Genomic DNA, 144179 nt, shown 5'->3' on the forward strand with positions numbered 1-144179 from the left:
GTGTCTCACAAAAAGAGAGCAACTTAGAGACCACTCTAGCTAATGGCTCATAAGCTTCTAGAAGGTTTGCTCTCTAAGCTAGGGATTTTACCCTAGATCCATGTGTCTCCTTAGGGCCCATTTTCTCTAGGTCCAAAATCCTACACTATAACCTGAGACCTGAATACAAAGTCCAAAAGAAACCCTATATTACTTGGTCCATTATACAAGGTTTAAGATAAACCTAATCTATTGAGAATTCATTAATGACCCATGATGATAACGGTTTGGATCCACCTTCCATAAATGACTTAAATTCTTTTTGAGTATGCTTGGTCATGACTAGTGGCTTGCGATGAAGATGAAGACAAAGACTTTTTTGTTTTTTACAAATCTGCTTGAGAAGGAAGAATGAGATGATGTGACAGTTCTTGGTTGGTCAATTTTGAAAGTAGAGGATTGTGACATGTGACGGCTCCTGGTTTGCCAGATTGTGAGTGCTAAGATGAGTCTTTTCTAGCTATAATTTATACATGAACATAGGTTAGCATTAATGCAAGGTGTATGAAAGTTCTTGGAATGGTTTACTTCCAAGTGAGGATTATGATTGTTGGTGTAGGCAATGAAGATGCATATATTTTAATCATGGTAAAGTTTATTGAGTATGATGAGAATATATGTTGTAAAGTCCCACACATATCTAAGGATAAGCAAAGAAGTAAATGTTGGTGACTATATAATGAATTCTAAGTCCATGGTGTTTCTTGTTCCAAGTTTAAGACACTTTGAGCTGTTTTTGATTTTTCTTATATCATTGTAGTAAAATGTTGTGAGGTGCAGATAAACTCTTGTTCTGAAAAGTATAAATGTACATAAGATCAACGGTCAAAAGGTTGAGATAATTTTTTATATATTGTACAAATTTTCACATAATGTTATTTTCTAATTATTTTTGGATAATTATGGTTTTTTTTTCCTTTATTTGAAATTTCTACGTTATATTGTTATATTGTTTATATGTTTCTTTATTTATTTGTGAGTAAGATGATTTTGGAAGTAAAAGCGATACCGTTTTTTCCAACACTTATGTGGTTTTCTTTTCTTGTTTATTTTTTCCTTCTTAATTAAATTTTTATTCCATTTTCTAATGTTATTGGACGAAATAATTTTCAATATTGATATATTCATATAGGAAACAAATTTGTCTCCATTTTCAACTCTACAATCTTATAGTAACATTCATAATTAATTGGATAATAAAATCCAGCAGCATGAACAACGCCCTATTTGAATGAATAAAAAAAAACTATATTTTGGAGCAAACAAAAAAAATATCAGAATTTCCGAAAATGACACGAGTGATATAAATACAGCGTTCAGCTCTCATTCTCATAGGTATTATGTGACACGATTGCTGGTAATTAAGAAGCCTAAAACAAGTCACATTATGGCTGCTAGCTAGAAGTACCATCCTAATTAAATTCAATGCCAAAAATAAACTAAAGTATAATGTTACAAAACTATCCATCCATTCAATGTACAGAAATAATATATATATATATATATAATCTTGTTAAAAGTATAAAATATTCTATATTTATATCTGAATGGAATGATAATCTCATTTCATTTTTTAACAGAGAATCTAATTTCGTTTAAATTATTCTGCATAATTACGAGTTTGTAGATCTATAAATTTGTCTCTATTAATTGAAAAGATGTGAAAGGTCCTTTTATTTATTTATTTGTTTTTCAAATCTAAATTTGAATATCTTATAAAAAAAATAAGATTTTACTCAACTATAATATAACATCCCAAAATATAGTGTAAAAACTATATAATAGAATAATCAAATTGATTAATATTACAGATCAGTCTTACAAAATAAAGAACGTACGCTTGTGGCTGAACGGCCTTACAGAGAAATAAGAAAACTAAAACCAAACAACATAAGCAAAACCGATCGAACGGTTTACAAAAGGCTATACCAAACGGTCCTACAAAATAAGAGGGAAAGGATGATCGAACGATCATCTTAAAACTAAACTAATAATACTGACCGAACAGTTCTACTGTTCGGTCTTAATTTCTATCTCAACTAAATTTTCTTCTTTCAGTGCTTCTTCCAGCAACTCGTCTCCTTCTGCTCACATCCACATGGTGGATCATTGCAACGGAAAAACAACCGAACGTACAAAACAGACAAGACATGAAACGTAGGGTAAGCTTATGTAATTCAATTAATGTATAAACATATATTTCACACAATCAACCAAACAAGATAATTCATCACTCGTTCATGCAAAGCCTAATACTAGACTGACTGTCCGGACTGTACGAATTCTGTGTAGCTACGACGTTCGTGCACCCGGGTGATGTAGTAACTGGGATACCCTCAACAGCTGCCACCCGAGGTTAGTCCTATCTGTCCAAATTAACCATAAGGACTAGGACCTCCTGCCGTTCCCACGCATGACTTACCCTCCTCTACGTAAGGACGAGTAATCACGGAACATCAGGATGAACCGCCAACTTAGCATGCCCACATTCATACTTTAAAAATTCCAATATACATTCATGAGCTATTCCTCCCCGGAACGCTCGTCCATAATCCAAAACATTTCATCCATATCATATTCTATTCATCTTTCATTATTAATAATCTCAATTAAACCCTTCGTACAAATATCACTGAGGATACCAAATACCGAACGTTAAACATCAACCCTGAACTAGACCGAACGCTTGGAGTGAGACCAAAGGTCTCCAGTTCCAAACGGATCAAAACCGAGAGATGGAATCATTGGTTTTAAGAAAGGGAGTGATTAACATAATAGTTCTCAATAACGATTAGGAATCAAACGTTTATTTACTAGGTGAGCCAATTGAATGAACTAACTCCCGAGTTAGACCGAACGCTAATAGGCCTAGGTCGAATACTAAGACTCTAGGCTGAAACCAATTTAAGACAAACATTGTGAAAACCTCAAATACGGGTAAAGAATTGAATCAGGTGAATAAACCGAACGTCAATAAATATACTTAGCTTTTGAATGAGTTAAACATCAAGAACAATCAAAATGTCAGTCGAAGATCGAGCACCGAAAAGGGTGAACCCTATTGAGTTTGAACGAACGTTCTTATATATATATATATATATATATATATATATATATATATATATATATATATTCAGAAAGGAGAATGAGTACCTGGTGTAAGACCGAGTACTTACTCAGTACGAGCGCTTGGTGTAAGACCGAGCACTACTAAACTTATAGGAGAAAGGCTTGATAAATATAATAAGATACCATTTTGAGTAGTGTTTAAGAACAAACGAAAATATACAAATACATATAGATATAATTAAGTTTATAACCGAATACCAAGGAACAACTACGCTTGGCCGAACGCTCATGCACAATATTACAAAACAAAGACGCTCGTCCTCAACTAGGATTCTTCCCAAATGAAAGAATCCAATTCCAACCAAGTTCATTAGAAAAACTGAACGGTCAAGGACCGTTCAGTGACGAACATACACTTTCATAGGGAAATTTCATACTAGAATTCTTTATATCAATTCATCTCTCAACATCTATTTTCATAAAGTCAAACATCCATATCATAGTAAATAATCATACTTCATATAGTCAAAACATATCAACAATCATACTTCATATACATTCAGCCACTCAACAAACATGCATTCATTAGCAACGAACGTAAAAACGAACATACAATTAAATTATATAAGCTTCCCTTACCTCTAACGTGACCGAACGTTCACAGAGACAGAGTACAGTTCCACCGCTACAAGTTCTTCTACCCTCAACGCTCGACAATCCAAACTACACCAAGTGAAAACCCAACACTATTAGAACCACTCATTTGAGAAGGGTGATCAACACATGAAACCATGACTTGGTTTGCATGTCCAGGAAAACGCACGACTGAAAGAAGGGAAGAACTTACCAGCTCAGCTTCACAAACCGAACGGTTTAACTAGAAGCTCTTGACGTCAGAAGTGCTTCTGCGATGCTTGAATGATGATCGGAGAAGAGAAAGTGAGTGTTTTCTTAGAGAGAAGATGAAGAAATCTAGAGATAAGGAGGAGAAAATGGTTCAGAGACTTGGAGAAGAAGGTGAGCATGCAAAGAAGTGGCACGAGATTTTTGAAATTTGGCATTTACCACTACCGTCACCAAGACCGAACGTCCACTCTCCCGCAGTAACCTGTTTTCCACTTTCTGATTTTCAGATTTCCTTCACTTGACACCTAACGTCCGCTCAGAGGGGTTTTTGGTGCGTTTTTAATGAGCTCTGAGATATAACAATTAAAAAAACTTGAAAAAATAATAATGTATTCATTACAAGTAAATGAGGAAGTATATTATGAAAAACATACACATTCAAAATAGAACACGAGAAAAATTTAAATAAAAATTTATAAAATACGGGTATTTGAATAAAAATATTCAGTCATACTTAACACACGAATCATGTTATACACTAATAAAATATTGAAATAAATGTAAGAAACATTAACTCAAACTTTGACTTACGTGAATTGTGAGTTAGATGGGACGAGTCTATATGAGTTGACAATTTAAATATCCAATTTATCTTTCACTTTTTTACGATCTACTTTTTAATGAACATTCCTAAAATATTTGTAAATTTTTTTATAAATTCCTTATTTAAATTAAGGTAATAATTAGGTTTCTTTCTTAGGTAGAGGTTCAAAATGTTTAATTTTTGTTAATGTTTAATTAGTTAATTTTCTTTTAATTATTGTGTTTATTTGATTAAATTTTGCACACGGTAGGAGATCTATTATGGAAGTAGAAGTAGAGACAAGGAGATGTATCGGTAGTGGACCTACGAATAGAAAATATAAATATTTATATTTGGGCATGGAGGTTTTGGGGGGCCCGGGCAGAAGGCTTTTGGGCCCGGCGGAAGGAGTGTGTGGTGGTGGCGGCGGCAACAGTGAGCGGTGCGCACGCTGAGATGCGAACCATCAGAAGATGGGCCCACAGCCCACACACTTTATCTTGGAAATCACTTTCTCTGCGTTGCCCACTGCCTCTGCACCTACACTGCCCCCAGTGGGACCCACCATCCCCCAATCGAACGGTCCCCCTTCCCCCACGTGGGGCCCACCACCCCCAAGCAAATAGGCCCATGGCCCTTCCTGGTTTGGTTGCCCCTGCCCCCCTCTCACTCTGAAAGTGGACCACAATGGAAGAAAAAATAGTGGTGGCCCCTATGTGGGACCCACCATTCTCACACCTCCCTCACCCTTATCATGGGACCCTCTCTAGTGCCAATTTGGGTATTCACCAACACCCATGCTTCTTCCTTTTCTACCTTTTTAATATAAAAAACTTTATTAACATTTAAACATATCTCAAACTACAAATATCTCTCAATCAATTTTTCTTTTATAATTTTACTATACATCACTTTAATGAATTTAAATTTATTTTTTACTGTAGTATTACAGTTTATTCAAATCAACATTTTATTTTGTAAATCAGCTTTAAGAAAATAAATAAATTGAAATTTACTTTTTAGTATAATATTAAATTTTATTCTAATATTACATAATCTTATTTTATAAATCATTTTTATGAAAATGGGTGGAATTTAAATTTATTTTTTAATATAATATTATAATTTATCTTAATATATTACTTATCATATCATTATATAATCAATCATTCATATCATTATATCATTATCGAATCATTCATAAAATAATAAGAATAATTTTTGTTTTACTCATCAAATTTATGAAAATGAATTAGATGTAGACTTATTCTCTAATAAAATTAGTCAATTAATTTTTACAATCGAAGAGATTTTACATTTTTTAAATTTCAAGATTAAAAATATTAAATAAGAATGAGCAAATAAAAAAAAAAGTTTTAGTTCCTATAATTGAGTGCAAACTCTTCTATTGGGTTCTGGATGGGGGGACCTTAGGAGGTGGGTCCTATGGTGTAGGGCACTGTCTCTCAGTTCTGAGTTTGTAATTTCTCACAGGTGTTTTTATCTTTTATATTTATAATTTGGGTGATGGTTTATTATGGTAGGAAGTTTTGGGTACTGGAAATGACGTAAGAGTGTGTTAATTTAGGTTGTGTTTATTTATTGTGAATGGTGGGAGGAACTATTCCATTGGATGAGAATGGGGTTTTCTCATTTGTTTAAGATTGGGGGCCCTTCTTAGCTTCATCCATCATGCTTCTTCGACAATGCTCATTGCTCACTCATCAATGCCCATCACACCAACATCAATACAATCTCCTTTTTTCTTTCTTTTATTCATCTTTTCCAAATACTTCTCTCTTTTTAAGATAATTCAACAGCCTTATATAACTTAAATAATGTAATTTAAATATTTTTTTTCTCAATATAAAATATAACGTTGTTAAGTTAAAATAAAGTGTTGAAACCATATGTCAAAAATTTTATTCATAAATAAACTTTAATTTTACTTATAAATTTAAAAGTTATATACATATTTAAATTTTAGAAAGGGTTAAATATGTTTTTGTTAATTTTAACCCAAGGTTAAAGATGTTTTTGTTTTTCATTTTTAGTAAAAATTGAAATTAATTTTTCTTTGAAATCTTCATCCATTTAGTTCCTCAACTTTAATGTGAGAATTTAATCTTTTAATTAAATTTTATTAAATTCATTTAATGTTTCAAAAACATTTTATGATAGCATTTGAATTATTAATATTATTTAACATATTTTATTAATGTTAGTTTTATTATAACATTTATTAACACTGTTTAATACAATTTTTTCTTTGATGTTAGTTGAGAAATGTTTGAAACCTCAAATAAATTTAATAAAATTGAATTAAAAAAACTAAATTCTTATATTTCTAAAATTAAAAGACTAAATTGGATTAACATTTCGAAGATAAATTAATTCTAATTTTTACTTAATGTAACAAAAACATTTTAACGGTTTTAAATAAATTATCTTTATAATATTTATATTTAAAATGAATGATTACTATCTCAATCTTTCAAATTAAAGAATATTTTATTTATATAGAGCATATTATTTTGAGATATACCGGAAAAAAATCTTATTACACTTATTTTAATATGAACTTAAAATTTTAATTGATTATGGCTTGTATAGTTATTTTTAGGGTTCAAAACACATTAATATTGAGATTAGGTAGGAAAAAAGATTTTCGCTCCTTCTCTTAATCAAACTATTTTTTTCTAAATTCTGTTTTTTCTGCTTTTATTTAATCTTTTTAAACATTGATGCACTGTTTTAAACCAATGAAAGCTATATCAATTATTATTAAATTCCATGCCTTCATATCTAACTGTACATTTGACTCATTAAATTGATAATGGTGAAAAAAAAAAGAATTTATATTTGTTAATGGAACAATCTATGCCTTGTAGGTGTGTGGGGGCATGTGTGAAGCTATTAAAATCTCTTTAAATTTCAATCAATAAGTATGAGTATGTATTTTCCTACTTTAAGTGTGGTCCCTACTTTAGAAATTAAGGAAAATGGTAATACAGATACATTAATATCTTATATTTAATGATAACTTAAATGCATAATTAAAAATGTATGCTATATTTGACATTTTATGTTTGGTATAATGATTGAATATGGATGATAATAACTAAGAATTTCACCCAATGAACGAGTACGGGGTGAATTTGATATTACACATTTATTGCATTTTTTAGTTGTAAGAATGTACCAACTTTGAATATTTTTAAAAGATTTTTTTTTTGTAGAATGAAATTACCTTTCCACAAAATATTAATTAACAATCAAAACTTTCTATTAATAGTTTTTAATTATTGATTTTTTTGGTAAACAGTGTTTTTTATTTTCATTACATATAGTGAATTCAAATTTTAAACGAGGTTTCATATTGGGCTAATTTGACCTCCTTGGGCCAACCCATTAATCAAAGGCTTCTATCCCTCACCTCCATAATTTTTAAAATGACCATTTACATTTCCATATTACTTGTTTCGAAAATATTCCAAAAACTAGTGTTTTGAAAATTTTCAAAATATAACTTTAAAATAAGATTATTTCGGGTGTAGGATCAAGTATTTTCACATAACATACTTTTACACTTTAGTCCACGCATGTTTAAGTAAATTTATGTCTTTTAGTCAAAATTCTTCCTTGCCAACACTCCAAACTGCTTTGAGTACTTGTCAAAAACTCTCTGATGTTTAAGTAAATAATTAGTTCGAATGATAGTTAGAGTAAAGTCTTAAATTCATAATAAATGTGATCATCCACCTCTTCTTACCTTTGAACTCTTTATAGTTTTGAGATGTGCCTATAATTAGTAAAACCCTAATCACGACCAAATCCTGACCCATTATCTACTAATTAACACTTACTTTTAATTTTGATTTGCAACAATTCTTTAGAAATGTTTAATGTTAAGGGTGTGGTCTCTACTCACGTCTAGCCGCTCGATACTTATATTATTTGTCTGAATTTCATAAGTTTAGATATAAGTCACCAGTCATTCATTCTTAATGACCTTTTCTGTTTGGTTATAATTACGTAACTGTCTGGCTATACAATACAAAAATATTTAGATCAATATTTATAAAATATAGGAAATGTATTTCTTTAAAAATGGGATTTCATGAGTAAACTTTCCATAACATATGAGAAGCTCTTAAAAACATGATATGCATTTTGGAACAAGATTTCCGAAACATGTATGATATTATCTATTGAATGAGCTTTCCATAATAAACTTCCCACCAGACTCACCGTTTTAATTTCTATCTTCTTCTTTTTCGTGTAGCAGCTATGAAAATACAACAAGGGTCGCCAGGTGCAACAGGAGAGGATATAATAGTCTTTTTACTTTATTATGAGGGTGTATATAGTAATCGGGGATGGAGGAAGAAAAAGTCCTAATCCAACTCAAATAATAAACTGAAATTTCTCTCGGCAGCCTATACTTTCTTTTTGCACCTCCATAGGTGTTCAAAAATCCAAAGTGCCTATAGTGGAAAGCATTTCAAATTTGTAAAATTTAGAAATTTATCCTAGATTATACAAAATGAAATTAAAAATATATTCTGAATTATATAGTCCATTTGGTTTATAAATTATACAATCTAAAATATATTTAGATTAAAAATAATGTATTTAAGCTCAAACAATTTGGAAAGATATTTTAGATTGTACAATACATATATTACACAATCCAAAATTGCATTTTAGATTGTTTAATACGTGATCCAAGAATACATTTTAAATTGTTTAATTTAAAATATATTTTCAGATTTGAAGAATTGTGCTACCCGAAATATGCTTCTATACTCCATATTCTTAAAATCTAAAACATGACAATGTGGACTTTTCCAATACTCTTTATAGATGTGAATTGAAAAGATCATGGATGGAGAAAGAAATGCATTGAAAAAGAAATCAAGGTGGAGATATTTTTCATAGAAATCTATGACTAATATCTCAAAATAAAGTCACAATTGAAGCTTTGGAAATTCTCATTACCAATACTAGGTATAAAGGGGAAAGAGAAAACATTCTAAAACTTAAATCTTATTCATTGTTATCCTGTAATTGAAACAGAAGAATCAATAATTAATATAATCTTTATCATTGAAGCCATATTTCAACAAAAATTTCCTTATAAGGAAAATATGTAAAAGGAAATAAATGTCTTCATAAGATAGGTTAGTTTGTACGGGTTTATAAAAAAGAAATTCATATTAGCTTCTCTAAAACCAGATACTAAACTTCTGTAATATATATATATAGAATATCACTGCACAATGTTATGAGAGGGAATGCAATACAATTGTGCACAATTTCATGACACTGTAACACCATAGACGTTTTGTTCATTCAAATATGAAAGTATTAAAGACTAACTGAATTTTTTTGTGAACCAAACAACTATAGTATTACAAAAACATTGAATAGTTTACAGTAACTTCCAACCATAAGATACGTAATGTTGATGCACAGGAATTGATAGAAACTAAAATGTATAAGAAAAAGAATGTTACAAGATGAAGCTGATAAGATACGTTATTTTGGCCAGCATTGCTGCTTCAGGTGGTTATTCATTTATCTTTAGTGATAAAAAGGAGAAATTTAACATACATTTGTCCACACATGGATGCTGATGGCAGATAAGCTTAAAACTTAACAAGTGTTAATATAATACAGTTTTCCGAGTTCAAGAATCAGATTAACTAGAGAATTGATGCTCAGAACTACAAGTGTAATCTGTCTCACCAACCTATGCTGTGTATAGGAGTAGAACAAAATCTCCCAAGGAAACATTCCAGCTTATACAGGGTTATTGATAGTGAAACCATCCTTGCAAACAACTTGTCCCACAAATGGGTTGCAGCCTAACACATTCTATGTGTGGGATTGTCTAGCAAGAGAAATGTTCAAGCCTGCATGGTTTGTTATTTTTCAATCATAGCAGTAGCTGGTTTGATATCTCTTCATCATTTGAAAGATCTGTAACAGGATATGGCATGGAAGAAGAGTAAGAATATCTATCTTTCCAAAATCTTGGAGGGCAATTAGGTGTTCGTTCCGGACTTATATCACGATCCTGACATGTAAGTGTATCGTGTTTGAGCTCCAATCATAAGCTCAACAAGTTTTGCTGTAACATACATTCGGAAAACAGATCAAATACTCAAAGAGTCAACCAAGCTGAGATGAAGATGACAAGCAAGTAAGACAATAAAAGGTAAAACTAGGGAAACAAAAAAAAGTATGAAGCAAACCTGTAAGAAAACCTATCACAGGAATAGGTTCCAAAGTTTTCTCCGTGCTTTCAAGTCTTTGCCTAAAACATTATAAATATTTATCATCAATTTTTCTCCAACTTACAAGTAGCAAGTTGCAAATCGTAAGGTATTACAAATGTGAAAGGATGGGAAAAAATGAGAATAAAATGTAAATCATTGCTACCTAGTGTACTTGCTGAAAAATGGATCTCTCATTAGGTAAAGAACAAACAGCAGCTTTCGTCGTTTAACCTGAAGCAAAACTATTTAAGCATTAACCCTTTAGAGGGTGGAACATTACAAGGATCCAAGGGTTCAGAACGCAGAATTAACAGCCAAGATTCGATACAGAAGACTATTTAAGCTCAGTGCATCTTATATGGTAAAGATTTTCAGTCTAGAGAAACACAAACCTCGTCCTTTTCTGGAGCAGACAGATGAAACACTTGCTCCTTCCCACCAACCACTGATGATGTAACAAGTGAAAGAAAACTGTTTCCTATGCAATCAATAGCCAGCGAAAAGAACCAAGGGGTCCATGACCGAATACCGTATTTTCGAATAAATAAAACATAAACCAGCGGTCTGCTTATAAATAGAACCTCTCCAATAAAAAGCAGAGTCCCACGCAGACCCCTTTCTGACAGTATGGTGAAAAGTGTAGGCCTATCTACTCTTGAAGCTGAAAGAAACAAATGTAAGTTGAATATCTGATGCATTACAATCAATGACACTAATGCTAGAAATGTTTTTATAAACAAATTACTTGTAAGCTCCATAGTTTGTTGTTGGTGTTGAACTCGGTGTAATCTAACTGGATCTGATACCTTGGCATTTTCTCCAAATCTAACCAAAGCAGATAGTGCTCTTCCTTCAAGATTCATTGGGTTTGCACCAAGATTATTTTTCATATAACCAGGTCTATGATGAACATCGGGTTTTAAGCCTATATGTTGTGAAGTAAAACTATCTGAATGCTCCTCATCATTAGGTGTTTCACCTCCTTGTAGCAGCATCTTATATCCACTCTTACGAAATAAAGATAACCGAAACAGTACCCTGATTTATAGTGACACAAGATAATAAGAAAGATGGGTCATGGGCAACATATATAAGAAATATAACAATAGTCAGAGGATATTAGGAAGGGCCATACACTAAATTACATTATTCTGCTTACTTGGTTGCTTCAGTAACAGCAAGGAAATTCCATTTCCTATCATCACCATAGTAATGTTGTGCCACAACTTCAACTAATGTTTCCAAATCCTTTAATGCAGATAACCATAATGGATAAGGAAATGAATAAGGCGTAACAGAGCCTGAAATATTTTGCTTAGGAGCAGTATCAATTATGTGTTCATTGAGAGCTGTGATGATACCCAGAACGGTTGTTACTGCAAGAAATCATATATTTTCTCAATAAGTTACTAATCTCTATATCATAGCCAAATATAGTAGAAGACGTTAAATTTAAAAAATAGATAAGATAATTAGAAGACGTTAAATTTAAAAAATAGATAAGATAATTAGAAGACGTTAAATTTAAAAAATAGATAAGATAATTAGAAGACGTTAAATTTAAAGAAAATATAACTAGACTAGAAGAAAGTAACATGAACTTTGAAATCGCAACTAGAATTTAGTTAGTTAATAGCAGCAATTTGCAATACGGATATGTAACAGGTAAACTAAGTTTAGGGATGCACACGGCTTTGTAAAGTAAATTCATTTTTTTAGCCGGTTATCACCTTCGAGATCAACATGAACAGATAACTGGACGTCTAAGCTTCTAATGAAACTAAAAAGAAGTAGCAAAAAGTTACAAAAATTCAGAAAACCTGCTTCTGGTCCAATCTCTGATTCAGAAAACCGTTCCGGAAGAAGCCATGTCAGTCCCTGTCCACATTTTCAACTCCTCAATAAACAAACTATGCTTCAACATAATGCCTTCATAGACTTGAACAAACATAAAACAACAATCACAGCAAAACAGGCTGCTTCATTTATTTTCTAAAACCACTGACTAAATATATTTTCAGTCGTAATTACAAAATCCCAAATTTTTTCCATTTTACTAACGAAACAGCCAAATCATGATCATCGGTGAAAAAAGCAAAACAAAATAGCACCAGATGCAACAGCAATAGCCATATTATAAATAAACCGACGAAATTCATATCAGAATAACCATTTTCCCCAAAATTTTCTGTGCAGTTACAATTGCCAAGCCACAGTTATTGAGAAGTATCAAACAACACAGAAGTATGACCTAAGTTAAAAATTCACTTTGGCTCATGAAATTTTAACAACGGAATGATTACATTTAATATTGTAAAAATGTTAATCCAAGAGGTAAACTTACATTGGCCAAAGACTCCAAGGAGTGCACAAACTCTTTGTTCTGCCTCACCCATTTCTTGTAAGCCTCCATAGCTTCAAAGACTCAACGAAAATATACAAAAGCACGAAATCCAAACCTCGCTGGCAAAATCAGAAGGAATTGGAAGAGACCCAGTTGGTCAAGATTTAATCTTTCGACACAAGTTGCTTGTAATGAAGATGGATTTCAAAAATTTCAATTCGCGAAAAGGAGGAGCACATGGGGATATATGATCACGTGTCATGTTCTGGGGAATGGAACGATTTGATCTTAACCGTTGATTTGTACAGTCTTCTATCTCTCAAACCGTTGGATTAGATTGTTTACTCTTAAAAACTATGGACGGCTAAGATTTGGTGATGAGCTTTTAATTGTACAGTGAAGAGTTTGTGCTAGATGTGTTTATGATGCGTAGGAATAAAAGTTTAGGGCTTTTGAAGTTTTATTTGAAGAGTTCTCTCTTTCTCTTTCCTCTTTCGATTGTTCCTCTCTCTAGGGTTTTGGTGGTTCTGAGGATCGTTGTTGAACATGCAGCTGACGCTTGAATTCGGGTAAAGTTTAATTGGTACCAATTTCTTCTTTCAAAGGTTTTGGGTGGTATGTTTATGAAAAAATTATAGGAACTGGAGAAGGTATTCAAATTTTTAAATCTAATATTGTTGATGATATTCTCTTTGTATTAATTAAGTTATAAGTTACAGAGTGTTATTTTAAAAATTGTATGGTTTATCTTTTTCTATTTGTTTGTTTGGTTGGTAAACAGTAACATGGATTTTTTCAGCATCATTATATGAAATTTTGATGTTGTTTTTAACATTGTCGATGGCCGTTATCATCTATTCAACTTGTGTGATGGGATGATGTTCTTAGCTACAGTGTTTTATTAGCATCATGATCCCACTCTATGATGCTAATCATCACATTTGAAAATAATAGTTAGGACATTATTGAAAGAAACTCTATACGACAATTGTGACATTGGGCTTGGAGATAGGGTAGAGAATGTGATATTTGCAAAGTATGGAACTTGGTGGAGTGCAATATAAATTAATCTTACAATTAATCATGGTGCTGGGATGTGTAATATAGAATTATATATATATATATATATATATATATATATATATATATATATGTGAGATTAGAACATGGAGTCTTTTTGTGATCTGATAACATTACTAAAACATACAGTGGAGGATTGGAACTTCTTTGTGACTCTAAGAAGATTCATAATGTCAATATTGAGCAACATAATGGAGAAGGCAAGGTACTGTATACAGCCATAAATATATTATAACTATGATACATAGGAACATTCTTTCATTCTTCAGCCATTTTCTCCTTACTTTCTCAGTTAATCATGAAAGATTTGCTTTCTTGGGTACGGACAAACTTGATTAAGGAGAGGCCTGAGATGTTCATGAAAGGAGACACTGTGTAAGTTTTATGATCCAAATACATTATATTTAAGCATTGGTAATAGGATCAAGTTAGCTTGTTTATGTTTACCATCAATTTAATCTAAAGGGTATCATAATCTTAACACACTAAATGATTTACTGTATATGCTCTATTGCAAACTTCAGAGATAGCTTACTTTAATATAATTAAGCCTGAGTTTTTCTCATTAGTTTATGCTTAAACTAATTAAGATTACTATACTGAATATTTGCCGTATGCATATATGTGTAATATTTTTTTNGTCTGGAATTACTAGCACTGGGGCGCTTGTCAACCTTTCCTTAAGCTCTTGAAAACTTGCTTCACATCTTTCAGTCCATACAAAGGGCTGATCCTTCCTAGTCAACTGAGTCAATGAAAATACTATCCTGGAGAAGTTTTCAATGAAGCGGCGATAGTAACCCGCCAATCCCACAAAACTCCTGATCTCAGTGACTGTCTTTGGCCTCTCCTATTCCATTACAGCTTGAACTTTGGTTGGATCAACAGCAATACCACCAGCCGATATAACATGCCCTACGAAGCGGACCTCTTCCATCCAGAACTCGCACTTAGACAGCTTGGCATACAACTTTCTCTCTCTCAACACCCCAAGCATTGTCCTCAAGTGACCTTCATGGTCTTCCCGAGTCTTAGAATAGATTAGGATGTCATCAATGAATACAATCACAAATCTATCTAAGAACGGCCTGAAAATCCGGTTCATGTAGTCCATAAAGATAGCAGGCGCATTGGTTACGCCAAAAGGCATAACTACATACTCGTAGTGGCCATATCTGGACCTGAAAGCTGTCTTCTGAACATCATTTGCTTTCACCAAGATTTGGTGATACCCTGATCTCAAATCTATTTTGGAGAACACAGTAGCTCCATGCAGCTGGTCCATCAGATCATCTATTCTCGGCAATGGGTACTTGTTTTTAATTGTCAGCTTATTTAATTTTCGGTAGTCAACACACAATCTAGAAGTGTCATCCTTCTTCTTCACCAATAGTACTGGCGCACCCCATGGAGAGACACTGGGTTTGATAAATTGTTTCTCAAGAAGCTCTTCGATCTGTTTCCTCAATTCTGCTAGCTCCGCGGGAGCCATATGGTAAGGAGCTATAGACACTGGTCCTGCACTTGACACCAGGTCTATAGAGAATTCTATCTCACGGGGAGGAGGTAGACCAGGGACTTCCTCGGGGAAGACGTCTAAGAACTCATTCACCACCTGCAAATCCATTCGCTGGTCCCCTAGAACTGAGGAATTCAAGTCTTGAGTCACATTTATGTGAGTCATAATTAGGAAACAACTCGCGCCTTCCCAAATGTCTTGCCCAAGTACGCTGAGAGACAAGGATATGTATTCATCTTCCTCAGGAAAGATAAGCTTCTTTCCTCCGCAATCTAGAAGGATACGATTGGCGGCTAACCAATCCATTCCTAGAATGACTTCTAGCCCCTGTAAAGTTAGACAAATAAGGTTCACTCTGAACCTTCGCCCCTCAACTTCTATAGGACATCTGGAACACACCGTAGACGTCCTGACTAGCCCAGTTGCTGGTGTAGAAACCATCAGGTCGCACTGGAGCTCTCTGACCACTAGACCGAGCCTCTCCACACAAGACTTAGACACAAAAGAATGTGTCGCCCCCGAATCAAATAAAGCTACACATGAAGCTCCAAATAACAAGAACGTGCTGACAATCAAGTTACCTACACTGACTGCCTCAGCTCCTGTCAGAGCGTATACTCTCCCTGCTACCTGTGGCCTGACGCCACCCCTCTGAATAGCTCTGCCCGCTGGACGTGGTAGTGGTCCTGTCCTCCTAACAGTAGGACAATCTCTGGCATAGTGGCCGTCCTGCCTGCAGAGGTTACACCTCTTGTACCCTATCAGTTGAGGGCACACAGACTGAAGGTGAGGTCCTCCACACATATAACACCGAACAGGGCTGCTAAAACTGGGATGTCCCTGCTGCACCGAATGCTGAGAGGAGGAACTCCTGGACCCAGAAGATGTGGGCCTAAAAAAAGGGGTCGTCCTAGAGTTGGATCCCCCTCTAGATATTGCTGGTCCGCCAACCCTCAGTGGTTGGACTCGTTGGCCTTGTGACACTTCGGGCTCTGCCTTCGTCTTCTCCATGTCTCGGGCCATCTCTACCAAAGCAGAGAACTCTCGGATGCGTAATCCTTTTACCATCAGCTTCACATCCTTCCTCAGGCCGTTCTCGAATTTGCGGCATTGCCACTCCTCACTTACTTGTACGGTGCTGAAGCGGAGAATGTAGGGAGCTCAGTCTTCACTAGTACAAAAATATCATATAACGTCGTTTTTTGGCTTTTTACGTCGAATTCGAGGTCGACGTCATATTGGGAGACGTTAAATTGACGTCGAATTTAAAAAATTTGATGTTATCAAATTAACGTTGAATTTTGTCAATATTTGACGTTAATCAATTTTTTTTAATTAATTGTGATCTTTTTTTACAACTCTACGAGACCTGAAAGCAGAAAAACAACAAATTTCAGTTTTTGGTATTTTATAAAGTATGAACTATGAACGTGTAGTATAGTATCAACAACAAACAACAATAACAAACAAGTTCAATCAAACAACAACAACAAACAAGTTCAACCAAACAACAACAACAACAAACAAGTTCAACAAAAAAAAAACAACAAACAAGTTCAACAAATAAGTTCTTCAAAACGAAAACAAAAACTAACCTCCAAAAGGTGGGTTCTTCAGAATAAAGTGTCGTCACTAGTGAGAGAGAAAGTAGAATGTGCCTATGAAGGACAAGAACGCGAAAATAATCGGTCAAAACAAACTAAAATCATACATAAAGTAGTTAATTAACATGCATTTGTATCAAATGAAAGAAAGATTACATGTGATGATGGTCATCAAACTTCGTTTGAGAAAAGTTTGGGAAGAGAAGAGGGTCATGCGCACTAAGAGAAAGTGAATGAATTTTCAATCTTCCGTTCAAATTTTTATTGAATTCACTACAGAATACGTGGAAACCCCTAAAGAATTCGACGTATTATATGTGGTTTAAAAGAAAAAAGAATTAAAAATGGGGTTACTTTTTGGCTTCTGGCGGACAAATAATACGTCGAAGCCCCTACAGAATTCGACGTATTATTTGTTATTTAAAAGAAAAAAGAAAAAAAGAATTAAAAAGGGGTAACTCTTTGGCTTCTGGCTGAAAAATAATATGTCGAAGCCATTCAGAATTCGCGTACTATTGGTGATTTAAAAGAAAAAAGAATTAAAAAGGGTGACTCTTTGGCTTCTGGTTGACAAATATTACGTCGAAGCCCCTACAAAATTTGACGTACTATTGATGGTTTAAAAGAAAGAAGAAAAAGAATGGCGCGTTGGTTAAATAATTACCATCATAGAACGTCGAATTGTATAGAGCTTTGACGTTTTACAATCTAAACGACATCTAATAATTGCATTTATTTACAAAAATGTCACCGATCATTTTTAACGTTGGTTATTTAGTGGTTGAACGTTGAACGCGTGATGTTATACGTTGTTTTTGCACTAGTGCTTGGAGGTTATCCTGACAGTCTAATGGTCATTCATTCTCAAGTAGAGAGAGGTGAGACATATGGTGAGAATAGTAGGAGGTCATAGTCTAGGGGCTTTACCTTAACCCTAAGGTATTGTTTAACGGACTAACCTTGTGAGTGTGGTAGGGTGAAACTCATTAGCAATGTCTTTGCAAAGTAATAGATGTCACCACAAGTGCATGACCCGTCATAACTCGACATTCATACCTTATTCAGATGGTCAGGTCTAGGTTCATGACATGCCTAAGATGTTTCTTTAATTTGATATGAACTATATGTATAATGAATTCTGATAATTTTTGTATTTATTTCTTTTGATATTAGCTTACTTTTGCTTTTTGTCTGTTTGTGTGTTTTGTCTTTTCTTTTGTAATGATCACCTTAATGGTGTGAGCTTAATAATGTTGAAGGTGAGCAAATGCTACTGAACAATAGAGCTAAAACGTAATTTTCACCATTATCTTATTTATATAAAGTCAATTGTTAAGTTTAGTTTTGTTAAATTTTGTGATGTTACTACTAAAATCTTTGAACTATTTTTTTTTTAACATTTGAAAAAGTAATAAATGTTATAATTTTTATAAAAGTTTAATTATGTACAATTATTATTTAATGGTATATTTTGTTTGTTGTAATTTTTATTTTTCTGTAGAAAACTATTTAATCAATATTGAGAGTAATAAGAAAGAGTGAGTCAATGGATGAAAAATACAATTCTTATTCAATAAAAATATAACTAAGACACAATGATAACTATAACCAAATCCCAGTCGCTTTCTTGCGATGAAAATTTGTAGCGTAGTGTTCCCAAATTTTCTACTCGTACATGTATGTTTGATTTGACGTGGAATAAAAGAAATTGAATATGTTTAAAGGAAAATGACACTTGAACAACCATTTTTGACAACATTTAGACACGCGCACACGTGTCAAAATCTGAGTGGTCCATTTTCATTTAATTTTTCCAACTGGACCACTCAGATTTTGACACGTGTGCGCGTGTCTAAATGTTGTCAAAAATGGTTGTTCAAGTATCATTTTCCATGTTTAAAATACATTTTCAATTTTAGATCCAAAAAGTTTGTATTTTGTGGAGCTGTTATAGCCAATCACACAGTTAGGCTCCAAATTCATGTGTTCTGTAAAATTCTTTTGGTAGCAGTTGCAGATCAGAGCCGTACTAAAGTGGTTCCGTAAAACAAAATTTAAGTATGTTCTGCTATTCCAAACTGATCCATGTTTCTTTTAAAAAGATAACAATCATAACACAACATTACGACGATCAAAGACAACTCTCTCTCTCTCTCCCTCGATGCCTTTTACTTCAATTCAGATTAGTCCAATTTTCAGTATAATATCCTCTCATATTATGTGTGGTTCTAAACTAATACGTGGATAGAGAGACAAATGCATTGAATTTCGTTTTTATAAGTTATATCAATTACAAGTGATTAATAATTTAATATAAAGGGTGACTTTCATTCATATAACTTTTTATATATAAAATGTATTTCAAAACTTTTATTTTTTCAATTGACTTTTTTATTTAATATTTTTTATTGGTCGAGTGATATTACTATTTTTCTATAGTATAATTTCATTTATTTATTATGTTAAAAAATGTAAAATTTTGTTAATATAAAATAATAATAATGTTGATATAAAATAGATAAAGGATTTTTATTTCTTTTATGGAAAATATATTAAATAATGAATTTCACATACTTTTCATTTTGTTTATTGTATTGTATAATTGTGTGATCAATACACATACTTTTCATTTTGTTTATTGTATTGTATGATTGTGTGATCAACTATTGATCGAATGATCTACGATAAAAGTATATTAGAGTCTAAATTAGCTAATCACTTGGTCATACTCTAGGGATGGTCAAATAGTTATAAATATTTAAACACCTTAAGTATCACCAAATAATCAACTTTATAGGCAAAATGTGTTTACCGATATTGGACCATGATTAAGCCTATACTAGTTAAAAACTCATTTTGAAACTTATAAATATAAGTATGAGGTAAGGAGATAGGTGGTTACATTCATTATGAATTTAATATTTTACTGTGCTACCTGAATGGTCATATTACTAACTTGAACATCGGAATACATTCAACAGATACCTTCGCAGAACTTGAAGAAAGAGTATTAAGAACTTAGGATAACTTTACAACTAAGACAGTGAAAACGACCTTAGACAGCTTGGAGAAGAGTGTGACTTGGAGTGTTTTGATTGTGATTCTAGACTCCACACTCGAAACATTTATAATAAGAAATATTATAATTGCAATTATTGTTTTGATAGTTAATTAAGACTCAACGGCTTATTTGTTATTTGAATTGAAACTTACAGTTTATACTCAATGAATGTGTGGTTTAGTTTTGGTTGAGTATGACAAGTTGCTCGTGAAGAGCTTGCAATTCAACTCTATACATCTGACTTTGGTTTTACAATAATTCTGTATTCTTAATGAATTTTTCCTATATGCTAGTTAATATATTGTGGAGATTCTCCTTATTTTTATGAACAAGAGACTTCATCTTTGCTTTGAGAAATCTAACAACTGATGGGTCCATCTATAAGATTTATGGTCTAAAAGTAGTTTTACTTAAGCCTTTAGTAAACATCAAATATTTTTACTAAATATGAGTGTGATTTTTTAAAGTAAAAAAGGTTATTGGATAATTAAGTTTGTAAAAAATTTGATCATTTAGTTCTTGATAAAGACTAGTAATACAGGAAATTATTCAATAAAGTCAATAAAAAATAAAAAAATTATAGAATTTATCTACTCAAAATAAAATAAAATTAAGTAACATATAATCAATGAGTTTATAAATTATTAAACTTAGTTAAAATATCTAAAAGATATATTTGACTACTAAATATTTCTTGTTTAATCAATTTAATATATATTCGAGCTATATGCACCAATCTAATTTGTTTATATTTTATATTATTTTGTTATATGTATGTAAGTATATCTAGAATGGGTAAGTTAAAAACATTTATAATTGTAAAATAAAATAGATCTTGAGGTAACATTATTTAATAAAAAAATTGAATAATATAAATTTATGATAGAAAATTGTGATTCTTATTCAATGACTAAAACTGATTTAATAAATACTCGTTCAAAAATAGGTGTTAAATAAAGATACATAATGTTATAAACGAGCTATTTAGTTGATAATCTAAACAATAAAAAATATGCGTGACTTATAATATATTATTTTATTTTTTATTTAATAAAATAAATTTTAAAATAATAAAAATTATTTATATTTTAAAGAGTGTTCCCGTATGTTTTCTTCGTAATTAATTAATCTTGCCGTTTATTTATATTAGTTCCATCCGTGTGGGGAAAATATATATATATATATATATATATATATATATATATATATATATATATATATATATATATATATGGGTTTGCTAACGCGCGTACGCCTGTTTTTCAGTTGGTACATTTTAGCAATGTGTACCGGATTTTAGTAGACAAAAATATCCTTATATATCATGGATTCTAAGTTTTAAGGTTAAGGGTATTTTAATAATTTTCATTCTCAAAACTAAAAAAAAAAAGAAACCCCCCAAACCCTTACTCACCTCTCTCATTCCTCTCAACCCTTTCTCTTTCCTCTTTCTCACTCCAATTTTTTCTCTGTCATCCCTACTGTAGCCCCAATTGAAAAAATCAGAAACACTTGCTGTTAAACAATCTTACAAAAAAATGATTTTATAATGAGTTTTCATCTTATAATTTTTGTCTTATCTAATTTTATTCAATTTTCACAAGCATAAAGGAATTGGTAATTGACCTGGAAAAAATTCAGAAATACTCGCTGTTAAACAATTTCTTACAAAAAATGATTTTATAATGAGTTTTTATTTTATAATTTTTGTCTTATCTAATTTTATCTAATTTTCACAAGCATAATGACATCAAAGGAATTGGTAATTGGCCTGAAAAAAAATCAGAAACACTCAGTTGTTAAACAATTTCTTACAAAAAAAATGACTTTATAATGAGTTTTCATTTTATAATTTTTGTCGTATATAATTTTATCTAATTTTCACAAGCATAATGACATCAGAAAGAATTGGTAATTGGCCTGTAGGGTTTTTTTAGAGATGATGATTCAACAAATACAGATGATGAAATTAGAGAGGTTAGTGAAGATGGTGAGATTGAAGAGATCTTAAATGAATCTTTGCCTTAAAGGTGAATATGTCAATGACTCAACTCTTTACAAAGGAAAATTTTTTAAAGGCATGTGTTTCTGATTTTTTTCAATTAGGGCTACAGTAGGGATGACAAAGAAAATGTTGGAGTGAGAGAGATGAAAGAGAAAGGATTGAGAGGAATGAGAGAGGTGAGTAAGGGTTTGGGGGTTTCTTTTTTTTTTTTTAAGTTTTGAAAATGAAAATTATTAAAATACCCTTAACCTTAAAACTTGGAATCCATACTATATAAGGATATTTTTGTCTACTAAAATCTGGTACACATTGCTAAAATGTACCAACTGAAAAACAGGCGTACGCGCGTTAGCAAACCCCATATATATATATATATATATATATATATATATATATATATATATATATATATATATATATATATATAAGAATATAATGTTTAAAAATCGAAATCAATTATTGAATTGATTAAGATACTAATTCAAAGTTAAGAGTGATATGATAAGAGTCAAATAAATATTAATAGTATTATTACAATATTTAAAAATGTAATTATCATATGATTTTAAAATTAAAAAACATATACTTTTAATATTTAAATAATATTAAAATAAAATATGTCATCTTGCTCAAATTAAAATTTCAATATTTTTCAATATTTACTACTATAATAAATTCACATTGAATTGAATCCATTTCTATGGAACTTTTAGTATCATTTTAAGGTAATTTTTTGAATTTTTGTTAGGTCGGTTATTTCATCGGTTCACCCATCCAACCGAACTAACTGGTGCAATTTACAAAGAGATTGAATTCTGCTGGTTCTGCCGCAATGACCGCAAAATATAGTATTGAAGGTCTAGGAAAATGGATTGGTACAGGAAAATTAAACTGTAGTCATATTTTGACACACACAAAATTGTTTAGTTTGTTACATATAAGTGCATGAAAAAATTTTAGTACCATTTATTTTTTATATTTTACTTTTGTTCATTTCGAAAAAAACTTGGAAAAGTTTTAAAAAATAGATTCTTTTTTATTATAAATTGAAGTATAAATTTCTATTTTAGATATTGGATTTGGAAGAACTTAATCATAATTTATTTTTCATTATTTCCATTAATATACTATTTCAATCAAGTTTAATTGAATTTCATATTTTACAAAATCCTCTTTGTTACTACTATTCATCCAATCATTAACTATTTTGTTATTCTCGTTGTCATTAATATTTGTTTTCTCCATTATATTCTCGCTTCTATAAGAAAAATAAAGACACAAGATTTATCATCTCATCTCTGCATTGAAAACCCAACACATATTACAAAAATCCATATTTTAAAAAATCTCAATATGCAAAAATCAAGGGCAATCACATAAATCTCAATTTACAAAAATTAGGACAACATAAAATTTCAATCACCCACGTGATTCACTTTTGTAGCTATAAAATCTTAATTAAAAATACGAACTCAACGAAAAATGTATGAAAACAAATTGAATAGGAAAGAAAGAAAACTCATTCAACGTTTATCTGAGTTGAGCATCAACGACAACTCGGGTTCAACGGATGGGTGGAGGTGCTCAGAACAAAGAAAGAAGAAGGGAAAAAAGAATGAGTGTTGGAGGAAGGGAAAATAATTTTAGGGGCGAAATGTTTGGTACGTGAAATTTCATAAAACTATATGTTTAAACTTCGGTTATTCGTAAAATTGAAAATCAAACCTCTATCCAAAAATTAAATATAAAAATACCAATAATATTTTTGAAATTAATGGAAACTTTTAGTTACTGATTTAAAAAAAATAAAGTCGAAACGTGTAAAACTGAATCTCTAATATTTTCAATAATTTCAAAAATATCACTGTATTTTGGTAGATTTCATTTTTAAAAATTGAGACATATCCAAAGTAAATGAATTTTTCAAAGGTTTAATAGCCTATTTTGTTTCCAGTTTTGCTCGATTCTTACTTAGTAAATTTTGCATCAACTTCATCCCTTCCATTAAAAAAAACAAAAGAAGTTAATGGATTGACGATATGACAGCTCCTTTTCAAATCTTTTTTTAATTTTTGGGCCACCTAATCCCTCCTGCCACGTCAGTTTTGCTTTCTCTAAATAGTAGAAACCCTAATTCCTCCACCGTCAGCCAAACCCTATCCGCCGCAACCACCTTATAGCGTCGCAGTAGTGAAGTCCAAACCCTATCCAACTGTGTCGCCACCACCAACACCGTCAATGCCGCAAAGCTGCAACAAATCGTCAGCCACCACAATACAAGCTTCCACCACCAACATCACCATAGATTAATGCATAAATCAAAGGCATAGAGAACCCAGAATCGCATCCTCACCATGGTCGTTATCTCCTTCATTGACGCATCAACCATGGAACTCGCATCGCACCAAAGCGCCTCTCCCAGTAGGATTGCGAACCCAAGTGCGACCTCACCACCGCCACTGCCTCATGCCATCGCCACTATGAAGCATCACCACCGCTGCCACGGTGCAAAGCTCACTTCAGGCCATCGTCGTCGTAAGAATCGCGCCACTCAACGAGAACCTACAACTACCACATCGTCTTTCACCATGAATGTCGCAACCACCCACACCGTGAAACCCATCCACCACAATAAACCATGTTGCGCCATTACCACCATGTCGAAAATCGCACAACCAAGTTCGAACCTACCCTCCATCATCAATCTCACACAACCCAAATCACCACCAACAACATCATCTTCTTCCTCGTGATTAAGACCCAAAAAAACCCAGAAAATTTCCCAATTTTCGAACTCCAAATTCGTGCAGATCAGACAACCCTCGCATCATCCCAATTCGCACTGCCACCATTGCGAGACCCAGAAGCTTTTCCTAGCGCCACCATGACCTCACAACATGCCTCCATCAACATCGTGAGCTTTGTCCATACTAGTCTGAACCACCATTGCAGTGCGACACAAGTGAACCTTAATCGCGATCTCCATTCAAACCGCCATCCAACACGAGCACGACGCCACCGTAACCGCCTTCGTCGCGCCTTCAACCTGCAAAGGGAAATACAAAGAATGCAAACCCAATTTGCATCACGAAACCATGTTTATCCCCTTCGTATCTAGAAGCTTTCCTCGCGCAGCCATGGCAGTTCTCTTTAACCAACACCATGAATCCTTTATCGCTCCAGATTGCAACCTGTAGAAGAAATCAGAAACCCTAAAGCAGTTCAAGACCCTAATTCCAATCCAGTAGCAACGAGCAACTCGCGCCTCCATCCATGGCCAAGAATCGCGAGCAACCTTCCTTCGCGGTGCAAGAGTAAGTAGTTTCCCCTCTCCATCAAAACCCTAATTTTGGGTGGGAGAAGGGGTTGTCATGTGTAGTATCCACCTCAACCTTTAATTGCTTACCATTTCACCACATATAACATTAAAATGACACGTTACCACCATGTACTGCCATATTATCATACTATTAACTTTGTTTGTTTCTTTTTAACGAAAGGGACGATGTTGACATAAAAATTACAAAGTAAGGATTAATTAGACATTTTTTTAAACCAGAGACCTAATTGACACAATGGAGCAAAATTGGAGACAAAATAGGCTATTAAACCTTTTCAAACTAGTGAATGCATAAATTGTAATTTTTTTCATTTTACTAAGGTTAAAAAAAGATAAAATGTGTTTCTATCCATTATTTAGTTGAGAATTAAATTATTTGTTTAAATTTGGATAATTACACTATTTTATAGATGATTATTTAATAATAAATAAAATTTAAATTTATAAATTGTAAATAGTAAAATTATTAGTTATATTCAAGAACCTTTATAATTTATGTAAAATAATAATTAAATTTAATTGTCAAATGAGTACGTTATTAGTTAAATGAGTACATTATTAGTTGTTAAATGAGGGTATTTTGTTTGAATATATATTAAATTACCATTTTCTAACATAACTTACATAATAAAGAAAGACGCTAAGTATCATTAAAACTTAAAATTAAAGTAATTTGATAATAATTCGTATTTTGATATGTTATAAATATTTTAGTTCAGTCTTATCTACTACAATACCATATATTAGTAAGTTAGATAGATTGATTCTTTTAAATATTTTATTATCTCTATCTTGCGCATTATATTAAAAATATATTAACTCAATTTATTTATTTATAAGATAAAGTATTAACTTATTTTACCAATAAGTAATCATAATTAAAAAATTATATCATAAAAATAATAAGACAAAATTAAAATTACTATTAAGAATAGATTTTTTTATGTAACACGATTTACGTCTTATTATTAAAAATCAGATATTAAAAATGTAAGTGGCATTTTTATAAATAAGAGTAATCTTTTTATGTTGATATGATAGCAAAAGTCTCGTTTACGTCTAACCTTACAAAATACAATGTAAATGTTCACATTGAAAGTATACTTATTTTTTTAAAATTCAATAATTTTTTCTTTCTCGCTTATAGATTTTTCGAGGTGAATATAAGTGTTTTGTGGCAGTGATTTTAATTATATTAATGTTTTTGTAAGTCAAATTAGTATGTGTTGCATATCTTAATAGAATGTGTTGTGTATCTTAATAGATTATCATTGCGTTTTTCAAATTTGTCATATATATGATCCTTAAAATAACACGCATAAAAATTATATGTCATGTTAGAGAATATTACCATGTAAAATTGAATAATCAAATAAATTGAAGATTTACATTATTTAAATATTAAAAACATATTTTACTTTTGAAAAAGTTATTAAAAAACCGACCCAAATAATTAATAATGATAAATAAATATAATGAAAAATTGGAAGACAATTCACCTTGAAACTCAAGTATGGGTAAGACACATAGATTAAGTGAAGCAAGTTGAATTTAATGTAGATTTTAAGAAAATTATAATATTTGTAAGTGATCCCCATATATCCACTATATAATTGAGAATGTGTCCTGAATGAGACATGAATGATTTACTGAAACTTGTGTGCTAATGCTGTATTTTGAAACAGAGAGAGAGGCATTGGATGGACCACGAAGGTACGTACCATTAGGTGTTAGGTCAATGGGACCCCCTCCACCACTTGTTAATTTCTTTCCATTCCTTCTATTTCTATATATTTTCAAACTCTTTTTCGTTTCTCATTATATATATTTTTTCAAATATTAAAAACTTTACCGTGAAAATGTTTTTTTTTAAATTTGCAAAAATCTATGAAAAAAAATAATTACAAAAAAATATATCAATATTTTTAATAGAGAAATAATGTGAGAAATAAAAAAATAGTTTACAAGTTAATAAGTTCAACTAAAATTAAATATGAATACAAATTTAAATCAAAAGCACAAACTTTGAGTCTGTGAAGGATCATAAGTCATGAATCTTCTATCAAAATTTGACTAATATCATAATTTGACTAATATCATAAGCTCAACCCAATAAATTTAGTTCAAGAAAGTGTTTTAAAAGAACATATAAATATATAAGTAAATATAATCCTTGGACTAATATACATTGTAATAAGTGATGTGCTTTTTAAATTAATATTTTATATTGACGGAATAGTGTGTTAGTTTATCATATGATTAATATGAATTCATAATAGTTATAATAATAATTTAATTGTGTTAGATAAAGCTATATTAGTTAGTAGAAGTCAATCGTTAATAAATGGAAATTCATTTTGTAATGTTTCCTATAGAATATTTGAAAGAACAATAGGGACAAGAAAGACTGATGAGAAAGGAGATAGCAAATATTGGATATTTAGTTTGGCTAAGAGAAGAAAGGAAAATATGGTCTCCTTAAGAATAAAAAAATAATATTTTAATATTATGTTATTAATAAAAACAAAAGGTTAAAACGTAAAGAAAATAACTAGGCCAATATGTATTAAGTTTAACTAATATCTTTTCCAAATCCCATATACTCTTAACTTTGTATTATAAAAGAAGTAAATGGATCTTACCAAATTTCATCTGAGAAATTATAGATAATTACATAGTATGAATGGAACGTGGGATTAAATTAAATAATTTAGTGCACTAAAAAAATCAACATTTGAATTTACTGCATCAAGATCCACAATGAGTGGTGCATATTCATGCTTATCATTACCTGATTATTATGCTATTTCCTGTCACCGTTACTGATTTAAAAAAAAAAAAAAAACCTGATAGTAAAGAAATCTACTTTTTGAACTTTCTTCTTAAAGCACTGTAAAAGACACTCCCTTTCTGCTGGTCTATGAAAAGAAAAAGCGTAGATTAAGAAATAATTGATCCTTAAATAGAGTTTAATTAATTTTAGGGTAAGAATGTAACATAAATTGGCACCAAAAGCTCAAATTAGGTTTATTTTGTTAAGAAAAAAAGAGTAACACACTCATGAAATTTTTTAGCGAGTTTCCATTCTAAGAGAAGACATTGTATGTGAAATTGAATTAAAGACGAAGAAGAAGATATTGAAAGTTGAAGATTCTGAGTACAACACAACAACAATGGTAACATCGGGAAAACCATAACTAGAGCAACACATCGCGTTCTGTTTCGCTATTCAACTCTAATACGACAAAACATTTTCACAAATGATTAAAATGTAGTTTAATTAAATTCTCTCTTACATATATATTATTGTCAACCATTAGAAATTCTGAAAAATAAAAAATAATATATTATTATTTTTCCTTGTTTGTGTTAATTTTTGTTTCACGTTTTCTTCAAACGAGCATAGCAATAGCAATAAAGTGGTTGGTGTCCAGCGAAGTGGGACAGAGAGAACCCCACGTGTCGAAGGGTAAAAGTGGTGCCCCACCTGTCGACTAAGCAGAGTGCGACACGTAGCCTTCTGAACTTTCTCGCAACAGAGGGACCACTTTGAAAAGGCCGGCTCGAGAACGGTGCGTAAACGGTCCCGTAGGGTCCACCCATTACCCTCACAATCCTACCTTTTGGGTCCTACCTCTACCCTCACATGACCACCCATTAGGTGGACCCATCCCCCTTACCAACAAACAAATCAAAATTTTCACGTAATTCTCTCTATTTCTTTTAAGAAATATTCATTATCTCTTTCTAAAATACGAATGTAAAATTTTGCAGTAAAATTACAGAAATTAAAATGTAAAATTTATTCTAATTATTATTGTTATTAACATTATTTTGGAAAATACGAAAAAATTGAGTACTAGTAGTTCTGAACTTGTGGTACTAGTTTTGCATTACCCCACTGGGTCCCCCACCATACCCTCCACTTTTGGTGGTGTCCCACATCAATGCACGTGGTCCCACCATTTTTAATCCTCGCATCACGTGTGCACGTGCTCTTCCTCTTGCTCCCAACGACGTCGTCGGGCGGAAACCAGATTCAACGCCCTTCACCTTCTCCTTCTCCTTCTCTTTCTCGTCCTCGTTCTCCTCTCAATGCTTGGAAGACGCGCGCGACATGAACTGCAACTCTTGTTTGTCGTAAATCTCCAACGAAAAATCTCTCAGCATGTGTGTTGTGGTGGTGGTGGTGGGAGCCATGACGGTGGCTCTCGCCGGGGACTTCGACGACGGCGCAGTGGAGGAAGGGTTAGCGTTTGCAGAAGAGGATGTGGAGGTTGGTTGGAGTTGAACGGGGGTGACCATGGAGGAGACAAACGCGGAGATTGGTCGTGCTATGGTGAAAAACTGCGGATGGTGCTGAAACGACGCGGCTTGGGGGACGACGAAGAACGCGCCTGCAGTCGGAACGACAGCGTTTGAAGGCACGGCCCACACGGGGACCACGCCCTGCGGCAGCGGAATCGCGGTGTGCTGCGGAATTGGGGTCGTCGTTGAGGCGGTCGTCGTGATCGTCCTTGAGCTTTGCTTGTTCGAGCTCGCGAGGCCGGCGGGGACTGAAACGGCACCGTCGTTTACGTCCACGTAGGCGCTGTTTACAGGTCGCTTGCGCTTCTTCCTCTCCGGTGGGTCTCCGAGTTCCGGGTCGGAGGGAGAGGTGGTCGGAATCTTGAGCGTGCCGTTGACAGACATGGCGATGGCGGGGACGGTGCCGGTGCCGGTGGCGGCTATGATAGCGGGCTCGGCGTGTTCGAGGAGCCAACGGATGGTTTCACCGTCTGATTTGTGACCTAGCTCTCGGGTGAGCTGGAAGATCCGCGCCGCACACGTGGCGGGCATTCGGATCCTCCTGCCTCGCCCCTCGACTTTGGTGTGACGGTCTTTAGTGGAGGCCCGTTTCTGAGGTTGGGCCTGGGCTTGGGCCAGGGCCTTGGACACAGACATGGACATCCCTGACGGCACGTGCACAGCCACCGGCATCACACGTATCGCGGAACCCTCCTCCGTCTCGGGCTCCAGTTTCGGCCCCTTAGGTTCTCCCAACCTTAGATCAACGTCTCCAGAAGAATCACCAGCCATGTCTGAAGAATAAGAAGAACGTACGTAACAGAAAAAACAAGTGTTTAAGGATGTAAGAATGAGGGTAGAAGGTGGTGTTTGAGTTGCGTTAGAATGAGAGTGGTAGTGAGAATAAAAGTATATATAGTGAAGGTACGTGAAAGAAGGAGTTGAGAAAGGAGAATGAGAAGGTGGATGTGTTGTGTGGGGGCCCTGGGCCCTGGTTGTGTTTACCGTGGATGAGTTTGTAGATGGAAATAAATGAACGGTGATGGTTGATGAATGCGTGGAGAGTAAAACTATTGCACGTGATGGGTCCCATGGTGGGCATTGGGGTAGGGGAGTTTTGGTCAATTGATTCACTTATTTGGCAACTGCAAAAAACGTTAAAAGATGGAGGCCATGGAAAAGGAGAAAAAGAAAGAAAGGCAAAAGAAATTTGGAATGGAAGAATGGAAGTGAACTTGATAAGATTCTGGCATCATGAATCCATGATGCCCTCAACCATTTGAGGATAAGGTAAATCATTCTTTATTTTTTGGCTAAAATGTTTTACTTATTATCTTCATGACTTCATATTTTTATGCTGTGAGGGAAAGGGAGTTAAAATGGTAAAGTTGGATGAGAGAAAAATGATCCCAGGCAAGTTGGAATTGTTTAGAATAAAGAATATTTGCATGCAAAGATGGTTTTGTTTGTAGGAGGGTCACTCACAATACCATTTTAAAAATGAGTTGGAATAAGACACCTTACACGTACCCAACATCTTAAAAGAAGGCACCTTGCCCATACCCACTAGTTTAAAGGCGTCAATGCATTAATTAATCATGCATTTCATGGCCAACACACTAAACATTACATGAACATCAAAATTGTCTATCAAAATACAAAAGGACGGGGAAAAACGATGTTACCTTTGGCCTAGGGTGGATATGGCTGCCCTTTTCCACTCACAAAGTTTGTGTTAAACAATTATATTCACCCAAAGAAAATTAATAATAATAATAATAATAATAATAAAATAATAATAATAATAAAAGACAGCGTGCAATGACGAAGACTTGAAATGGAAAGTCAATAGCATGAAGCGTGTGCTTCGTGCATGTTTGTTTTGAAAACCAGTGGAAGAGGATAGAAACACACAAACATACATCATAGGACGTGTGAAATAGTGAATGGTTCAGGGTGTGTGTGGGTCTATCACCCAATGTTTCAAGGACTTTTTTTTTTTTTTTAATGTTTTATGTTTTTACTCCAAATACTTTTACAATTATTTAACTTTGGAGGACAATATAAACAGTCATCTACTAATAAATTACAACACTATTATTTAATTATATATTTTGGTATAAAAACCCATGAGCGTAATGCTACTCATATTTGGAAAAGTAAAATAATAAAATCCATTGTATTTAATGATAGTTATTGGATGAAATAAATTGATAAGGACTACTCACTCACTTACGAATCAATGAACATGCCACCATATTATGAGGAAAAGCCACACGAATTCTAACTCTCTTGTTCATTTATAGAAATACCATCTTCAATGATTTAAATATGTAATTTTTTTTTAGTTTCACAACTCCTAAAATAATCAAAGGATTGATAAGTATACAATGATCCTAAGTTCATAATATTTTTTGTTTTAAGTCTAAATATGATAACTAAATATGTATTTGAATTTTTTTTATATTTTTGTAGTTAAGTGTTGTTGGATGTAGTTAAATTCTTACTCTGAAAAGTGTGGTTGTACTTGGAATTAATGGTCAAAGGTTAAGAGTGTTTTTTTTATGTGTTATACAAATTTTTACATAGTGTTATTCTTTTATTATCTTTAGACAACTATCGTTATTTTTTTTATTACTTAGAGTTTTCACGTTATATTGTTTGTGTATCCTTGTATTTATTTATTTATCTATTAGTAGGATGATTCTCAAAGTAAAGACGATATGATTTTTTCCAACAAGTGGTTTCAAAACTTATGGTTCGGTAGGATTTTGCTTAGTATGTTCTATGATTGCAGCTTAGTTTGATATTTCCACTACAAAAATATTAGATTTTACCACGAGTTTTTATTTATATTACCGACGGTTTTAACCCTAGTAAACACCTTTCCCGCGATTTGAAAAACCGTTGCGAAAACCACCGTCGAGAAATATTTTCGGTAGTTTTGTGTATAACCGACGTTACTTGTAGAGGTTTTATAAAAACCGCCACTACTTACAGGGTTCCTAAAACTACGGTCATTTGTAGGGGTTTCATGAAAAATCGTCGGTATTTACTGGAGTTGTGAAAAACTGCGGGTATTTGTGAGAGTTGCATGAAACCGCCGGTAGGTTATGGATTTACGTAGTTGGGGTTTTCAAAACTGCCGGTAATGCAAATAATTTAATGTTTTTATAATTCAAATGATTTGATTAAAAATAAAAATATTTAATAATAAATCAAAATAATCTAAATGTTTAATAATAAACTAATTAAGGCATCTTGACAGTTGCATTAAAGAAAGTGGATTTAGATACACAATCTATTCTTAAGGTTGATGCATAGTTATAAAATATTAACATAATTAAATGAATACACTAATAATTAAAAAAATCAACTAGTATTTGAAAATTCTAGTTTAATTAATAATGTACAAATATTCTTAAGTGTATATTCTTCTTGTTCATCACAACTCTTGCCATCAGATATGTTGTTTCCTTAAGTGTCTTCAAAGATTCCCTTAGGACTAAAGAAGGGTTTGAGCCCAACAAGTATAATAACATATAAATATTATCCAAAGAACACAAACCAAGTATAATTGAAAACTCCTCTATGCACCATACTTCCTAGATCTTACAATAATATTCCTAATGTAAATAACTTATCCATTATCTTCTCTTTTAGCAGTCTAAAAAGGTTTCATCTTTTACAATATGTGTACTAAAAAAGCTAATACCAACACCTATGATGCTTGCCACAAGAGATGCCATCAAGGATGCAATTAAACCAACAATATACAAAGAAGAGGAAAATGTAGCAAGACCATGATTGTTGTACTTGCAGTAGTTATTTTCATGTGCATACAATTTGTGTTTGTATACTATAGGAAAATACTCTTTAAGGAAGTCATCCATGGATGTAACATCCCCTATTAACCATAAAATATGCATGAGAAAATTTCAAAACTATAAAGGTTCTAAGGTAAAAGAAAATGAGATAGATAGCTAAAAGTAATAAACTACAATATATTATTGACAATATGTATTCTTCTGCATTACCTTAACTTAATTCTCTTATTTATGAGTAATAATTGTCAGTTATTTATGCATTTTAATATTTGTTTTAATGCAATTATGCAGATTAAATAAAAGGGTCAGTTTTTGACCGGGTCTTTAGGAAGAGATAGCTAAAATTTAGCTTTTGTAACCTCCCACATTTAGTGGGCAGTTCAGTTGTTTTCTTTTGTGTGCCACGGTGATAATTTCACCTATAAAGATGTATTCTTTTTCAGTTTTTGAATTGACAGAGAAAGTATCACATTCAGAAAACAATTTGTTACTTACTTGTGTTCACAATTTAGTATCAGAGCTCCTTCACAGGGGCCTGAACCAGAAAATTACGTGTGAGAGAAACTGAAACACCTAGAAAGAGAGAGAACACTGAGTTGTGAGTGTTGAAAGAAATTAACTTAGAGATGGCTGAAACAGTGAAGTACGTTCGACCATCTATTCCAAAATTTGATGGTCATTATGAACATTGGGCCAAGTTGATGGAAAATTTCTTACGTTCCAATGAATATTTGGACTTAGTGGAAAAAGGTATTGATGTGGTACCAGACACAGAAGAAGCCTCAGAATATGATCTCAAAAGGATGGAAGTACAGCAACTCAAGGACTTAAAGATCAAAAATTATCTCTATCAAGCAATTGATAGGGAAATTTTGGACACCATCTTAAATGACGAAACATCCAAGGATATATGGGATTCCATGAAGCAAAAATTTCAGGGGTCAACAAGGGTGAAAAGAGCTCAACTACAAGCTCTACGCCAGGATTTTGAGACTTTGCAGATGAAGGAAGGAGAATCAGTAAACTCCTATTTTGCACGCACCTTGAAAATAGCCAAAAGCATGAAGGTAGTTGGAGAAACCATGAAAGAAAACGTGATAACTGCAAAAATCTTGCGATCCATGGCAATCAAATTCAACTACGTGGTATGTTCCATTGAAGATTCCAATAATATGTATATGATGACTATAGATGAATTGCAAAGTAGCTTATTAGTACATGAGCAAAGAATGTATTTGTCAGTTGAAGAGGAACAAGTTATGCAGACTGTGGTTGAAGATAGAAACAGCGGAAGAGGTAGAGGAAGAGGAAGAGGAAGAGGATCCTTTCGAGGTAGAGGAAGGGGCAGGCAAATGTTTAATAAAGCTGATGTAGAATGCTTCAAATGTCACAGATTTGGACACTTTCAGTATGAATGTCCTATGTGGGAAAGGAAAGCTAATTATGCAGAAATGGAAGATAAAGAAAAACAAGAGGATGAGCTCTTATTAATGGCTATTGTTGAGAGCAAAGAAGGAGGGGATGAGTGGTTTCTTGACTCATGTTGCAACAATCACATGAGTGGTAATAAGGAGTGGTTCTCAGAATTGGATGAGAGTTTCCGACATAAGGTAAAATTGGGAATTAACACTCGTATAGCAGTAATGGGGAAAGGAATTGTGCAGTTGATGGTGAAAGGTGTTGTTCATGTTGTTTCTCATGTATACTATGTTCCTAAACTCAAAAATAATTTATTGAGTCTCTGACAGCTGCAAGAAAAGGGTTTGAGCATAAATATTCAAAATAACAAGTGCAGTGTTGTTCATCCAGAGAAGGGGCAAATTATGGAGATTCAATTGAGTGTAAATAGAATGTTTGTTTTGACAGCAAAGGTAGCAACAACATGCTTCCAGGCAAATGTGGAGGATAAGTGTCAACTATGGCATAATAGACTTGGACATTTAAGTTATGATGGCTTAAAATTGCTTCACTAAAAGAAAATGGTGACAGGGCTGTCTTCAATTACCACTCCTTAGAGTCTCTGTACACACTGTCTAGCATGAAAGCAACACCAAAAAGCTATGTCTAAGAAAAGTCAATGGAGAGCTTCTAAGAGACTGCAGCTGATTCATGCAGATTTATGTGGGCCCATTCAACCAACATCAAAGAGTAATAAAAAATATTTTCTAAGTTTTATTGATGATCTATCACGTAAAACTTGGGTATATTTTTTGGGTGAGAAATCTGAAGCTTTTTCTTTCTTTAAAAGCTTTAAGGCAATGGTTGAAAAAGAAATTGGAGAAAATATTGTATGTTTAAGGACAGATAGGGGAGGTGAATTTTCTTCAAAAGTTTTTGATGATTTTTGTAGAAATCATGGAATAAGGAGGCAATTAATTGCTTCATATACTCCCCAGCAGAATGGAGTTGCTGAAAGGAAGAATAGAACCATTATGAATATGGTTTGTGCAACCTTGAATGGAAGGCATGTCCCTAAAGTTTTCTGGCCAGAAGCAACAAAATGGTGTGTTTATATTCTGAACAGGAGCCCAACAGCAGCAGTAAAAGATAAAACTCCTGAAGAAGTTTGGAGTTGAGTGAAGCCTTCTGTAGATTACTTTCGAGTCTTTGGTTGTCTGGCCCATGTTCACACACCTGATCAACAACGAATTAAGCTTGATGACAAGAGTAAACAGTGTGTTTTATTTGGGGTCAGCGATGAATTAAAAGCATACAGGCTGTATGATCCAGTCAATAAAAAAATTATAATTAGCAAGGATGTAATATTTGAAGAGCATAAGGGCTGGAATTGGGAGTATAACAAAGTAGAGAATCAACATAATATTGTTGAATGGGAGAAACATGATGAAAATAGCTCTGGTATACAACTTGACACACCAAACAGTGAGGAGCTGCAACAAACAGAGTCACAAAACACTGCTGAAACAAATTCCAGAGTTGACACATCAGACAATGAAGAAATGCAACAAGAAATGCAACAAGCAGAGCCACAAAATACTGCTGAAACATATTATAGGATTGAGTCTTATAATCCAGTACTTGAGACTCCATTTGAAGTGAGGGCTAGAAGGCAATGCAAAAAACCTGTTTGGATGGTAGATTATGAAGAAGGAGAAGAATTGTCTGATGATGATACAAGGGCAATGCTTACAACAGTAATTGATCCAGAAAGTTTTGAAGAAGCTGTCAAGAGTAAGAAATGTCGTGATGCAATGGAAAAGGAGATGGAAGCCATAGAAAAAAATGAAACGTGGGAATTAATTGAGATGCCAAAAGAAGTGAAGCCAATTGGAGTCAAATGGGTATACAAGACCAAGCTCAAGGAGAATGGAGATATTGACAAATAAAAAGCAAGGCTAGTAGCAAAAGGATATGCACAACATTATGGAGTGGATTATACAAAGGTATTTGCACCTGTTGCCAAACTAGACACTATTCGTATAATTCTTTCATTGGCTGCACAAAATGGATGGATCGTTTTTCAATTGGATGTGAAAAGTGCATTTCTTCACGGAGAGCTTAAGGAGGAAATTTATGTACAACAACCGATTGGGTTTAAAAAGAAGGGAGAAGAAGATAAAGTATACAAGCTAAGAAAGGCACTATATGGACTCAAACAGGCACCAAGAGCATGATACAATAAAATAGAAGGATATTTTCTACAAAATGGCTTTGAAAGATGTTTTTGTGAACATACATTGTTTACAAAGTCAGCCGAAGGAGGTAAAATTTTAATTGTGACTTTATATGTGGATGATCTAATTTATACTGGAAATGATATAAAGATGTGTGATGACTTTAAAAGTTCCATGATGTTGGAATTTGACATGACTAACTTAGGGAAGATGAGATATTTTCTTGGAGTTGAAATTATGCAGAATACACATGGAATTTTCATGTGTCAAAGAAAGTATGCTCAGGAGGTTTTATCTCGATTTGGTATGCTGAACTGCAATGCTGTCAAAAATCTGATTGTACCGGGAACAAAACTGTCTAGGAATGATGCAGTGGCCAAGGTGGATGCTACTCTGTTCAAGCAAGTAGTTGGAAGTCTCATGTATTTGACTGCTACTAGACCAGATTTAATGTTTGTTGTCAGTTTAATCAGCAGATTCATGGCTAACCCCACAAAAACCCACTGGTCTGCAGCCAAACAAATTCTAAGATACTTGAAGGGGACTACTGAATTTGGAATTCTCTACAAAAAGGGAGAAAAACTGACACTGGTTGCCTATACTGACAGTGACTTTGCTGGAGATATAAATGACAGAAAAAGCACATCTGGACTTGTTTTCATGTTAGGAACTGGAGCTATTTCATGGTCCTCCAAGAAGTAGCCAATTATAACTCTTTCTACAACAGAGTCAGAGTATGTAGTTGCTGCAACAAGTGCATGCCAATGGATTAAGAGAATATTGTAGGCTGTTGGTTTCAAAGATCATAAACAAGTTATGGTTCTATGTGATAGTAGTTCAACTATTAAATTATCTGAAAACCCAGTGTTTCATGGTAGGAGTAAACATATTGATGTTAGATTTCATTTCTTAAGAGATCTTGTCAAAGAAGGGAAAATCAAGCTACACTATTGCAGTACTCAAAATCAAGTAGCTGATATAATGACAAAGCCACTCAAATTAGAGCAGTTCGTGAAATTCAGAAGCATGCTAGGACTAATTGAAGCATCAGAAATAAACTAAATGGCTTATTTGAGTATTTAGTTTAAGGGAGGGATTGTCAGTTATTTATGCATTTTAATATTTGTTTTAATGCAATTATGCAGATTAAATAAAAGGGTCAGTTTTTGACCGGGTCTTTAGGAAGAGATAGCTAAAATTTAGCTTTTGTAACCTTCCACATTTAGTGGGCAGTTCAGTTGTTTTCTTTTGTGTGCCACGGTGATAATTTCACCTATAAAGATGTATTCTTTTTCAGTTTTTGAATTGATAGAGAAAGTATCACATTCAGAAAACAATTTGTTACTTACTTGTGTTCACAATAATACAATTGAAGGAATATCGGTTTGTCCTAGGGAGCCATGAGACACGTCCATGCCAATTACGATGGTGGGAGCTCTAGAAACAACTAGGATAGAAGGGGCATGTTCAGCTCCTAAAATAGAATTCAAGCCACCAAGCTGCATAATGAATAAAAATCAGTGATAACAAACGAAATACAAGATGTAGAGCATAAATACAATCCAGTGCAAAATACCATACCTTGGAATTGACCTTCAGTAAAACATTGGTCAAGTACTGATCATTGACCCTTTGAGGTGCTATACACTGTGTAACAACAACAAAATTAGCAAGATTCCTCTTCTTCCACGAACCTTCGAGGTTTAATTAATTTTAATCTATAGTGAAACTTGAACAATTACGTATGTTAACCAGTAAAATACAGTTAAGGATGAACCATATACATTTGCATATAGTTCAGAAATTTTTCTATGAGGAAGAAGACAAAGAAGAAATTATGGAGGCCTTGGATGTTTAGATTGCACAAACTCAAGCTTTTTTTCTCCACTCTAACTAGGGGCGGGGATCGTTTATTGCGAAAACCTTCTTCAAAGACGTCAAAAGGTTGTCCAATCCACTGTAAAAAACAAATAAAAAATGTAGTCAACATGTTTATTATGCTTCCAAGTGAACATTTAAATGGAGAACTTACAATTCCTTTCATTTGACCGAACTTGATGAGATCTCTAACAAGTCCCCGTACATCACATCGGGCATAAAAGTTAACCACAACCCATTTTTCAATTTTTACAAGCCTAACTAATGTCTGAAGAAAAAAATCCAGTTAATAAAAATTCACAATAATTAACTGAGAACAAAAAAATATAGATGAGAAGTTGAATTAAATACCTTTTGATTGAAGTTCCACCTCCCATTTATTGGATTGAAATCCTCCCCATTTTCGAACTTTAACCGAACATAATGTTTAATTATAAGTTTCAAAATCAACAAACATTAATAATTAATAAATCAAATTCTACAATTTCTCTTAGACAACACATAAAAATTGATCATGCGAACATCAAAAGTTGTACTATCTAATATCTAAATAATTAAAACAAAACAGTACCTACAAAAGAAAGTCATCATTCACAGTAACTGAATAAACCAAAGAAAAGGAAACGCCAACTTACAACATTTTTTCAGAAAATATAACATAGCAGAATTTAAATAACCTATTGTTAACAAAATTTAAGTAACCTTTCAAATTTCAATTTCAATGACGTTTATAAAATATAAATATACAAATAAGACTCACAATTCACAATTCAAAGTACTAAAATAATTATTAAAACATTAAAAAATTTACCCTTGGAGCTTGTAAAACATGACCTTCAACTTCAAAAAAGCCAGAGTTGATAGAAATACCACAATTACGAAGCATAGGTTCAAAACCATCATAGTTTTGACTCAAAGCCTGAAATGATAAAAACAACATCAGCTTCGCCCGTAAATGTTTGCGTCATAGCAATTGGTCAAAATAAATCACAAAGAGACTAACATTTGTCAACACTCGCATCCTCTCTAGTGGCTTCTGCCTAGACTTCTCCACCAATGAGGATCTTTGGAGTGTGGTTAGAGCTTTAGTATAGCGTTGAAGAGATACCAGAGGGCAAAGCTAAGAAAAAATAAGTAAAAAAAATCTTAATCAGTGATGTCCGATTTCAATTTCATATTGTCTACTAAACAAAAACAAATCAACACATTATACCTTAAGGGGAATATATGTTGGCCGCTTCGGCTTTCCATCATTAATAAATGGTATATCACTTGAGTAGCGAAGATCTATGTTTCGACGATTAAAAATTAATCTCAACTTTAAAAGTTTTCGCTCTATTTGGGTGCCTCATTCTCTTCTTGTCGTTCTCACCGATTTCTCCATGTCCATCAAGGCTGGCATTTCCATTATTTGTATCCATACATGTTCAAAGGAATTTACAGAAAAAGTTACACAGCAAAAAAATTCGCATATAAGCCACTATTCAAAATGAAAAAACAAAACATGTGAACCCGCCAACAGAGACAACATCCTTGAGAACAACAGTAAACTCAAGACGATTACGGGCAAGAGAGCCAAGGGTAAAAAGAGTTTTCTCACCATATAATATGCAAAATCCTTCTTGTTTAGTTCAAAATTATATGTCTCTTGAACTCTGTTGAGGACCTTTCTCCCTACACAGTTACCCTCTACAAGGCGTCCATCTTTATACAAAGAGATACCTGATCAAACACAGACACTGAAATCACCATCTAAATAGACAGAAAATTAATGATACAGAAGAAACAAAAGAACATACACTAAACTGGAAAAAGCGATTGTTAGTGTTTCCAACATTCACTCTAAAGTGATTAATGAGAAGTTGCAACTTCATCCCTTTAGAAGCAAGGCCACACCTGGCTATTAGAAGCCTCAAGACCTTCTGGTGAGGGAAGAATCGAAGGAAGAAAGGGAGAAAGCTCACTTGATGGAAAAATCGAAGGAAGAAAGGGAGGAAGCTCATAGTGGTGCTGGTGAGCTCATAAGTAACGACAACCGTTGATGACGTACTTTCGAAGCGAGATCTAGGCGGTGGCGGCTTCCACCTTTTGATGGAGGTGAAGAAAGGCCTTGGCTCTCTGTTTCATGAGCGAAGAAGAAGGAGAGGGGAATGGAGCTGGTCGCACTAGTGACATGGTCGGGCATCCTACTCGTTGGTAGTGATTCTTATTGAAGGAGATGTGATGGTTGAGGGTCGTGAAGGGGAAGAAGACAAAGCATGGGATCCCTTTTGAGAGGAAGAGGAAATGATGTAGGTTAAATAAAAATATGATGCAATGCGAAAAAGAGAGAAAAAAACGAAATATTTTCACTTACAGGTGGTTTTGTTTTTCGACAATAGGAAATTTCTCTAATAAAAATAATATTTTTAATTTATCTACGGTTTTAATAAAACCACCAAAATTTATAGAGGTTTTAATAAAACCGTTGGAAATTTTCAAAGGTTTTTAAAACTACCAGAATAAACCCCTACTAAAATATATTATTTTTGTAGTGTCCACTTCAAAAAACATTAATTCCTTGTTGTTGGAGAATCATCCTTGTGTTGTCGAAGTTGCAATGAGAAATTTGAAGTAAGGATCGCTGTCAACATAGTATTGGTGGAATGAATTTACATTTGGGTTCTTGGAGGTGCAAGGACAGTGAGTTGTGTTGGATCTGCAGTGGAGCTTACACTTTCTGTCAAGTAAGCTACTAGATATGTAAAGGAGGTCGTAATTGGTGTTCACCAATGATGGATCATATTATTTTGGTACATTTCAAATCTATTTTGCGTAATGAAGATTTAATTTGTGTAAGTTGCAATCTGCGATTGGTGCGTTGAGGAACTGTTCTGTTGTTTTATAAATATGTTCCTTTTGTTCATGCGACTTGTGGACTTGGACTCAAGATCTGTGTTGCTGAACTGTTGTATGGTAAGATGTAAAGCTTGCATGATATAAAGTGTTGTAATTATTCATTTTCCAACAATGTAGAATGGTGGAGCTTGTGGTAGATAGAGATGCAGGTGCATTTTTGCTAGTTTTTCTAGTGGTTGTGGAGGCAATATGGGCTCTTGACCTGTAGCTCATGTTTTTTGGAAACTTGCATGCGATAGACCTATGTCAAGGTTCAATGATCTTTGAAGGTGTTTGTAGATATGGATTTGTGAAATCGATGGTGTCTCATGTGGTTGACATTTTTCTAGTAAGTGAGAAGCGATCAATAGTGACTTTGAGGTACAACGTGGGCGTTAATGAACATAGAGTGACAATAGTTTTGCACATGTGCTTAAGTAGGAGTCAAACAATGTGAAAGTGGTGTTGCATGAGCACGTACTGTGAAACTGATTTTTCTCGTCACTGAATTTGCATGGAGAGCTTGCACTACGCTAGAGGTCGATTTGCGACACCTGGTTCATTTTTCGGTGAGGTGCAAATATGGATCTACATCTGCTGCTTTTGTTGTAAGAGTATGTGTGGGTTGTGGTGTGGTGTGTAACACCCATTACTACTAAAAAAATCAAAAACTTTTGTGATATACGAAATGTTTATTGATTTCATAAAATAAATGTTCCACCCAGTAAAATTTATTCCAGTAATAAGAAAACATTTAAAAATACTCAATAATTATCATGTATCCAAAATACAAAAAAGCATGTTCTCGATGCAAGCCCACACTCCTCATTTTTGTGCATTTGAACCATCATGTACAACATTATATGCTAACGTATAACACAAGTCATACAATAATCAAATGTGAAAATCACAACCATAATCATACAATGACGAGCTAACTTAAAATAAAACATAATAATTAGGCTTATAGAAAAATAATAATAATACGTCATAACACGTCTCATTCAATCGTTCGATAATTCATAACAAGCACATAATCAAATAACAATTTATCTCGTATCATCCAACAATAATGAATTTATGTGTAGTCTCAACCCAAAAGGTTCAATCATCAACATAGCCCTCGCACATATCTCGGCCAAGCTCTTAAACCTCTCGACCAAGGTCTGAAACCTCTTGGCCGAGGTCCGATACCTCTCAACCGAGGTATGATACATTTATCCTAAGGAAAAACATCAAGACCTAATAATCAACAAGTTTTCTTCCAAAGCATAAAAGAAACCTCTACATACACTCATCCATAAACAAAAATGCATCAATCTTGAAGCAAAACAAATCATCAATCTTAAAATGTTTAATTCACTTCCAGAACACCAAACATGACAACCCAACACCTTATCCTTTTGCCCCATACTTATATATAATAATATAATTATCACAATAAATTTAGGATGAAAAAAAAACAGAACAACCAATATCAAAGGACTTAAACTTCATATATATTTTGGTATATTGAAGACCCATTTTAATTCAAATAATTTTTCCATAAACCCTTATCAAAATCACAAGACAACACATATTCAGATAAAATCAAAACACCTAGTTAGCTTCATGTACCTTAATTCACATTAGTTTCCTTCCTTGATCAAAAGAACGCCCTTCCTCTACACCCATTAAGTCTTACAAATCTTTCAATAAGAAAAAAATATGCTTATCACACATACTCACGTTTCTGCTTCCCTTTCCAATGGTGCAAAGTTCTTGTCTTAACCTACTTTAATAAGAAGACATGTCTAACTCTAATTCTAGTGTGTCTAGGTTCATCCCTCCAAGACTTCATAAATACACCTTAATTCTGGTTGATCCCGAATTAAATTCTCAGTCATATAGTCCATTTACTCTTCATGTTTTTATCAATAACTGAGGAAGTAAATATAAATAAAAAAATCATGAGTAAGATTTGAATCTAAGACCTTACCCTTTGATGGCATAATATCCTCTAAGCTATATGCCTCAAATAAGGTGGAGACTTCCAAATGGGTTGGTGATTGTGAAAGCTTGATGGTGTGAGAATATTGTGAACATATAGTGGGTTTGATGTGGTGAGAGGTTGGTCCTCCTTCAATTTATATGACTCAAGAAAGAGGAGAGGCTATGGTGGTGTTTGAGTGGTATCAAGAGAGGTTGGACCAACTTTTAAGAAAGGGTAGCTAGAGGAAACCTAGATGCGATGCTCTAGTCTTGGTGACCTAAGTTGAGTAGTATGACACAAATTTGGAAGCATAGTAATACTCAATTCAAAGGTGAATTTACATAAAGAGATACTTCTATTTATAACCTTAGGTAACCCTAAAGGTATCTCCAAACTGTAGAAACAAAACCTTAATAAAATCCTTTCCATTAGGAGGATGACACATAGCCACTACTAAGGAGAAATTTTCTTCATTAGGAGCATGACACATGGTCACTACTAAGGATAAATATTCTCCATTAGGAGCATGCCGCACATGACAAGAGTATGTGTCTCACAAAAAGAGAGCAACTTAGAGACCACTCTAGCTAATGGCTCATAAGCTTCTAGAAGGTTTGCTCTCTAAGCTAGGGATTTTACCCTAGATCCATGTGTCTCCTTAGGGCCCATTTTCTCTAGGTCCAAAATCCTACACTATAACCTGAGACCTGAATACAAAGTCCAAAAGAAACCCTATATTACTTGGTCCATTATACAAGGTTTAAGATAAACCTAATCTATTGAGAATTCATTAATGACCCATGATGATAACGGTTTGGATCCACCTTCCATAAATGACTTAAATTCTTTTTGAGTATGCTTGGTCATGACTAGTGGCTTGCGATGAAGATGAAGACAAAGACTTTTTTGTTTTTTACAAATCTGCTTGAGAAGGAAGAATGAGATGATGTGACAGTTCTTGGTTGGTCAATTTTGAAAGTAGAGGATTGTGACATGTGACGGCTCCTGGTTTGCCAGATTGTGAGTGCTAAGATGAGTCTTTTCTAGCTATAATTTATACATGAACATAGGTTAGCATTAATGCAAGGTGTATGAAAGTTCTTGGAATGGTTTACTTCCAAGTGAGGATTATGATTGTTGGTGTAGGCAATGAAGATGCATATATTTTAATCATGGTAAAGTTTATTGAGTATGATGAGAATATATGTTGTAAAGTCCCACACATATCTAAGGATAAGCAAAGAAGTAAATGTTGGTGACTATATAATGAATTCTAAGTCCATGGTGTTTCTTGTTCCAAGTTTAAGACACTTTGAGCTGTTTTTGATTTTTCTTATATCATTGTAGTAAAATGTTGTGAGGTGCAGATAAACTCTTGTTCTGAAAAGTATAAATGTACATAAGATCAACGGTCAAAAGGTTGAGATAATTTTTTATATATTGTACAAATTTTCACATAATGTTATTTTCTAATTATTTTTGGATAATTATGGTTTTTTTTTCCTTTATTTGAAATTTCTACGTTATATTGTTATATTGTTTATATGTTTCTTTATTTATTTGTGAGTAAGATGATTTTGGAAGTAAAAGCGATACCGTTTTTTCCAACACTTATGTGGTTTTCTTTTCTTGTTTATTTTTTCCTTCTTAATTAAATTTTTATTCCATTTTCTAATGTTATTGGACGAAATAATTTTCAATATTGATATATTCATATAGGAAACAAATTTGTCTCCATTTTCAACTCTACAATCTTATAGTAACATTCATAATTAATTGGATAATAAAATCCAGCAGCATGAACAACGCCCTATTTGAATGAATAAAAAAAAACTATATTTTGGAGCAAACAAAAAAAATATCAGAATTTCCGAAAATGACACGAGTGATATAAATACAGCGTTCAGCTCTCATTCTCATAGGTATTATGTGACACGATTGCTGGTAATTAAGAAGCCTAAAACAAGTCACATTATGGCTGCTAGCTAGAAGTACCATCCTAATTAAATTCAATGCCAAAAATAAACTAAAGTATAATGTTACAAAACTATCCATCCATTCAATGTACAGAAATAATATATATATATATATATATAATCTTGTTAAAAGTATAAAATATTCTATATTTATATCTGAATGGAATGATAATCTCATTTCATTTTTTAACAGAGAATCTAATTTCGTTTAAATTATTCTGCATAATTACGAGTTTGTAGATCTATAAATTTGTCTCTATTAATTGAAAAGATGTGAAAGGTCCTTTTATTTATTTATTTGTTTTTCAAATCTAAATTTGAATATCTTATAAAAAAAATAAGATTTTACTCAACTATAATATAACATCCCAAAATATAGTGTAAAAACTATATAATAGAATAATCAAATTGATTAATATTACAGATCAGTCTTACAAAATAAAGAACGTACGCTTGTGGCTGAACGGCCTTACAGAGAAATAAGAAAACTAAAACCAAACAACATAAGCAAAACCGATCGAACGGTTTACAAAAGGCTATACCAAACGGTCCTACAAAATAAGAGGGAAAGGATGATCGAACGATCATCTTAAAACTAAACTAATAATACTGACCGAACAGTTCTACTGTTCGGTCTTAATTTCTATCTCAACTAAATTTTCTTCTTTCAGTGCTTCTTCCAGCAACTCGTCTCCTTCTGCTCACATCCACATGGTGGATCATTGCAACGGAAAAACAACCGAACGTACAAAACAGACAAGACATGAAACGTAGGGTAAGCTTATGTAATTCAATTAATGTATAAACATATATTTCACACAATCAACCAAACAAGATAATTCATCACTCGTTCATGCAAAGCCTAATACTAGACTGACTGTCCGGACTGTACGAATTCTGTGTAGCTACGACGTTCGTGCACCCGGGTGATGTAGTAACTGGGATACCCTCAACAGCTGCCACCCGAGGTTAGTCCTATCTGTCCAAATTAACCATAAGGACTAGGACCTCCTGCCGTTCCCACGCATGACTTACCCTCCTCTACGTAAGGACGAGTAATCACGGAACATCAGGATGAACCGCCAACTTAGCATGCCCACATTCATACTTTAAAAATTCCAATATACATTCATGAGCTATTCCTCCCCGGAACGCTCGTCCATAATCCAAAACATTTCATCCATATCATATTCTATTCATCTTTCATTATTAATAATCTCAATTAAACCCTTCGTACAAATATCACTGAGGATACCAAATACCGAACGTTAAACATCAACCCTGAACTAGACCGAACGCTTGGAGTGAGACCAAAGGTCTCCAGTTCCAAACGGATCAAAACCGAGAGATGGAATCATTGGTTTTAAGAAAGGGAGTGATTAACATAATAGTTCTCAATAACGATTAGGAATCAAACGTTTATTTACTAGGTGAGCCAATTGAATGAACTAACTCCCGAGTTAGACCGAACGCTAATAGGCCTAGGTCGAATACTAAGACTCTAGGCTGAAACCAATTTAAGACAAACATTGTGAAAACCTCAAATACGGGTAAAGAATTGAATCAGGTGAATAAACCGAACGTCAATAAATATACTTAGCTTTTGAATGAGTTAAACATCAAGAACAATCAAAATGTCAGTCGAAGATCGAGCACCGAAAAGGGTGAACCCTATTGAGTTTGAACGAACGTTCTTATATATATATATATATATATATATATATATATATATATATATATATATATATATTCAGAAAGGAGAATGAGTACCTGGTGTAAGACCGAGTACTTACTCAGTACGAGCGCTTGGTGTAAGACCGAGCACTACTAAACTTATAGGAGAAAGGCTTGATAAATATAATAAGATACCATTTTGAGTAGTGTTTAAGAACAAACGAAAATATACAAATACATATAGATATAATTAAGTTTATAACCGAATACCAAGGAACAACTACGCTTGGCCGAACGCTCATGCACAATATTACAAAACAAAGACGCTCGTCCTCAACTAGGATTCTTCCCAAATGAAAGAATCCAATTCCAACCAAGTTCATTAGAAAAACTGAACGGTCAAGGACCGTTCAGTGACGAACATACACTTTCATAGGGAAATTTCATACTAGAATTCTTTATATCAATTCATCTCTCAACATCTATTTTCATAAAGTCAAACATCCATATCATAGTAAATAATCATACTTCATATAGTCAAAACATATCAACAATCATACTTCATATACATTCAGCCACTCAACAAACATGCATTCATTAGCAACGAACGTAAAAACGAACATACAATTAAATTATATAAGCTTCCCTTACCTCTAACGTGACCGAACGTTCACAGAGACAGAGTACAGTTCCACCGCTACAAGTTCTTCTACCCTCAACGCTCGACAATCCAAACTACACCAAGTGAAAACCCAACACTATTAGAACCACTCATTTGAGAAGGGTGATCAACACATGAAACCATGACTTGGTTTGCATGTCCAGGAAAACGCACGACTGAAAGAAGGGAAGAACTTACCAGCTCAGCTTCACAAACCGAACGGTTTAACTAGAAGCTCTTGACGTCAGAAGTGCTTCTGCGATGCTTGAATGATGATCGGAGAAGAGAAAGTGAGTGTTTTCTTAGAGAGAAGATGAAGAAATCTAGAGATAAGGAGGAGAAAATGGTTCAGAGACTTGGAGAAGAAGGTGAGCATGCAAAGAAGTGGCACGAGATTTTTGAAATTTGGCATTTACCACTACCGTCACCAAGACCGAACGTCCACTCTCCCGCAGTAACCTGTTTTCCACTTTCTGATTTTCAGATTTCCTTCACTTGACACCTAACGTCCGCTCAGAGGGGTTTTTGGTGCGTTTTTAATGAGCTCTGAGATATAACAATTAAAAAAACTTGAAAAAATAATAATGTATTCATTACAAGTAAATGAGGAAGTATATTATGAAAAACATACACATTCAAAATAGAACACGAGAAAAATTTAAATAAAAATTTATAAAATACGGGTATTTGAATAAAAATATTCAGTCATACTTAACACACGAATCATGTTATACACTAATAAAATATTGAAATAAATGTAAGAAACATTAACTCAAACTTTGACTTACGTGAATTGTGAGTTAGATGGGACGAGTCTATATGAGTTGACAATTTAAATATCCAATTTATCTTTCACTTTTTTACGATCTACTTTTTAATGAACATTCCTAAAATATTTGTAAATTTTTTTATAAATTCCTTATTTAAATTAAGGTAATAATTAGGTTTCTTTCTTAGGTAGAGGTTCAAAATGTTTAATTTTTGTTAATGTTTAATTAGTTAATTTTCTTTTAATTATTGTGTTTATTTGATTAAATTTTGCACACGGTAGGAGATCTATTATGGAAGTAGAAGTAGAGACAAGGAGATGTATCGGTAGTGGACCTACGAATAGAAAATATAAACATATTTATATTTGGGCATGGAGGTTTTGGGGGGCCCGGGCAGAAGGCTTTTGGGCCCGGCGGAAGGAGTGTGTGGTGGTGGCGGCGGCAACAGTGAGCGGTGCGCACGCTGAGATGCGAACCATCAGAAGATGGGCCCACAGCCCACACACTTTATCTTGGAAATCACTTTCTCTGCGTTGCCCACTGCCTCTGCACCTACACTGCCCCCAGTGGGACCCACCATCCCCCAATCGAACGGTCCCCCTTCCCCCACGTGGGGCCCACCACCCCCAAGCAAATAGGCCCATGGCCCTTCCTGGTTTGGTTGCCCCTGCCCCCCTCTCACTCTGAAAGTGGACCACAATGGAAGAAAAAATAGTGGTGGCCCCTATGTGGGACCCACCATTCTCACACCTCCCTCACCCTTATCATGGGACCCTCTCTAGTGCCAATTTGGGTATTCACCAACACCCATGCTTCTTCCTTTTCTACCTTTTTAATATAAAAAACTTTATTAACATTTAAACATATCTCAAACTACAAATATCTCTCAATCAATTTTTCTTTTATAATTTTACTATACATCACTTTAATGAATTTAAATTTATTTTTTACTGTAGTATTACAGTTTATTCAAATCAACATTTTATTTTGTAAATCAGCTTTAAGAAAATAAATAAATTGAAATTTACTTTTTAGTATAATATTAAATTTTATTCTAATATTACATAATCTTATTTTATAAATCATTTTTATGAAAATGGGTGGAATTTAAATTTATTTTTTAATATAATATTATAATTTATCTTAATATATTACTTATCATATCATTATATAATCAATCATTCATATCATTATATCATTATCGAATCATTCATAAAATAATAAGAATAATTTTTGTTTTACTCATCAAATTTATGAAAATGAATTAGATGTAGACTTATTCTCTAATAAAATTAGTCAATTAATTTTTACAATCGAAGAGATTTTACATTTTTTAAATTTCAAGATTAAAAATATTAAATAAGAATGAGCAAATAAAAAAAAAAGTTTTAGTTCCTATAATTGAGTGCAAACTCTTCTATTGGGTTCTGGATGGGGGGACCTTAGGAGGTGGGTCCTATGGTGTAGGGCACTGTCTCTCAGTTCTGAGTTTGTAATTTCTCACAGGTGTTTTTATCTTTTATATTTATAATTTGGGTGATGGTTTATTATGGTAGGAAGTTTTGGGTACTGGAAATGACGTAAGAGTGTGTTAATTTAGGTTGTGTTTATTTATTGTGAATGGTGGGAGGAACTATTCCATTGGATGAGAATGGGGTTTTCTCATTTGTTTAAGATTGGGGGCCCTTCTTAGCTTCATCCATCATGCTTCTTCGACAATGCTCATTGCTCACTCATCAATGCCCATCACACCAACATCAATACAATCTCCTTTTTTCTTTCTTTTATTCATCTTTTCCAAATACTTCTCTCTTTTTAAGATAATTCAACAGCCTTATATAACTTAAATAATGTAATTTAAATATTTTTTTTCTCAATATAAAATATAACGTTGTTAAGTTAAAATAAAGTGTTGAAACCATATGTCAAAAATTTTATTCATAAATAAACTTTAATTTTACTTATAAATTTAAAAGTTATATACATATTTAAATTTTAGAAAGGGTTAAATATGTTTTTGTTAATTTTAACCCAAGGTTAAAGATGTTTTTGTTTTTCATTTTTAGTAAAAATTGAAATTAATTTTTCTTTGAAATCTTCATCCATTTAGTTCCTCAACTTTAATGTGAGAATTTAATCTTTTAATTAAATTTTATTAAATTCATTTAATGTTTCAAAAACATTTTATGATAGCATTTGAATTATTAATATTATTTAACATATTTTATTAATGTTAGTTTTATTATAACATTTATTAACACTGTTTAATACAATTTTTTCTTTGATGTTAGTTGAGAAATGTTTGAAACCTCAAATAAATTTAATAAAATTGAATTAAAAAAACTAAATTCTTATATTTCTAAAATTAAAAGACTAAATTGGATTAACATTTCGAAGATAAATTAATTCTAATTTTTACTTAATGTAACAAAAACATTTTAACGGTTTTAAATAAATTATCTTTATAATATTTATATTTAAAATGAATGATTACTATCTCAATCTTTCAAATTAAAGAATATTTTATTTATATAGAGCATATTATTTTGAGATATACCGGAAAAAAATCTTATTACACTTATTTTAATATGAACTTAAAATTTTAATTGATTATGGCTTGTATAGTTATTTTTAGGGTTCAAAACACATTAATATTGAGATTAGGTAGGAAAAAAGATTTTCGCTCCTTCTCTTAATCAAACTATTTTTTTCTAAATTCTGTTTTTTCTGCTTTTATTTAATCTTTTTAAACATTGATGCACTGTTTTAAACCAATGAAAGCTATATCAATTATTATTAAATTCCATGCCTTCATATCTAACTGTACATTTGACTCATTAAATTGATAATGGTGAAAAAAAAAAGAATTTATATTTGTTAATGGAACAATCTATGCCTTGTAGGTGTGTGGGGGCATGTGTGAAGCTATTAAAATCTCTTTAAATTTCAATCAATAAGTATGAGTATGTATTTTCCTACTTTAAGTGTGGTCCCTACTTTAGAAATTAAGGAAAATGGTAATACAGATACATTAATATCTTATATTTAATGATAACTTAAATGCATAATTAAAAATGTATGCTATATTTGACATTTTATGTTTGGTATAATGATTGAATATGGATGATAATAACTAAGAATTTCACCCAATGAACGAGTACGGGGTGAATTTGATATTACACATTTATTGCATTTTTTAGTTGTAAGAATGTACCAACTTTGAATATTTTTAAAAGATTTTTTTTTTGTAGAATGAAATTACCTTTCCACAAAATATTAATTAACAATCAAAACTTTCTATTAATAGTTTTTAATTATTGATTTTTTTGGTAAACAGTGTTTTTTATTTTCATTACATATAGTGAATTCAAATTTTAAACGAGGTTTCATATTGGGCTAATTTGACCTCCTTGGGCCAACCCATTAATCAAAGGCTTCTATCCCTCACCTCCATAATTTTTAAAATGACCATTTACATTTCCATATTACTTGTTTCGAAAATATTCCAAAAACTAGTGTTTTGAAAATTTTCAAAATATAACTTTAAAATAAGATTATTTCGGGTGTAGGATCAAGTATTTTCACATAACATACTTTTACACTTTAGTCCACGCATGTTTAAGTAAATTTATGTCTTTTAGTCAAAATTCTTCCTTGCCAACACTCCAAACTGCTTTGAGTACTTGTCAAAAACTCTCTGATGTTTAAGTAAATAATTAGTTCGAATGATAGTTAGAGTAAAGTCTTAAATTCATAATAAATGTGATCATCCACCTCTTCTTACCTTTGAACTCTTTATAGTTTTGAGATGTGCCTATAATTAGTAAAACCCTAATCACGACCAAATCCTGACCCATTATCTACTAATTAACACTTACTTTTAATTTTGATTTGCAACAATTCTTTAGAAATGTTTAATGTTAAGGGTGTGGTCTCTACTCACGTCTAGCCGCTCGATACTTATATTATTTGTCTGAATTTCATAAGTTTAGATATAAGTCACCAGTCATTCATTCTTAATGACCTTTTCTGTTTGGTTATAATTACGTAACTGTCTGGCTATACAATACAAAAATATTTAGATCAATATTTATAAAATATAGGAAATGTATTTCTTTAAAAATGGGATTTCATGAGTAAACTTTCCATAACATATGAGAAGCTCTTAAAAACATGATATGCATTTTGGAACAAGATTTCCGAAACATGTATGATATTATCTATTGAATGAGCTTTCCATAATAAACTTCCCACCAGACTCACCGTTTTAATTTCTATCTTCTTCTTTTTCGTGTAGCAGCTATGAAAATACAACAAGGGTCGCCAGGTGCAACAGGAGAGGATATAATAGTCTTTTTACTTTATTATGAGGGTGTATATAGTAATCGGGGATGGAGGAAGAAAAAGTCCTAATCCAACTCAAATAATAAACTGAAATTTCTCTCGGCAGCCTATACTTTCTTTTTGCACCTCCATAGGTGTTCAAAAATCCAAAGTGCCTATAGTGGAAAGCATTTCAAATTTGTAAAATTTAGAAATTTATCCTAGATTATACAAAATGAAATTAAAAATATATTCTGAATTATATAGTCCATTTGGTTTATAAATTATACAATCTAAAATATATTTAGATTAAAAATAATGTATTTAAGCTCAAACAATTTGGAAAGATATTTTAGATTGTACAATACATATATTACACAATCCAAAATTGCATTTTAGATTGTTTAATACGTGATCCAAGAATACATTTTAAATTGTTTAATTTAAAATATATTTTCAGATTTGAAGAATTGTGCTACCCGAAATATGCTTCTATACTCCATATTCTTAAAATCTAAAACATGACAATGTGGACTTTTCCAATACTCTTTATAGATGTGAATTGAAAAGATCATGGATGGAGAAAGAAATGCATTGAAAAAGAAATCAAGGTGGAGATATTTTTCATAGAAATCTATGACTAATATCTCAAAATAAAGTCACAATTGAAGCTTTGGAAATTCTCATTACCAATACTAGGTATAAAGGGGAAAGAGAAAACATTCTAAAACTTAAATCTTATTCATTGTTATCCTGTAATTGAAACAGAAGAATCAATAATTAATATAATCTTTATCATTGAAGCCATATTTCAACAAAAATTTCCTTATAAGGAAAATATGTAAAAGGAAATAAATGTCTTCATAAGATAGGTTAGTTTGTACGGGTTTATAAAAAAGAAATTCATATTAGCTTCTCTAAAACCAGATACTAAACTTCTGTAATATATATATATATAGAATATCACTGCACAATGTTATGAGAGGGAATGCAATACAATTGTGCACAATTTCATGACACTGTAACACCATAGACGTTTTGTTCATTCAAATATGAAAGTATTAAAGACTAACTGAATTTTTTTGTGAACCAAACAACTATAGTATTACAAAAACATTGAATAGTTTACAGTAACTTCCAACCATAAGATACGTAATGTTGATGCACAGGAATTGATAGAAACTAAAATGTATAAGAAAAAGAATGTTACAAGATGAAGCTGATAAGATACGTTATTTTGGCCAGCATTGCTGCTTCAGGTGGTTATTCATTTATCTTTAGTGATAAAAAGGAGAAATTTAACATACATTTGTCCACACATGGATGCTGATGGCAGATAAGCTTAAAACTTAACAAGTGTTAATATAATACAGTTTTCCGAGTTCAAGAATCAGATTAACTAGAGAATTGATGCTCAGAACTACAAGTGTAATCTGTCTCACCAACCTATGCTGTGTATAGGAGTAGAACAAAATCTCCCAAGGAAACATTCCAGCTTATACAGGGTTATTGATAGTGAAACCATCCTTGCAAACAACTTGTCCCACAAATGGGTTGCAGCCTAACACATTCTATGTGTGGGATTGTCTAGCAAGAGAAATGTTCAAGCCTGCATGGTTTGTTATTTTTCAATCATAGCAGTAGCTGGTTTGATATCTCTTCATCATTTGAAAGATCTGTAACAGGATATGGCATGGAAGAAGAGTAAGAATATCTATCTTTCCAAAATCTTGGAGGGCAATTAGGTGTTCGTTCCGGACTTATATCACGATCCTGACATGTAAGTGTATCGTGTTTGAGCTCCAATCATAAGCTCAACAAGTTTTGCTGTAACATACATTCGGAAAACAGATCAAATACTCAAAGAGTCAACCAAGCTGAGATGAAGATGACAAGCAAGTAAGACAATAAAAGGTAAAACTAGGGAAACAAAAAAAAGTATGAAGCAAACCTGTAAGAAAACCTATCACAGGAATAGGTTCCAAAGTTTTCTCCGTGCTTTCAAGTCTTTGCCTAAAACATTATAAATATTTATCATCAATTTTTCTCCAACTTACAAGTAGCAAGTTGCAAATCGTAAGGTATTACAAATGTGAAAGGATGGGAAAAAATGAGAATAAAATGTAAATCATTGCTACCTAGTGTACTTGCTGAAAAATGGATCTCTCATTAGGTAAAGAACAAACAGCAGCTTTCGTCGTTTAACCTGAAGCAAAACTATTTAAGCATTAACCCTTTAGAGGGTGGAACATTACAAGGATCCAAGGGTTCAGAACGCAGAATTAACAGCCAAGATTCGATACAGAAGACTATTTAAGCTCAGTGCATCTTATATGGTAAAGATTTTCAGTCTAGAGAAACACAAACCTCGTCCTTTTCTGGAGCAGACAGATGAAACACTTGCTCCTTCCCACCAACCACTGATGATGTAACAAGTGAAAGAAAACTGTTTCCTATGCAATCAATAGCCAGCGAAAAGAACCAAGGGGTCCATGACCGAATACCGTATTTTCGAATAAATAAAACATAAACCAGCGGTCTGCTTATAAATAGAACCTCTCCAATAAAAAGCAGAGTCCCACGCAGACCCCTTTCTGACAGTATGGTGAAAAGTGTAGGCCTATCTACTCTTGAAGCTGAAAGAAACAAATGTAAGTTGAATATCTGATGCATTACAATCAATGACACTAATGCTAGAAATGTTTTTATAAACAAATTACTTGTAAGCTCCATAGTTTGTTGTTGGTGTTGAACTCGGTGTAATCTAACTGGATCTGATACCTTGGCATTTTCTCCAAATCTAACCAAAGCAGATAGTGCTCTTCCTTCAAGATTCATTGGGTTTGCACCAAGATTATTTTTCATATAACCAGGTCTATGATGAACATCGGGTTTTAAGCCTATATGTTGTGAAGTAAAACTATCTGAATGCTCCTCATCATTAGGTGTTTCACCTCCTTGTAGCAGCATCTTATATCCACTCTTACGAAATAAAGATAACCGAAACAGTACCCTGATTTATAGTGACACAAGATAATAAGAAAGATGGGTCATGGGCAACATATATAAGAAATATAACAATAGTCAGAGGATATTAGGAAGGGCCATACACTAAATTACATTATTCTGCTTACTTGGTTGCTTCAGTAACAGCAAGGAAATTCCATTTCCTATCATCACCATAGTAATGTTGTGCCACAACTTCAACTAATGTTTCCAAATCCTTTAATGCAGATAACCATAATGGATAAGGAAATGAATAAGGCGTAACAGAGCCTGAAATATTTTGCTTAGGAGCAGTATCAATTATGTGTTCATTGAGAGCTGTGATGATACCCAGAACGGTTGTTACTGCAAGAAATCATATATTTTCTCAATAAGTTACTAATCTCTATATCATAGCCAAATATAGTAGAAGACGTTAAATTTAAAAAATAGATAAGATAATTAGAAGACGTTAAATTTAAAAAATAGATAAGATAATTAGAAGACGTTAAATTTAAAAAATAGATAAGATAATTAGAAGACGTTAAATTTAAAGAAAATATAACTAGACTAGAAGAAAGTAACATGAACTTTGAAATCGCAACTAGAATTTAGTTAGTTAATAGCAGCAATTTGCAATACGGATATGTAACAGGTAAACTAAGTTTAGGGATGCACACGGCTTTGTAAAGTAAATTCATTTTTTTAGCCGGTTATCACCTTCGAGATCAACATGAACAGATAACTGGACGTCTAAGCTTCTAATGAAACTAAAAAGAAGTAGCAAAAAGTTACAAAAATTCAGAAAACCTGCTTCTGGTCCAATCTCTGATTCAGAAAACCGTTCCGGAAGAAGCCATGTCAGTCCCTGTCCACATTTTCAACTCCTCAATAAACAAACTATGCTTCAACATAATGCCTTCATAGACTTGAACAAACATAAAACAACAATCACAGCAAAACAGGCTGCTTCATTTATTTTCTAAAACCACTGACTAAATATATTTTCAGTCGTAATTACAAAATCCCAAATTTTTTCCATTTTACTAACGAAACAGCCAAATCATGATCATCGGTGAAAAAAGCAAAACAAAATAGCACCAGATGCAACAGCAATAGCCATATTATAAATAAACCGACGAAATTCATATCAGAATAACCATTTTCCCCAAAATTTTCTGTGCAGTTACAATTGCCAAGCCACAGTTATTGAGAAGTATCAAACAACACAGAAGTATGACCTAAGTTAAAAATTCACTTTGGCTCATGAAATTTTAACAACGGAATGATTACATTTAATATTGTAAAAATGTTAATCCAAGAGGTAAACTTACATTGGCCAAAGACTCCAAGGAGTGCACAAACTCTTTGTTCTGCCTCACCCATTTCTTGTAAGCCTCCATAGCTTCAAAGACTCAACGAAAATATACAAAAGCACGAAATCCAAACCTCGCTGGCAAAATCAGAAGGAATTGGAAGAGACCCAGTTGGTCAAGATTTAATCTTTCGACACAAGTTGCTTGTAATGAAGATGGATTTCAAAAATTTCAATTCGCGAAAAGGAGGAGCACATGGGGATATATGATCACGTGTCATGTTCTGGGGAATGGAACGATTTGATCTTAACCGTTGATTTGTACAGTCTTCTATCTCTCAAACCGTTGGATTAGATTGTTTACTCTTAAAAACTATGGACGGCTAAGATTTGGTGATGAGCTTTTAATTGTACAGTGAAGAGTTTGTGCTAGATGTGTTTATGATGCGTAGGAATAAAAGTTTAGGGCTTTTGAAGTTTTATTTGAAGAGTTCTCTCTTTCTCTTTCCTCTTTCGATTGTTCCTCTCTCTAGGGTTTTGGTGGTTCTGAGGATCGTTGTTGAACATGCAGCTGACGCTTGAATTCGGGTAAAGTTTAATTGGTACCAATTTCTTCTTTCAAAGGTTTTGGGTGGTATGTTTATGAAAAAATTATAGGAACTGGAGAAGGTATTCAAATTTTTAAATCTAATATTGTTGATGATATTCTCTTTGTATTAATTAAGTTATAAGTTACAGAGTGTTATTTTAAAAATTGTATGGTTTATCTTTTTCTATTTGTTTGTTTGGTTGGTAAACAGTAACATGGATTTTTTCAGCATCATTATATGAAATTTTGATGTTGTTTTTAACATTGTCGATGGCCGTTATCATCTATTCAACTTGTGTGATGGGATGATGTTCTTAGCTACAGTGTTTTATTAGCATCATGATCCCACTCTATGATGCTAATCATCACATTTGAAAATAATAGTTAGGACATTATTGAAAGAAACTCTATACGACAATTGTGACATTGGGCTTGGAGATAGGGTAGAGAATGTGATATTTGCAAAGTATGGAACTTGGTGGAGTGCAATATAAATTAATCTTACAATTAATCATGGTGCTGGGATGTGTAATATAGAATTATATATATATATATATATATATATATATATATATATATATATGTGAGATTAGAACATGGAGTCTTTTTGTGATCTGATAACATTACTAAAACATACAGTGGAGGATTGGAACTTCTTTGTGACTCTAAGAAGATTCATAATGTCAATATTGAGCAACATAATGGAGAAGGCAAGGTACTGTATACAGCCATAAATATATTATAACTATGATACATAGGAACATTCTTTCATTCTTCAGCCATTTTCTCCTTACTTTCTCAGTTAATCATGAAAGATTTGCTTTCTTGGGTACGGACAAACTTGATTAAGGAGAGGCCTGAGATGTTCATGAAAGGAGACACTGTGTAAGTTTTATGATCCAAATACATTATATTTAAGCATTGGTAATAGGATCAAGTTAGCTTGTTTATGTTTACCATCAATTTAATCTAAAGGGTATCATAATCTTAACACACTAAATGATTTACTGTATATGCTCTATTGCAAACTTCAGAGATAGCTTACTTTAATATAATTAAGCCTGAGTTTTTCTCATTAGTTTATGCTTAAACTAATTAAGATTACTATACTGAATATTTGCCGTATGCATATATGTGTAATATTATAGTGCTAAAAAATGTTAATGTTTTGGTTGTGTGGTTTGTTGTGCAGGAGACCTGGAGTTCTTGTCCTGGTGAATGACTGTGATTGGGAGCTAAGTGGTCAGCTGGACACATCACTGGAAGAGAAAGATGTGGTGGTTTTTATATCAACCCTGCATGGTGGTTAGAACACAGATTTTCTAATGGTTATCACTTATTGTTAAACATAGTTGTTGAAGTCATTTGGAACCTTGATAACTAAAAAGTTTGTGGATGAACAAACTTACATAGTCTAGTATGCATAATGCTATTTATAGTCCTTAATTTCACTGAAATCAAATTTGTATTGCATTACAATTTTTAGGCTTTGTTACGAAAATAGGCAAAAATGGATCGTATATTACGAAAATAGGTAAATTCTATTCAAAATACCAAAATGGAGAAGTCATGGGGGGCTAGAACGACTTCAAATCAAGAAGTCGTGCTCCCCCTGCACGACTTCACACTGTTCATTTGACCAGTGGTGAAGTCGTGCACCCCAAAAACGATTTCAGGATGTTGTAATCGATTACAATATCCCGTAATCGATTACAGCGTGTTGAAGTCGTGTCTCCCCTGCACGACTTCACTTTGTAGGCAAAAATGTTCTTGGTAATCGATTACTACACTTCTGTAATCGATTACCAGAGTGTTAAGTGTGCAAGAAACATCCTGGTAAACGATTACAAGTTTGTTGTTATCGATTATTAGAGTGTTTTGGTTGGTTTATGAAAATTTGTATTGTGTTGTAAAGCATCATTAGAGGTTAATTATGTGTAATGATTTGAATATTTGTAAGCACACATTGTTGTGTGATCTATTGTTATGTGTTGGAAGAGTAATTAATTTAATGTATAATCAATTAATCAGTCTTCAATATTTTAAAAACTGGGTCTATAAATAGATATATTTATAAATATTTGATTGAATTGAGTGTAGATTCTTATTATGCAAAATAATTTGGAAACAAAATAATATAAACAGTAAAAGATTAAGTTGTCAAAATTATTTATGAATTGAATTGATATTAATGTTAATGATTAAATTATGTTCTTAAGGATAAAAATAGAAGTTGGTCTGATTGATAAGGATTGAATATATATTAAAGGGTTAAATATTATTTTACTTTATATTTTCATTCAATTTTTGATGTGGTCTAGTTGTTTTTTTCAATCAACTTTATATTTTTATTAATTTTATTTAATTTTTTCTTCATTTTTGTTAATGATGTTTAAATAGTTTATTGATGTTAACTGTATATGTCATATGTTATTTGGCACTACTTTTGTTTTTTTTAAATTTATTATTATTTTTTAAAATTTTTATTATTCTTCCTTATTCTTAAATAAACTCTAACCCTATATTATACACGTTGCAAAAGTTAAATATAAATGTGATAGTTATATTATAATAATATAATTAGAATTAATTTAAATATAATTTTAGAAATACCTAATAAAAATATGAATATAATATTTATATAATACTTTTGAAAAAAAAATAGAGATTGAATTAATAAAAATTGAACTTGAATATAAAATATTAACGTTACATTAACACATGATATTGAAGTGCCATGATACTCATTTCATACATGAATATTTTTTTAAATTAAAATAATAAAATAAAGGTTTAAACCCTCATTTGGTTCTCATATTTGTGTGTCAATCTCAATTGGGTCATCGTGTTTTTTTCGGTCTCAATCGGTTTCATAAATTTGTTAAAATGAGCCAATTAAGCCTTCTCTGTTAAGTTTTCATTAACGCCATCTGCACATGTTGAAGTGTAATTTTTTTAGATCTCGTGGCATGCTGAGGTGTATTAAATTTTTTTGAATGACTTATTTGTACAATCAAGCACGAGACTCCTCCTCGCCCACCGCCCACCACGCCGCGCAATCTGGAGTTGCCACCAAGACAATGTTGTGACTGGCATACGACCGAGCATTATCACCGGCATTATCACCGGAGCACCGTCACGGGTTGCTGCTCCTCACCTTCACTGGCACCATCACCAACAACCACCACTCACAAATTCAATTAAACCTAACAGTTTCAAGTTCACAAATGGGAACACAAAATCAAAATCCCAATTCAACTCCAACTTCCAAAAATGTGATAAAAAAAACCTGCATAGAAAATCCAATGAACCATCCTAGAAATTCCAATTTCAAAACCGCAATACACATCCCAATTTCTTTTTCTACTTTTCCAGACTTTGCTCCTTTAAGTTTTTCGTCACGCTTTTCCTTATAATGATTGTAAGACTCTCCTTTCCGCTCAAATGAAATATTTTGGTTTCTGCTGGGCTGGGACTTCCCAAATAAAACAGGCTTGCTTTCAATCATTTTTTTAAGAATTTGATTGAACTCTTCTTGCTTTCGTTGATTCCACTCTGTTGATGCTGCTAACTTATTTACAGTTTCATCTTTTACCACTGGGTTGGTTTCATTTGGATTATCTTCAGTGTATAAACCTACATTTTCTTGTCTTTCTGGTTTTTTTATCACAATCAGTAATCTCATTATTGTTGTTAATTTCGGAAACAAAATCAGACACCATTCCTACATCTGAATTTTTTGGAATCTTGTCATGCACTGCATCATTAGAAGTCACGGGAACGGGATCTTCAGGAACATGTTCTGGCTGGTCTTGCACAAAGGTTTCCCCCATACCGGCACTCCATCTTCTCAAGACAAATTTATTTGTACTACAGAAACATCTGCTAATGACTTCCTCTTATGAATATCAGTAGTTTGATCACGTTGTTTCCTCTTCATAGTCAGGTTCAGAAGCATCTCTAAATGTATTTGGCCAGGAAAATAATTGAGACTCTTGATAGTTAAGGCGACAGCTCTGCGGGGTCCAACTCTTCCTATTTTGACCCTTCGCATAGGGGATGCTAATCTTCTGGGTGTTGCAGATCTTCTACTACCCACTTCACTATAGTCACCTGTAGAAGCAATCCACATAGAGTTCATTTTATCCTTTGTGGAGGAATCTTTCTCAAATTCTACACTATCAGATTTTACATTCCCTTTGAAGCAAGTTTTACCGTGTGGACCATGCCCATCAAAAACACCACAAAAGATCATATATTTAGACATGAAATCATGCACATATACAGATCCAAAACATGATGAAAGAGCATTCATCACCGGTGGGGCAGATGAATGCAAAGATCTTCCCAAAGGGGTAGATGTTCCCGGTGGAGAGAACATTCATCGCCGGAAAAGTAGCAGTCTGGCTGGAGTATATCAGCGGCGTCGGCGCGGATCTAGAGTCAGATCTCGTATGGCCCAGTTTGAAACCCCACACCTCTTTCCCTCAGCTCATCCATCTCTGCCGTGTAAACCAGAACCTTGAGAAAGGAAAAGGCTCAAAAGGAAAGACGAAGACGGTGAAGAATGATGAAGACTCTGAAAAAACATATCCCTAATGCAAATTCAGGAAAAAAGTCCCTAATTTCCTGCCACATCAAAAACTGTTTTTTTAAATATAATTATCCACGTAATTTAATTCTTATAACTAAGCTAATAATATGTGCACCACGTCATCAGAGTTAGACGGCGTTACTGATAAATTAACGGAGAGGGCTTAATTGGCTTATTTTAACAAGTTTATGGACTCGATTGAGACAGAAAAAAACACGATGACACACTTGAAATTGACACATAAATACGAGGAGTAAAGGAGGGTTTAAACTTAAAATAAATTAAAAATTAAAAAAAAAACACAAAGTAGCTTATGATATACATTATTCATATCATTAGAAAAAAAAGACCAAATTAAAAAAATTAAAATTTGATTAAAAAAAAAATTAAGGCCACATAAAAATACTGAACAAAAATAAAGAATTTAAGCTTATATTAAAATACTTAAAACTTTGTAAATAAATATTTTGTTGGTAGGTTAATTTCACTGGAGACTAGTAAAAAATATCATACAGATTAAAAAATTAAATAAAAATAATTGTTGAGAGTGGGATTTGAACCCACGCCCTTTCGGACCAGAACCTTAATCTGGCGCCTTAGACCAACTCGGCCATCTCAACTTTTTATTATTTATTTTAGATATTTGGTTTTTATATTAATAATGACTAAAATTATTGCTGCAGATAAGTTTCTTAAATATAAAAATAAGAAAAGTTTGGTAGCAGTAAGATTTTTATATGGTTCCCCTCCAGGAAATCTATAAAATGTTTGTTGTCTGGGGAATTTCAATGTTTATGTTTACAAGAAAGGACAATATCTTTTGGAGTCAACATTTACGCAACTTAGTGCCAAAAGATAAATTTTCTGCAGAAAGAAATAAGCAACTACGAAAAACATATAGAAACTTAAGCTGGTGCAAGACCAAACCTCTTTCTTAATTTTCTTAATTTTGTTTGATGATGGACAGTTGAACATTTCAACATGTCATCTTTTGTTGGAAAGTTTTTAAAATAGAAGGAATAGAATTGATAAGAAATCTGGAAGATAGAAGGCATGGTTATGAAATAAGTTCTATTTCTGCACAAAGAAGCTGGCAACTACGAAACCATCATAAGTTTGATTTCAGATTTTGCGGGAAGGAGGTACGGCGCAAGGATAAAAGGGAATGAAATTAGTGTTAGAGGTTTTATTATTAAGTCAAGGACAGTAAATTAGCAGCTGCACGAAGAAAAATATGCGGTCCAGGAATTACAAAGCCTAAGTATATATTCACTATGTCTCATCCTTCTACTTGCATCATCCTCAAGCTCTCTCTCTTTTTTTTTTTTTTTTTTTTACTTTAAATTAATTTATTATGTAATTTTGTTTTTTTCTTTAATTATTAGTTTTGTAACTTGTTAACATTTATTCAGTTATTTGATATTGTATAGTATGATATTTAGGTCGAACGGTTAACATCCAAGATCGATCGGTCTTGATATTGTAGCAGCGCTTGTCAACAACAGTGCTCGTCAACAAGGTCAAATCGAGACAATGCTCATCAACAACAGCGCTCGGACAAACCAGGTTAAAAGATGTTGGGCCACAATTGGGCCAACATTTAAGTTATTGGACTAATAATCCAATAGATGATAAAATAATCAAAGATATCTGATTAAAAGATATTCATAAAGCTGTTTATGAGCAACCGTCCAGATTTTAAGGTAAGTCTGTTTGGCTTGTGATAACCTATAAATACAGGACCAAGACTAAAAGCCAGGTACGTTCTATTCACATTTTCCTCACACTCTACTGAGTTCATAATATTCGATTACCATAATATTCATTTGTGAGCAACAGCTCCTTCAACAGACGCCTAACTTGAGCGTTAGAGTGTCTTTGCAGGTACCTCCCCCCTCCTTTACTGGTGAAGGAGAACGAACGATGCAAATCGAAGGAGCGCGAGCCACCCATCCAAGGACGAGCATGCGGTCTATATTGCAGGAGAGCGAGCGGTAGAGTCATCTAGAAGCGACAAAGTCACGTGTCTTAGTCCCACAAGAATATAAACCGAAACAGATATTTATAATTTTTACAATTGATATTTTATATAAGATTTAATCATTCTCGTAGTCTCTATTTATGTTGCGTTTTTTTAAATAAGTTATTTCTTTATTTTTTTTTCTCAATTGGGTACCTAAAAGTGAAAATTTGAAACAATTGACTCCCTGCCGTTAAATCGGGTTAACGAGATTAACTTTTAACTGACTTGTTAGTGTGAGTTATAATAATTTAATGATGTGACATATGTACAACCTCTTAGGTGAAAAATGTTTAATTAAAACATTAAAAAAAAAGAGTTTTCTGAAATCTAAAATCAGAGCATGACAAAATTAGGATTGATGGGTTTTAGCGAGGTTGTTGGTATTGTTGTTGTATGACGTTCTCGCGAAATTAGGATTCATACATAATCTGATAGACGTGGTATTGTTCGTATTTTTTTTTTTCAGAATTATGTTGTGAGTTGTTGAATAATATCTATGGGCCATTCGTGTTCTTCTTCCACATGCAACGAGTTTCGAAAGCAATACCATAGTGACTGTTATCGTAGGGATGGAGGCTAGAAAAGGAACGACGTATCACTGATTTGCCATTGTGGCGAGAAGTCTGTCTTGAGGACTGCGAAAACAACTAAGAATCAAGACAAACAATTCTCGGGTTGCCTTAAGTACAAGGTAAATTTGGTTTAATCTTTTGGTAGTACTAATTGGTTATGTTTGGTTGGTTGAAAATGGAGTTCTTATTTGTTGTTTTTGATGATTTTTTGAAATTGAATAGAAGTGAAAATGTTGGATTTGACAAAAGTGTTAGCTATGAAAAATTGGAAACAAATGATGAGAGATTGGTGAAGACTGAAGAAAATGAAAGTGATAAAAAGATCGTAGTTCATTTGGAGAAAGTTGTGTTGGGTCTTCAAACGTGGACAAAATTGTTTATAGGGAGTGTTATTGTTCTATGTGTAATGAACATTATTGTAGTTGCAATGTTGATAGGAAGGGCATGTTGTTGAAGGTGTAATGTAGGCAAGTTGATTGTATTGTTTTTTAATGTAATTAAGATGTATTGGAATGTATTGTAGGTTTTGCAGATGTTTAATGAAATGGTCTCTCTAATTTCCTACATGGTTAAAGTTCACATTATATACCTAGAGAAGAATATGACTGCTAAAACAGAATGATGACCTTTACCAACTAAGATAAATATTTCATTTATCTAACTTTTTGAAGGAAAAGTTCTTTTACATAACAGATAAATATTTGATTTCTGATGTCTTTAGTTTTTTTAAACTCTATTAACAAGACAATAACTTTTGAAAGAGTATAATTAACTACAGCAAATAAATTCCGTAGTTATTTTGAAGATTAAATTTAAGAACACATGATATATGCAAGATGTGACTGATAGTAAAACAACAATTCAAAATCTGATATTGACTTGGACATAATACCATCTACTATATTAACACCAAAATGTAGTTATCTATTACAAGTCATTGTACAATACTAGTGTAGTAAAACAAAGTTAAGAATGTCATATGAACTTGGACATAATCTTATATGAACCAAAATATAGTCATCCACAAACTATTCTACAAAAACTGTAATGAAAAACATTGTTCACTAATATAGTCTTCCATTACATGTGCTTTCATGTATTCCATTGTTCATTAATCATCTCTTACTATGGTTGACCTTCTTCCACATGTGGTTCACCTTAAGACAGTGTGTTCTATTATTGATCTTAGTCTGGCTGCATTACAAGTTGTTTAGTTATTTTGAGACAACGTGTTCTGTTGTGGCACACTTCCCTACATAGGTTACGTCTTTTCAGTAATCTACCTTTTATCATTCTTGTTGAATCATTTCTCATCTTCCACTACTCTAACCTCCTCTTCTTCTTTGGTCTACCTGGAAACTTTCTTTTTGATGGAGGCATGACATATGGATATTGGGTGACCTCCCACAGGTTGTTCCGATTAATAGGATAGATAATGGAAGAGTAAATTTCTCAATAGGTTGACTTTCGAAAGCAAAAAGGTATGTAGTCTTCTCCATCTATGTTTATAAACTTCATTGTTTCCAGTGCATGACAACACAATATTCCAGTGATGCTCCATTTTGTGCACGAGCATGCATATTCATCTATGTTGGCCACAAACTTGTCTCCACTTTATGACACATGTCAAACTTTAAATAGCTTTTTTGCAGATGAGCTGTCAACACAACAAAAAATTAGTAATGTAATGCCAATTAGGAACAAACTAAAACATTTATCAGAATTGATGAGTACCTGAGAATCCAATATTCTATTAATTGTGCCTCCTTTCGTAGTCTACTAATGACTTTTGGAAAAATTGATGATTTAAATGAACCTATCATTGACCTGTTAGTGGTTCATCTCTTCATCATGTAAACTTAGATGTCCTTCAACATCGTAATGATGGGTTTTGTCCTCGTATGAACCAATACTCTATTAAAGGCTTCTACATGTTATTAACTAAGGTATCACATCGAGGTTATGAACCAATACACTATTAAAGGCTTCTACATGTTATTAACCAAGGTATCACATTGAGGTGTCCTTGTGAACCTTGATCTTGACCAATAAAAGAAATAGTATCAGTATGTACATTAATGACAACCTAAAGGAAAAGTTAAGTCAACCATGTAAACCTTGGAGAATAACTATCAAGTGTCTAAACGCGTCTTGGTTGACCTCTTTTATACTTCTCATATCCTTCTCCTAATTTTTGGGTGGGTTGCTGTAGTTGCCCTCCACATTAGACATTTTAGATTTTTTCCAGGGAATTTCTTCCTGAAATTGGCATACAAGTGCCTTACACAACATCTCTGTGCAACTTTAGGAAGCAAATCTTGTATAGCTTGTAATAATCCCTGTCAGATTCAACATTAAGTTAAATGATTTTGGTTTTCATACTATGCATTTGAAGTAAAACATTTTGAAATAAAATGGAATTTACCTTTTCATGATCTGATATAATATAAATGTAATTGAAGAACAAATTTCAAGTCTACTAAGGTCTTCAATGAGAAGATCAATAAACCATGTCCAAGTGTTCTGTTCTCCACCTATACCACGATATATGCAAGTGGCAACATTTGATCATTCACATCTCAACCAACAATAGTTAATAATTCTCCACCATGTTTGCCTTTCAAAAAAGCTCTATCAAGGCCAATTATTGGCTTGCATGACACAAAGTTATCTTTGCATGCCTTCAGGCATGCGTAGAACCTCTTGAAAATTGGTTTTCCATCATTCTCTTCAACTTTGACCTTGATAATTGACCTTGAATTTCTTATTAAGAGGTCATGTGCATAATCATAAATTCTCTTATCTTGCATAGTGAATGACCCATCCACTTCGTTTGAAGCAAGGCTTTCGTCCGGTAATCCATACACTTAGATATTCTTATGTTCCATTTTCTACTCATTTTCTCCCTAATATCAACTCCCTTAACATTAGGATTTTCTCTCACTGTTTTTTCCATTTTTTAACTTAACTATTTGACATTGAGTCAGCAAAGGTTGTGCTCTCTACTACATGTGTGGGTATCCACAATAGTCCTCAATTGTCATGTATGCATTGCCTCCATATAACCATAGTATGTCATCCAAGGAAATTGTCTTTTTCCTCCCACACATTTCAGCCTTATTCTTCCATTCTTTAGTGCATACGTTTTGATTGCATCCAAGATGCTTGTTTGTCACCAAAATATGTTCCAACTTCTCATTTGAAATCAACCATAGTATTAGGCATACATAATGAATTTGTCATAACCCCCTTCCCTAATACTTTCTTCATCATTATTGTTTGGAGTAATTAAGTCTTCAAATTCTCATTCATCATTGAAGAAATCGTTATCACTTATATCATCATTATCCAAATCCAAGTCAGACATATCACTCCAATTTGACCTTTCATTTTCATGTGAAACAGATTTAACTTGTACATGAATATTACTAGAGCAATCTCATTCTTTGAAGTCACAATCAACATTTATGTTAACTAATCGCTCCATACTATTCACCTCACCATTATCATCATCATCGGATGTACTCTAATCACCAACAATACCTTCCTCCTCTACCAATATTGTAGGTTGATATTCATGAACTTCTACCTCTATGTCACATAAGTCTTCCAACTCATATGTTATACTTCTCTCCTCTAACCCAACTCTTGAGTTACACCACCATCTTTCTTAGATTGAGTACCATATACCCCTTCACCAACATCTTTTTCTCTTCTCTCACCCAATTGTTCACTTACACCACCATTTCCCTGTCTTTCACTGTCAACTATACCCTCACCACCCTCATGAAACATTGGACTGCCAATTATACCCTCACCACCTTCATGCAATACTAAACCCTCACCATCCTCATGCAATACTAGTGCAACTTCCTCACGTTTTTCATCAACATCATATTCAATCATGTGTATGACCTGAGGTTCAAACACATTGTGCACAACAAATAAATGAACCTCATCACTTAACCTAGGTAAGTTCACCATATGCATGAATCTAATGTCATCACACAAAGGTTATAGGATGTCATCGAACACAAAACCATATCCTACAGAGTACTACAAATCTTTGAATCCATCATATTCAAGTCTTTTTGACTACACTGACTACAACAAAGTAACTCCATAGGTCTGGGTCAAAAGCTAAAGTATCAATTTCTCCTTCATACTTGAGGCACCCTTCATTCTTAAACTTACCCCATGGTGAATAACCACCTCTATATCATCTCCATCACAGAAAAAATAATGAACAAAATTCTAGACCTATAAATTACCATATAAGGATAGAAAACACCATATATTAAAACCAATACACATTGAAAATGACACAACATAGCAACTTTAACTATGGAGGACAAGGGATACCATACCGAAATAAGCATACATAACATAGTCGGACAACCCTAATCCCACATTCAAAAAAGCATTAGCAGATCACTACAAAAGGCACCGAGTAATAAATTCAAACTCCAAATACTACATATACTAATTATGTACACACTTCCACTCAGCTACTTTGCGATACATGTCGAACGATTTCGTGCTTCACATCTAAGCTCGCAATTCCAATGAACAATGTTGGATTGCAACCACCAATGCCCTAATTGCACAAAAATTTCTCTAGTAATGAACACTCTACATTTTGTGATTTGTTGTGTCTCCAATGTCCAACACTCTCGTTCCCTTTCATCAACCTTAATTTCATCAAATATTGATTTTAGATTTCAGAAAATCATTTTTCTTGATTTTTTAATTAAACATTTTTCACCTAAGAAACTATTCATATGTCACATTATTAAATTATTCCACCTTACACCAACAAGTCACTTGAAAGTTAACCTAGTAACCAATTTAACGATAGAGAATCAATTGCTTCAAATTTTTACTTTTAATAATCTAATTAAAAAAAATGAGAAAAAAACCTATTTGAGAAAACATAACATAAATAAAGACTACCATTAAAGTTTTATATAATTTTAATTTTTATTAATATTTAATATTAAAAATATCTTTTATTTTAATATTAAATATTTAATAATGTTCTGTTTTATTTATTGTAATTTTTATTTTTGATAAAAACATTAATTAATATTTGAAATGGTAAAAGATTTGTACCCATTCTTTAACTTTGATAATGATAAAACAAAAAGTTTTACAATAGAAACGAAGAAAGTGAAACCTACTTCCGCTCCATTATAGTCTCTAAACTCAAGTACGCTACGCTAATAAATGATTAATAACTTTTTCTTTAAATATGACTTATGAAAAGAAAAGTAGTTTTATTTATACATGTGAAAAAATAAATATACAAAACGAAAAAAGAAAACCTCATACTTTGCCCACGAAAATAAGAAAATTATGTAAATATGCTAAAAATAACTATATAATATTTTATCTGTTTTCTCTTTTGGCATTTTAAATAATCACATAATTAAAAATAAAAATTACAGAATGAATTATAGAAAGCGCATAATCAATTATAAAGTTTAGTCTTAAATTTTTATTTCAAATATAATTTTTCTTAAACTAATATATAAAAAATAAAAAACAAACAAGTAATATTATAATATTTAAACTTATTTTTAATTTTTTTACGATTTAATTAAGTTTTGAGTACTAATAAATTTGAACATTTTCAATTTGAGTATTAAATTTTAAATTTCAGTTAACTATAGAGATTTAACTAAAAGAATATGGGAATTTAAATATTTAATAAATTTAAAATTTAAGCTTTTATTTTGTTTTTCATCATATAAAGAAGGACAACGCAAACTATTTACTTCAGTCGTGTTAATTAACACCAACATTGGATAACAAAAACCCAATTAAAAAATATAAAATTTTAAATACTGAATAAAATGAAACTTTTCATATGAACTTAATTTAAAACATCTAAAATTATCAAAACTTGAAAGTCTTCTTTTCTTTCCATTTTTTACCTCTCACTTTTCATCGTATCATCGTCTTATTATCTAACCAAAGCATAAAGGTTTTTCATCATGGACAGTTTATTGAACATTTTAACAAGCACATCATTAATAGGAAAGTTTAAACAAAACAAAGAAGAATATTGATAAGAAATTATCCATCTCAGAATATGAATTATAAAAATACAAGACAAGTAAAGAATATTCATGAAACAAATTAGACTAACCTCAGTAATAACCTTTTGGAGTTACATAAGAAAGCTCACTATGACCTTAAAATGAAAGCATATAGAGAATGACTTGTGTTGGCGGGCCAACTAAGAAAAAGATGCTTTATCAAATGTAAGCTAAAAAATAATGTTAAACAAAAAGGCGTACAATAATGACATTATTCATGGATAGAGACCGTCAAGCCTAGATGCCCCTTCTGATTCTCTCCAATTCTTCCTCAGTCTCATGTATCTGTCGTTGTAGGGCTGCTAATTTGCGCTGTAACCGTTCTACATGGTCTCCTCCACTAGCTAAGGATTGATATGGTGATGTAAAATGTCTAGAAAACGCTTTCAGAGCTTCAACCCCAGTAACCTATTAATTTGTGATCGTTGATTTAAGTATAATGATACAATCGAGCAGGAAATGAAAGCAAACTACTCACAATTTCAGCGGTTTAAAAAGTAAATACAGGATTTTTTACACGTGTATGAATCTGCTGAGTATCAAGAATGCAACAACTAACCTCTTCTGGGAGCAATGGAAGCTTGGTAATATTGAAGTCATCATACAACATGTAAAACTGATCCAGATATCTCTTTTGCATTTTCATTCTTGCCTTAAGTAACTTGGATTCAACATCTACAATACAAGGGTGATAGGATTGGAAGAAAATAATACGATTTGGAAAAGAAATTAAAAAACAATAATGTAAGTTATAAAGGACATGTAGGAATGTTACCTTCGTCATCAAAGATTACTTGATTAATGATGATATTGTGGGTGTCAATTTCAAACTTTGCAAGTTCCTGAACCAGTCTTTCTGTTTCATATAGAGAAAGGAATTCGGGAATACAAACACAGACGAAGGTTGTCATGTCCTGTAAATAAAGAAATACAACAATTTAGTTATTGGAAAGGGATTGGTAGCTGGGTTGGGTACAATAAAAAGTAAGAGCAAGCACATAATATTTTATTCAAAGACAAAATCAATACATCTTAATTGATCGTACTACATTCGAAATAAGGGGAACATAAAAATAACAACAAATGGCTAGGACCTATCAAACAATTCCAAGTTAAAAATTCAAAGAACATGGAAGTCTTGTTATCAGAACAACATGTAAGCTCATTCTTTTTATCAAAATTATACAGAAAGACTGTTTTTATGCAAGGAAGGACCTGGCATAGCCATTGAAATTTATCAAATCAACACTAGTCAAAGATGCTTGTACTCAACTTAATTTTTGGCTGTTGTGTCACGTAACATTATTTTTTCAAAGGTTAAATACCATCTAGGAACTGAAAAAAAAAATTGTTGGAAATGTGACTAAATTATTTTTAAGAAGTGAATTTTAAGCTGAATTCAACCTTAATAAACCGTATTGTAAAGTGAGATTTGCAGTCACTTATATACTATGCATCTATCTAACCTCTAGTTGATGTATCAACACTAGTCAAAGATGCTTGTACTCAACTTAATTTTTTGCTGTTGTGTCACGTAACATTATTTTTTCAAAGGTTAAATACCATCTAGGAACTGAAAAAAAAAATGGTTGGAAATGTGACTAAATTATTTTTAAGAAGTGAATTTTAAGCTGAATTCAACCTTAATAAACCGTATTGTAAAGTGAGATTCAGTCACTTATATACCATGCATCTATCTAACCTCTAGTTGATGTATGATCTTCAACACACCCCTTACACTGAGTCATATACATCTTGAGTATGAGATTAGATATTAATGGATGTTATCTGCGTCTCTTCGTACTCTGTCGCGGGTGGTCGATGGCTGCTGCCACTGGCGGCCTTAAAATTTTCATCTTTCCTGAAATACTTCAATGGTCCTGCTCTCCTAATAATAACAAATATTTAGTTGTGGTTTCTGATTGTAGTCATTTGGTTCGTATTTTTGAAGAGTCATGGATTTCTTGATGAATGGAAGTGAAGATGGGATGCGAAAAGTCTTCCCGAGGAAGAAATATTAAAAAAAAAGTGCCTTGTTCGGCATTGTATCTCTATTCCTTAGCCTTTTCCATGATGCGTGTTTAGCTTTGTATGGTTATTTATTTACAAGTCTCCAAGGGTAGTAAGTGGTTAACAGCAAGGAATTTCAATACCAAAGTCATGAGTTGAAGGTTGCTCATGGCATGAGGGGAGTCTATTTCTAGCAAGATTCAAAAACTTAGTCAACAATTTCACCAACCCTTTGTCAGATTTGTTTTTGGATGCTTTAATGAATAAAAGAGACAATTATGATCTTCCCCCTTCACGATTTGTCATCGGCGTGTTGTCATTTCCGCTGTTTGCCGTGAGGGGGAGTATACTTCCAACCACTGCAGACCCCATCACCCCATCCGTCAATGATGGCGGTCCTTACAGTTTTGCCGCTTTCAGCCACTACAAGCCCATCAATAGTGATGGCAATCCCTGTAGTTTTGTCTCTTTTAGCCACTACAGGCCCCATCCTTACTTGATGGCAATCCAATCCCTTTAGTTTGTTTGTTGGCCGTCATCCACTCTTGATGGAAATCTCCTTTGTCAAAGTCATTCTACTTGAAGTTTCATGGTGCTAGTTGAAGTTTCGCTACCACTGTCCAATTGTTGTGAGTTGTTCGTTGACTTATGTTTGCACTTTTGCTATCCACTGACCATTGTCATCTGGTTGTCACACATTCTTGAAGACGGATCATATATCTCAGGAGGAGTCTCTTTGGCTACGCTGGTTTGTCAATCCAATTTGGTTTATAGACATTCTCTCTCGATGGTCTAATCTGAAGTATATGTGCATCTTGTTCTAAGCCAAAGTTACCATGTCTATTATCTCATTCGAGACAAGTTGATTTTGTTGGATTGAGTTTATTTGTTCCAAGCTTGGTATATACAATTTGTATGTTGCAGCTTGAGGGGAAGTGTTAGAATATTTACCCTGTTTATCATTGTTAGAATATTTAGGGTTACCCTAAATATCATGTACTGTTGTATTAATTTATTCTTATAAGAAGATTATGAGAGGGATCAATCAACCTCTCTAAAAATATATTTTAACAGTTTCAAATCTCAAGTATAAGGATCTTATCCTTATCACTTTTTATTTAGAACACCATGAGTTTGATTTTAAAATTACGATAATGTTCATATTTGGAATTTATATAGACTTGAGCTCTATATACATTGTCCACGAATAAAGTCATATATATAGAGCTAAAGTCTACTACAAAATTCAAATACTAGCATAATCCTAATTTTTAAATCAAACTCAACATTCTCCTTTCAATAAATAAGCATAAAGAATATGGTTCATGAATAGAAGTTTAATAAGCTCCACAACAGAGCATCTCCTTTAATAAAATATAGTTTCTGCAAAAGAAAATCAGCAGTCTTAGTGTGAATAGTAAATATAGTATTCCATTAAAAGTAAAATATTAATGTCATTCTGTTTTCACATTAACATGTCAAGACATGATTTGCGCTACCAGCAATGTGCTACTTCAACTTTCACCCATTATTAGCTCCTAACTAACCATAGTTTCTAAGAATTACAAGGTTAAATTCTCTCATGAATATACAAACAACACTTAATGCTATAGAAAATTGACCACACATTAAGAGAGCCAACATCAGGAGGAATATGAGGGAGGGACACAGGAATAATTGTGACAGAAATCCAGAGTAAACATGCAAACTCGCAAGTATAGAGGTGTGGATTGCAGTGAAATCATGACTATGTTCACCGAATCAAGAGATCATGCAACGCGTCGATGTGAGAAGCTAGGGTTTGACAATGGCACACACTAATTAAAGGGTTAGACAATGGCTAACATGTCCAATGCCTGCGGCGAGGGCCCCAAATGTGCTAGCATCACCGCTGGTGGGTCTGGTTGGATGGAGGAGCTGCAGCGATGAGACCGTTAATGTTGGGGTTTAGGGCCGCATAGAAGAAGATGAAGGAGGGAAACAAAAAATAGAAAAAAATGTAACAGAAAAGAATAACAAGACAAAAGAAAAATAAGAATTTTTACTTTTATAAAATCACACGTGATAGCCACATGTGCAAACCTTTTAATCCAGTTAACAACATTCAATGAAGATGTATTCCATGCATCACTAAAGTATAAGGATGAATTTTATAAGAACTTTTCGAGAAAAACAAATTCCAAGTTTGCATGTAAGTTCAAAGACTAATAACATGTTTAATCCTTTATTTTATTATCTGACAGTGTTAAATATCTTTAAATTAGTCATATATTAGACAATATCCTTGCACAGCTATTGGCAAAGTTTCCTTGTGTAGTGTTATGGATTCTTATTAATTGAGATTCTCTAGATGATGAGAGACATCCAATCCAATCCGATAAGGAAGGGGCATTGGTTATTGTTGTGGAGAGTGCAGGGCTCATTAACTGGTAATTTAGTTTATATGCAAGCAATAAAGAATCTGTCTTCATTCATTTTCTGATCCAGCTCCTTTAACTAAGGTTATGAAAAATAAATAAAAATTAAAGTTTATTCAGCAGCAAGAGTACAAGACAAATAAACAAGAAATTCACATCTTTAAAACAATACCATACAGAAATTTAATGTAATTCTTACCGGATCTTTGAATTGCTTATTAACTTGTTCAATTACATCCTTCATGCCTTCAAGCCTCCCAAGAATTGCATCATCTCCAAAATCCTCACCCATGCCAAACATACGAGTCATCTGTGGTCAAAGTTCAAAAGGGATTCCAATTACACAAAAGATTATTAAACACAACAGTCTCATGGGTATATCATAGAAGCTTCTTCCAAGTTGGATACAGACATATCTATGCTACAGAAATAATATAAAGTAGTACTATAGCCTGTTTCCCAGAATAGATATTGATTTTCTAAAATTAAAATTCATAATATGCATTTTTTAATATATAAATTGTTCAGATATTTTAGGAACTTTTAGATTTTCTTCTGTCAAGATATTTTAGAAAGTTTCAAATTTAATTCCAATTGGTTCTAATTCTGTATATTAGTTGTATCTTGGTTTTATTACTAGCATATCAATCCCACAAAATCAGGGAATTTTGTTCCCTAGATCAGACTGCTTGTTTCCTAAATTATCCAGTCAATGTACGTATATATATGACATGTACATACTGAGACTGGATAAGAGAGAAATCATTTTCTTCTAATTTTGAGATAAATCATATTATATACAAATTCTATGATAAATATTTTATATTTATATTTAAGTAAACTATTTAAATTGAAAGTGGTGGTTAAGAGAAAGTGTACAAAAAAAGATAAAAAAGATGGTTATTATGGTATATTGAAATTACCCTACTATCTGTAGAAGTGTGAAATATACATCCAAACGAGAGAAGAGAGAAAACATTGAAAGTGTCTAATTGAGAGAATGGGGAGAATGTTTCACTCTCTCACTCTGCAAGTCATGCACTATAATTTATAATTAGGGATAGAAGCTATCCAAAAATCATCAAAAAGAAAAAGATTATGCTGTCCACAAGTAATAGAAACAATTCGTTTTGTATTCATAAACTATCTGAACTATTAAATGTGCAAATTAGTATCGACAATTCCATAGGCTGTGGCAAGTGTTTGTATGGGGAACTTTGGCCTCCACCATCGATACCACTGTTCTGAAGGCGTCAAATGATAATTGTTTAATTGAATATGGTGAAAGTAACAATGGCAAGGAGACTGATCAGTAGTTTTTTAGAACATCAAAGAGGTCTCCTGTGATTCAGTTCTATAACAATGGACAACAGACATCCACATTTTCCATCCTGAATTGTAGTGCAAAGAAAGACAAAAAAGTTAGAGTAGGATCGCTGTACAAGACCAGAAAGCATCATTTTGCTATGGAATGACGCATCTGGGAGGAAAGAAATACATCAAGGAATTGAATGAGGTGATTGAAGTTGAAAATGAAACAGTAAGATTTACATTTCCAAATTAAATGAGGATCTGTTTATGCTAACCGTCTAATTAAGAGGGAACTGGTGTGGACGGAGTGGTATCAAGATCTTATATTAAATAAGTCTTCTATGTAAATTTAAAAAAAAAAAAAAAGATGTTATATTGCACTGATCCCAGATCTACTATGAGGAAACACGGTACGTTAAAATTATATTTGAATATTATAGTCTATCTAAATACTGAAACTAAGCCGAGTAAAACATTAAAGTAGAAAGAAAATATGACGTGATGCAAAAGACTTTATTCTTAAGTTCATACCTGATTAAACAAACCACCGAATTTATTTTTCAAAGACATTACTTTTGCAAGACCCTTTTCTAAAACTGTTGGGAATTGCAACAGTCTGAGCGTATGACCAGTGGGAGCAGTATCAAATACAATAACAGAATAATCCATGGTCTGGACCAATCTGCAAAATAATTATACAGCAAAACACACAATAAATAACATGAAAATATTAAGTTGAAAAGTGACAATTCAAAGAAAGATAAAGAAATATAAGCACCACAAGCTTGCTTAACAGGTTTCTTGATTAAATCACGCACCGTTAATAATGATTTGCAAATCAACAAAAAAATAAAAATTCACATAGCTTATTGTGGATAAAAATTATGCATCCAACTTTAGATTTTGATATTACAGCATATTGATTCATTTGTAACTAAAATTGACATAGATATGGCTTGTTTTAAAAGCAAAAAGGTTCTGTCTTTTCTTGTATAAAATCAACAGTCATACTTTTATGTTCGTTTTGACCTTAGAATTATGAAGGCAGAATACCTGCAATAGGAGTACTCCCCTCTCATTAACCATATACCTACAGAATACTGCAGTTTTAATATTTTACATGAGTCAGTAAGAACTCAGCACTTGCTACAACAAGACAGGATTTTAAGGAACCTACAATAGGAATTTTCGTAGCTACATTATTTAATGTGATGTAAGATTTATATTAGGATTTCCAGCCTTCTAATATTCAATTCAAGTCATTTTTTAGGATGCGAGAAACTATTGTCATCCCCTCACTGCATACCTATACTATTATTGCCACTAACACCCTCATTCCATCCACCCAGTTCCTTGGGTGTGAATATATACAAAATTGACACTTACCAAAACTGTTAATTTGATTACATTTAACAGGGAGATATGATATGATTTAATAGGGACATATCTTACCAAATATTTCCCATTAAACAATATATCGATTTTGTTCCTTATTCCTATATATCTTCTTCATTATAATTAATTATACTATGCGTACACAAGACACAAAATTCACTATACTCCTTTCCAGTTTCTCTCTACTCAATATGGAACCAGAGCATTACCATCCTCCATGACCTGTTTTGTCCCCAGTCCTTCCAACAAACCCAATGAACTTTACTTATAAAATACCAAGTAAAAATCTCGATGATGGTCTAAAGGCTCCTCGTAATGGGCTGTGGGGTAACAAAAAGAATCTTCTGCTCCCTGAACTAATCACCACAAATTTAAATGATCAAAAAAGTGAAAAATCAATATCCCAAAGTTTTTACATGTTTCCTTTGGCGTGTCACTTTTAAAGATTCCAGGAAACAGATAAAGAACTACGATCTCAATCAGGAAACTTATTATGTCACGGGCAGTGTCAACAACCAAAGAGGCCATTGCAATGACAGGTATCAAACTTATAAGAAGATTCTTGTAAGAAATTATGAGCACACATGAATTGTGTCAATCACGTAAAAGTAGATAACCCAACCTAGAGATCTATTTACCTTTTACAAGAGCACCTATGTTCCGGATTAAAATCTCAATAACTGTTTCCCTAAGGTTTTCCGAAAGAGTAATAATATTTGTCGACCTTCATATCATACACTCCATCAACACTTAAAACTTTTCTCTATTCATCTCTTTCTATCACAACATCATACCTCTATCACATCTACACTTCTCTCTAATTCTTTCTCTATCAACTCCTCGACATTAATTAGGGTAGTGGTGTCTGTTGATAGTTTTTCTTTCCGAAAATTTTCATAACAAGCAAGTTCTTAAAGACTAAATACAACCAGGGAGCCACCAATCCAAAATCAACTATCACTCCTCTTCCTCTCAAACAAACCTAAATCAACCACTAATCCTTTCCCAAACATTAAGCACACACGCCTAAAACCTAAATCACTCTACTTATCCTGTCACAAACAATACACACAGGTATCAAAACCAAGTTCAGCAAGATTGAAGTGCCACAAGATTCTTACTTCAACATCTCAGCAAAGCTCATGGCCTCATCAATTCCGGGAATAGCGCCGGCTAGTTCGGAGAACAAACTGTCCATCCCATCAGCGCCACCCATATCCTCATGATCAACGGTAGGATCCACCTCCTACACCAAAATCCCAACATACATACATAAATAAGATAAAGCAATTGAACAAGAAAAAAAAAAAAGACATCCCAAGGTAAAAGGGGGATTAATCACCATGGCATAAAGGTTGGAGAAGCCATTGACGAGAGTGGGGATTTTGGTGAAACGCTGCTGAAATGCGTCACTGAGATTATGAGCAGGGTCGGTGGAGATGATGAGGACGGAAGAGCGAACGGTTGCAAGGAGAATGGAGATAATCGAACTGCATGTCGTTTTACCAACGCCGCCTTTGCCACCGACGAAGACCCACTTCAGAGTATCCTGATCCAGAATGTTCTGAACCGTTCCCTCAACTTGATCCCCCATTTCCCTATCTCTTCTCTCTTCGATCAATCAATCGATCACAAACCTAATTCACCCCTTTATTCACACAACTCTTTTTCTTCTTCTTCTTCTTCCTCTTCTTCCTGTGTTTCTTTATCCTTCAATTTCAACAACATGTGAATTTCGTTTCAGAGTTTTTTTTGACTCATTTTTCCAGAGTACGAAACGAATCCAAATCTTGATCTCATCAATCACACATATACGGGTTTTTATTTTTATTTCTTTTTCAAATCACTTTCTTTTCTTTAATTCATTAAATAAATTAAAAAAGAAATGGAACATACTACTTCTTATGACCAAAAAGTCTATGTCAAATACTATTCTAATTATTTATTTATTATAGAGATAAACGTTACATTAGAAATTGTTTTCAGAATTTTCATGTTTTATGAAGTAAATGAAACAAATGTCATAACAACTTATATTTATAATTCGCATACATGAATTATGTAAAATAATGTAACGTTATTATTAAATTGGATTAACTTTCTTAATTCTATTAATATTGATTATAAATGTTAAATTTATTTTAATAAATACTAGCGTAGACACATACGTTATGTATACACAAATTTTAAATATTTATAAATTATCTAAATTTTAAAAATAATAATTAAAATGGTAAAATTGAAAAAAAATAAAAAATATATATTTAGAGATATAAAATTATAGATAATATAAATTCCTGTATTAAAATAAAAAATATTATAAATGATATTATGTAAATAATTTCTTTATTATGAGTAATTATTTAAATTTTAAAAAATAGTTAATAAAATGATAAAAGAATAAATAATTCTTTTATTTATAACGAATAATTATTTGAATTAAAAAAATTATTAAAATAATAAAACTTAAAAATAATTTTCTATTATAAATTTTAAAAATAATTATTAAGAAGATTAAATTGAAAAAACTAAATAAAACACCAAAATGATGTATCTCTTTATATATAATTATATATGTTTATCCATATATATAATTATATATGTTTATCCATTACTATATATAAGAACCTAGAAGAGTGGGCAGATGTAATAAAATAATGAGATTGAGTACTTTATTATAAGATAATTTCATAATATAAATAAAATTTTCTAAATTCGTCTCATTACTTAAAACACACTCTATTTTTCTCTAGAACTCATTCTCGTTGCTTCCTCTCACATTTATCTAAGTTTTCTAACTCCTCTATCATCTATTTGACGATTAGGAGATGCCTAGACGATCACAGCGTCAAGGTCTACCTATCTACCCGATCAATTCGTTGTTTAAAGCAAGTAAGTTTGTACTATTTTCTTTGGTATTTTGTCGGTTCATGATAATGCAAAGAGAATTTGTTTTGTATGTGTCAAGAACTTCTCTTCTTTGATTCTTGGTTCAATTGAGGTTCTAAGATTTGTCTCTAATCACCAATCGATGATATGTAGGTTTTTCTATAAGTTTTTTGCGGTGCACACAATGGTTGGGGATTTTGGAGCTGTAAGGGTTTTCTAAGGTAAGGAAAGCTAGAATTCTTACTTTAGTTATGGTTATATTACTAATCTGGTATTTCTATGAATTGTTGTTGATTTTGAAGAATTTTCTATGATTGGGTGTTTTATAAGTGTGCTTAATTGTTAATTTGGATGGTATGATGTTGAGTGTAGTTGTAATTGTGTGATTTTGATTTGTTATACTATTGTGAATGTGGTTGATGAAGTTGTGTTGTTATTAGGTACTAAATTCAATGTGGTTGTGATGAGAAATGGTTACATATTTGAGTTTTTAAGTCTACGAAGAGGGGCTTGCATGAGTGAATTTGAGAAATAGAGGCTTTTGAGAGTGAACTATTGCTAAGGTACTATCCTGAGATAGATTGAGACTTGTTGGGTATATTGGGGATTTAAAATCTGAGCTATATTGAAAGTGAAGTTTATAATTGAAGTTTAGAAGTGTTTTGAAGGAAAAAGGAGGTCTTAGGTAATGAAACGGTGAGAGAGAGATAGTAAACTTATTTGAGACAATTAGGGTCTGGGATGTTTCATGACTTGTTTAAGTATTAAAATGGAGGAAATCTAAAGTAAGAGTGTTTGGTGATGGGTAGGCAGAGTTTAGCATGGTTTATAACTAATTTAAGAGGGTTTGGACTAGTGAGAATCTAAATTATGGGTTTTCTGCTTAAATGGTCATTTTGGGGAGTGTTAGTAAGTCATTTGGGACTTGTTGGAGTCCTTAACTTGTTTGAAAATAAGTCATAGCTGGTGGAATTCAATTTGAGTCTCTAAAGTGAGGTTTTGATAGATTTTGGATTAAAATATGGTGGTTAATGAGTTTAAAATGTGTTTAAGGCAGTGTAGATACATTTTTTTAGGTACTTTTGGGTCTAGAGTACGATCTAGGACTGTTAGAAGTTGGAAAAGATATACAAAATAGGCTATGAGTGGTTAGGGATGCAAATTCTACAGTTTTAGTGTTATAGAATTATACAGTTTCGTTGAGCGAGACTAGTCACTAAGCGAGAGGTGAGGGATCTTAGCTCACTGTCTCTGTGTTCGCACAACGAGACTAGTCGTTGAGCGAGAGATGAGGGAGCTTAACTCACTGTCTCTGTGTTCGCACAACGAAACTAGTCGTTGAGCGAGATATGAGGGAGCTTAGCTCATTGTCTCTGTGTTCGCACAACGAGACTAGTCGTTGAGCGAGTGATGAAGGAGCTTAGGTCATTATCTCTATATTCGCACAGCGAGACTAGTCGCTAAGCGAGAGGTGAGAGAGCTTAGCTCATTGTCTCCGTGTTCGCACAACGAGACTAGTCGCTGAGCAAGAGGCGAGGGAGCTCGTTTCACTGTTTCTATGGTGCTCAACGAGCTTGGTGCATTGAACGACTAGTCTAGAACCTGTTTTTATTCTTTCTATCTTTGTTTTCTGATAACGTTGAGATATGTTTTTATATTTGGAATAGTGCAAAAGTTTCTATGGTATGATAGGGTCAGTAATATTATTGGTTGGAATTCAATGTGAAAGTATATGGATATAAGTATGGTTTCAAAGTTATGAAAGTTAGTTCCAAGGTGGAACTTCTTGGTGTGGTTCAAGTATCTTTAGAATGAATGCAGGGAGCTCAGTCTTGGGTGTTATCCTTAAACTCTAATGGTTTTTCATTCTCAAGTAAAGCAGACTGACACATATGGTAAGAGTAGTAGGAGGTCTTAGTGTTGGGTGCTTCCAGTATGATCCAAGGCATGGAACATACTAACCTTGTGAGTATGGTAGGGTGAAACCCATTGGTAATGGCTTTGCAAAACAGTAGAGGCCACCACAAGTGCACAACCTACCATATCTTGACAATCATTCTAAGTCCGGACAGTCCAGTCTAAGTCTTGGCATATTTAGGATGTTTCTTTGAGTTGTTTATTATATGTGATGTACTTATGGAGTGTTTGATATATTAGAATATTGTATGAATTGTTTTAATATCTAGCTTACCCTTTTGTTTGTGATCTTGTTGTATGTTCTTTGTTTCTCTTCTTGGCAATGATCATCCGATAGGTATGAGTAGAGGGTGATAAAGTCTCTATTGAGCAATCATTAGATGGAGGAGCAACTCACGTGTAGCATCCTTGGATGGTTATCTTGAGTATAGTTTTGTTATCACCAGTTTGTAAATAAAGTGGACTTTTATAGTTATTTTGTGATAGTTGTAAATCTTACCTTATTTTCCTATATTTGTTAACTATTTTCGTTAATATTGGATTTGTGATGACTATTTTATATAGTACATTATTATATTTTTTGGATGTTACAATATCTATTTAATTATTTCAATCATTAATAAAATATATTTAACGAAATTAAAGTTTGTATAGTAAATCTCTTTTTGACCATTAATAAAAAATTTATGTAAAACAATTTTGAGAATCTAACGAAGTATATTCATAATACAACCCAATTTTTGTGAATTTCACGTATGACTTTGTTTTCCTAAAATCATTTTTGTTTGGGAATTTAAAATAATTAATTCTTCTAGATAATATTTTTTTACTTACATTCAAACACTTAACATCGTGAACCTTGTATCTCTTTATGTTTTTGTAACATGTTATAAGTAAGTTTTTTCTTAACACGATGTTCCTTATACCGATTTCCAGTTATTAGCAATCATCATGGATATGTGAGTAAATTTTGTGTTCTTATTCAAGTAATTAGAAGTGAGAAAAAACGCGGATTTGCAAGATCATGGAAATATGCAAACTCGCTTAAGGGAAGATATTTACGAGTGTCAATATGTTTCAAAAAAATGTCTCTAATTATATATATATAATACTAATTTTAATTATAGTGGCAAAATAGTATTATTATATTTTATTCTATTAAAATATTTCTTTTATTCTCTCACATCCATTAATTCTTTCAAAAACTTTAAATTTCTTCACTTTCAATCCTAGATCTTTTAAAAGAATAACAAAAACTTTACCTTTAAATTCATTTAATTACTCTCTCATATTCTTTCTCACAAAAGAATACACCCTAATTATGTTTTTGAAGGGGAAAATGTTAATCTTTGGAATATATAAAGATTAATAATAATTAGGAAATGTTATTTTAACATTAGATGCATCACTTGACAAACCATTTGAGATGTATTATGGTCAATAAAAAAGTTACACTAACAAAAAAATAGCTTTTAACGTTTGTTATTTTAGACTTTTCACGTCAGTTAAATGTTTGACGTCATAGTAGAAGTTAAATTGACGCCTGTTGTGTTTGAACAGACGTCAATTCACGTCTGTTGCATTTGTAACAGGCATTAATTGACGTCGGTTGTAATAACAACATAAGTCAATTTATGAACTTTTTTTAAAAAACATTTTGTCGCGGTGAAGCTGTGGGAGTAGACAGGTGTTGTTGTGAGGGTGAGGAGAAAAACATGCACAATAACGATTCGAAAATCGCCACCGCAGTTGTTCTAAAATGCGCCCAAGAATTGCACAAAGGAAATGAAAACGAATTTTAATCGATGCAAATGAAAGATAATGGTTCCAAACGTAATATAATTGGTGTAAAATGATTTTAAACGGTGCAAAGTGGAAGAAAACTTACCTGAACGTTAATGGAAAACGAGAGAAACTAGAGGAAGAAGATGAACACAACAAGAGACACAACGTGTAACTAGCGAACGCGAACGAAGCAAAAACGCAAAAGAAAGTGAGGCCCACATTCTAAGTTTTTGGGGTTTAAAAGGGCATTTGACGTCGGCCCCCCTCTAGATCCGACATCTAATTGCTAAAAAAATCCATTTTTTCTATACTTTTGGGATATCTTTGCAGCTTATTGACCTCTAAGGAAGGGGATCTGGCGTCTAATGTTTCCAAAAGTGACCTTTCAATTATGATTTTGCAGCTTCTGTCAGAGGATTTGACGTCTGATCTAGGGGGCACCAACGTCTATGTCGTACAAAAAATTAATATTGTCACTTAAAATGAAATATTGTCATACCTTTTTAATGTCTGATCTGGGGGGCCAAAGTCTAAAGAAGGATTTGACGTCTAATTTGGGGGCCCGACGTCTATGCCGTACAAAAAATTAATATTGGCGCTTAAAATGAGATATTTTCAGACCTTTTTAACGTCTGATCTAGGGGGGACTTCCAAAGAAAGATTTGAGGTGTGATTTGGGGGGCCGACGTCTAAAGAAGGATTTGATGTCTAATTTCGGGGGGGGGGGGGCTGACATCTATGTCGTAAAAAAATAAATATTACCGCTTAAAATGATATATTTTCGGACTTTTTTGACGTCTGATCTAAGGGGGCCAACGTCTAAAGGAGGATTTGACGTCTAACTCTGGGGAACCGACTTTTTTAATGACGTTTTATTTACAAAAATGTCACCGATCATTTTTTACGTTGGAGTTTTGGTGATCAAACATTATACACGTGACATTAAAGATCATTTTTGCACTAAGTAGTGTTAACTTTTGTATTTTTAAAGAAAGGAAGAAATTGAAAAGTAAAATACCAAATCTAAAATATTGTAAAAAATCATTAGGTTTTAAAATAATATTATTTAATAATTAATATTATAGCCTAAAAAGTTCTCCAAACAACCTAAACAAATACCTACAATTATAAAATTATTTATTCTTGTCAATCAATTCATTTCATTCATCATTACATATTTTAACAACAAATACATCAAGCTTGTTGTTAATATACTTAAATAAGTATTTGGTAAAGTTGGATTTATTTTAATATTCTATTTTAGCATTATAGTATATTTGTTCAAATAAGTAATAAATAGTGAATTTGGAATCATTTACCTAACCTAGGAACCTAGTACACTCTATGAGTTGTACAAAGGAGTTTAGAATAATCTTTTGATTTTTTTTATTATATCAATGGCTTAATACCAATTTTGATCCCAATTTTTGTCAGTTTTATTCGAAATGGTCATGATTTTTTCTTCTGTTCAATGTTGTCCTAAAGAATATAATTTATGTTCAATTTATTCCTTTTTGCAAACGACGTTTAAATCGTTAACGGCCCACTATCTAGCTGTGTAATAAATGACACATCATCCTTGACATGTCATCATCATATCCTACCTTCAGAAGCCCTAATTTCCCCTACACAGAAACCCTAGCCACCACCTAACCCTAACCGTCGTCGCCACGGTCACGACCAACCACCATCTTCGCACCTCCATCATCTTCTCCATCCAACAACCACCCAAAAACACCACCCATGGCCACCTACCAGCATCTTCATTGGCGCCACCCGTGCATCCAACAACAACCACCACGGAACCCATTATCGCGAATCAAATGAACCCAAAACGTAAAAACAAATTCATGAAAAAATAGAGAAGAATCCTCATTCCAAGTTCAGAAACCCTAACATTCCCAATTTGAACCCTCATCCCCCACTTCGCAAAACCCAAAACCCAAACCTGTAGAGAAGAACAAAATCCCTAACCACTCACAAAATAGAGAAGAGCCAAGAATTCCCCAAATCAATTTCGAAACGAAAATCATATATTTTAATTTACAAAAACCAGATAACATAACAAAAACCCATAAATCGAAACCCTCAATCGCGAGTCCTATTACCGTGAAACCGCTTGAAAACATCAGAGATTGAACCTTCGCGGAGGCATCGCCCCTACAACCCTCACCTCGTTGTGGGAAAGGAGTTCGCTCTCGTTTCTACGAAACTCCGACACACCCACTATGGTCAATTGGACCATCGCAAGCTTCAGTTTTCCTCTAGCAGCGCAGGCGTAAGGAGCCTTTCCTCCTTGCATTCAAAAACCCTAATTTTTTGGGTGGGGAAGGGGCTACCACGTGGCAAGGCAGGTCAGTAGTTAAATGACATGACATTCACTTATTGCACAACTGGACAATGTATCGTTAACGATTTAAACGCCGTCTGCAAAAAGGACTAAATTGAACATAAATTACATTCTTTAGGAAAACATTGAACTGAAAAAAAAATTAGGACCATTTCGAATAAAGCTGACAAAAACTGGGACCAAAATTGGTATTAAGCCTATATCATTTTTCTATCATTATAAATATAAGATTATAAGATGGATCTTGCAAGTACTCCAATTTTATATTTTCTTTGTTACTAATCTAAAATTGGTATCAGAGCGGGTCGATCTTGTTTTGTTTTTATGCCTTGTAACGTTTGTTCAATAAAAGAATTATCTTGTTGTACGGCAGTGGTCGTCATTGTTTGTAGTTGTCCAAATGTCTACCATTGTCCAATGTTGTTTGTCACTGCTTATCATTGATTATTCTTGTTTGTCGTGGTCTGTCGCTAGCAAATGTAACACCCAAATAATTTAAAGGGTATTACTGATAGTAGAGACTAAATTAATTCGATATCTCATATAAACAATCAAACTTTATTTCAATTACTCCAAAGTACAATACCAAACTTACAAACTTTAAACAATATAGTCTTCACCGTTGACATTTCAACTTTTAAATTTTTCACAACATAATCTTCCCAATACAAATTTATTCTTTTTACAAAAATCCATGAAAGGTTTTCCCCGCATCTCTCTCATCTCTAAGCTTTTTCAACCACATCTGCAACATTATCTAATCACATATAACATGAGTTATATGATCATAGCATAAACAAATAAGGGTAAGCCAACCATATCAAATCAATCATTAAACTTGTAATAAGAATAGTTTAATCATTTATTTCTACAATTACTCAAATATCATTACCCCGATGTCATTAATTCATCATTATCAAAATCATCTTCCTCAATTTCATAAACCTTACAATTTATACTATGCTTACTCACGAAGCCTTATGGTCAGACCGCTCTCTGCCTGCTTCCTTATGCCTCACCTGTATACTATGTCTTACTCTCTGAAGCCTTATGGTCAGACCGCTCTCTGCCTGCTTCTATAAAACTTATGAACCACATATTTATGTCAAAGCCTTATGGTCAGACCACTTGCTGCCTGCTTTCATTAACCTCAGGTGTTACTTTGTTCATACCGAGCTCTCATGGTATAACCGAACATACTACTTCCCGTAGGAAACATCATTTCATAAGCAATAATTTCTTATATCCACTCTAACATTTCATCACATCAACATTTCATACTCTCTTATCCACTCCAACATTTCATCAAATCAACAATTCATAATCTCTTCTCCACATAACTCAATCATGTTCATTCTCTAATCATAATTTGACAATAACCTATTTTGGTGTCAATAAATTAAACATATCGCCAGCTATCATACTTCATATTATAAACTCATTTTTGACCATAACGAGTATAACTCAACATATTTTCACCAATTAAAGATTCATAGATCAGCCAAAACATTTCATCATATCTTAGCCACTACGTATTAAAGTCTGAGCTCAATGTAACGATAAATAAAATATATATGAAGTTTTTACCATGATAACTTTATGCATCTCCAATTAACTTATTTTATTTTAATTTCATCCTATTAGAGATCTTTCTTTACCCCAATTGGTCACCGGAGAGGACCCAGATGTCTGAACGCATCAAACTCACCTTCGACGCCAACACATATGACTAGTCACAACTGACTGGACCAGGCCAGGGCTGCTCTATGATCAGGGATGTGCCAACTCAGGTTTTTAAGGTTCCTCTATCCTACCAACAAAGGGAGGCCTTCAATAATTAACAATTTATTTATTTAAATTATCTACCTTGTTCGCTTATGCTCTAAATCTAAAATGCCTAATTTTAATATTTTTACTTCCTCTTACAACAACCTCAAATAGTATCACTACATCTATTTAATACTCATATACAAGTTATTACAAAATCCTTACTCCAGACCTTCCAACAAGATCAATTTCAGCCAAGAAACTCATTCATGATAGAATTCATACAAGATAATTATAAACAATTACCCATAATAAGATATTACTATAAATGGTCATAGAAGAATACAATATTTGACAATCATAAGAATAATCTTAATATAAAAATTCATGGGAAACAAGAAGTTGAATCTGGCAGAGCCGGTTAGACAACTTCTAATCCATCCCAAAATACAATATAATTAAATAACAAGAACAGTACATGTCTGGGGAAATAAGAAGTTGAATCTGGCAGAGCCGGTTAGACAACTTCTAATCCTTCCAAAAATGCAATAAAATAAATAAGTAAAGCAATAAATAGTTTGGGGAAACAAGAAGTTGAATCTGGCAGAGCCGGTTAGACAACTTCTAATCCTTCCAAAAGTGCAATAAAATAAATAACTGAAGCAATAGAAAGTTTGGGGAAACAAGAAATTGAATCTGGCAGAGCCGGTTAGACAATTTCTAATCCTTCCAAAATACAATAAAATTAAATAAGGAAAACAATAGAATGTTTGGGGAAACAAGAAATTGAATCTGGCAGAGCCGGTTAGACAATTTCTAATCCTTCCAAAATACAAAAAAAATAAACAACTAATAACATACAAGTGGCATAACATAATCAACATTACATTTTACAACTATCACACTTGGATATCAACACAAAGTATACTCTCATTTAAAATTTAAGATCATACAGAAACAAAATACTCCATATTCAAGATATAAGATCAGAAAAAGCAAAATATAGCATATCCAAGACTCAAGATAATACAAAAGGAAATACTCAAAGTTAGCTCCCCTTACCTCTATTACAGACTTAATCCACTCGTCCTCTGAAAACTTCCAGAATATCCCCTTTGAAATTCTTCCAACTCTCTTCTCTCAAAAATTTTCTAAGTTCTTTGGTGTAAATTTTCAGCCTCCCCCCCTTGGCTATTTATAGCAAAAAAAATTTACTATTCATTTTTACTATTCATTTTAACTATTCATTTTTTTATTCATTTTACTATTACAAAAATAATTTTTTATTTGCAATTTGATAAATTCTGATCTCAAAGCTACGTGGAACACTTATCCTTTCCAAAATTTTTTTTTTTTTTTTTTACTATTCACTTTTTACTATTCACCTTTTACTATTCACAATTTACTATTCACTTTTTTTTTTTTTTATCTAGTATTTAACTTACAAATATTTTTCAAGGATCTTACAATCTCCCCAACAACAATTATTTTCGCCCTCGAAAATTATTTATTTAAACAAAGACTATCTAACAAAAGATTACTTACAAAAGAGATATGGATATTCCTTTATCATAAATTCTTCCAATTCCCAAGTCATTTCCTGTGTGTCTTCATTCCAAAGTACTTTTACTGTGCGAATATCTTTCCCTCTTAGCTTTTTCATTTGAACATCTAGTATACGCACTGGTCCAACTTCCATTGTTAAATTTTCCTTGACCTGAATTTCATCAACTTCTAACACATGCTTTGGATCTGGAATATACTTCCTTAGTTGGGATACATGAAAAACGTTATGCAAATTTTCCAATCCAGGTGGTAATGCTACCTCATAAGCCACTGGCCCAATCTTTTTGAGAATCTGATACGGTCCGAGAAATTTTGGTGTCAGTTTCCTCATCTTGATAGCTCTCCCGACTCCTGTAGTTGGTGTTACTCGTAAGAATACATGATCTCCTTCTTCAAATTCTAACGGTCTTCTTCTTTTGTCGGCATATGACTTTTGTCTACTTTGAGTTGCTTTCATCCGATCTTGGATTAATTTTATTTTTTCTGTGGTTCGCTGTAATAGCTCGGGTCCCACTGTTAGTGCTTCCCCATCTTGAAACCAACACAACGGGGTTCTACATCTTCTTCCATATAAAGCTTCATATGGTGGCATACCAATACTGGAATGATAACTGTTGTTGTAAGTAAATTCTACTAATGGTAGTATCTCATTCCAACTTCCAAGATGATCTAATACACAAGTTCTTAGCAAATCCTCCAAAGACTGAATAGTCCTTTCTGTTTGACCATCAGTCTGAGGGTGATAAGCCGAACTCATCTCTCAACTGCGTTCCCAGAGCCTTCTGTAGCGTCTGCCAAAACCTTGAAGTAAACCTTGGATCTCTGTCTGACACAATGCTTGTAGGTATTCCATGCAACCTCACTACTTCCCTGATGTATAACTCCGTCAGCTTTTCTAGAGACATACGTTGATTAATGGGCAAAAAGTGAGCGCTCTTGGTTAGTCTATCAACGATAACCCAGATAGAATCGTGACCTTTTGATGATTTTGGTAAATGTGTTACAAAGTCCATCGAGATACTGTCCCACTTCCATTGAGGAATGTCTAACTGTCGTAACATCCCTCCCGGTTTTTGATGCTCCACTTTTGCCTTCTGACACACCAAGCAGGCTGCTACAAACTCGGCCACATCCCTCTTCATTCCATTCCACCAAAATGACTCTTTCAGGTCTTTATACATCTTAGTCATACCTGGATGTATGCTAAGACGACTTTTATGGCCTTCGTCTAAAATTAAATGTTTTAATTCACTCTTTGCAGGTATACACACTCTGTTCTTAAATCTAAGGATGCCATCTTTACTTAGAACGAAGTCCTTAACTTGATCGGTGTCCAACAACCTGATCTTTTGCTGCAACTCTTGATCCATCGACTGCTCAACCTTCACTTGTTCTAAGAAGTCACTAGTGATTACTAAATGACCACACCATATATGATCTGGGGTTAACTGCAACCCCAAGTTCATATCACGTAACTTTTCTAACAGTTCTAATTCCTTCACCATCATTGTTGTTATCTGAGCTTGTCTCCTACTCAATGCATCTGCCACCACATTGGCTTTTCCTGGGTGATATAAAAGCTCGAAATCATAGTCCTTCATATATTCCATCCATCTTCTTTGTCGCATGTTCAGCTCCTTTTGATCGAACAAATACTTTAGACTCTTATGGTCACTAAAAACTTGGAAACTTGCCCCATAGAGGTAGTGTCTCCATGTCTTTAATGCAAATACTACTGCTGCAAGTTCTATGTCATGCGTTGGGTAGTTCTTCTCATGCGCCTTTAGCTGCCTAGATGCATAAGCTACAGGTCTCCTTCCTTGCATTAGGACGCACCCCAATCCTTGATATGACGCATCGCAGTACACCTCAAAAGATTTGCTAGAGTCTGGAATGATTAATACTGGTGCTGACGTTAGTCGTTGCTTCATATCCTCAAAACTGGCTTCGCACTTGTCAGTCCACAGAAATGGTTGATCTTTACGAGTTAACTGAGTTAGAGGACCTACAATCTTGGAAAACCCTTCAACAAAACGTCGGTAATAACCGGCTAATCCTACAAAACTTCGTACTTCAGTTACAGTTTTCGGCCGCTCCCACTTTAGCACAGCTTCCACCTTTGCTGGATCCACTGAGATTCCTTGAGCAGAAATCACATGACCCAAAAATTGTACTTTCTCTATCCAGAACTCACACTTTGACAGTTTCCCATACAGTTGATGTTTTCTTAAAATTTCCAACGCCACCCTCAAGTGTTCTGCATGCTTTTCCTTATTCTCTGAATAGATAAGAATATCGTCTATAAATACTACCACAAACTTATCTAAACATGACCGAAATATTCTGTTCATGTAGTCCATAAAAATCGCTGGAGCATTCGTCACGCCAAACGGCATTACCACGTACTCAAAGTGTCCGTAGCGAGATCTGAAAGCCGTCTTTTGCACATCTTCCGTCTTGACCAGAATCTGATGGTACCCAGATCTGAGATCAATTTTTGAAAACACCTCTGCTCCTCTCAACTGATCTAATAGATCATCGATTCTTGGCAAAGGATATTTGTTCTTTATTGTAACCTTGTTCAGCTGTCGATAATCCACGCACAACCTTGAACTTCCATCCTTCTTCTTCACCAGCAATACAGGAGCTCCCCATGGAGACACACTTGGACGGATAAACTTCTTCTCCAGCAGATCTTCGATTTGCTTTTTCAACTCTACTAGTTCGGCAGGAGCCATTCTGTATGGAGCCATAAAAACTGGGCCAGCTCCAGGCATTAGATCTATTGTGAAATCGATCTCTCGACTAGGTGGTAAACCTGGTACTTCTTCTGGAAAAACATCAACATATTCTTCTACCACAGGTATTCCGATGATTTGTTCTTCAGTATTCTCTCTTTTCTCCTGAGCTAACACCACAAAGCAGGTAGCTCCATCTTTGATATCCTTCGCAACGACTCGAGTTGAGCTTAGTTCTAAATCGTTCAAATTTAGAAACTCTATCTTTTGTTTCCCACAGTCAATAAGAACGTGATTGGCAGTCAACCAATCCATTCCCAAAATAATGTCTAGATTTTGAAGGGGTAAGCAGATCAAGTTCACTTTGAACTTGCGTCCTGCAATTTGGATCGGGCATCCGACACAGACTGAACTGGTCGTAACTGGTCCCGATGCTGGTGTAGAAACTACTAATTCACACCCTAGATCAAGCATCGGTAATCCGAGTCTTTCTAAACATGCTAGGGATATAAAGGAGTGTGTGGCTCCAGAGTCAAACAAAACATATACGCATTCTCCTAACAACATACAAGTGTGTAAGATTAATGTACCTGGCTTAGTAGCCTCTTCTGCAGACATTGCGAATACTCTCCCTGTTGCCCGGGGCTTTACTTCAGCAGAATCTTGTTGTTGTGGTTCTCCCACCTTCTTTTTCTTTGGACAAACATTAGCAAAGTGTCCCGGATCATTGCAGATGAAACATCTCTTCCCTTCAACTCTTTCCCCAATAAGTTTAGGGCAGTCACGTCTGAAATGTGCCCCTCCACACTCAAAACACTTCACTGTTCCTCGATATGATAATTGTGGTTTTTCATAAGGTTTTTTGTTGAATTTCATTGAAGATTCTCCCTTGGCAAGTCTGGAAAACTCTACTTGGATCAAACTCCAATAATTCTATCATTCTGGCTTTCTCTACCAATGCTGGAAACTCTTGTATTTCCAATGGCATAAGTACCTTCTTCAGTTCATGCCTTAGTCCTCCCTCGAATTTTCGACATCTCCATTCTTCTGTGATATTCTGAGTATAAAACCTCGAGAGATAATTAAATTTTACTACGTACTCTTGTACTGATAACCTCCTTTGTTGTAAGGTCAGGAACTCCGCCTCCCTTGCAAATTTTGCACTGTTTGGAAAATATTTTTCCAAGAACCTTATCTTAAAGTTCTCCCAATTCACAGCCTCACCACGAACCGTCATCAACTGTTGCATACTTTCCCACCAATATTCAGCCTCCCCCACCAAAAGAAATGATGCATAAGTTAATTTTTGTTCTTCTGAGCAAGTTATTACCCGAAAAATCTTCTCGTTCTGCCTTAGCCAAGAGTCAGCCTCATCCGGAGTAGCCTCCCCATTAAATTTAGTTGGATCATGCCTTAAGAAGTCATTCAAGCTAGAATGATTTTGAGGTACTTGATCAACTTGTTGTTGCTGCATCTTTGTCGAGTTTAAATGATTTCTTCAAAAAGATAACAATACAATTTAGCATATGATATCAATTTCCTCCAATAGTCGTTTTCATCATAACAATTAATAGTTTTACTAAGAATAATAATTTCACTCCCCATAGTCCCAAAATACTTTCGAAAACCATTGCTCTGATACCATAATGTAACACCCAAATATTTTAAAGGGTATTACTGATAGTAGAGACTAAATTAATTCGATATCTCATATAAACAATCAAACTTTATTTCAATTACTCCAAAGTACAATACCAAACTTACAAACTTTAAACAATATAGTCTTCACCGTTGACATTTCAACTTTTAAATTTTACACAACATAATCTTCCCAATACAAATTTATTCTTTTTACAAAAATCCATGAAAGGTTTTCCCCGCATCTCTCTCATCTCTAAGCTTTTTCAACCACATCTGCAACATTATCTAATCACATATAACATGAGTTATATGATCATAGCATAAACAAATAAGGGTAAGCCAACCATATCAAATCAATCATTAAACTTGTAATAAGAATAGTTTAATCATTTATTTCTACAATTACTCAAATATCATTACCCCGATGTCATTAATTCATCATTATCAAAATCATCTTCCTCAATTTCATAAACCTTACAATTTATACTATGCTTACTCACGAAGCCTTATGGTCAGACCGCTCTCTGCCTGCTTCCTTAAGCCTCACCTGTATACTATGTCTTACTCTCTGAAGCCTTATGGTCAGACCGCTCTCTGCCTGCTTCTATAAAACTTATGAACCACATATTTATGTCAAAGCCTTATGGTCAGACCACTTGCTGCCTGCTTTCATTAACCTCAGGTGTTACTTTGTTCATACCAAGCTCTCATGGTATAACCGAACATACTACTTCCCGTAGGAAACATCATTTCATAAGCAATAATTTCTTATATCCACTCCAACATTTCATCACATCAACATTTCATACTCTCTTATCCACTCCAACATTTCATCAAATCAACAATTCATAATCTCTTCTCCACATAACTCAATCATGTTCATTCTCTAATCATAATTTGACAATAACCTATTTTGGTGTCAATAAATTAAACATATCGCCAGCTATCATACTTCATATTATAAACTCATTTTTGACCATAACGAGTATAACTCAACATATTTTCACCAATTAAAGATTCATAGATCAGCCAAAACATTTCATCATATCTTAGCCACTACGTATTAAAGTCTGAGCTCAATGTAACGATAAATAAAATATATATGAAGTTTTTACCATGATAACTTTATGCATCTCCAATTAACTTATTTTATTTTAATTTCATCCTATTAGAGATCTTTCTTTACCCCAATTGGTCACCGGAGAGGACCCAGATGTCTGAACGCATCAAACTCACCTTCGACGCCAACACATATGACTAGTCACAACTGACTGGACCAGGCCAGGGCTGCTCTATGATCAGGGATGTGCCAACTCAGGTTTTTAAGGTTCCTCTATCCTACCAACAAAGGGAGGCCTTCAATAATTAACAATTTATTTATTTAAATTATCTACCTTGTTCGCTTATGCTCTAAATCTAAAATGCCTAATTTTAATATTTTTACTTCCTCTTACAACAACCTCAAATAGTATCACTACATCTATTTAATACTCATATACAAGTTATTACAAAATCCTTACTCCAGACCTTCCAACAAGATCAATTTCAGCCAAGAAACTCATTCATGATAGAATTCATACAAGATAATTATAAACAATTACCCATAATAAGATATTACTATAAATGGTCATAGAAGAATACAATATTTGACAATCATAAGAATAATCTTAATATAAAAATTCATGGGAAACAAGAAGTTGAATCTGGCAGAGCCGGTTAGACAACTTCTAATCCATCCCAAAATACAATATAATTAAATAACAAGAACAGTACATGTCTGGGGAAATAAGAAGTTGAATCTGGCAGAGCCGGTTAGACAACTTCTAATCCTTCCAAAAATGCAATAAAATAAATAAGTAAAGCAATAAATAGTTTGGGGAAACAAGAAGTTGAATCTGGCAGAGCCGGTTAGACAACTTCTAATCCTTCCAAAAGTGCAATAAAATAAATAACTGAAGCAATAGAAAGTTTGGGGAAACAAGAAATTGAATCTGGCAGAGCCGGTTAGACAATTTCTAATCCTTCCAAAATACAATAAAATTAAATAAGGAAAACAATAGAATGTTTGGGGAAACAAGAAATTGAATCTGGCAGAGCCGGTTAGACAATTTCTAATCCTTCCAAAATACAAAAAAAATAAACAACTAATAACATACAAGTGGCATAACATAATCAACATTACATTTTACAACTATCACACTTGGATATCAACACAAAGTATACTCTCATTTAAAATTTAAGATCATACAGAAACAAAATACTCCATATTCAAGATATAAGATCAGAAAAAGCAAAATATAGCATATCCAAGACTCAAGATAATACAAAAGGAAATACTCAAAGTTAGCTCCCCTTACCTCTATTACAGACTTAATCCACTCGTCCTCTGAAAACTTCCAGAATATCCCCTTTGAAATTCTTCCAACTCTCTTCTCTCAAAAATTTTCTAAGTTCTTTGGTGTAAATTTTCAGCCTCCCCCCCTTGGCTATTTATAGCAAAAAAAATTTACTATTCATTTTTACTATTCATTTTAACTATTCATTTTTTTATTCATTTTACTATTACAAAAATAATTTTTTATTTGCAATTTGATAAATTCTGATCTCAAAGCTACGTGGAACACTTATCCTTTCCAAATTTTTTTTTTTTTTTTTTTACTATTCACTTTTTACTATTCACCTTTTACTATTCACAATTTACTATTCACTTTTTTTTTTTTTATCTAGTATTTAACTTACAAATATTTTTCAAGGATCTTACAGCAAACCTAATTGTTCTCCACTAGAAACTACCAAATCTGGAGCGTTGCTTACGCACCGCCTTTCAATAGTCGTAGCCTTCCCAGGACAAGACAATCAAACTCATCAAAGCTTCCTCATCCAGTTGACATATTCAGTTCTTCATTCTAAGAGCATTTAGTGTGTCTTCATGTATTAATCACAGTTTCTCTCCCTCAAACCCTAGGTTCTGTCTTGAAACCCTAAGTTTAACTATTGCATTTTTGGACTATATCTATACTTAACATGCCTACTTGTAAAAAGGAAGATTGTGGCAATGCAGAAGTACGTCTTTAATTTACACATTGTAAGAGAATTGGTAACATCCAAAAAAATTGTTACTCTCTACATGGTTTTCCTCATAAGGTAGCTAATATTTCCATATCTAAAGTATTGTAGCCCAAGTTTTCCAATGAAGAATATCAAGAACATCTCAAGTTAAAATCTCGTAGTCAAGCACCTTCTTTCATCCATTCTATTTTGTCAAAAAATTTCATATCTCAAATTGGAGTGTCAAAGTTCATGAGTAATGATTGAGGCACCTCTGATCATATCTTTGGTAATGCTTCACTTTTTCCTCTATTTCTTATCCAACAACTCTTTATGTTATTACTTTAGTTAATGATTCCAAAGTTACTTCTTAAGGAGTGGGTCAAATTCCCCTTTCTTCATCCCTAAACCTCAAGAACCCTTTTCAAGAATGAAACTGGCATCTTGAAAACTTTTAGTAAAATTCTTACTACATTGACATTTTTAACTCAAAGAAATTTTGGATTTGGAGGCCTATGTGGTTTATGAAATATAAATTTAGAAACTAATTTACTTAACTAAATATAAGGAGGGATGAGTCAACTTGACAAAAATGAGTAATTTTGGTTTGGAATTATTTTCAACTTGTAATATTTTCTTAACGTAACAAAATGTGAATGTGTGACCAAACTATTTTAGAATTCAATTTTATACATATTTTGAAAAAAAATTGAATAATACACTTTTATAGTTAAAGAAAATGAAATGTATACATGAAAATCTAGATCTATATATTTGCAACTAGTTTTCTAAATACTCTCATCTTCTTTAAGATTGTTTAATAACCTATTGAGCTTCATTTTAAACACCTTTCATGTAAAGTTTAGTCCATTTTGATCTTACTATTTAATAAAATTTTATATTTCATATTTCAATTATAATTATATGTGATAATGATGAATAAATCTCAATGTTTTTGTTTTTCTCAAATTGTCATGGTATTTGTTAACTATTTGACAGATGTACAAAGTCATGCAAGTAGTAAAGAGAAATGTCCAATTATCATTTCTCAAGAGATTTACGTTGGTTTAGTCAATGATGTATATTTTATTATTCAAGCTATGAATGTAAACATCAATTGATTCAAATTAAGCATGAGATGAAATTAGATTAAAAGCATATAAAGCTACTAAATTGAAGTTATATGAAGTGATCAAGGAAAAGACTCACTTCTAACATAACTCAAGTATTCATCATGAGTTCACAACTCTTGATTCCTTATAGACAAGTTATAAACCTCTAGGTGAAAATAATAGTCCCTTGGTCATTTTAACATAGAGTTTGCATTAAGAGAATATGCTTAGAATGATTAAGAGATTATATTCTATGTTTAGAACCAAACCTCTGTGTTGTTCAATCCTTAACTAGGTTCTAATTCACTTTCCAATATTTAGATACTACAAAAAAGCATAAATGACAAATCATGCACATGAAGAACAATGAAAGAACATAAGAGTCATGTCCACGTCGTAAGTAGTAAAATTTGATGTTAGAAATATGTAATGACATTTTTATAAATATTAAATCCAAATTAATGTCAAATCCATTCACAACAAATGTCAATTTGAAATTTAACATTGACCCTAAGGCCAACACACACGTTAAACTACCCTAGGTCCGATGTCATTTAACATGTGTTGGCCTTACGATTGACATTAAATTAGAAATTGATGTTTGTTCTGAGGGTGTCTGATGTCAATTTTTCTTTTAAAATTTCAGAAACAATGTAACCACCTTCATCTTTATCTTTCACGTTTATGTTAAACCTCCTACGGAAGTGCAGCGATGACGCCAAACTCGTATGAGCAAGTTTTTCAACGCATTTCCATTCATCTTGCCATTGTGGTGCTCATTTATGAAGTTTTCATCCTCTTCGATTACATAGTACATTAAGGTTGATGTTTTCACTCACTAGGCATTGTTGTGTGCCCTAAAAGTTGTGATTTTATGATTTTAGTTTCTACCTTGAGTTTGTAAACTTTAAATTGTCATAACTTTTGGTATGGATCAGATGAAGACAATCCAAAAATCAAAGTTGTTCGAAATGGGGTGATGAACATGCTGACCATCATTTAAGGTATTTTTTTTCTGAAATGTTCTGAAATTTTAAAAAATTCATAGTTTAAGGTATGCTTTTTATTTTCTTAGTATTTTTTACCTATTTTTCTATACTTTACACTTTTATTTTAGATACTCATACTTCTTCAAAAGTTTTAAAATTTTTTATTATGTATTTTTGTATTGTCCATTAATTTTCCAAGGTTTCATTGAAGGAAAATATTAGCCACTTTTATTTTAAAAATAAATCCACAATTTGACTTATGTTGTTTTTGCAACAAACATTAATTAACACGCAACAAAGGTTAATTAATGTTTGTTCAGAGACTACCAGACCTTCCACAAACACCAAAAATCTAAAATAATAAACGTTAAAAACATTTTTTTGTGTTAATGATTTAGAAGAATATATGTATAGTTTAGATACATTACATCTAACTCCAATTAATTACTCCTACACATTTAAAACTAAAAAATGGAACAAAAATGGATGAAGAAGAATGGAAACTATTTTTAATAGTTGAAACTAAAATATTTTTAACATTATTTTTTTATCATACTAAAATATTTTTTTAAGACAAAATTGAGTATAATGTGGTATCAATGTCTAATGGTTATGGTTATCAAAACACATTCCTAATTGTACCTGTACAACTTTGATGTGAGTTGGATATGACAGATAAAATTGGCCAAAAACAACGTGAAGATATAAACCATTTATCTTCATCTAAAGATTGGTGGAGTGCTTCACTAGAAAAAAAGGAGCAAGCTATGTTTCAATTCCTATAAATAAAATAACTCGATTACACACACACATACACGGGGTTTCCATCTTAACTAATCAATTTCGAAAAATTTCCTTTTTGTTTTAATATTCCAACTATGATAGAAGTCAAAGAACGAGGAGGAAGAGAAGATACTTAATATGGATCTTAAAACACACTCCCTCATTAACGTAAAATAACCTTAAAAAATAAGGCACTTTATCAACATGTGAAGAATGAAGGAGATCATAACCAGCTACGAAAGCGAGGGTCATAACATGACAAGATAGGTAGGCGACGTTTCAAAGGAAACCCAAATTCATCTTTGTGTAAGACAAAATCAAGCATGTGAAAATGAATCTCGACCAAAAATAATAAAACTAAGAGATGTATTTTTTTTATGGAAAGAAATTGCGTAAAGACTTATAGAATAGTCTTTTCGTGGTTTCTATTAACTAATAGGTGAATTTGGAATAATTTCTCAACCACGACAATGAAAGCTATGGATTTTTGTTCTTCACAATTTTCATACCGCCGACAATTCCATTAACGAAATTGTAACATCAATTAAAGAATCGATGTATTGAAAACTTCATAATATATAACACTCTTTCACTTAAAAATAGTATAATTAACACAATATTAAGTATATTCCATGTACTTATAGGTTAATACCTAAGAGAAAAACTGAATTTACACACTATTTTGTTTTATTAAAGACCATAAGCACCCTCCAAGAAAGGCTATTCTAGATAAGACTGTAAGCAAATCTTTAATTTTCAATTAAATGAAAACAACACACACAGGATCTTGAATTTTCATGATACTCACAATTTCCATAATACACAGTAAAAGAGAACTAACCTGGATTCATTGTGCACTTCTTCCTGTCTCTTCCTGTCAAATGTTCTCTCTCCTCTTACTCCTCTTTAATGCCTTCTGGATGATATAGAAGTTGTAGGATGGTTTTCTCTGTCAGTTTCTCTTCTTTCCTGAGAACGTTACGTTCTCTATATCTCTTCAGAAACTTAATGTGTCAACAGAACTAAAACTTTTTCCTCTTTTATGATATTTTAATTAACTTTAATAAAATACCAAAATGCCCTTTTAGAGTGAGAAGAGAGGGATTAATTTTAATAATTCTAAAATAATCCCAATAACTTTAATACCTTATATTCTAATAATCATCACATTAGAATCCTTACATCAAAGTTATACTTTAAATTACATGAACCAATGTAAATTATTAATATAATTTAACATTCTCCCACTTGGTTCATGTGATGACTTGAAGATCTAAAATAAACTTTAAGTGCGCACTATTCATTAGAATTATCAAGTCATCATCCTTATATGAATTGAAATAATCGGATCATGGCGGGCAAAAGTCATGATCGACAAGATTCCTTCCATGTATCACATAATCAAAACAACTCAACATAACTTTAATCAATCTTATAACTTTCATGTCTCTAAAGGAGACCTATCATGTCACCACAATCAATAATACATGTATATAATTTAATGTGGATAACAATAGAATAAAGAGAAACATAACTTTAATTGAATTCACAAGTGTCATGACAGTACAAGCATATAACTATACATATCTATATAGATAGATAACAACATCATGTTAACATTGACTTATCCATAATGCCCATACTTTCAACATGGCCAATAAAAGTTTTGGGCGGTAGTCCTTTAGTTAACGGATCTGCTATCATCAAATCCGTACCAATATGCTCAATCAACACTCTACGTTTCTGCACTTCTTCTTTGACCGACAAGTACTTCAAATCCATGTGTTTAGCACCCTTTGAGTACTTATCATTTTTAGAGAAGAAGACGGCTGCGGAATTATCACAATAAATCCTTATCGGCCTAGCTATACTGTCAATAATACCAAGCCTCGATACAAAGTTCCGCAACCACAAAGCATGAACTGTGGCCTCAAAGCATGCCACGAATTCAGCCTCCATGGTGGAAGTAGCAATGACTGATTGTTTTGCACTTTTCCAAGAAATTGCTCCTCCAGCCAAAAGATAGACATACCCAAATGTGGATTTTCTTGAATCCACACACCCAGCATAGTCTGAATCCGAATAGCCAATCACTTCGAGATGATCTGACTTTCTATAAGTGAGCATGTATTCTTTGGTACCTTGTAAGTACCTAAGAACTTTCTTTGCAGCTTTCCAGTGATCCATTCCGGGATTACTTTGATATCGGCCTAACATTCCAACAGCAAAACTGATATCTGGCCGAGTACAAGTTTGAGCATACATCAAACTCCCAACCACTGACGCATAAGGAATAGACTCCATGGCCTTTCGTTCCAAATCATTCTTGGGACATTGCATTTGACTAAACTTGTCTCCTTTCTGAATTGGAACTATTCCAGGAGAACATTTTTCCATTCTGAATCTCTCTAACACTTTATTAATATAGCCTTTTTGAGACAAACTTAACAATCCTTGTGATCTATCACGGAATATTTCTATTCCTATCACATAAGATGCCTCATTCATATCTTTCATTTCAAAGTTGTTAGAGAGAAACTTCTTTACATCATGTAACATACCAATATCATTAGTAGCAAGAAGAATGTCATCAACATATAGAACCAATATTACAAACTTACTCCCACTGATCTTCATATATATACACCGGTCAACGGTGTTCTCTACAAAACCATATGAAGTTATGATATCATTAAATTTTAGATACCATTGACGGGAAGCTTGTTTTAGTCCATATATTGATTTCTTTAATTTACACACTAGATCTTCTTTTCCTGTTATGGTGAAACCTTCTGGTTGGTCCATATAAACTTCCTCTTCTAAGTCACCATTCAGAAAGGCGGTCTTTACATCCATTTGGTGAAGCTCTAAATCATAATGAGCCACCAAAGCCAAAACAATTCTCAAAGAGTCCTTCTTAGAAACAGGAGAGAAGGTCTCTTTGTAGTCAATGCCTTCCTTTTGAGTGAAACCTTTGGCGACTAATCTAGCTTTATACCTTTCAATATTGCCTTTTGAGTCATGTTTAGTCTTAAAGACCCATTTACAACCGACTCTTTTTGAACCCTTAGGCAATTCAACTAGATCCCATACTTTATTGTCATCCATTGATTTCAACTCTTCTTTCATAGCATTCAACCAATTCTCTGAATTATTACTTTCCATGGCTTGTCTGAAAGAGACTGGATCCTCATCAATGCTTAAGTCACATTCATGATCAACAGAGTAAACCACATAATCATTCGAAATAGCAGGTCTCTTCTCCCTTACAGACCTTCTTAATGCTGCTTCTTGTGGTTCCTCTATCAATTGCTCATTTATGACTTGCTCATTGTCAACTGGCTCAACATTTATACGTTCATTTTGTGGGATTGGAACATTAATTTGTTGTCTCTGCTTGTTGTGTGACTGTGATACAACAAGAGGGATAACAACTTCAGAAGAGACATTAGACGTAGAAACACTATCAGTATGCTCTTGAATGTCCACTATTCGTGATTCCTCACTCCCACTAAATTGACCATTTTCAATGAACCGAGCATTTCCAGACTCAACTATTCTTGTACTATGGTTAGGGCAATAAAATCTATATCCCTTTGACTTTTCAGGATAACCGATAAAGTAACCACTAATGGTTCTTGCATCAAGTTTCTTTTCATGCGGATTGTATAACCTTACTTCTGCTGGACAACCCCAAACATGAAGATGTCTTAAACTGGGTTTCCTTCCGGTCCATAGTTCATAAGGAGTTTTAGAAACTGCTTTGCTAGGAACCCTGTTAACCAGATATACAGCAGTCTTTAATGAATACATCCACAAAGATAAAGGGATATTACTATGACTTAACATACTCCTAACCATATCCATAAGAGTACGATTCCGCCTTTCTGCTACACAATTTTGTTGTGGTGTACCGGGCATTGTATACTGTGCACATATACCCCGACTTTCAAGGTACTTTGCAAATGGACCTGGACATTGTCCACTCTCATCAGTTTTACCATAATATTCACCACCTCTATCAGATCTCACCACTTTTACTTTTCTATCTAATTGCCTTTCCACCTCATTTATGAACACCTCAAGGGCATTCACTGATTGAGATTTTTCATGTAATAGATATATATAACAATAACGTGAGAAATCATCAATAAAGGAGATAAAATATTTTTCACCACTCCAGGATTTAATGTCAAAAGGACCACAAATATCAGTGTGTATTAACTCAAGAAGTTGACTGCTTCTTGTGGCGGGATTCTTTGATATGTGTTTTGTTTGTTTACCCTTAATACAATCAATACATACATCCCAGTCATCAAAATCCAATTGAGGTAAAATTTCACTCTTTACTAACCTCAACATCCTTTCTTTGGATATGTGACCCAATCTTTTATGCCATAAGAAAGCAGAACATTCCTTTCCTGCACTAGAATTTCTATCAACAACATGTTCAACATTAAACAGGGATTCAGAAAAATTAACATCAAGATTTAAACGGTATAAACCATCCAATAATGTACCAGAACCATAATAGTACGAAAGTTTATACAAATGAAAAATACCATTTTCAATCCTAAAGTTAAAACCTAAACAATCCAACTTTGCAACAGAAATCAAATTCCTAGCACAACCAGGAACATAGAGACACTTTTCAAGATTCAGACAATAGCCAGTGTCTAGAATCAATCTGTAAGTCCCAATTCCTTCTATTCGTGCCTTCATTCTGTTCCCCATATATAAATACTTTTCAGTTCCTTTTATGGGCTGGATTGAAAGGAATCCCTGCATAATATTAGAAACATGAGTAGTAGCTCCAGAATCCAACCACCAGGTATTATTAGGCACTTCAACTATATTTGCTTCAAAACTTACAGAAACATAAAAAGTACCTTTCTTTTCGAACCAAGATTTTCTTTTCGGACAATCTTTCTTGAAGTGACCTACTTTCTTGCAAAAGAAACATTTCTGGTCCTTCTGGATACCGCCCTTATTCACTTTCATTGGGGCTTTGTCCTTCTTGTTCTTCTTTCCTGATTTACCTTTACTGAAGCTAGCACCTTCATGAGTTGTGAGATGGATAGAATGATCTCTCATTTTCTTTAATCTCCCTTCCTCTTGAACCAACATGGCTTTGATTTCTTGGAAGTTCCACTTATCCTTAATAGTGTTATAATTCACTTGGAACTGGCCAAATTCATGAGGAAGAGAGTTCATGATGAACTGTACTAGAAAAGACTCATTCACCTCCATTCCCATTGACTTCAATCTTGCTGCTATATTAGCCATTCCAGTTACATGTTCATGTATGGGCTGTGACCAGTCAAACTTTTTGGTAGTCAGCTCGCTCATAAGAGTTCCTACAATAGACTTGTCAGTTATGTCTGATTGTGAATACTCCTTGATCATTTTCATGAATTCCTTTGCGTTTTCCGTTTTGGGCATGGAAGGCTTTACGTTCTCTGCCATAGACATGCGCATCAAGTTTAATGACAACCTGTTAGACCTATGCCAAGCCTCATAAAGAGACTTTTCGTCACTTGTACTGGTCTCTGTAATGGCTGCGGGCATTTCATCCATCATAATAGCCATATCCAAGTCTAGAACACCCAGTTGGAACTGGATTTGTTCTGACCAATCGGCATAATTGAGCCCATTAAACTTGACGACATTGTTGCTCAAACCTGCTAAATTCATGTAAGCTGGAAATAATACAGAAGCTCATACATTAATGCTTTGATTAAATTTAATGGATTCAAACAAATTACTACACTAGTCATACATTCAAGTTCACCTTTGGGTGACACTTAAACTGATAGGTAGTCAATAAAGTCATTCATTTAAGTTCACCTTTGGGTGATTCTTAAACTGACAAATTCCATATATATACTTTAATAAACAATCAATCATACTTGAGACTATATGTATGCTATCTTTGGATATACAAACATATACTAAGTACATGAAATGTTTCACTTTAATGTCATCAATTATAAACCATGGTTCACCTTTGGGTAATCCATAACATCCTTACATCAATGACTAATTACTCTCCGAAATTCAACATAATTGAATTTCCTTCTTCCAAAACATATAATTCATAAAACAAAATTATATCATGCATGTCAGTAAATGTACTTTTCAAATTAAAAGTATTTGAAACTTTAAACTTTTAATTCACAATTAATTTGCATTCAATGCATAACAATGTTAAAATATACATGAGCACAAGAACACTGCCGCAACAATAAAGTTGCTTTAATGCAACAATGAATAAAATAAAAAAATTGCAAGGGATTGAATTTTCTTTTATGCAGGTTTTATTTGGTTACTGCACACGAAATTTCAATTTTGGCATAAAGCAACTTTAATGAACTTTAATTTTATGCACAGATCAAAATCACATCAATGTGATAATCAAATAACTTGCTGCTTCCATAATGAAATTCACGTTCAACAGTAAAGTTGCTTCCAAATAGAATTCCACAATACAATCAAATCACGTGCAATACTTTAATGGAAGTATAAAAATAAATAAAATTGGCTTTCAGGGTGCGAATTCAAATGCTTGCAGATTTCATAATTCACGTACAGTGAATTCAATTCACTTCCATCAAAAATTTTTCACTTCTCGGCATAAAGCCATTTTTAAAGTTGCACGGATCGAATTCACTGACAATCAAATTAAAAACTTACGGCTTCCGAGATTCACACATTACATTACAGTGAATTTAATTTTCATGCCAACAAATATAAAATCCCTAAATTTTATAATTCAAAAATTAGGGTTTTAAAATTTGGAAATATTACCATTCAAGGAGAATCATAAAATTCAGAACTGTGCTCTGATACCACTTGTAAGCAAATCTTTAATTTTCAATTAAATGAAAACAACACACACAGGATCTTGAATTTTCATGATACTCACAATTTCCATAATACACAGTAAAAGAGAACTAACCTGGATTCATTGTGCACTTCTTCCTGTCTCTTCCTGTCAAATGTTCTCTCTCCTCTTACTCCTCTTTAATGCCTTCTGGATGATATAGAAGTTGTAGGATGGTTTTCTCTGTCAGTTTCTCTTCTTTCCTGAGAACGTTACGTTCTCTATATCTCTTCAGAAACTTAATGTGTCAACAGAACTAAAACTTTTTCCTCTTTTATGATATTTTAATTAACTTTAATAAAATACCAAAATGCCCTTTTAGAGTGAGAAGAGAGGGATTAATTTTAATAATTCTAAAATAATCCCAATAACTTTAATACCTTATATTCTAATAATCATCACATTAGAATCCTTACATCAAAGTTATACTTTAAATTACATGAACCAATGTAAATTATTATCCAAGAAAGGCTATTCTAGATAAGACTATAAACTATGAAGTTTTCCTTATTGATACAGATGATAAAACAAAATGTTAACATAGAAAGCTTTTCAACTTCATGTTGATTCTGAGAAGTTATATACAAGAAAGGAATAAAGTGAAAAAGAAAGAAAAAGATGATGACAAGAAAGGTTATTATATTCCTCTAACAGAATCGATTCTTCCTTATATAAAACACCTTAACTTGTAGGCATGATATGAATAACGAGGCCAGGGAAGACATCATCAGGGTCATGGATGTGAGGGTTGTTCTCAACTATGAAAGGGTCACCACACTTGTCACTTATTGTGTGAAGTGTCTCACCTTCTCCAACAACATAGATTTCCTCGCATGGCTGTGAAATGAGTTGGTTGTTGTCTACGTGGCTTGGAAGCATGGAGCTGTATCTGAACATGGTTTGGAGCAAAAGGGCCACAAGAAGAAAGGCACAGTACCATGAAGCTGCATCAGCTATGGCCTTTGAGCTTAACAGGCTCTTTCTGCTGGGGTCTGAAGCCATCACTTAGAGAGAAAGAAAAAGAAAAATGGGGTGTGAGAGATGAGAGTTTGAAAACTGTGAACTAAAAAATGGGGCACAAGGAATGAGATAGGGTTATTAACGGTTATTTAGAATAAAGAACGAGGTTGAGGAAAATAAGGAAAGTGTGGTGTTACGTGATTCATTAACCTCTCTTGGGAGCCAAACTACCTTTCTATAGGTCGTTTTTATTTGAAAAATAATACTTGACATACAAATTTTTTACATTAATTTAATAATTTTTTTTTTGTGAAAATACAAAAAAAATATTTTTTTTATTACTATTTTACTTGTATGTCAAATGAGAATAGAAGTGTATAATCCTATTATTATTATTTTTTATTTTTATATAAAAAAATTCATATGGTTTTTGAATCAGTTTTTATTTTTAAAAAATGATATTTTCGGTTGGAAATTCCAAGTCGATTAGAAATAAAATCAATTTATAATATATAAGTGAGATGCAAATCTCACCTTACATTTTGTGGAGATGAGCTAGGCTTAAAAATCACTTTCTAATAACATCAAATTTTTACTTTCATTTAATATTATCTTTTTTACTTATTATTCTTTTAAAAAATACAAAAAAAAAATATTTTTTTATAATCATTTTATTCCTGTGTGTAAAATTGTGTCCTCGTATCATTATTCTTTTGTTTTCATATAAATTTCTTTTCATATGGCTTTTGAACATTGGAGTGTGCAAAACCAACGGAATTGTCCTGGGTGTCGCCAAATTTGGTCATGATAGAAGACGATCTTGTACCTAGGGAAATGTCTATAAAATGACCTAGGAATCATACCCTGTGACCGCACGAGATTCACGTACATTTATTACCATAAATTAGTTTGGTTATATATTTGACGAATGATAGGTTGTAGTACTTTATCATTAAAACAATGGGTTGCATAATATTTAGACATTAATTATATATTTACACTTAGAAACTTGTGTTTGATGTAAATTTTCATATTTAATTTTTTTTATGAAGGTTTCGCATATATGTATGTATTCGTTGTGAATAATGTTGGTTCTTTGTTTGGATAAAAGTAATGCAACATTTTATAAATATTTATTATGCATTTGGTATTTTGCAATAAGGAATGACAAAATGGGTTGGAGGGACGTAAAACTAATGCTGATAAATTATATATTATGTATTGTTATAATTAAGGGTGATAAATTGGGTCAGGACCGAACTAGTTTTTTGAACCATTCATCCTAAAATAGTCTAATTAGAGCTGTCAAAACGGATAATACGACCCATCACGGGTTGGCCATTTAGTGAACCAACCTAACCTGACTCATTTATTAGCGAGCTAAAAAAATTTGAACCCGACTCGACCCACCACGGGTTGGTAGGTTAAACGGGTTGGTTCATTGGCTCACTTAATTAACTTTTTTTTCACCCTCTTCTTCTAAGATTCTTATAACATGTTACTTTGATGGATCAAATTGAAATAGTAATAATTGGACCAATTGATATAAAAGAAAATGAAACAAAAGAAATATATTGTGATATATATTCTAAGCTATCAAACATAAAAAAATTTTGCCAATTTAATTTAATGAGATATACACAACCGTTTGACCAAGAAACTACATATAGCCATTAACAAAAATATATAGCACAAGATAAAACTGTAATGCTTGTAGATAGGTCTAAAAACAACATAAAACAAATTATATATTCTTGAATAATCCAATCTATAATATTATCCATCTATTAAATTGGAGTCATGAATAGATAAATCCATAGTATCATGCTCTCTTGAAGCATCTTCTTCTTTATCTCCATCTATAATATTATCCAATCTATAATCTTAGGGTTTTATTTGCAAAGGAAAACTTTTGGAAAGACATCAACGCGAAAGGCTCTATTGCTAAGTAAAAGTTGTGCATTTTGAATAATTAATTTAATTAATTTGATTTCAATAAAAAAAATAGGATTTGAATAATTAATTTAATTTAATTAAAAAAATAGGTGGGTTGGTGAGCCAACCCGACCCACCACGAGTTCAACCCGTGTGAGCTGGGTTCTTAGTGAGCCAGGTCAAAATTGGCTCGCATAAAAATTTTTGTATTTTTTTGCAACCTAACCCGGCTCAAACCCATGGTGAGCCGGGTTGGCTCACGGGTTTCAACCCATTTTGACGGCACTAAGTCTAACCCACCAGCCCATTAGATTACAGGCAAGGAGAGACGGGCTAACCCTTCAACTAGTGACTAATTAAACGTTGTAGTTTTGTTTGCCTACACAACAATACACGTGACTAACGAGAGAAAGCGCCCACACCACACAATAAGTAAGAGCGGCAAATCCCACCCACCCATCTTCTTGAGTCAACGATAATGATTCTCACCCCATCTTTTTAGACCAAAGCAGAGGGCAGAGTCAATCAAAGTAGCATAGAACATGGAGACGACACCATAACAGATTCTTAAAATTAAAATTAGCTTAAAGATGAGATGAGACGAGAAAACTTATAGGTTTAGTAGTTTTTGTTTAGTAGCTTTGACCCTTTTTTACTGCCACTAATATTGTAAGGAGAATCAATATATTTTTTATATGATAGATTACTTTTTAATTTGTAACATGATTGAACAATATAAACAATGGATGAATCAATTAGTAAACTTGGTGGTAATGTTCATGTCCATGATAACAATCATGTAACCGAAATGCGGTTGAATATGTTTTTCAGAATGAAAGTGTTGAAGTCAATAATAAAAGGGATAAGTTAGAAACATCTGATGGTTGAAATTCTTTACTAAAATTGGTGTTTGTGATGATGAAAAAGATAGGGCGAGGTGTAATGGGTGTAACAAAAAATATATAATTGGTAGTAAAAATATAGGACTTCCCATTTAAAATGTAACTTTGGAAGATGTAGTAAAAGCAAATAGGAAGATATAAGTCAAATGATTATGGACATACAAGCAAAGTTTAAAAAAAATCAAATAGAATCCCATGAATTATGTGTTAATTTAATTATTTGACATGGTTTACCTTTCAAATTTGTTGAGTATAAAAAACTTAGGAGTTGGTGATGTTTTAGATAAAATTAGGGAGAACATCAAGTATTTTAGGGGTTCTGAGAGTAAAATGATTAAATTTAAAAAATTCTTTAAAAAAAATAGGAGACATTGATGCATCAAATGTTTTGTGTATAAATGTTTCTATAAGGTGAAACTCAATTTGATGCTTTAAAGTGACCTTAAATACCAACTAGTTTTTTGAAAGTTTACACTTAGTTGATGAGAATTACAAGTATCGTCCATTTAAGGAGAAATGGAAAGGAGAAAAAAAAATTAGTGATTTCTTGTTGTTATTTTATGATATTACAAATCTCATTTCTGCCTCAAGTTATCCTGCATCCAACTTGTACTCTTTACAAGTTTGTAAAATTCAATGTCTTTTAATGGAAAGTGCAAAAGATGAAGATGTAGTTATAAGATATATGGTTGAAAGGATGATGTCGAAATTTCATAAATATTGGGACTAATATAATGTTCTTTTTGCATTTGGTGTTTATTGAAAAATTATGTTTGTGAATAATACGCGACTTTCTTGTAATGTATCTATTAGTCTCTAACTCAAAGTAGACAATACTTGACAAATGATGCACTCGTTGGATGAGCCAACACCTGTTGAGCAAGAGTGAAAAATATAATTTTTAAAGAGAGCTACAAAAGATACACCTATTGAGAAAGCCTAGTAGATTTGGCTTCCTAGGGTTTTGGTCACTAGACAAGTGTTGTTTATCGTTGACTGAAAATATTTTATTAAAATTTTAAAGAGTTTAAGGTGGTTGGGTCATGGAACAAGGTCTAAGTTCACTAAACGAATTTTTTTGAACTTTTGTTATTGGACTTGGCCATTGGACAAGTTAGTTCGCTCACTAAAAAAAATAAACTTGTGAAAAAATATAGAGCACAAAGGGAAAAAATAAACTTATTGGACAATATGCTCACCATATAATACACTTGCTTGACGAGTGTACATGCTTATTAAGTAAGAGAAAGGAACATCCTAGTAGTCATGAAATATAATTGGTTTTATGAGATGAAAATGCATTAGATGTTTGGTTTATTAGAGTCTTAGGTAAATATACTAAGAATGTGTGGTGTAGTGGAGTTTGAGATTTTACCAAAAATTTACTAAGTGTGTGTTTGGTTTAGTAAAATTTGAGGTTATGCAAAACTTTATTGTGAAATATTATTTGATATATATATGTGTGTGTGTGCGTGCGTGCGTACGAGCGTGTGTGTGTGTGTGATTGATATGGATGTAGTTATTTCTATGGAGAAAATACTACATTAAGTGATTTTAGGACGTGCTTCGAATGAAAATGATGTTATATTCTTTTTACTAATATTAGACCCACATAAAGAAAGATATTATGTGGTGAAAGTTGACGGAGATTCCTATGTTCTAGAAGAACGACATGAAAAAGTATTGTGTCTCGTGGATGGTATATGGATTTATCTTATCATATGAGAAAGATTTAGTTCATAAGATGTGACTCTACTATGTGAAAGATTATATGACAAATACAAAACCTCTAAGTTTAATTCGATATACTAGTCTTTTGAAAATAAAATCAAATGTCTATTTTATTTAAATTGTTGATGAATATTTATTATGAAAATGAATCAAGCATGTTGATAAACTTAGATGCTTGACTTTGATAATTGTGATGTATGTTGTGGATATAAATATGAATGTGATTATTTTTTCATATATTATTATTGTGTGTTACATGAAGATAAAAAATAATATTTGTGGCAAGAGCAAGTCATGATTAGTCTAAATGTACTAAACTATAGATTATCTATATTATATTACACTATAAAAAGTAAGTTATTTTTATTAAAAACTGAATTATATTATTTTGTGGTTCAGTTTAAAAACTTGAATTTTTCTATTAACAATTTAGTTAATTGCTTTAAACTGGAAGAACATGTAACAGGGGACCAAAGCAAACTGCAACGCAAACATACCAAAAACGCACTATTATCATAATTCAATTTGTTTTCTTATTAAATAACACTTATTATTGAAAAACGATTTTGAATAAATAAATATCCTAAATTAAATTTATGAAAGAACAATTATAAGTATTAATTTAACAAAAAATACTTTAAGAATTTAAATTAATTTTTAAAACTTATTCCGAAATAGTTTTAAGACAAAAACGAAAATTTACAATTATTTTTTTCTCATAAAACATGTAACTTAGTCATTTGTATTTAATTTATATATCATACTAATTTATTATTATTTTTTAATTTAAGTATTTATTTTTACTAAATATTATTATATTATTGAAATTTATACATGGATATAGATTTTTACTAAGGTCAATTTTTTTTAATGTAACCTATGCAATTAAATTTTATTGAAGTTTTGAGTGTTATAAAGCAAACAAAAACACACAGTTTTGTTGTATGTTTGCTATGCCAGGTGGAATTGCAGTTTGCTCTGGTCATATGTTTTACAATTTGAAGCAGTTAATTAGTAATAGAAAAGTTCAGTTTTTTTTAAATTGAATCGTAAAACTATAATTTAGTTTTTAATAAAAATAGTTTAGTTTTTATAATATGGATATAGTTTAATACAATTAGGTTAAAACGTGGTAGTGCACAACGGTTAAATGAGCTAAGAATGAGTAAAATCCATCTAGCTATTTGCTATGAATATTTTTATGTTTAGTTAAGTCCTTTTAATAAGATGCTTTTATTTTATTTTTTGAAAAGTTTATCTTAAGTAAGTTTGCAAATATACTTATATAATGTTATGTATAGTCAAGATTGATATGATTGATGTTATTCTTCAATAAATCTCTTAATGATTTTACTATAGAATATTTTAGGTTAAAAATATTATAATGATCTTATTAAAAAAAAGTAAGCAATTGTAGTATACTATCGGTTAATAAAATAATAATATCAATTCTAAAATGTGTATATATAAAAATTATATATTAAGTTTGTTAAATTATATTATGAAATAATAATAATAATAATAATAATAATCTATATCTATTAATAAAAAAATAATTTTATAACTCTCTCACAAGGTTTTTAGTATACACGAATCATTAATATAAGTTATTTTATTATTTTATCTATTAAAATTTATAATTATTTTTTAAAATTTAATTAGTTAATTATAGTAAAATCATATAGCCTATTTATTTTATATGTTATTTTTTTAAATAATTCTAAGAAAAATATGTATTTTTATTATAAGAAAATACACATGCACATAGATGGATGTGTTTCCAATAATGTGAAACTATTATTTTTAAGATCCATAATATAATTTCAATATATTATTATTACTAATTTAACATATAATATATAACTTTATATATACACATCTTAGAACGAATAGTTATCATTTTACCAACATATACTCACTTTGACATATTTTAATATCACAAAAATAAAAAAATCTATGTCATAGTTTTAAGAATTAAAACAGATAACCATATTTCAACTTATAAGAATAAATTGAAGTCACTAAATCATATTCTTCTTGAATGATTTTAGAACAAACTATATATAGATAGACTTATCATGATTATTAAAAAATGTAACTTTTTATTCCAATAATTAGCAATGAGGCATATAATGACTCCATACCTTGTTGAATTCCAGTAGCTTATTATGGTAAAGAGTGTTCAAATATATATAAAACATTCTAACTTCACATCATATTTTTTTGCACTGAAAGTGCTAGACAAATGGTCTTCTTTCTCCATCTTCTCCTGCATAATCTAACTGTGCCGTAAGTTCTTTGTGCTCAGAAGGTTTTGGAATATTGACAATGGGAGAAGAATTTGAGGTCTTTTTGTTAGATTTTTCATCAAGAAATATCTTCAATGAAATCCCCATAGCTATCAGTAGAAGTCCAGTTGCATGTTGTTCTGTCATTGGTTTGGTAAATATGAGGTATGACAGTAGCAATGTCACAGCCTTTCTGGCTGTCGTTATCTGTGACAAATTTCATGGAAAAAACAAACTCTGTTAGGACCACATAAATGATTTAATATTAAGTTAAAAAACTTTGGTGTTTTTCTTATCTTGCACCAAATCAAATTTCACTGTTCCAATTCAGAATTTCTAGTTACAAGACGTTTTAAGCATTGACCAACTTATCAGTTTGATGGGGTTATGGTGACATAAAAGAGTAATTAATGTTAATGGTCCCAAGTCCAAATAAACATCATGGAAGTATAGGAAAACTTGTGAGACTAATATACCATGGCTGTAGTGGCAGCTCCAAAAAGGGCAATGAGTGACAACACAGAAACTTGGCCAATAAATGTTGCCATTGCTTCAAACACCAACACTCCATACACATAAAGATGCTGCAAGAAAAGGATAAGGTGTTTGAAATTGTCTTCCAATTTTGTGAGGAAAGGAACAAAAGTCAAGTATGAAAGGAGTAATTCATTCCAATTTTGAAATGCACCTGTGAACATGAAGTCCATGCTTGGAATAACTCTCCTGTAAAAAGCATGGGAGGGATTAACATAGGTAAACCCACCAGAGTAGAGCAGAAAAGCATCTCCATCTGAGTTTGTTTTAACAAAGAACAAGAAAATCATCTATTATGCTAATGTTATGCAACTAAACAAAAGGTCACAAATTTTACAAAATGGATGGCATAAATATGTGGAATATCTCATAAATTAAATCACCTGTGTGGTCTGAGGGTTCACTGTAAAGATTGCTTCTTGCAGATTTCCCAAGAAGGAGTCCATGATCAAAGCACCAGATATCATGAGAACACCAATGACACTAAAATTGGGTGATGTCTGTGCATCTGCTAGAGTGAACAAGATCAAGCCAATCACTAGAAGAACAGCAGATACATATTCATGAACTGGATATTTCCTTCTTAGACCTGGTATGAAGGAACCCATCAACATCACTGGAAGAACCTAAAGCAACAAAAATGATTCTCATTAATATTCTAAATTAACACAGCTTAAAGGACTAAGCCATAAAGCACAACTCTTGATATCTTTCCCCCTTGTGCCTTTTTGTCACTTGCCTTTGTGGATTTGAACATGATTTGTGCAGGGTAGTTCAGAAAAGCCAAAGATCCCTTTGTTAGGCCATGGGACCCCATAAGCACAGCAGCAAGCTTCACATAAGTTTTCCATGAATTCACCATTTGCTTGCTTGTGAAGCCATAGAGATAAATCAGAATCAAATAAACAAATCCTTGGATAAATGTGAAATACCAACCATAGCTGAAACAAACCAAGTCAACTGTCAACCGTTTCATCATAAAGAAAAGATACTACTCAATAGAATAAAACTACAAAGATAACGAAATTTACCTAAAATGAAGCCTGTTATACACATATTCCTGAATGTCAGACATAAGAGGGAGAATAATCAATACCAAATACTAAGTAATTTCAAGGATAACTTGCACATACCAAAAATTGCAATTATTCAGAGGCATCACACAGAAAAGGGGAAAAAACTGCATATTTATCTGGATGATTGACTGGTGTTACCAACAGAAAATGCCCAAATTTCCAATGAAATTTCCAGAAGCAATTGAAACAAAAGACAGAATTTTTTTGGAGCAAAATCATAACTAATCTCCTAGCCAGTTACCCTGTTATGAAAAAACAAAGGAAATATATGCAGACAAGAAGAAAATATATGAAAGACCATTGCTTATATTGTGGTTTTGCAGAAAACAGCAGCTAAGTGTTTGTATGCATATATATTGTACCTCACATATGCCGTTAACAAGGTACCCAAAGAAGAAACCAGAAGAGCAAATGAAAAATTGTTGCCATTTGGGTCTGTCAGAGAGAGAAATTCCAAATAAAGTTCGAGCTTTCTCTGCGTTTGACATCAATGCTTCTTCTACAACGCTCAAACACAAAGCCAATGTTCAACCAAAGAAGGTTTGCATGTGTTAACTTTGTTTTCCAACATCAGACACAGACAAAAATATAATGGAGGTTATGAATGTATATATAATTTGAATGTTTTCTTCTGTATAAATGACAAAGTTAAATAATACATAAAAAGACACCAACAACTGCTTATTTTTAAATTCTAAGTTAAAATCAAAACCATAGTGTCTTATTTACCTTGAGCTTTTCTACTAGAATAAATCTCTTCAGTCACGTTTGTTTTGGTCAGATTACACACCTAAAATGAATAATAATTTTATGAATATTATATTGAGAAATGGTATTATATAATATATTTAGAAAAGGTATTCCGTTTCATTTAAATGTTTTATAAATATTTTTGAAAAATCCAAATAATTTAAATAAAAAATAAGTGTATGCAAAGTTAATTCAAAATTATACAAATTTTAGTAAAACCTGATTTCTTAAGTACGAATGTTTAATTGTGTATTTTAAAATTATCATTACAATTGCACCAACGTTTAAAGTTTGTTATTAAAAAAAAATTAATTGGATGAAAATTTCAAGAAAACGACTTTGAGAAGCGATGGAAAACCGCCTTATCATCACGTTTTATTAATTGCGTCATCTTACGTCATCTTACTGCATTTATTCATACAATAAAATATTCATATATACATACATATATACATACACATACGTATACGTGTGTGTCTATATATATATATATATATATATATATATATATATATATATATATATATGAAAATGAAAAAATATTCTGCACTCGCTCTTATTTATGTGACAGAATATTAAATAAATATTTTTAATAGATACATGCAAAAAGTAATAAGAATAAGTATTTAATTATAAAAGTAATATTTAATTACTCATTTGATAAAATAAATATAAATATTATGATATCGATTCTTAAATGTTTGTTAACTGTTAATAGTTATTATTGATTTTTATTTAAGTATTTTTTTAAAACTTAAATAACCAAAATAAAATTATTAAAAAATATATTAATAAGGAAATAATTTGACTTCACATATTTTTAATTTTTTATTTAAATTTATGAAATCGAAGTTATTTTATAAAAGATTGATATTAAAAAAAAATAGTGCAATTCATTTAATTTTTTTTAAAAACAAATATAGTTACATTAAACTTTTTTCAGTAATTTGATTAGAATTATATTTAAAAAATAACTTTTTTATTAAATTTATATTTTAAATATTTATTTTTAAATAATTTAATTTAAAATTTTAAAAAATATATAAAATATTTGTGAATATCCATGGCAGCAATGGTTTTTGTTTCTACAATTTTTTTTTATTGTATATCATTCTTAATAATATTGTTAGTTATAACAATATATTCTAGTTGAAAAATAATGTACTTGAAAGCTCGTAAATTCATGAATCGTAGAATTTCAGTAAACAAAGTCAGGAAACACAATCTTATTTAATGAAGAAGAAAAATAAAAAGTTAAAAAGAAAGTTGAACGTGTTGAGAAAGAGATATTTTCCAGTCAAATAACACATCAAATAATAACTAAAAAAATATTTAAATAGCGTACTATTCGAATATATATATATATATATATATATATATATATATATATATATATTATTCTTTTCAAATAGTTTGTTTTTCAATTTTTTTTCTCTTTTTTAAATGAAAAAAATAAAAATTGATAATTGGACTTAGAACAATAAGTCTAACCAGGTATAGTTGTTTAGTTGTATATGAGTTTCTAAATTGTAAATTTATAAAAAGAATTCAAATATCTTAAAATTTAAATTATAAATTCTTATTAACAAAACTTTTTAAGAAGTTGTAATATTCTCATAAAATATTTTAAATTATGCAGTACTTTGAATGTAAAAAAAAAAAACAAAATCCTTTTAAATACCATTTGAATGCACCATGTTAATTTATTTAATATAAATGTTTTATATTAACATTTAAGTGAATTGATTTTAGATATAAATTTGAAAATATCCATCGCAATAATCTACTATTTTTAATAAAACGATAATTTAAAACTATACGACAATGTAAACAATATGTTAATGATTCATTCTAATTAAAGTTTTGAATTGTTGTATGATAAATGTATCTTTGAAATTTTGTTTAATAATTTCACAGAGATTTTCTTAGAAAAGATAAATGTAAATCATAAAGTGGATGTTAATACAAAACTTATCTAACATAATAAATATCATTAACTAAATTATTACTAATTTATTTAAAAATTAAATTTCTAATTTATTTTCTTTCTTTCTGTGAGTTCTATCTAGGTTTAATCATTTTCGACATCCCTGTTTATGTACGAATGTCTCAATTGGATCCTCGTTTTCTAAAGTGTATTAAAATGGTCCCTAATTTTGAAAATTGATATCAATTGAGTCCTTTCCGTTAAGTTGGCTGGACGGCGTTAAAAAAATTGATGAGTGGATGCTGAGATGACGAACGCTCGTCCACCAGCGAACGAACGCTCGTCCACCAGCGAACGAACGCTCGTCCACCAGCGAACGAACGCTCGTCCAGCAGCGAACGAACGCTCGTCGACCACCGAACGAACGATCGTCCAGTGTGGAACGAACGGTCGTCCAGCAGTAAGAGGTCGACGAGCGTTCGTTCTCTGGTGGACGAGCGTTCGTTCGCTGGTGGACGAGCGTTCGTTCGTCATCTCAGCATCCACTCATCAATTTTTTTAACGCCGTCCAGCCAACTTAACGGAAAAGGACTCAATTGATATCAATTTTCAAAATTAGGGACTATTTTGATACACTTTAGAAAACGATGACCCAAGTGAGACATTCGTACATAAATAGGGATGTAGAAAAGAATTAAACCTTCTATCTAATAAGAAAACAGATATTTCTACTTTCCATTGAAATTGAAACCTCTCTCGAACGGTCTCTTTCCCCGTGAAAATTGCTCTCCATTATTTCTCTTTATTAAACAATATTTCACGAACTAATTATTAATTTTTAAAACAAAATGAAAATGATTGAACGATTAAACTATTTTATTTTTGTAATCTTAATTATTAGATGCTTTTTCAATAATTCAATTAGCTCAAATATTTTGTTCATTTATTTTAAAGTAAGTGTTTTTGACTAAATTTTATCAAATAATCCACTTGCATTACCCAACAAATGGAAATCTTATATATTTGGTAAACGTCGTAATCTCATTATTAAAGAAAATATAGAATTTTCAAACACGGTTGCTTTTTTTCTTTTGAACAATGGCGTTTTAATTGAAACGAATCTCTCTAAAAAATCATGTTAAATGAAATTAATTATGTCTTCAGTTTTAGGTAAAGAATTAGAGTAAGTCAATAAAAGTTGGATAATTTCCTATAAAATAAAACGGCTTTTTAGCAACCCTACGAGCTTAAATCAATCACACTTTGTTTATTCTTCAAGATAATGTTAAAACCATAGCTTATGACTTTAATGATTTTAATTCTTCATGATAAATGATAATAATTTTCTCGGTAGTAAGTGATTTTCAAAATATATAAATGATGTCCTTTTATTCAATATAAGCATTAAATAAAAATTTTGGAAAAAAAATTGGAAGCATCCTTCGGACTGTTTATTCTCTAACATAAAGTAAAAAATCGTAAATTTTTTTTAGATACATTTTTCTTTTTTTCTTTTTTTATCAAAATCATAGTTTGATTTTTGAGGATTTGGTTTTCATACTGAATATATATTTTTTAACTAGGACTATGTAAAGACATTCATAATTTAATAATATTCGATGTGAATATCTAATAACAAATAAAGACATTAATTGAAATTTGTATATTCCTTTTGATATATTTTGGTTTTCAAATTTAAAAAATAAAATAAATAACAATTTTAAACTAATTAAGTTAAATTTTTTTAACAATGTATTTTTTAGTTGACATTAAAATTGAAAAGTGTCAAATAATATAAACAATGTTAGATTATGCACTCATACATATAAATAACAAATAAACAATTAAACCCATGAACACTAAGTGTACCTAAATTAATCGTTGAAAACAATTTAGATAAAAAGTATTTTATCTTCCAACTGTAGAGCACCTTAAGATGAGAAAAAAAAAAGTAATATGTATGTGCTCTCAAACCATAACCTCTTTAGGTAATCTTTGTCAATTACTTTTTCTAAAACATCAATATTCCTAATTTGACCCCTTATCAAGAATATTACGTACGCGGCTAATATTTTATGACATATATACCATTAATTATAGATATAATTAATTAAACCACTTTAATATTTTAACTAATAATATAATGACTTTAATACATTTAATTTATATATATATATATATATATATATATATATATATATATATATCCTTATAAAATCTTATAAATGTGTTTGGCTATATGAGCTTAAAATTGTTATTTTATATCTTCAGCATATTAAGACTCCATCCATTTGCATATAGAACAAAAACAATTTTTCTTTGCATTAATTGCAACTAAACCTGACAATGATCATTAATGCGGACAAAACTAATGACACAGGTTCATCATGAAATGAGTATCATGAAAATTATGTGAAAGTGGCCTATACACGTATATTTTTAAGTGATCCTTATTTTATTTAAGGTTAAATATGTTTTTAGTCCCTAAACTATCAAACGATTTTGGGTTTCGTTCCTCTTCGAAATGTTTGTTCATTTTAGTCCTCTTAGTTTTGAAACTCTTATGGTTAGTCCTTAAAATTAAACGGCGTTAAATTTTTGTATGAGGTGGCTAATGGTGAGCCAGGTGTATGCCACGTTTGGGGTTTCTCATCTCTTTCACACCCACCATTGCTCCCTCCCCTGAGTCTCTATTTTCATCCATTTGGAGTTTCTCATGGTGCAGGTTCAAATCATGCAAGAGGACAACCCCATATAATAGATTTCAGTTTATCAATTACTTATAACACTTAAATATAATGCTGGACAATTTGTTGGATGTGTGAGGAATCAATATTCAAGGAACTAATCTTATGAATTTTATACGCGAGGAATCGGTATAAATGACTTTTGTGTTTTGCATCAATATTGGTAATTGCAGTTGCTATATGTTTATATTCATTTAAATTACAGACGAGTGAGATAGATGAATTCAATCCCAACTTCTCATATTAAACTTTCTTTAACTTATCTGCTGTTAATATTTTACTTTTACGCAACGTAGTATAAATTATCAAAATCCATTATGAATTAGGTTGAATACCCTTGTATATATGCTGTTTGAGATAAATTTATCTATTTAATTGAAGTTGTTCCTCGTGGGATTGACACTCTTACTTAAAAATCATTATACTACAGTTGAATATTGGTACGCTTGCCAAAAGATTCAACAAGTATTTTTATCAACGCGAGCACACCAGAAATCAACTTCTGTACAGTTTGTGCAAGTGGCGCTCAGCGGCCCTAACCTAGGGACCCTCACCCTGACTCTGCTGCACTGCATATTTTTCTCTTTTTTGTAGATCTGCTTGCTTCTGTGGATGGTTCAGTTCTTTACATTGTTGGAGATTCTTCCAAGCACATTATTAGCTACAAAATAAAGGGATTATAGATAAAATTACATCAAAGTAGCCCAAAACATAATTATTCATAAAACTAAGATAAAAGAGAGAATTAAGCAAGTTACAAGCTAGAAAAGGGTTGATTTTGCTACTAAATTGATGCTTAGATAATGGTAAGAACTAGCATTATCACCTATCTAACGAAATATTTTTTAGAAGCCCTAAATAGAAGATTATTCAAAATAGAATAAAGAGAATAACATATAGAAAGAAAAAGCTCAAACGAACAACGCCAAGAGAAAGTTCATAAAGCGCATGAACGGAAAAAAGAATATCTAATAGAGAAAAAATCAAGAAAAGAAACACTTTCAAGCTTCGTTGATATATAAGCTTATCTTGTAAGAAGAGAGAAGAGAGAAAATATTCAGAGCGTTTGTTAGATTGAATTGCATTAAACACTTATCCTCTTTGCGAGAGTTGTCATCTAAGGACTTGTAACCAATCCTTTGATTGTAAATTCTGAAGAGAATTAAAATATTTTACGTTTAACTTTGAGGAGTTAAATGTAGCTAGACAAGTGTGTCTAGTGGAAACCAGGAGTGCGTGAAACTCTGACGTTTAACTTGATTGGAAGAATTAGGGAAAGGGTTATTGAAGAAATTTTGGAGTTGTATAATTGACTTCTCCACTTTGGGAACCACTAGGAGCTTGACAATGTCCATTTTCCTTCACAAAAATCATATTTCATCACTTGTTAAGGTTGTTGGGTATTAACTTGCATGGCTTACAACTATTGAGACAACTTAGCCATGTGTTGGTATAGGAGTTTCATCTATTAAGATAGACGTTTGTTTTGAGCAAGTAGGGAATCATGAGAAATAAACTTTAGGATTGCCCTATTTTATGTCGATGTTTTCCCATGTTGGCTTTCCAAGTCAGTGGAAGCCATGTTTTCAATGATAGTTGTCGCTTCTTCAGCTCTTGAACAGTAACGAACCACCAAATGAAACATCTAGTATAATCTTCGTTTATGGTTGCAACCCATTGTAGAAGGTCACTTGCATTTCTATGTTAAAACTGTGGCTAGGACATTTTGACAAATTATATAAAGAGTGGGAAAAAGAAGCCTTATGTGAACTCTTCTAAACTTTACATATGTAGAACAATCAACCATCAATAAATAAACTTCCTTATTACCTCTACATCAACAAAAATAGGCATGAGTTATGCCTTGAAATTAATTAATTATTATGATACACTCCAATGTCCAAAATCCAATACTAACTAAACTATAATTTTTTTTTCTTTTTGTTACTGTAAATTAAGGCACTTCTTGCATTTGGTAACTATGATTGATTTTCTAGCTTGCGTGTTATAGGTCCATATTCTGATTTAGGCTTCAAGATCAGGACAAGCAGGCCAATGTAGCAACTGAAGGCTATAGCTTTTACAAAACTTGGCTTAGGATCTAACTTTTTGCTCCTCAAATATCTTGGTCCACACTTTTTTTTTTATTTTATTCTAAAAGTAAAATTTACATTATAAACTACTCTTTTTGAAGTGGGAAAGATATTTATGGGATGCTTGAAGAAGTATTGTAGGGTTGAACTCTAAAAGGAGAAATAGGGCAAAGTTGCAAAGTCAGCATAAGCACCACTCAACACACGACCTCCACCTTTGGGTGCCGAGGATAACTTAAGCTCTCTATGAAGATGGTGTCCAACGCCCTTAAATGCTACTCATCGTAGTCTATGTAAAAAAGGGGTGGCACTAGATGCTCTGTCTGACTATTGGAATTTTGCAAGCCTTGAAAATGATTTGGGCTTTCTGACTTGGTGGCTCCCAGCGCAGATGGCGCCTAAAGCAACATCTCTTCTAAGATTTCACATTCTTCTTGCTTCTTAAGGATACTAATATGTCTTGGCTTGAAACAAAAACTTTCTGTCATTAAATTAAGCACAAGTAATTAGGATTACTAGTATAATTAGATTAGTTTAACCCAAAATGTAATTATTTACAAAAGCAAGGAAAAATTGAAGATTAATAAAATATTACTAAGATGATGGTAAAAATTAACATTATCAATAATTTAGAATCAAATCTCACATAAACTATTGACATAAATAAGAATGCTTAGTTGAATGTGTTGATCTCTATAAGTAAATAGGGAATCATAATATGACTATTGAAATCCATAATTGTTGGATGTTATCAACTTGGTAAATCAACATAAATGTGTCCACTGAATATGGTTATAACTTACCTGACATTAAGGAAATAAAATCAAGTGGATATTTTGTTTATTCTTCATCTAACTTCCTTAAGTAGGAAGATACATGTTATGTTGTTACTTTTTTCTTCTACTTATTGTTCACATTAATAAGTAAATCCACATAATTGTTCCTCTTAATATTCATCGCATGTTCCACACTTAGGATTGAAGTTTGTAGTTCTTCCAATTTGTTATTTACACATGATTTCTAGTCATCTACAAAGTAGTTTGTAATGTAATTGTTGGTAGTTGAAAAATTTGTCATGTGGTTAGAACATGTAAACTCTATTTCAATAAAGATAAAATTATTTAATATAGAATATTCTTAATTATCCAAATTGTATAACTCTACATGAATTATAAAAATTGTCTTTCTCGTGATAATAATAATGGACATAACATAAACATGAAAGAAGTTAAAAAAGTGTTTATTAGAATTTATGTGCATAACATTAACACTCTTGAAAATGCAAAATTCTTGTTAATGTGACTTTTTTCACTTACCCATTCTTTTGGGTGTCTCAATAAAGAAATTTTGATGAAATTTTCATGTTTAAAAGTTCTTGGGAACACGTATTTGAATAACATCTTTGATAATAAAGTCTCTTTAACACACAAAAAGAAAAATACACTTGAATCTAGAGACATAAAAAACATGTTTCAGTTTTAGTTTTAATTCTAGTTTTAGTTTTAGTTTTTCACCACAAACCATTTTTCCTTCTCTCATAGTTTTGGTTTCTTGCATAATTTAATATACTAACCATACATTATACAATATTACTCAAATGACTTAAGTATTTGTACATGTTATAGTAGAATTGTCAAATTGGTCTAATCCACAAGGCTTAACCCTTATCCACACAGGTTGGAGCAAAAAGAAAACCCACAAGGTCAAAAAGCTCACACAAGAAAAAGTTTATAGAACCAAAATAGCAATAAAAGATGGAGGAGTCAAGATCAACCCATGAGTGAGTCTATGTGAGCCAATCTTAGGTCAAGATAGATAGGATTAAGTCGAGACCAAGTTAAGTTAGGTAAGTCATTCAGCTTGGGTTAAGGTTAGGTTGTGTCTATGTCAAGCCAAGGTTGATAGAGTCGAGTAAGATATATCTCATGCAAAGTCGAGTCTGCTCAAGCCGAGGTGACCCAAGTTGAAGGTCGAGTCAAGGCCATCCAAGCCGAAGGTTAAGAGCCTAATCAGTTTGGGATCATAGACGAGGGGAGCCAGCCTAGCCAGCATGAGTCGAATGGGCTTAAGGTCAAGCTAAACTGACATAAGCTTAATGGGCTGAAGGTTGAACTAAATTAACCTTGACCAAAGGTTAAACAGAATCATTTATGACTGAAGGTTGTGGTGAGTCAATCCAAATCGAAGATCAAGCTGAGTCAGCTTGAGCAAGGATCATGTCGAGTCCTTTGCCTAAAGTTTGAGCAAAGTTGACCCAACCAAAGGTCAAATTGATTCGGTGCTGACTTAAGGTTGAGTCAAGTCGGTCAGGCCAAAGAATCGAATTGATTTAGTCTAGACCGAAGGTTGGGTCTAGTTAGCTCGGGTTGAGTGGCCCATATTGACGGTTAAGTCAAGCCAACTAAGGTTAAAGATTGACTTTAGTTGGTGTGGGTCGATGGACAATTGGGTCACTATAGGTCGAAACGAGACAACACGAAGCAAAGGTCAACTCGAGTCGAACCATGTTTAAGTTTAACTTAAGTTAATTAAACCAAATAATTGAGTTGTGTCAGTTTAGGCCGAAGGTCGAACCGAGTCGACCTAGATCAAAGGTTGAAATGAGTTGAATAGGGTCAAGTTGGTTAGAATTAAAGGTAGAGACAAGTTTAACTGTTCTAAAGGTCAAAATGAGTCATAAAATACCGAAGGTTGACTCGAGTCAGTTTAATCCGAAGGTTGACCCAAGTCAATGCGGGTTAAAGATTAGAATCGAGTTATCCTAAACCTAAGATTTAATCTTTCAACTTGAAATGACTTGGCTTAATCTTCGACCTAGATTGACTCGTCTCGATCTTCAATCTGGATTGATTATCATTGACCCGAATTAAAGATTATAATAAGATCAAATTCACTTTGACTCTGAAGATTGTAATAAGACCAAATTCAATTTGATTCTAACTAAAAATTATAATAAGATGAATGAAAACTTTAATAAGACCAAAACTTTAATAAGACCAAACTCACTTCTAAGTGTAACGTGGGACTTTGATTTTTTAAGACTCCTCATTTGATAAGTGAGATTTATTTAAGAGTAAGTTAAAACATTGTTATGAATAAAGTTGACACATTTTAGTGTAAGTTATATCATGTGAAACCCCTGTATCATTACAAAAGTTTTTATTTGTCCGTCAACATTTCGTTGTACAAGTCTTTCGAAACTATACAAATAGTAAGATTCCTAGAAAAGAAATTCTAAATTTACTAAAAGAGCATATTAGTTATTAGTGAGATAACATTTACAAATTAAATAATAATATATCAATATCTTTTGTCAAAACATATGCCTTTTGGCTAAACTAAAGGTTTGAAAAGTAAAATAGGAAAAGAAATCATGTATACAATCTTTAATATATTTGCAACAATTGTCATATAATAACATTAAATAAGTTTTACAAATTATACAGAGAGAGGGAGAGAGAAGCCTTCTGTAAACTCTTATTTACATATGCAGAACACCAACCATCAATAAATAAACTTCCTAATTACCTGTACCTTAACAAAAGTAGGCATGAGTTATGCCTTGAAATTCACTAATTACTATGCTACATGCCAATGTCCAAAATCTAAGCCATAACCCATTTATCTATTCACACCAGAAACTATTACCTCTTCATCAGAGTTTCCAATACTAACTAAACTCTTAACTTTTTTCTTTTTGTTACCACAAATTAAGGCACTCCCTGCATTTGGTAACTATGATTCCATTTGTGGCTTGTGGCTTGTCTGCTATAGGTCCATATTCTGATATAGGCTCAAGATCAGGACAAGTAGGCCAGTGTAGCAGCTAAAGGCTCAGAGTTCTTACAAAACTTGGCTTAGGATCTAACTTTTTGCTCCTCATAAATATCTTGGTCCACACTTTTTTTATTCTGAAAGTGAAATTTACATTGTAAACTACTCTTTTTGAAGTGAAAAAGATATTTATAGGCTGCTTGAAGAAGTACCATAGGGTTGAACTCCGAAAGGAGAAGCTATTAACCTTCTGAGTCAACAAGATCAGCAACCAAACTATGAAATATAGCTTTCTCAATTTCAAAAGCTAGTTTTTCTTGCTCCTCCTTAAACATGTTCCACTGATCTCTCTTTTCCATGTCCTTGATGTAAGCTTGTTTATCAGCAAGCCCTGCATCAAAAGCAAATGATCCATTTATCCAATCCTCAGCTATTCTCAAAGTTTTCAACTCCTCTTCATTATACTGCTTTCTATTTCCACTCAGTTCTTCACTGAAAAAATCCAACAGAAGTGTATCCAAATGGTCTTTACAACCATCTGCTGAACATCTTGCTTTAACACAATGTAGCAGTTGCTCTGCCTTTTTCTCACTCCAACCTTCTTCTCCAATGTCGTCATCATCATCTTCGTACTCTTCATCATAGAGAGAGTTTTCATCCAATGAGAGGCATTGATCTAAGTCTACAAGGTCAAGTTTTGCAAGACTCTCCAATTTCTGAACTGTTTCTATGAACTTCTGCTTTCTCCCTGCACTCAAAAGTGAAAAGATTATTAGCACCATTTTCTTATGCAGAGAGGAAGCATGCATGTAGGACTTAAAAGAGACAATTGAAGTGAAAGAAGGAACTTACTTTGAATATTGGCAAGGCTTTGATCAAAGGGTGAGAATTCATCTTCTCCAACCTGAAGAACAGAAACTGGACTGTTTTGTTCTTCTTGGCAAGTTAAAGCTTCCTATCAAGATTACATATTTATATCAGTAAAAAAAAATGTAATCCCAATAAACAATTTGAATGAAAATTAGCATTAAAAGTAAATTAATTGTGATTAGCCCCTGTAACTAATAACCCCATTTAACAAAAGAAAACATTAGATTGTCTGCTATCAGTACCTATATCCATGGTTTTCACATGCAGTAGAGTTTCTAACACTCAACAACATGTTATATGTGTAGACATTCAGTAATTTAGATTATGATGATATGCTCATCCTTGTAATATTATTTTCTATTTATTATGTATATATATAACTAGCATTTGAAAAATAAAGAAGAAAAAATTCCAATACATAATTATAAAAACCATATATGCTTAATCACTATTAAAATAGGAGAGAAGTAACCTGAAAAATATTATCTTAACCAGAAATTTATAAAAACCTCAGTGAACTACCGTCCACCGACAGACAAAAATAAAATAAAATAAGATACTGTCGAGGAACAATGTTCTTCAACTTTACTTCCTACAAGCTTCATTTTTTTTTGTCCTTATTTGTCAGATTAAAAAGGGAAATCATCAAAAAGAAAAGTTAAAAAAAAAAAAAAGACAACCAAACATCGATGAACGAATATATTGTGACAGAAAATTATTGCTCACCGTGGCTATGGGGTCCTTGCCGACAACGAGGGGTGAAAAGGAAAACTTTTTACCAGCTTCAACGCTGTCGTTTTGTGGATCTTCCCTCGAAGAGGTTAAAAAGTCGCTCTCACTCCAACTAGAGCCAGTGCTGATACTCCAGGTGGCGGTGGTGGTTGTGGCAGTGGGGTCCACCATGAAATCCAAAGGTGGTGGGGGAGGTTCGACGATGTCCCTGAACGATTTCCACCGCATGATGTCCTTGATCTTCACCGTTGTGATGCTGATATCGTTGCATCCTTGGCTTCTGCTTCTTGTTGTTGTTCTTCTCCTTGACGATGAGAGTTTGCGAGAGAGGCTTCTGGGAAGGGAAAGCACGGAGGGTGATTTTCTCACTGAGGTGAAGAAAGAGATGCTTCTAATGGTGTTCATGAGTGTCTGGAAGGGTGAGTTTGATGGTGGTGATGAAGATGATTTGAGTTCCATTTCTATGAGGGTGTGCATGCTTGTTGGTTTTCTTGGAAGTGATTTGAAACCGCTTGAGGAACAAGAGTTTAGGTTGTCGCTGAGGAAGTCCTTCAGCATCCTCGGCCTGCGTTCCATCGAGTTGAACCTTCTTAGCTGCTGCACCTGTGTGCTCATTTTCAAAAGTGAATGAATGCAATAATCTGTAGCAGTGATAATGAAACAATGAAGAAACTGAGAAGAGAACGAAGAACTGGAAATAATGGGGTCGGTGGATAATTGAAGAGTGGAATAAGAATAGTTTATATAATAGGGAGAGAGAGTGGGAGAAGAAGGAGAGAGGTAGGTTCTAGGTCGAGATCTCTATAATCATATCATACATATTCTTTTCAGGTCTACTTTTTAACTAGGTTAAGTTAAATTTAAAGTTTATTAAAATTATAAATTTAAATTTATCTTAACATGTTCATCGAAAGATTTATTGTTAGGTTTATAATCAGATTATTTACTGATGTTTACTCTTAGTTTTAAACTTCAAAGTTCTCAGTATATATCTTATCCTATAATATATATATATATATATATATATATATATATATATATATATATATATATATATATATATATATATATTCACTTGAAGCATTTGGAAGTGACTGTGAAGTAGCAGTGATCAGGAACTAACTATAGTGGTTGGTTGTTGTGCAATATTGAAATGAAAGCATTATTTGCATTTATGTGTGTACGATTATTGGTTCAGCTTCATATGAATGCATAAATTATAAATTGTCATTGGAAAACTATATGCATTAGTGAGACAAAAGAAAAAGGAAACCAATATAATATATATAACCATGAAAGACAAATAAAAAAGGGTATTTTTTTAATGGAAAATGTTATTTTGACAACAAAAGTTTGACACAATTTTGACAACGGCGACGTGACAGCTGTGCATTGGCTCAGTGAACCGGGGTGAGGGGTATTTTGGGTTTTTTCTGGTTTGTTTTCAATTCACTGAGCCAATGCACAGCTGCCACGTCGCCGTTGTCAAAATTGTGTCAAACTTTTGTTGTCCAAATAACATTTTCCTTTTTTAATAAAGGGAAAGAGACAAAAGAGTGGATGAGAGATGGTTCTGTGAAGAATTGGTGGGCAATATTTTATGACAGGAGTGAGATAGTGACAACCAGGATAAGGTTGGAAGAGTGTTTGGAGCTTGAAGCATGTCTTTCAGTAATTTTAGACAACTTGGTTTTCGTTTTAATCTCCTTTTTATAGTATATTATAGGTACCTTTGTCAATGGTCAGAATATGATGGATTACTTATAGTAAGATTTTCTGTCCAGTCACTTTTTCGATCGCTGGAAAATTGAACTTAAAAGAGTCTAATCAAATAGCATTTAGGTCATTTATGTTTGAAAGAGCAAAACCACAAGGTAAGTATAAAAAAAGGTTATTTGTTATTAATGATGTTGGGGTAGAGAACAAGACTGGTTGACTAGAATGAATGTGGAACTGTGTGATGGTAAGTGGAGCACATGCAGCAATTTGGAGACACACCTACTTATCACTGCATCTACTATGCCCTTGTCTAGACGACAGTATATTAATAGGGTCTCATATTTTGTACTTTTTGTCCATATGTGGGATTTGCTTTGGAACAGGACCATGCAAGATCTTACTTTAATAATATACCTAGCACTTCGTCACATTTCTCATATGCTTCTAATCCTTGTATAACTCTGTAGCAATAATTATACATATATACATATATATGTACATGAATATATATATATATATATATATATATATATATATATATATATGTATGTATGGCTTTTGCCATTATTATTTATTGATTTACACTTTTCACAGACAATATAGCTTGTGTTTGTATTTTTTAATTGCTTGGTAGTCTGAATTATTTTAAGAAAAATTAACTTGATTAAAACGTGACTTACTTTCTTTTTATTATTCTTGAGTTTTGGTTTAATACTTAGGTTGGAGGGGTTAATAACCATTTTTTTCATTATTGGGAAATTGTTATGCATCCTCTTGTAAAGTTACTCCCATCTTTTAATGAATTGTTTTATCAAAATATTTTTGTTGGAAATTCATTCTTGTTCTCTAGTGCTAAAACATGCTTTTTGATAATAAAAAAATGAAAATAGTACACTAGTTATGTCACTTTTTACATGAGTTGTTAGACCAATGTGAATTCAAGAATTAGTACCAAAGTGATATATGTCCTTTATAAGTCGATTTATGATAATTATAACACATATTACATTGGTTATTATACCGTTTCAGATTTTCTGGATTAAACTTGAACCCGAATATGAAGATAGATAAATTGCTTACGAATCAATCCAAACACATGTGATACATTGGGAAAGTTTTGAAGATACAAAAGTTATTGGGTCAAGGCTCTCAAGAGCTTTTTAATTTATTAATAAATTCTTATTTTTTGGGATATAGGGTTGAAATTCTTTATCGAGGTTGTCTTAAAGATTGGATGAATGTTGCTCAAAGTACTTTCGGTTGATTTGAAGATCGGACGTTCGTTACTCAAAGCACTTCAGGTTGTCTTGAAAATTGGACGGACTCCCTAATTATCCTTCTTCTTTTAAGTTATGTTGTATGTTCTCCCTTCTTCTTGTCCAAGTCAGGTGGGCGGGTACCCGTCAAAGGCACTCCGACGCCCAAGTTAGTAATGTAACCGAGCGGTTGGCACAACAAGTAAGACATATATTGTGCCTCGTGATCCTAAAATCATACCTGGGACCTTTAGTTATATAAATTAGGTGATGAGATTTTACCTTTCGCTGGCTTAATCACGATCCAATCACACCTTAACCTGCATTAGGGTTTTAATGAGTTATATATCATCGTTTATAATCTAACTATGTGGTTGGCCTGGGTGGTCGACCTGGTGGTCGGACGACTTGAATGATCGGCTTGGGTGGTTAGTCGACTTTGATGGTCGGCCTGGACGCAACCCGCATGAACTGGGTTTAAATGAACCGGATTGAAATCTAACCCGTATAGAAAAAATATAATTTTTTCAAACCCAACCCGACTCAAACCCGGAATGAACTGCGTGATCCATTTTAAGATCTCTACGTGCATCATTATGCAAAAGTTTAATTTCTGGAGTGAATTTTTATTTAGATTATTATTGATGACTTTGTTGTTATAAATTATAGTAGTGCCATAATAGATAAAATAAGAGACAAAATGTATATATTTGTTAGAAACAAGATGTCAAATATTGTTAAGTAATGTTTGCTTCTTTCTTCCTCTTGTTTTTTTACTTATCATTTTGGAGTTTCTCCTTTTTAATTTTGCAAATTACCATATAAGGACAAAACAATGAAGCTCGTAGGGAATAAAGTTGAAGAACATTGTTCCTCGAAAATATTTTATTTTATTTTTGTCTGTTGGTGGATAGTAGTGCAACACTTTTCGACTGTTTTTTTTTGTATAAATTTTGGTTAAGAGAATATTTTTTAGTTTTATAGTGAATATAAAACCCTTAGAACATTAATCTATGGTTTCGTGGATTTTAATTATTTATATTTTTAATAGTATAAATATATTTTATCATCAGATATTTATTTAGTTATATTTTCTTTTATTGAAAGCTTTAAAATATAATGCTATAGTTTGACTTTTAAGTAACATTTTTATTTAAAAAATGCTTTATTTTTTTAAACCAAACAGTCATAGTATAGTTGTGTTGTCCTGCTTGTATAGAAAGAAGGACAGAGCCACAACCACACATCTAGTATTTAATTTACATAAAAATACGTTCAAAATAATTAAATAAATATATAATAGAGAATATATTTTTATAAAAGATATTAACTTTTTAAGATTCATCGTTTAAAATAAAACACTTCAATTTAACATATCGGTCATGAATTATTTTAAAAAATTATTATTTCTCTTACCCAATTTTTTAAAGAATTGTTACTAATTATACTCTAAGAATCAACTAAATTATAATAAATTATATTATTTATTAAATTACAGTAACAAATCACATTAAAAAATAATTTATCTTGAAAAATGAAAAAGTAGAAGAGAAATGTATATTAACAAATATTTTAACCCAAAAATCAAATTCTATCAAAAGACATGTAATTTTTTGGTTTTTTAATATTTAGATAATGCACAGTAAGGATCTAGAAAAAGTTTTGAAATAATAATCATTTATTAATAAAAGGTTAAAACTATAAATAATTTTTTTATTAATCGAATTTTATTTTATAAACATTATCATTTTTAGAATTTCTATCTAAAACTTTTTTTTAACTTCTCTATATAATTCTAACTTCCTTATTCATCCTTTTGAAAATCACATTAAAAAATAATTTATCTTGAAAAATGAAAAAGTAGAAGGGAAATGTATATTAACAAAGATTTTAACTAAAAAATCAAATTCTATCAAAACACATTTGATATGTAATTTTTTGTTTTTTTAATATTTAGATAATTCAGATAGCTTAATGTAAGATATAGAAAATAGGTATGAAGCAGTGCTGATTTTTAAAGATAATATTCGATTATTTTATTAATAAAAGATAAAGACTATAAATAAAATTTATATTAATCAAATTTTATTTTAGAAAAATTATGAATTTTTTCCTAAAGCTATTTTCTGTCTTTTTTCTATAATTCTAATCTTCTTTTTCATTTTTTTTAAGATTATAAAATAAGTTTATTTTTTGCTCATATTTTAGGTCAATGAGTGTTTTGAGTTTCATGTTATCTAGGGTTTAAATGTGATAAAGGGATATGTTTAGATTCTTAATTGGGGTTTTAATTGTATAGTTAGATCATCCTATAAGGAATAAGACTCTAGGAAGTAACTTTGAGTTGAAGGGTTTTCTATCTCAGAGAAGTTAATAATATTTATAATTTGATTTATCTTATTCATTTATATATGTATATTTTGATATTTGATAGAATGATTGGATTGTTTAATTGTAAATTGTTTGATTTGGTTATTGTGTGTTGAACATGATTATGTTGAATTTGGTATCTAAATGGTGAATTTGTATCCTTTTGCTTCTAATGGTTCATTTTAACTGAGTTAGTTATGAGTTTGATTGGGATAGAGGATAAAAACACCCTTTGAGCCAATGGTACTATCTAATATACAGAGTTGTGTTTCTAGTTTTATGCAGACTCGATTGAACGAGTCAAACCTTCGTTAAGCAACATTAAAAATAGGATAACAAAGAGCATGTGAGTTAGAGCTCGTTGAGCAAGCTTGATTTAAACAAACTCCTAGAGCTTGAGTCATTGGGCATCTGAATAAGTTGGTGAGCAAGATTGAATTTAAAAAATGATAGAGAAGATAAAAGGTTTGGTCGTTAAGTGAGTATAACTTAGTAAAGCAAATTTGTATGTTTTTTGTTATAGTGCTTGACTCCTTGGGTGAATTTGTATTTTTTTTTTGTTCTAATGCTTGACTCATTAGGCGAATTTGTATGTTTTTTGTTCTAGTGCTTGATTTGTTGGGCATATCACCTATTCACTAATTGAGTACATCTCTAGTGGTAACTCACTAAGCAAGCATGTGATTTTTCTAAGCAAGTTTGTGATTTCTTAATAAGAAGAATGATTGAAATTTGAAAATTTTGATGTGGATTACAAATGTTATAGAATGATTATAGTTTTAAGAGGTTGAAAGTATATTAAAACAAATGATTGGTATAGAAATGTTGTGTGTATTGTATTAATATGGTCTTTCCTAAAGAGGGATGACATATTGATTAGTTTAGTTTTATGTATTGAGTAGGGTTCATATTGTGAAGTCATTTTAACTCTACTAAACTCATAAACTCATAGGAAATGAATTTTAAATCGTGAGAGTTGAAGGAGGTTCATATAGTGGGATTTGGGATGATGAACTACTCTTTTAAAGATACTATAAGTGAATTAACCCTTTCATAAGGAATATAGACTTGGTAAATTTGGATTGGTGGTAATATTATATTTTATGATTACATGACAGATGTATAACTTTACAAGTATTCGATTCAAATATAAATATTACGGAATTAAGTATTGAGAATAAATATTATATGTGTAATGTGTGGATCGACATTTTTGTTTAAATATTATGATTTTATATTATATGATGGTATAAAAGGTAATTATAGCTTACCATATTATTTGTTATTTATCTAGTATGCTTTGTTATGATCACTTTTTTTATGTGTAGCATGTGATAGTCAAAGTAAAAGTGGAACTCAGGATGTATTGTCCTTAGTAGTTTATATTTATCCAAATTTTTTGTGTGGTGTACCTTTAACAGAGATTTATTTTCTATATATTCCAATGCATAACTTCTGTATTTAGAAGTCTTTTATAAACGTATGTAGTTGGGTGTTATTAGACTATATAAATGGATTAATATTAAAATTAATACTTGAAATAGAAATAATATGCTTTAAATTGGGTTTCATTTAACATCTGCACTTCAAACTAAAAGTAATTTGAAAAAAAAAAACGAAAAGAGAAACATTAAGAATATAAAAGTATGATAAAAAAAATTATTTGTTAACAAAAATTTAAATTATATATAATATTTATAAATTTGGACCATTAATAAGGTTGACAAATAATCTTTAATTCTCAATTTAATAGAAATTTTTTAATAATTTTGGTTTAGCTAAAACTTAATAAATTCATTTGATTATATTACAACTATTCATATTTTTTTAAGAAAACATGAAAAAGAGAAACAAATATGCTTCAATTAATCTACAAGTGATAAAAATACAAATATTTGCATAATAAAACTTTATTTTTATTATCATATATTATATTTATTAAAAATCATAAATTGAATAAAATAAATAACATACTATTTATTTACTTCCTTTTAAGAAAACAAAAAACATAAAGTAATTTTATTTAGAGAGATATCACATTATGGAAAAAAGTAAATAATGAGATATACATGAGGTGCAAATTCCATTAATCGATTTTCTAATATTTAATTATATATAAATTTACTTATAAAGAATTGAACCAAAATCATTTTAAATTACACCAAATCATAATTGATTTGGTTACTAATAAAAGGAAAAATTTTAAAAATATATGAAGGATTGAGTTGTTTTTGTTTTTCGGAACTTATCCTTTGTCAACATACAAATAAGATGAGAGGTTTAACATGAGCTTCTTTTGAACTTATTATCCAATTACATCATATCACTTTTCTATTTCATGTCACCATAAGACAACAAAATATTATCTGTGTAAATTTCTTTGTTGTTTGATACCATTAATTAATGAATATTTTGGAGAAATTTATTAAAAAAAATTAAACTTGAGTCAAATACACATAAATAAAACTAAAATTTTATCCTAAATTCAAAATTTTAAAATAATAAATTTATAAATTTTATTTTTTATATATTATTTAATTTCTTGATTATATTCAATATAAAATTTAGACTTACACTTAATTCTTCCAATTAACATCTTAATTATTAACAAAAACAATTGTGAGAATAAAAGAGAAACTAAAGTTAAGTTTCACTTATAATTCATTTTATATAAATAAACTTAATTTTAATTTTGATTATATTATCAAGGAAACTGTAATAACAGGACCTCCCGGCATAGGACGAGCATCCAACCATGTGGACGACCGCCCAAGATGGAACGCCCGTCCAATGTGGCGAGCGTCCAACGACGTCCGCCCAAGATGGCATGCCCATCCAAAATGACGAGCGTCCGTCCAAGATGGCGGGAGTCCGGCCAACCAAGACAGAACGTCATCCCAAAGAGGGGCCGTCCACCCAAAGATGGAATTCATGACGAGCGTCCAGCCATTTGGACGTCCGCCCAAGATGGAACGCCCGTCCAATGAGGCGAGCGTCCAGCCAACCAAGGCAGAGCGTATGTACCAGGGAGTGCAGAGCGTCACCTAAATGGCCAAATGCACATCCGCCAACCGGGTAGAACCCCTGTTTGTAAGAGAAAATTTGAAGAACTCACATGGAATTTTATCACCACAAGATAGCACCGCACTCTCTACACTCACAAAAAGTGTTCTTCAGGAAAATGCCGAGGGACGAAACGTCTGGGAAATATGTATGACCATGGCGTCAAATCTTCTTTTGTTTTAGATGATTATTCATAATCCTACGCACACTACGTGCACTAGGACTTGGGGGGCTTATGTACCAGAGGTGCCGGATGCCGTACGGAAGGACGCCCACATAGACGGCGCCATATGTACCGATAGAGGACGTCTACCCAAAGTAGAACGTCTGCCCAAGAGCTGGACGTCCGCCCAAAGAGTGGACGATCGCCCAAGAGCTGGACGTCCGCCCAAGAATTCGACGTCCGCCTTAGTTGGCGTGTCCGCCCAATAATCCGGACGTCCGCCAAACAGTCTGGACCGAGCGTCCTTAGGAACCGGACGTCCGTCCAAGGACGTCCGTCATCCGCCAGTCCGCCCAATAATCTGATACGCATTCACGAGCCGGACGCTCGCCCAAGGATTGGACGTCCGCCCAAGGAGTGGACGACCGCCCAAGAGCTGGACGTCCGCCCAAAGAGTGGATGACCTCCCAAGAGCTGGACGTCCGCCCAAGGAGTGGACGACCGCCCAAGGAGTGGACGACCGCCCAAGAGCAGGACGTCCGCCCAAGGATTGGACGTCCGCCCGAGAGCAGGACGCCCACCTAGGATAACATCCCTGACCGACCATCATTCCCAACCGACGCACGTTGCTGATTACACGGTTAAATGCTAATGACACATTAAAGTCCTTAACGAAGATTAAGGTATTATTGGGCCGTCCCCAGGCCCCCAAAAGGTAAAAGCCCATTACAATTCGCTATAAATAAAGGTCTCAGGTATGAACTCTGGACTGACTTGAATAACGATGCATACACGCATTACAATCGCTCTGTCATAATACTGACTTGAGCGTCGGAGTGCCTTTAGCAGGTACCCGGCCCCTCCCCAACTGGGAGTGTGGAGCAGCGCTAGGAGAGGGAGGACGCCCATCCAGGAACAGCGTTCGTCCAAAGAGGGAGCGTCCGGATTGGAGGACGTCCGCCCGGCTTGGAGTAGAAAGCGAGCGTCCGGATTGGAGGACGTCCGCCCGTCTTGGAGCAAAGAGGGAGCGCCCGGATTGGAGGACGTCCGCCCGGTTTGGAGCGCCATGGAACAGCGATCGTCCATCTTGGTGCCGCCCGTCAATGCAGCTAGCTCCGGTTCGTAGGATTCAGCAGTGTCCGCCCGGTCCATGTATCTTCGCCGCCCGCCCGTCCGTCTTCGACAGTAAGTTTGTGTGTTTTTACAGGGTCCGCCCGGTCCCAGCGGAAACAGAAACTATTAAAGTATTGATATATTTAAAGACTACCTTAATATTTGGTTATCAAAACATTTCCAAATTTTCCTATTCTTGTTTTGATATTATGAAAATAGCTTTCATTTTAGTATTTGTTTGACTCACCATCTCGCCTCCTATGATCATTTACATGATGCCATAGTCATAAACATTATCACCATTAGTTTCAAAGCTAGTGGCGAAACTATTAATAAATTTGGGGATGCCATATTTTAAATTATGTTATAACTATATTTAATAAATAATTAAAAAATATTATATCCTACATGATATCATAGTCATAAACATTGTCATCCTTAATTTCAAAGCTGTTGACGGACCCATTAATATATAAATTTCCAGGGTGTCATATTCTAAATTATGGTATAACTATATTAATAAATAATTATAAAATATCACTAATTTTAATAATAAATAATTATTTTATAAAATAAATTTAATTCATTTAGATGATAATATACCTATATATAATAATGTAAAAATTAATATATATATATATATATATATATATATATAATTGTAATATAAGATATTTAAGAGAAAAATATTTGTCCACATCACACATCATCGTCTTCATATTCCTTGATAATATTTTTTATTTCCTTTCTATTTTCACACATTGTTTCCTCTTACTTATTGAAAAATTATAATAAATTACTTAAATGAAATCACATAAAAAAATAATTAATAATAATTAAAACTTAGACATTAATATTTCATCTTACTTTAATCTGGAAAGATATTATCTATAATAATAATTAATATATTAAAGTAAAATATCTTTATATAATTATGATAAAATTAATAATTGAAAATGAGTTAAAAAATTAAAATAATTATATAAAAAATTAATGAAACAATACTCTACAGAATAAAAATAAAAAGCAAATATAAATAATAAAAACTAAAAAATAATTGAATCTATGTCATAAAAACGAACTACTTGGTATGGTACAATAAATGAATGAAATCACAAAAAAGAATATAACTAAGAATATGATAAATAGAAAATATATATTTAAAATTTTAAAAAATTGACACTTTGTTGATTTACTATAATAAATTATTATACAATAAACGAAATGACTTTATATAAATATAAGAATGAATTAGAAATAAAAAATAATTATATAAAAAATCATCTAAATATTATTTTACATGAAAAAGTTAAACTTAAAAAAAATAATAAAATATATTTTAAAAACAATTTAATACAACTGAACAAAATCGCATAAAAAGATATATAATTAATGCTATAATAAGACAAAAAATAAATTAGATATTTAAAAGAACTTATCATATACCAAAATAATCAAATATGGAACCTAGAAATCTTTTGATTCAATGAAATTAAAATACACCATTTGAAGATAATTATAAAAAAAATGTATAATACTAATAATGATTATAACACAGCACATGAACAATTCAGCAGGTAGGGCATTGCTTTCTAGCTCAGATCTCTCAGTATTTTACAGATGCAGTTATGAGGGTTATCAAGACATATGATAAGGCAATTTTACAGAAATTGTGACATCTATAGCACAATAGACTTCGTCATTGGCTATGCTGCTGTAATAGTGCAAAACTATAACATTTATGCAAGAACCATCACAGTCACTGCTCAGGGTAGAACTAACCTTAATCAAACCACTGGAATCATCAACCCTAGTTGTGTGAAAACATACAATGACAGACCCTGAAAGAAGTACTCAAGAACAGTGTTCATGAAGACCGACATTGACAGTTTGATCAACCCTGCTGGCTGGATGGAATGTGATGGTAACTTTGGTTTGTACTCTTTGTACTATGCAGAATATACAATCACTGGTCCTGGCTCCAACACTGCCAACAGGATCACTTGGAAGGGTTACCATGTTTTCAGTATTACATCTCATGTTAAACCTTTTCACTGTTGGAAACATCATTTCCGGGCAACTCTTGGATACTTAATGCTACTGTTCCTTTCACTTCTGGACTTTAAAATAAGTTATTGTTTCTTATATTAGGGTGGTTTAATATGCTCCTCTTATTTGTTAAGTTCAAAATGATCCTTCTATTTTTAAGTTGTTTAAAGTGATTCCAATTTTTGTTAAAACGATTGAAATTAGTCTTTTTGCTGACATCTTTAAAAACACTAAAGGTGTAATGTCCACCCGCTAGTGCAGAAAGGGCTTTAGACGTATGTTATTTTGGTCTTTTGACGTCCGACATGCACCCAACGTCTTTGTGGGTGACGTTAACCAAATGTCTGTTGTGCAAGGTCGGACGTCTATATAGACGTCCGTTCTGACACAACAGACGTCTATATAGACGTCCGTTTGTGTCGAAACGGACGTCTATATGGCTGAACGGGTTATTTAGGGTTACGGGGTTTGGACGTCTGTTTGTGCACTGTCAGACGTCTAAGGGTCACTCAATGAAAATTATAATAACACGTCAAAAACATGCATACACAAAACGCTATCAAAAAATTATTAACAAAGAAACTAACCTGAAGAGCAGATTCAAAATGAAAATGGAGGGAAATGGAGGAGTGCACGACCTAAAACGTAGGCCAAAAAACGCCGCCCAAGAACACGGAACAAACTGCACCAAAACGCACCGAAAACGATTTTTAATCGGTCCAAATGAAAGATATTTCATCACTGAACAATTTAATCGGAATAAAAGTAAGATTAAATGGTCCAAAACAGATAAAAACCAACCTGGAAATGCAAGGCGTAGAGGGAACTCTCACGGAAGCGCGTAACTCCTCGCGGGTTCGCGTTTTGGTATATATGTCCTTCTTTTAAACGTCTTTTAAACGTTTTGGTATATATGTCCTCCTCCAGAACGGACGTTCAGAAAGCTTAAGCAATCAACTCTTCAACTCCCCCCGTCAGCCTATTGAACGTCTGTTCCAGAGGGGGCCGAACGTCTATAATATTGTAGACGTCCGACCCCCTCCAGAACGGACGTTCAATAGGCTGAAGCAATCAACTCTTCAACCCCCGTCAGCCTTTTGAACGTCCGTTAGAGGGGGCCGGACGTCTATAATATTATAGACGTCTGACCCCCTCCGGAACGGACGTCTCCACACTCAATTATTTACATTTATGCCACCGGTCAATTATTTACGTTGGGGTTTTGGTGGACCGACGTCTATTAGGTGACGTTAAAGGCCAATTTTGCACTAGTGACCTTAGTTAATATTCAATGAGCTATCCAGTTTTGATGTACGTAGCAACATCAGTCTAATTACCATGACAATTTCTTGTTTCTTGGTTGTTCGATTTAAGCAATTTGGGTTTTGGACATTGGGGTTTTCTGTGTTTTGTGGTTTCGCAGGTTGAATTGCAAATAGGAGGCGTGACAATGGTTAGGGTTCATGATGGAAAAGGGTGGAAAAGGGTGGTTGCATGAGAACGGTGTTGCTCGAAGGTTGAAGGAGAATAATGGTTCACGGTGGTGATCGCGAGGTTCTTGTGAGCGTGATTTGGTTTTTGATGGAGGAGAAAGTCGCGAGATTGATTCCTAAATTTGGGGGTTCTCATGATTGACGATGAATGTTTCTACAAATTAGGGATTTAAGGTTTCTGAAAATTGGAGATTTGGGGT

At 32.6% G+C, this 144179-nt stretch overlaps 10 protein-coding genes, 1 non-coding gene and 2 pseudogenes across 12 annotated transcripts; 3 read left to right on the top strand and 10 right to left on the bottom strand.

The window, feature by feature from the left end:
• Positions 1 to 10078: 10078 nt before the first annotated feature.
• On the bottom strand, positions 10079 to 13387 carry LOC148191199 (peroxisome biogenesis protein 16-like). The gene is made up of 8 exons (XM_088102665.1): positions 13166 to 13387; positions 12642 to 12699; positions 11981 to 12197; positions 11567 to 11859; positions 11214 to 11482; positions 10985 to 11052; positions 10798 to 10859; positions 10079 to 10673 (listed from the first exon to the last, which is right to left on the bottom strand). The coding sequence occupies exons 1-8, from the start codon at positions 13232 to 13234 to the stop codon at positions 10612 to 10614; spliced, it is 1098 nt and encodes a 365-aa protein (XP_087958791.1). The 5' UTR covers positions 13235 to 13387; the 3' UTR covers positions 10079 to 10611.
• Positions 13388 to 13572: 185 nt separating this feature from the next.
• Positions 13573 to 14643, top strand: LOC148191200 (ubiquitin-related modifier 1 homolog 2-like). Its single transcript, XM_088102666.1, has 3 exons — positions 13573 to 13734; positions 14375 to 14450; positions 14538 to 14643. The coding sequence occupies exons 1-3, from the start codon at positions 13712 to 13714 to the stop codon at positions 14622 to 14624; spliced, it is 186 nt and encodes a 61-aa protein (XP_087958792.1). The 5' UTR covers positions 13573 to 13711; the 3' UTR covers positions 14625 to 14643.
• A 14910-nt stretch (positions 14644 to 29553) lies between these two features.
• Positions 29554 to 31300, bottom strand: LOC148191201 (transcription factor TCP9-like). The gene has a single exon (XM_088101583.1). The coding sequence runs from the start codon at positions 30851 to 30853 to the stop codon at positions 29867 to 29869; it is 987 nt and encodes a 328-aa protein (XP_087957709.1). The 5' UTR covers positions 30854 to 31300; the 3' UTR covers positions 29554 to 29866.
• A 3214-nt stretch (positions 31301 to 34514) lies between these two features.
• LOC148191202 (uncharacterized) lies at positions 34515 to 35633 on the top strand. Its single transcript, XM_088101329.1, has one exon. It carries the CDS (start codon positions 34515 to 34517, stop codon positions 35631 to 35633), a length of 1119 nt encoding a protein of 372 aa, XP_087957455.1.
• Positions 35634 to 38878: 3245 nt separating this feature from the next.
• On the bottom strand, positions 38879 to 41586 carry LOC124847804 (protein argonaute 4-like; annotated as a pseudogene).
• Positions 41587 to 54886: 13300 nt separating this feature from the next.
• LOC124847801 (peroxisome biogenesis protein 16) lies at positions 54887 to 58195 on the bottom strand. The gene is made up of 8 exons (XM_047325373.2): positions 57974 to 58195; positions 57450 to 57507; positions 56789 to 57005; positions 56375 to 56667; positions 56022 to 56290; positions 55793 to 55860; positions 55606 to 55667; positions 54887 to 55481 (listed from the first exon to the last, which is right to left on the bottom strand). Exons 1-8 carry the CDS (start codon positions 58040 to 58042, stop codon positions 55420 to 55422), a joined length of 1098 nt encoding a protein of 365 aa, XP_047181329.2. The 5' UTR covers positions 58043 to 58195; the 3' UTR covers positions 54887 to 55419.
• Positions 58196 to 58382: 187 nt separating this feature from the next.
• LOC124847802 (Ubiquitin related modifier 1) lies at positions 58383 to 60005 on the top strand. Its single transcript, XM_047325375.2, has 4 exons — positions 58383 to 58542; positions 59183 to 59258; positions 59346 to 59428; positions 59736 to 60005. The coding sequence occupies exons 1-4, from the start codon at positions 58520 to 58522 to the stop codon at positions 59851 to 59853; spliced, it is 300 nt and encodes a 99-aa protein (XP_047181331.2). The 5' UTR covers positions 58383 to 58519; the 3' UTR covers positions 59854 to 60005.
• A 3671-nt stretch (positions 60006 to 63676) lies between these two features.
• On the bottom strand, positions 63677 to 63757 carry TRNAL-AAG (transfer RNA leucine (anticodon AAG)). Its single transcript has one exon. It is a non-coding gene; the product is annotated as a tRNA-Leu (tRNA).
• Positions 63758 to 71799: 8042 nt separating this feature from the next.
• LOC124832573 (P-loop containing nucleoside triphosphate hydrolases superfamily protein) lies at positions 71800 to 80781 on the bottom strand. Its single transcript, XM_047306813.2, has 7 exons — positions 80309 to 80781; positions 80088 to 80212; positions 78103 to 78253; positions 76460 to 76570; positions 72609 to 72747; positions 72393 to 72508; positions 71800 to 72241 (listed from the first exon to the last, which is right to left on the bottom strand). The coding sequence occupies exons 1-7, from the start codon at positions 80558 to 80560 to the stop codon at positions 72071 to 72073; spliced, it is 1065 nt and encodes a 354-aa protein (XP_047162769.1). The 5' UTR covers positions 80561 to 80781; the 3' UTR covers positions 71800 to 72070.
• A 22378-nt stretch (positions 80782 to 103159) lies between these two features.
• On the bottom strand, positions 103160 to 103948 carry LOC148191203 (secreted RxLR effector protein 161 pseudogene; annotated as a pseudogene).
• A 4967-nt stretch (positions 103949 to 108915) lies between these two features.
• On the bottom strand, positions 108916 to 109585 carry LOC124839155 (uncharacterized). Its single transcript, XM_047314890.2, has one exon. It carries the CDS (start codon positions 109434 to 109436, stop codon positions 109116 to 109118), a length of 321 nt encoding a protein of 106 aa, XP_047170846.2. The 5' UTR covers positions 109437 to 109585; the 3' UTR covers positions 108916 to 109115.
• Positions 109586 to 116041: 6456 nt separating this feature from the next.
• On the bottom strand, positions 116042 to 118457 carry LOC124839154 (UDP-galactose/UDP-glucose transporter 2-like). Of its 2 annotated transcripts, none has more exons than XM_047314889.2 (7): positions 118223 to 118457; positions 117816 to 117844; positions 117524 to 117653; positions 117168 to 117410; positions 116939 to 117040; positions 116727 to 116834; positions 116042 to 116457 (listed from the first exon to the last, which is right to left on the bottom strand). In XM_047314889.2, exons 1-7 carry the CDS (start codon positions 118346 to 118348, stop codon positions 116200 to 116202), a joined length of 996 nt encoding a protein of 331 aa, XP_047170845.1. In that variant the 5' UTR covers positions 118349 to 118457; the 3' UTR covers positions 116042 to 116199. The 2 variants fall into 2 exon arrangements, with proteins under 2 accessions (XP_047170845.1, XP_047170844.1); XM_047314888.2 differs by having other exon boundaries at positions 117524 to 117725; positions 118223 to 118456.
• Positions 118458 to 128769: 10312 nt separating this feature from the next.
• Positions 128770 to 131560, bottom strand: LOC148191204 (DUF4378 domain protein). Its single transcript, XM_088101566.1, has 3 exons — positions 130748 to 131560; positions 130004 to 130106; positions 128770 to 129899 (listed from the first exon to the last, which is right to left on the bottom strand). The coding sequence occupies exons 1-3, from the start codon at positions 131366 to 131368 to the stop codon at positions 129394 to 129396; spliced, it is 1230 nt and encodes a 409-aa protein (XP_087957692.1). The 5' UTR covers positions 131369 to 131560; the 3' UTR covers positions 128770 to 129393.
• Between the last annotated feature and the right edge of the window lie 12619 nt (positions 131561 to 144179).

This window comes from Vigna umbellata, chromosome 11 (assembly GCF_029865625.1).
Source record: "Vigna umbellata cultivar VRB3 chromosome 11, Vumbellata_1.0, whole genome shotgun sequence".
Classification (NCBI taxonomy): Eukaryota; Viridiplantae; Streptophyta; class Magnoliopsida; order Fabales; family Fabaceae; genus Vigna; species Vigna umbellata.

What these genes read in the sequence shown, in the direction of transcription:
- LOC148191200 (XM_088102666.1), top strand. Translation starts at nt 13,712, where the DNA reads ATGCAGCTGACGCTTGAATTCGG. An exon ending in CAGCTGACGCTTGAATTCGG is followed by an intron (nt 13,735 to 14,374) that starts GTAAAGTTTAAT and finishes TAAAACATACAG; the next exon opens with TGGAGGATTGGAACTTCTTT. An exon ending in AACATAATGGAGAAGGCAAG is followed by an intron (nt 14,451 to 14,537) that starts GTACTGTATACA and finishes TTACTTTCTCAG; the next exon opens with TTAATCATGAAAGATTTGCT.
- LOC148191204 (XM_088101566.1), bottom strand. Translation starts at nt 131,368, where the DNA reads ATGAGCACACAGGTGCAGCAGCTAAGAAGGTTCAACTCGATGGAACGC. An exon ending in GCAAGGACCCCATAGCCACG is followed by an intron (nt 130,107 to 130,747) that starts GTGAGCAATAAT and finishes TAATCTTGATAG; the next exon opens with GAAGCTTTAACTTGCCAAGA. An exon ending in AAGCCTTGCCAATATTCAAA is followed by an intron (nt 129,900 to 130,003) that starts GTAAGTTCCTTC and finishes TTTTGAGTGCAG; the next exon opens with GGAGAAAGCAGAAGTTCATA.
- LOC124839154 (XM_047314888.2), bottom strand. Translation starts at nt 118,348, where the DNA reads ATGTCAAACGCAGAGAAAGCTCGAACTTTATTTGGAATTTCTCTCTCT. An exon ending in TATAACAGGCTTCATTTTAG is followed by an intron (nt 117,726 to 117,815) that starts GTAAATTTCGTT and finishes GGTTTGTTTCAG; the next exon opens with CTATGGTTGGTATTTCACAT. An exon ending in TCATGTTCAAATCCACAAAG is followed by an intron (nt 117,411 to 117,523) that starts GCAAGTGACAAA and finishes TTGTTGCTTTAG; the next exon opens with GTTCTTCCAGTGATGTTGAT.
- LOC124839155 (XM_047314890.2), bottom strand. Translation starts at nt 109,436, where the DNA reads ATGGCTTCAGACCCCAGCAGAAAGAGCCTGTTAAGCTCAAAGGCCATA.
- LOC148191199 (XM_088102665.1), bottom strand. Translation starts at nt 13,234, where the DNA reads ATGGAGGCTTACAAGAAATGGGTGAGGCAGAACAAAGAGTTTGTGCAC. An exon ending in CCTTGGAGTCTTTGGCCAAT is followed by an intron (nt 12,700 to 13,165) that starts GTAAGTTTACCT and finishes AAATGTGGACAG; the next exon opens with GGACTGACATGGCTTCTTCC. An exon ending in TGTGATAGGTTTTCTTACAG is followed by an intron (nt 10,674 to 10,797) that starts GTTTGCTTCATA and finishes TGTATGTTACAG; the next exon opens with CAAAACTTGTTGAGCTTATG.
- LOC124847802 (XM_047325375.2), top strand. Translation starts at nt 58,520, where the DNA reads ATGCAGCTGACGCTTGAATTCGG. An exon ending in CAGCTGACGCTTGAATTCGG is followed by an intron (nt 58,543 to 59,182) that starts GTAAAGTTTAAT and finishes TAAAACATACAG; the next exon opens with TGGAGGATTGGAACTTCTTT. An exon ending in TTCATGAAAGGAGACACTGT is followed by an intron (nt 59,429 to 59,735) that starts GTAAGTTTTATG and finishes TTTGTTGTGCAG; the next exon opens with GAGACCTGGAGTTCTTGTCC.
- LOC124832573 (XM_047306813.2), bottom strand. Translation starts at nt 80,560, where the DNA reads ATGGGGGATCAAGTTGAGGGAACGGTTCAGAACATTCTGGATCAGGAT. An exon ending in TCGGTGGTTTGTTTAATCAG is followed by an intron (nt 76,571 to 78,102) that starts GTATGAACTTAA and finishes CTTTGACCACAG; the next exon opens with ATGACTCGTATGTTTGGCAT. An exon ending in TTCCATTGCTCCCAGAAGAG is followed by an intron (nt 72,242 to 72,392) that starts GTTAGTTGTTGC and finishes ACAAATTAATAG; the next exon opens with GTTACTGGGGTTGAAGCTCT.
- LOC124847801 (XM_047325373.2), bottom strand. Translation starts at nt 58,042, where the DNA reads ATGGAGGCTTACAAGAAATGGGTGAGGCAGAACAAAGAGTTTGTGCAC. An exon ending in ACAAACTATGGAGCTTACAA is followed by an intron (nt 56,291 to 56,374) that starts GTAATTTGTTTA and finishes TGTTTCTTTCAG; the next exon opens with CTTCAAGAGTAGATAGGCCT. An exon ending in TGTGATAGGTTTTCTTACAG is followed by an intron (nt 55,482 to 55,605) that starts GTTTGCTTCATA and finishes TGTATGTTACAG; the next exon opens with CAAAACTTGTTGAGCTTATG.
- LOC148191202 (XM_088101329.1), top strand. Translation starts at nt 34,515, where the DNA reads ATGGCTGAAACAGTGAAGTACGTTCGACCATCTATTCCAAAATTTGAT.
- LOC148191201 (XM_088101583.1), bottom strand. Translation starts at nt 30,853, where the DNA reads ATGGCTGGTGATTCTTCTGGAGACGTTGATCTAAGGTTGGGAGAACCT.